A 144,179-nucleotide genomic window follows, 5' to 3' on the forward strand; every position below is an offset into this window, starting at 1 on the left:
CCTGCACTGAGACATCCCTGACTCTGCACTGGGACATCCCTGACACTGCACTGAGACATCCCTGACACTGCACTGAGAGATCCCTGACCCTGCACTGAGAGATCCCTGACTCTGCACTGAGAGATCCCTGACCCTGCACTGAGACATCCCTGACCCTGCACTGAGACATCCCTGACCCTGCACTGAGAGATCCCTGACTCTGCACTGAGAGATCCCTGACCCTGCACTGGGACATCCCTCACCCTGCACTGAGACATCCCTGACTCTGCACTGAGAGATCCCTGACCCTGCACTGAGAGATCCCTGACCCTGCACTGCGTCATTCCCGACACTGCACTGAGACATCCCTGACTCTGCACTGAGACATCCCTGACCCTGCACTGAGACATTCCTGACCCTGCACTGAGAGATCCCTGACCCTGCACTGAGAGATCCCTGACCCTGCACTGAGAGATCCCTGACCCTGCACTGGGACATCCCTGACCCTGCACTGAGAGATCCCTGACCCTGCACTGGGACATCCCTGACCCTGCACTGAGACATCCCTGACCCTGCACTGAGAGATCCCTGACCCTGCACTGAGAGATCCCTGACCCTGCACTGGGACATCCCTGACCCTGCACTGGGACATCCCTGACCCTGCACTGAGAGATCCCTGACCCTGCACTGGGACATCCCTGACCCTGCACTGAGAGATCCCTGACCCTGCACTGGGACATCCCTGACCCTGCACTGAGACATTCCTGACCCTGCACTGAGAGATCCCTGACCCTGCACTGCGTCATTCCTGACCCTGCACTGAGAGATCCCTGACCCTGCACTGCGAGATCCCTGACCCTGCACTGAGACATCCCTGACCCTGCACTGAGACATCCCTGACCCTGCACTGAGAGATCCCTGACACTGCACTGGGACATCCCTGACCCTGCACTGAGAGATCCCTGACCCTGCACTGCGTCATTCCTGACCCTGCACTGAGAGATCCCTGACCCTGCACTGAGAGATCCCTGACCCTGCACTGAGAAATCCCTGACCCTGCACTGAGACATCCCTGACCCTGCACTGGGACATCCCTGACCCTGGACTGAGACATCCCTGACCCTGCACTGAGACATCCCTGACCCTGCACTGAGACATCCCTGACCCTGCACTGCGTCATTCCCGACCCTGCACTGAGAGATCCCTGACCACGCACTGAGAAATCCCTGACACTGCACTGCATCATTCCTGACCCTGCACTGAGAGATCCCTGACCCTGCACTGAGAGATCCCTGACCCTGCACTGAGAGATCACTGACCCTGCACTGCGTCATTCCCGACCCTGCACTGAGACATCCCTGACCCTGCACTGGGACATCCCTGATCCTGCTCTGAGACAACCCTGACCCTAACTGAGAGATCCCTGACCCTGCACTGAGACATCCCTGACCCTGCACTGAGACATCCCTGACCCTGCACTGAGACATCCCTGACTCTGCATTGAGAGATCCCTGACCCTGCACTGGGACATCCCTGACTCTGCATTGAGACATCCCTGACCCTGCACTGAGAGATCCCTGACCCTGCACTGGGACATCCCTGACCCTGCACTGAGAGATCCCTGACTCTGCACTGAGACATCCCTGACTCTGCACTCAGAGAACCCTGACTCTGCACTGGGACATCCCTGACTCTGCACTGAGAGATCCCTGACTCTGCACTGAGAGATCCCTGACCCTGCACTGACAGATCCCTGACTCTGCACTGAGAGAACCCTGACCCTGCACTGAGAGATCCCTGACTCTGCACTGAGACATCCCTGACTCTGCACTGGGACATCCCTGACCCTGCACTGAGAGATCCCTGACGCTGCACTGGGACATCCCTGACCCTGCACTGAGAGATCCCTGACCCTGCACTGCGTCATTCCCGACCCAGCACTGAGACATCCCTGACCCTGCACTGAGAGATCCCTGACCCTGCACTGGGACATCGCTGACCCTGCTCAGAGAGATCCCTGACCCTGCACTGAGACATCCCTGACTCTGCACTGGGACATCCCTGACACTGCACTGAGACATCCCTGACACTGCACTGAGAGATCCCTGACCCTGCACTGAGAGATCCCTGACTCTGCACTGAGAGATCCCTGACCCTGCACTGAGACATCCCTGACCCTGCACTGAGACATCCCTGACCCTGCACTGAGAGATCCCTGACTCTGCACTGAGAGATCCCTGACCCTGCACTGGGACATCCCTCACCCTGCACTGAGACATCCCTGACTCTGCACTGAGAGATCACTGACCCTGCACTGAGAGATCCCTGACCCTGCACTGCGTCATTCCCGACACTGCACTGAGACATCCCTGACTCTGCACTGAGACATCCCTGACCCTGCACTGAGACATTCCTGACCCTGCACTGAGAGATCCCTGACACTGCACTGAGAGATCCCTGACCCTGCACTGAGAGATCCCTGACCCTGCACTGGGACATCCCTGACCCTGCACTGAGAGATCCCTGACCCTGCACTGGGACATCCCTGACCCTGCACTGAGACATCCCTGACCCTGCACTGAGAGATCCCTGACCCTGCACTGAGAGATCCCTGACCCTGCACTGGGACATCCCTGACCCTGCACTGAGACATCCCTGACCCTGCACTGAGACATCCCTGACCCTGCACTGAGAGATCCCTGACACTGCACTGGGACATCCCTGACCCTGCACTGAGAGATCCCTGACCCTGCACTGCGTCATTCCTGACCCTGCACTGAGAGATCCCTGACCCTGCACAGAGAGATCCCTGACCCTGCACTGAGAAATCCCTGACCCTGCACTGAGACATCCCTGACCCTGCACTGGGACATCCCTGACCCTGGACTGAGACATCCCTGACCCTGCACTGAGACATCCCTGACCCTGCACTGAGACATCCCTGACCCTGCACTGCGTCATTCCCGACCCTGCACTGAGAGATCCCTGACCACGCACTGAGAAATCCCTGACCCTGCACTGCATCATTCCTGACCCTGCACTGAGAGATCCCTGACCCTGCACTGAGAGATCCCTGACCCTGCACTGAGAGATCACTGACCCTGCACTGCGTCATTCCCGACCCTGCACTGAGACATCCCTGACCCTGCACTGGGACATCCCTGATCCTGCTCTGAGACAACCCTGACCCTAACTGAGATATCCCTGACCCTGCACTGAGACATCCCTGACTCTGCACTGAGACATCCCTGACTCTGCACTGAGAGATCCCTGACTCTGCACTGAGAGATCCCTGACCCTGCACTGGGACATCCCTGAACCTGCACTGGGACATCCCTGACCCTGCACTGAGAGATCCCTGACCCTGCACTGAGAGATCCCTGACCCTGCACTGTGAGATCCCTGACCCTGCACTGAGACATCCCTGACCCTGCACTGAAACATCCCTGACTCTGCATTGAGAGATCCCTGACCCTGCACTGGGACATCCCTGACCCTGCACTGAGACATCCCTGACCCTGCACTGAGAGATCCCTGACCCTGCACTGAGACATCCCTGACCCTGCACTGAGAGATCCCTGACCCTGCACTGAGAGATCCCTGACCCTGCATTGAGAGATCCCTGACCCTGCACTGGGACATCCCTGACTCTACATTGAGACATCCTTGACCCTGCACTGAGAGATCCCTGACCCTGCACTGGGACATCCCTGACCCTGCACTGAGAGATCCCTGACTCTGCACTGAGACATCCCTGACTCTGCACTCAGAGAACCCTGACTCTGCACTGGGACATCCCTGACTCTGCACTGAGAGATCCCTGACTCTGCACTGAGAGATCCCTGACCCTGCACTGACAGATCCCTGACTCTGCACTGAGAGAACCCTGACCCTGCACTGAGAGATCCCTGACTCTGCACTGAGACATCCCTGACTCTGCACTGGGACATCCCTGACCCTGCACTGGGACATCCCTGACCCTGCACTGGGACATCCCTGACCCTGCACTGAGAGATCCCTGACCCTGCACTGCGTCATTCCCGACCCAGCACTGAGACATCCCTGACCCTGCACTGAGAGATCCCTGACCCTGCACTGGGACATCCCTGACCCTGCTCAGAGAGATCCCTGACCCTGCACTGAGACATCCCTGACTCTGCACTGGGACATCCCTGACACTGCACTGAGACATCCCTGACACTGCACTGAGAGATCCCTGACCCTGCACTGAGAGATCCCTGACTCTGCACTGAGAGATCCCTGACCCTGCACTGAGACATCCCTGACCCTGCACTGAGACATCCCTGACCCTGCACTGAGAGATCCCTGACTCTGCACTGAGAGATCCCTGACCCTGCACTGGGACATCCCTCACCCTGCACTGAGACATCCCTGACTCTGCACTGAGAGATCCCTGACCCTGCACTGAGAGATCCCTGACCCTGCACTGCGTCATTCCCGACACTGCACTGAGACATCCCTGACTCTGCACTGAGACATCCCTGACCCTGCACTGAGACATTCCTGACCCTGCACTGAGAGATCCCTGACCCTGCACTGAGAGATCCCTGACCCTGCACTGAGAGATCCCTGACCCTGCACTGGGACATCCCTGACCCTGCACTGAGAGATCCCTGACCCTGCACTGGGACATCCCTGACCCTGCACTGAGACATCCCTGACCCTGCACTGAGAGATCCCTGACCCTGCACTGAGAGATCCCTGACCCTGCACTGGGACATCCCTGACCCTGCACTGAGAGATCCCTGACCCTGCACTGGGACATCCCTGACCCTGCACTGAGAGATCCCTGACCCTGCACTGGGACATCCCTGACCCTGCACTGAGACATTCCTGACCCTGCACTGAGAGATCCCTGACCCTGCACTGCGTCATTCCTGACCCTGCACTGAGAGATCCCTGACCCTGCACTGCGAGATCCCTGACCCTGCACTGAGACATCCCTGACCCTGCACTGAGACATCCCTGACCCTGCACTGAGAGATCCCTGACACTGCACTGGGACATCCCTGACCCTGCACTGAGAGATCCCTGACCCTGCACTGCGTCATTCCTGACCCTGCACTGAGAGATCCCTGACCCTGCACTGAGAGATCCCTGACCCTGCACTGAGAAATCCCTGACCCTGCACTGAGACATCCCTGACCCTGCACTGGGACATCCCTGACCCTGGACTGAGACATCCCTGACCCTGCACTGAGACATCCCTGACCCTGCACTGAGACATCCCTGACCCTGCACTGCGTCATTCCCGACCCTGCACTGAGAGATCCCTGACCACGCACTGAGAAATCCCTGACACTGCACTGCATCATTCCTGACCCTGCACTGAGAGATCCCTGACCCTGCACTGAGAGATCCCTGACCCTGCACTGAGAGATCACTGACCCTGCACTGCGTCATTCCCGACCCTGCACTGAGACATCCCTGACCCTGCACTGGGACATCCCTGATCCTGCTCTGAGACAACCCTGACCCTAACTGAGATATCCCTGACCCTGCACTGAGACATCCCTGACTCTGCACTGAGACATCCCTGACTCTGCACTGAGAGATCCCTGACTCTGCACTGAGAGATCCCTGACCCTGCACTGGGACATCCCTGAACCTGCACTGGGACATCCCTGACCCTGCACTGAGAGATCCCTGACCCTGCACTGAGAGATCCCTGACCCTGCACTGTGAGATCCCTGACCCTGCACTGAGACATCCCTGACACTGCACTGAAACATCCCTGACTCTGCATTGAGAGATCCCTGACCCTGCACTGGGACATCCCTGACCCTGCACTGAGACATCCCTGACCCTGCACTGAGAGATCCCTGACCCTGCACTGAGACATCCCTGACCCTGCACTGAGAGATCCCTGACCCTGCACTGAGAGATCCCTGACCCTGCACTGCGTCATTCCTGACCCTGCACTGAGAGATCCCTGACCTGCACTGAGAGATCCCTGACCCTGCACTGAGAGATCCCTGACCCTGCACTGCGTCATTCCCGACCCTGCACTGAGACATCCCTGACCCTGCACTGAGAGATCCCTGACCCTGCACTGGGACATCCCTGACCCTGCACTGAGAGATCCCTGACCCTGCACTGAGACATCCCTGACCCTGCACTGAGAGATCCCTGACCCTGCACTGGGACATCCCTGACCCTGCACTGAGACATCCCTGACCCTGCACTGAGAGATCCCTGACCCTGCACTGAGACATCCCTGACCCTGCACTGAGAGATCCCTGACCCTGCACTGAGAGATCCCTGACCCTGCACTGAGAGATCCCTGACCCTGCACTGCGTCATTCCTGACCCTGCACTGAGAGATCCCTGACCCTGCACTGCGTCATTCCTGACCCTGCACTGGGACATTCCTGACCCTGTACTGAGAGATCCCTGACCCTGCACTGGGACATCCCTGACCCTGCAATGAGACATCCCTGACCCTGCACTGAGAGATCCCTGACCCTGCACTGAGAGATCCCTGACCCTGCACTGAGACATCCCTGACCCTGCACTGAGAGATCCATGACCCTGCACTGGGACATCCCTGACCCTGCACTGAGACATCCCTGACCCTGCACTGAGAGATCCCTGACCCTGCACTGAGAGATCCCTGACCCTGCACTGGGACATCCCTGACCCTGCACTGAGACATCCCTGACCCTGCACTGAGAGATCCCTGACCCTGCACTGAGAGATCCCTGACCCTGCACTGGGACATCCCTGAACCTGCACTGAGACATCCCTGACCCTGCACTGAGAGATCCCTGACCCTGCACTGAGAGATCCCTGACCCTGCACTGAGACATCCCTGACCCTGCACTGAGAGATCCCTGACCCTGCACTGCGTCATTCCTGACCCTGCACTGAGAGATCCCTGACCCTGCACTGAGACATCCCTGACCCTGCACTGAGAGATCCCTGACCCTGCACTGCGTCATTCCTGACCCTGCACTGAGAGATCCCTGACCCCGCACTGAGAAATCCCTGACCCTGCACTGAGAGATCCCTGACCCTGCACTGCGTCATTCCTGACCCTGCACTGAGAGATCCCTGACCCTGCAGTGAGACATCCCTGACCCTGCACTGAGAGATCCCTGACCCTGCACTGCGTCATTCCTGACCCTGCACTGAGAGATCCCTGACCCCGCACTGAGAAATCCCTGACCCTGCACTGCGTCATTCCTGACCCTGCACTGAGAGATCCCTGACCCTGCACTGAGAGATCACTGACCCTGCACTGCGTCATTCCCGACCCTGCACTGAGACATCCCTGACCCTGCACTGAGAGATCCCTGACCCTGCACTGGGACATCCCTGATCCTGCTCTGAGACAACCCTGACCCTGCACTGAGAGATCCCTGACCCTGCACTGAGACATCCCTGACTCTGCACTGAGACATCCCTGACTCTGCACTGAGAGATCCCTGACCCTGCACTGAGAGATCCCTGATCCTGCACTGGGACATCCCTGACCCTGCACTGAGAGATCCCTGACCCTGCTCTGAGACATCCCTGACCGTGCACTGAGAGATCCCTGACCCTGCACTGAGACATCCCTGACTCTGCACTGAGAGATCCCTGACTCTGCACTGAGAGATCCCTGACCCTGCACTGGGACATCCCTGAACCTGCACTGGGACATCCCTGACCCTGCACTGAGAGATCCCTAACCCTGCACTGAGAGATCCCTGACCCTGCACTGAGACGTCCCTGACCCTGCACTGAGACATCCCTGAATCTGCATTGAGAGATCCCTGACCCTGCACTGGGACATCCCTGACTCTGCATTGAGACATCCCTGACCCTGCACTGAGAGATCCCTGACCCTGCACTGGGACATCCCTGACCCTGCACTGAGAGATCCCTGACTCTGCACTGAGACATCCCTGACTCTGCACTCAGAGAACCCTGACTCTGCATTGGGACATCCCTGACTCTGCACTGAGAGATCCCTGACTCTGCACTGACAGATCCCTGACTCTGCACTGAGAGAACCCTGACCCTGCACTGGGACATCCCTGATCCTGCTCTGAGACAACCCTGACCCTAACTGAGATATCCCTGACCCTGCACTGAGACATCCCTGACTCTGCACTGAGACATCCCTGACTCTGCACTGAGAGATCCCTGACTCTGCACTGAGAGATCCCTGACCCTGCACTGGGACATCCCTGAACCTGCACTGGGACATCCCTGACCCTGCACTGAGAGATCCCTGACCCTGCACTGAGAGATCCCTGACCCTGCACTGTGAGATCCCTGACCCTGCACTGAGACATCCCTGACACTGCACTGAAACATCCCTGACTCTGCATTGAGAGATCCCTGACCCTGCACTGGGACATCCCTGACCCTGCACTGAGACATCCCTGACCCTGCACTGAGAGATCCCTGACCCTGCACTGAGACATCCCTGACCCTGCACTGAGAGATCCCTGACCCTGCACTGAGAGATCCCTGACCCTGCACTGCGTCATTCCTGACCCTGCACTGAGAGATCCCTGACCTGCACTGAGAGATCCCTGACCCTGCACTGAGAGATCCCTGACCCTGCACTGCGTCATTCCCGACCCTGCACTGAGACATCCCTGACCCTGCACTGAGAGATCCCTGACCCTGCACTGGGACATCCCTGACCCTGCACTGAGAGATCCCTGACCCTGCACTGAGACATCCCTGACCCTGCACTGAGAGATCCCTGACCCTGCACTGGGACATCCCTGACCCTGCACTGAGACATCCCTGACCCTGCACTGAGAGATCCCTGACCCTGCACTGAGACATCCCTGACCCTGCACTGAGAGATCCCTGACCCTGCACTGAGAGATCCCTGACCCTGCACTGAGAGATCCCTGACCCTGCACTGCGTCATTCCTGACCCTGCACTGAGAGATCCCTGACCCTGCACTGCGTCATTCCTGACCCTGCACTGGGACATTCCTGACCCTGTACTGAGAGATCCCTGACCCTGCACTGGGACATCCCTGACCCTGCAATGAGACATCCCTGACCCTGCACTGAGAGATCCCTGACCCTGCACTGAGAGATCCCTGACCCTGCACTGAGACATCCCTGACCCTGCACTGAGAGATCCATGACCCTGCACTGGGACATCCCTGACCCTGCACTGAGACATCCCTGACCCTGCACTGAGAGATCGTTGACCCTGCACTGAGAGATCCCTGACCCTGCACTGGGACATCCCTGACCCTGCACTGAGACATCCCTGACCCTGCACTGAGAGATCCCTGACCCTGCACTGAGAGATCCCTGACCCTGCACTGGGACATCCCTGAACCTGCACTGAGACATCCCTGACCCTGCACTGAGAGATCCCTGACCCTGCACTGAGAGATCCCTGACCCTGCACTGAGACATCCCTGACCCTGCACTGAGAGATCCCTGACCCTGCACTGCGTCATTCCTGACCCTGCACTGAGAGATCCCTGACCCTGCACTGAGACATCCCTGACCCTGCACTGAGAGATCCCTGACCCTGCACTGCGTCATTCCTGACCCTGCACTGAGAGATCCCTGACCCCGCACTGAGAAATCCCTGACCCTGCACTGAGAGATCCCTGACCCTGCACTGCGTCATTCCTGACCCTGCACTGAGAGATCCCTGACCCTGCACTGAGACATCCCTGACCCTGCACTGAGAGATCCCTGACCCTGCACTGCGTCATTCCTGACCCTGCACTGAGAGATCCCTGACCCCGCACTGAGAAATCCCTGACCCTGCACTGCGTCATTCCTGACCCTGCACTGAGAGATCCCTGACCCTGCACTGAGAGATCACTGACCCTGCACTGCGTAATTCCCGACCCTGCACTGAGACATCCCTGACCCTGCACTGAGAGATCCCTGACCCTGCACTGGGACATCCCTGATCCTGCTCTGAGACAACCCTGACCCTGCACTGAGAGATCCCTGACCCTGCACTGAGACATCCCTGACTCTGCACTGAGACATCCCTGACTCTGCACTGAGAGATCCCTGACCCTGCACTGAGAGATCCCTGATCCTGCACTGGGACATCCCTGACCCTGCACTGAGAGATCCCTGACCCTGCTCTGAGACATCCCTGACCGTGCACTGAGAGATCCCTGACCCTGCACTGAGACATCCCTGACTCTGCACTGAGAGATCCCTGACTCTGCACTGAGAGATCCCTGACCCTGCACTGGGACATCCCTGAACCTGCACTGGGACATCCCTGACCCTGCACTGAGAGATCCCTAACCCTGCACTGAGAGATCCCTGACCCTGCACTGAGACGTCCCTGACCCTGCACTGAGACATCCCTGACCCTGCACTGAGACATCCCTGAATCTGCATTGAGAGATCCCTGACCCTGCACTGGGACATCCCTGACTCTGCATTGAGACATCCCTGACCCTGCACTGAGAGATCCCTGACCCTGCACTGGGACATCCCTGACCCTGCACTGAGAGATCCCTGTCTCTGCACTGAGACATCCCTGACTCTGCACTCAGAGAACCCTGACTCTGCATTGGGACATCCCTGACTCTGCACTGAGAGATCCCTGACTCTGCACTGACAGATCCCTGACTCTGCACTGAGAGAACCCTGACCCTGCACTGAGAGATCCCTGACTCTGCACTGAGATATCCCTGACTCTGCACTGGGACATCCCTGACTCTGCACTGGGACATCCCTGACCCTGCACTGAGAGATCCCTGACCCTGCACTGGGACATCCCTGACCCTGCACTGAGAGATCCCTGACCCTGCACTGCGTCATTCCCGACCCAGCACTGAGACATCCCTAACCCTGCACTGAGAGATCCCTGACCCTGCACTGGGACATCCCTGACCCTGCTCAGAGAGATCCCTGACCCTGCACTGAGACATCCCTGACTCTGCACTGGGACATCCCTGACCCTGCACTGAGACATCCCTGACACTGCACTGAGAGATCCCTGACCCTGCACTGAGAGATCCCTGACTCTGCACTGAGAGATCCCTGACCCTGCACTGAGACATCCCTGACCCTGCACTGAGAGATCCCTGACTCTGCACTGAGAGATCCCTGACCCTGCACTGGGACATCCCTCACCCTGCACTGAGAGATCACTGACCCTGCACTGAGCGATCCCTGACCCTGCACTGAGAGATCCCTGACCCTGCACTGCGTCATTCCCGACACTGCACTGAGACATCCCTGACTCTGCACTGAGACATCCCTGACCCTGCACTGAGAGATCCCTGACCCTGCACTGAGAGATCCCTGACCCTGCACTGAGAGATCCCTGACCCTGCACTGGGTCATTCCTGACCCTGCACTGAGAGATCCCTGACCCTGCACTGAGAGATCCCTGACCCTGCACTGAGAGATCCCTGACCCTGCACTGCGTCATTCCTGACCCTGCACTGAGAGATCCCTGACCCTGCACTGCGTCATTCCTGACCCTGCACTGGGACATTCCTGACCCTGTACTGAGAGATCCCTGACCCTGCACTGGGACATCCCTGACCCTGCACTGAGACATCCCTGACCCTGCACTGAGAGATCCCTGACCCTGCACTGAGAGATCCCTGACCCTGCACTGAGACATCCCTGACCCTGCACTGAGAGATCCCTGACCCTGCACTGGGACATCCCTGACCCTGCACTGAGACATCCCTGACCCTGCACTGAGAGTTCCCTGACCCTGCACTGAGAGATCCCTGACCCTGCACTGAGACATCCCTGACCCTGCACTGAGAGATCCCTGACCCTGCACTGCGTCATTCCTGACCCTGCACTGAGAGATCCCTGACCCCGCACTGAGAAATCCCTGACCCTGCACTGAGAGATCCCTGACCCTGCACTGCGTCATTCCTGACCCTGCACTGAGAGATCCCTGACCCTGCACTGAGACATCCCTGACCCTGCACTGAGAGATCCCTGACCCTGCACTGCGTCATTCCTGACCCTGCACTGAGAGATCCCTGACCCCGCACTGAGAAATCCCTGACCCTGCACTGCGTCATTCCTGACCCTGCACTGAGAGATCCCTGACCCTGCACTGAGAGATCACTGACCCTGCACTGCGTCATTCCCGACCCTGCACTGAGACATCCCTGACCCTGCACTGAGAGATCCCTGACCCTGCACTGGGACATCCCTGATCCTGCTCTGAGACAACCCTGACCCTGCACTGAGAGATCCCTGACCCTGCACTGAGACATCCCTGACTCTGCACTGAGACATCCCTGACTCTGCACTGAGAGATCCCTGACCCTGCACTGAGAGATCCCTGATCCTGCACTGGGACATCCCTGACCCTGCACTGAGAGATCCCTGACCCTGCTCTGAGACATCCCTGACCGTGCACTGAGAGATCCCTGACCCTGCACTGAGACATCCCTGACTCTGCACTGAGAGATCCCTGACTCTGCACTGAGAGATCCCTGACCCTGCACTGGGACATCCCTGAACCTGCACTGGGACATCCCTGACCCTGCACTGAGAGATCCCTAACCCTGCACTGAGAGATCCCTGACCCTGCACTGAGACGTCCCTGACCCTGCACTGAGACATCCCTGAATCTGCATTGAGAGATCCCTGACCCTGCACTGGGACATCCCTGACTCTGCATTGAGACATCCCTGACCCTGCACTGAGAGATCCCTGACCCTGCACTGGGACATCCCTGACCCTGCACTGAGAGATCCCTGACTCTGCACTGAGACATCCCTGACTCTGCACTCAGAGAACCCTGACTCTGCATTGGGACATCCCTGACTCTGCACTGAGAGATCCCTGACTCTGCACTGACAGATCCCTGACTCTGCACTGAGAGAACCCTGACCCTGCACTGGGACATCCCTGATCCTGCTCTGAGACAACCCTGACCCTAACTGAGATATCCCTGACCCTGCACTGAGACATCCCTGACTCTGCACTGAGACATCCCTGACTCTGCACTGAGAGATCCCTGACTCTGCACTGAGAGATCCCTGACCCTGCACTGGGACATCCCTGAACCTGCACTGGGACATCCCTGACCCTGCACTGAGAGATCCCTGACCCTGCACTGAGAGATCCCTGACCCTGCACTGTGAGATCCCTGACCCTGCACTGAGACATCCCTGACACTGCACTGAAACATCCCTGACTCTGCATTGAGAGATCCCTGACCCTGCACTGGGACATCCCTGACCCTGCACTGAGACATCCCTGACCCTGCACTGAGAGATCCCTGACCCTGCACTGAGACATCCCTGACCCTGCACTGAGAGATCCCTGACCCTGCACTGAGAGATCCCTGACCCTGCACTGCGTCATTCCTGACCCTGCACTGAGAGATCCCTGACCTGCACTGAGAGATCCCTGACCCTGCACTGAGAGATCCCTGACCCTGCACTGCGTCATTCCCGACCTTGCACTGAGACATCCCTGACCCTGCACTGAGAGATCCCTGACCCTGCACTGGGACATCCCTGACCCTGCACTGAGAGATCCCTGACCCTGCACTGAGACATCCCTGACCCTGCACTGAGAGATCCCTGACCCTGCACTGGGACATCCCTGACCCTGCACTGAGACATCCCTGACCCTGCACTGAGAGATCCCTGACCCTGCACTGAGACATCCCTGACCCTGCACTGAGAGATCCCTGACCCTGCACTGAGAGATCCCTGACCCTGCACTGAGAGATCCCTGACCCTGCACTGCGTCATTCCTGACCCTGCACTGAGAGATCCCTGACCCTGCACTGCGTCATTCCTGACCCTGCACTGGGACATTCCTGACCCTGTACTGAGAGATCCCTGACCCTGCACTGGGACATCCCTGACCCTGCAATGAGACATCCCTGACCCTGCACTGAGAGATCCCTGACCCTGCACTGAGAGATCCCTGACCCTGCACTGAGACATCCCTGACCCTGCACTGAGAGATCCATGACCCTGCACTGGGACATCCCTGACCCTGCACTGAGACATCCCTGACCCTGCACTGAGAGATCCCTGACCCTGCACTGAGAGATCCCTGACCCTGCACTGGGACATCCCTGACCCTGCACTGAGACATCCCTGACCCTGCACTGAGAGATCCCTGACCCTGCACTGAGAGATCCCTGACCCTGCACTGGGACATCCCTGAACCTGCACTGAGACATCCCTGACCCTGCACTGAGAGATCCCTGACCCTGCACTGAGAGATCCCTGACCCTGCACTGAGACATCCCTGACCCTGCACTGAGAGATCCCTGACCCTGCACTGAGACATCCCTGACCCTGCACTGAGAGATCCCTGACCCTGCACTGCGTCATTCCTGACCCTGCACTGAGAGATCCCTGACCCTGCACTGAGACATCCCTGACCCTGCACTGAGAGATCCCTGACCCTGCACTGCGTCATTCCTGACCCTGCACTGAGAGATCCCTGACCCCGCACTGAGAAATCCCTGACCCTGCACTGAGAGATCCCTGACCCTGCACTGCGTCATTCCTGACCCTGCACTGAGAGATCCCTGACCCTGCACTGAGACATCCCTGACCCTGCACTGAGAGATCCCTGACCCTGCACTGCGTCATTCCTGACCCTGCACTGAGAGATCCCTGACCCCGCACTGAGAAATCCCTGACCCTGCACTGCGTCATTCCTGACCCTGCACTGAGAGATCCCTGACCCTGCACTGAGAGATCACTGACCCTGCACTGCGTCATTCCCGACCCTGCACTGAGACATCCCTGACCCTGCACTGAGAGATCCCTGACCCTGCACTGGGACATCCCTGATCCTGCTCTGAGACAACCCTGACCCTGCACTGAGAGATCCCTGACCCTGCACTGAGACATCCCTGACTCTGCACTGAGACATCCCTGACTCTGCACTGAGAGATCCCTGACCCTGCACTGAGAGATCCCTGATCCTGCACTGGGACATCCCTGACCCTGCACTGAGAGATCCCTGACCCTGCTCTGAGACATCCCTGACCGTGCACTGAGAGATCCCTGACCCTGCACTGAGACATCCCTGACTCTGCACTGAGAGATCCCTGACTCTGCACTGAGAGATCCCTGACCCTGCACTGAGACGTCCCTGACCCTGCACTGAGACATCCCTGACCCTGCACTGAGACATCCCTGAATCTGCATTGAGAGATCCCTGACCCTGCACTGGGACATCCCTGACTCTGCATTGAGACATCCCTGACCCTGCACTGAGAGATCCCTGACCCTGCACTGGGACATCCCTGACCCTGCACTGAGAGATCCCTGTCTCTGCACTGAGACATCCCTGACTCTGCACTCAGAGAACCCTGACTCTGCATTGGGACATCCCTGACTCTGCACTGAGAGATCCCTGACTCTGCACTGACAGATCCCTGACTCTGCACTGAGAGAACCCTGACCCTGCACTGAGAGATCCCCGACTCTGCACTGAGATATCCCTGACTCTGCACTGGGACATCCCTGACTCTGCACTGGGACATCCCTGACCCTGCACTGAGAGATCCCTGACCCTGCACTGGGACATCCCTGACCCTGCACTGAGAGATCCCTGACCCTGCACTGCGTCATTCCCGACCCAGCACTGAGACATCCCTAACCCTGCACTGAGAGATCCCTGACCCTGCACTGGGACATCCCTGACCCTGCTCAGAGAGATCCCTGACCCTGCACTGAGACATCCCTGACTCTGCACTGGGACATCCCTGACCCTGCACTGAGACATCCCTGACACTGCACTGAGAGATCCCTGACCCTGCACTGAGAGATCCCTGACTCTGCACTGAGAGATCCCTGACCCTGCACTGAGACATCCCTGACCCTGCACTGAGAGATCCCTGACTCTGCACTGAGAGATCCCTGACCCTGCACTGGGACATCCCTCACCCTGCACTGAGAGATCACTGACCCTGCACTGAGCGATCCCTGACCCTGCACTGAGAGATCCCTGACCCTGCACTGCGTCATTCCCGACACTGCACTGAGACATCCCTGACTCTGCACTGAGACATCCCTGACCCTGCACTGAGAGATCCCTGACCCTGCACTGAGACATCCCTGACCCTGCACTGAGAGATCCCTGACCCTGCACTGAGAGATCCCTGACCCTGCACTGAGAGATCCCTGACCCTGCACTGGGTCATTCCTGACCCTGCACTGAGAGATCCCTGACCCTGCACTGAGAGATCCCTGACCCTGCACTGAGAGATCCCTGACCCTGCACTGCGTCATTCCTGACCCTGCACTGAGAGATCCCTGACCCTGCACTGCGTCATTCCTGACCCTGCACTGGGACATTCCTGACCCTGTACTGAGAGATCCCTGACCCTGCACTGGGACATCCCTGACCCTGCACTGAGACATCCCTGACCCTGCACTGAGAGATCCCTGACCCTGCACTGAGAGATCCCTGACCCTGCACTGAGACATCCCTGACCCTGCACTGAGAGATCCCTGACCCTGCACTGGGACATCCCTGACCCTGCACTGAGACATCCCTGACCCTGCACTGAGAGTTCCCTGACCCTGCACTGAGAGATCCCTGACCCTGCACTGAGACATCCCTGACCCTGCACTGAGAGATCCCTGACCCTGCACTGCGTCATTCCTGACCCTGCACTGAGAGATCCCTGACCCTGCACTGAGAGATCCCTGACCCTGCACTGAGAGATTCCTGACCCTGCACTGCGTCATTCCCGACCCTGCACTGAGACATCCCTGACCCTGCACTGAGACATCCCTGACCCTGCACTGAGAGATCCCTGACCCTGCACTGCGTCATTCCCGACCCTGCACTGAGAGATCCCTGACCCTGCACTGGGACATCCCTGACCCTGCACTGAGAGATCCCTGACCCTGCACTGGGACATCCCTGACCCTGCCCTGAGAGATCCCTGACCCTGCACTGCGTCATTCCTGACCCTGCACTGAGAGATCCCTGACCCTGCACTGAGAGATCCCTGACCCTGCACTGAGAGATCCCTGACCCTGCACTGCGTCATTCCTGACCCTGCACTGAGAGATCCCTGACCCTGCACTGCGTCATTCCTGACCCTGCACTGGGACATTCCTGACCCTGTACTGAGAGATCCCTGACCCTGCACTGGGACATCCCTGACCCTGCACTGAGACATCCCTGACCCTGCACTGAGAGATCCCTGACCCTGCACTGAGAGATCCCTGACCCTGCACTGAGACATCCCTGACCCTGCACTGAGAGATCCCTGACCCTGCACTGAGACATCCCTGACCCTGCACTGAGAGATCCCTGACCCTGCACTGAGAGATCCCTGACCCTGCACTGAGAGATTCCTGACCCTGCACTGCGTCATTCCCGACCCTGCACTGAGACATCCCTGACCCTGCACTGAGACATCCCTGACCCTGCACTGAGAGATCCCTGACCCTGCACTGCATCATTCCCGACCCTGCACTGAGAGATCCCTGACCCTGCACTGGGACATCCCTGACCCTGCACTGAGAGATCCCTGACCCTGCACTGGGACATCCCTGACCCTGCCCTGAGAGATCCCTGACCCTGCACTGCGTCATTCCTGACCCTGCACTGAGAGATCCCTGACCCTGCACTGAGAGATCCCTGACCCTGCACTGAGAAATCCCTGACCCTGCACTGAGACATCCCTGACCCTGCACTGGGACATCCCTGACCCTGGACTGAGACATCCCTGACCCTGCACTGAGACATCCCTGACCCTGCACTGAGACATCCCTGACCACGCACTGAGAAATCCCTGACCCTGCACTGCGTCATTCCTGACCCTGCACTGAGAGATCCCTGACCCTGCACTGAGAGATCCCTGACCCTGCACTGAGAGATCACTGACCCTGCACTGCGTCATTTCCGACCCTGCACTGAGACATCCCTGACCCTGCACTGAGAGATCCCTGACCCTGCACTGGGACATCCCTGATCCTGCTCTGAGACAACCCTGACCCTAACTGAGAGATCCCTGACCCTGCACTGAGACATCCCTGACTCTGCACTGAGACATCCCTGACTCTGCTCTCAGAGATCCCTGACTCTGCACTGAGAGATCCCTGACCCTGCACTGGGACTTCCCTGAACCTGCACTGGGACATCCCTGACCCTGCACTGAGAGATCCCTGACCCTGCACTGAGAGATCCCTGACCCTGCACTATGAGATCCCTGACCCTGCACTGAGACATCCCTGACCCTGCACTGAGACATCCCTGACTCTGCATTGAGAGATCCCTGACTCTGCACTGGGACATCCCTGACCCTGCACTGGGACATCCCTGACTCTGCACTGAGACATCCCTGACCCTGCACTGAGAGATCCCTGACCCTGCACTGAGAGATCCCTGACCCTGCACTGCGTCATTCCTGACCCTGCACTGAGAGATCCCTGACCCTGCACTGCGTCATTCCTGACCCTGCACTGAGAGATCCCTGACCCTGCACTGAGAGATCCCTGACCCTGCACTGAGAGATCCCTGACCCTGCACTGCGTCATATCCGACCCTGCACTGAGACATCCCTGACCCTGCACTGAGACATCCCTGACCCTGCACTGAGAGATCCCTGACCCTGCACTGCGTCATTCCTGACCCTGCACTGAGAGATCCCTGACCCTGCACTGCGTCATTCCCGACCCTGCACTGGGACATCCCTGACCCTGCTCTGGGACATCCCTGACCCTGCACTGAGAGATCCCTGACCCTGCACTGCGTCATTCCTGACCCTGCACTGAGAGATCCCTGACCCTGCACTGAGAGATCCCTGACCCTGCACTGAGAAATCCCTGACCCTGCACTGAGACATCCCTGACCCTGCACTGGGACATCCCTGACCCTGCAATGAGAAATCCCTGACCCTGCACTGCGTCATTCCCGACCCTGCACTGAGACATCCCTGACCCTGCACTGAGAGATCCCTGACCCTGCACTGAGAGATCACTGACCACGCACTGAGAAATCCCTGACCCTGCACTGTGTCATTCCTGACCCTGCACTGAGAGATCCCTGACCCTGCACTGAGAGATCCCTGACCCTGCACTGAGAGATCACTGACCCTGCACTGCGTCATTCCCGACCCTGCACTGAGACATCCCTGACCCTGCACTGAGAGATCCCTGACCCTGCACTGGGACATCCCTGATCCTGCTCTGAGACAACCCTGACCCTGCACTGAGAGATCCCTGACCCTGCACTGAGACATCCCTGACTCTGCACTGAGACATCCCTGACTGTGCACTGAGAGATCCCTGACTCTGCACTGAGAGATCCCTGACCCTGCACTGGGACATCACTGAACCTGCACTGCGTCATCCCTGACCCTGCACTGAGAGATCCCTGACCCTGCACTGAGAGATCCCTGACCCTGCACTGCGTCATTCCTGACCCTGCACTGAGAGATCCCTGACCCTGCACTGAGAGATCCCTGACCCTGCACTGAGAGATCCCTGACCCTGCACTGCGTCATTCCCGACCCTGCACTGAGACATCCCTGACCCTGCACTGAGACATCCCTGACCCTGCACTGAGAGATCCCTGACCCTGCACTGCGTCATTCCCGACCCTGCACTGGGACATCCCTGACCCTGCTCTGGGACATCCCTGACCCTGCACTGAGAGATCCCTGACCCTGCACTGCGTCATTCCTGACCCTGCACTGAGAGATCCCTGACCCTGCACTGAGAGATCCCTGACCCTGCACTGAGAAATCCCTGATCCTGCACTGAGACATCCCTGACCCTGCACTGGGACATCCCTGACCCTGCAATGAGAAATCCCTGACCCTGCACTGCGTCATTCCCGACCCTGCACTGAGACATCCCTGACCCTGCACTGAGAGATCCCTGACCCTGCACTGAGAGATCACTGACCACGCACTGAGAAATCCCTGACCCTGCACTGCGTCATTCCTGACCCTGCACTGAGAGATCCCTGACCCTGCACTGAGAGATCCCTGACCCTGCACTGAGAGATCACTGACCCTGCACTGCGTCATTCCCGACCCTGCACTGAGACATCCCTGACCCTGCACTGAGAGATCCCTGACCCTGCACTGGGACATCCCTGATCCTGCTCTGAGACAACCCTGACCCTGCACTGAGAGATCCCTGACCCTGCACTGAGACATCCCTGACTCTGCACTGAGACATCCCTGACTGTGCACTGAGAGATCCCTGACTCTGCACTGAGAGATCCCTGACCCTGCACTGGGACATCACTGAACCTGCACTGTGACATCCCTGACCCTGCACTGAGAGATGCCTGATCCTGCACTGAGAGATCCCTGACCCTGCACTGAGAGATCCCTGACCCTGCACTGGGACATCCCTGACCCTGCACTGAGACATCCCTGATCCTGCACTGAGACATGCCTGACCCTGGACTGAGAGATCCCTGACCCTGCACTGGGACATCCCTGACCCTGCACTGAGAAATCCCTGACCCTGCACTGAGAGATCCCTGACCCTGCACTGAGAAATCCCTGACCCTGCACTGAGACATCCCTGACCCTGCACTGGGACATCCCTGACCCTGCACTGAGACATCCCTGACCCTGCACTGAGAAATCCCTGACCCTGCACTGCGTCATTCCCGACCCTGCATTGAGACATCCCTGACCCTGCACTGAGACATCCCTGACCCTGCACTGCGTCATTCCCGACCCTGCACTGAGAGATCCCTGACCCCGCACTGAGAAATCCCTGACCCTGCACTGCGTCATTCCTGACCCTGCACTGAGAGATCCCTGACCCTGCACTGAGAGATCCCTGACCCTGCACTGAGAGATCACTGACCCTGCACTGCATCATTCCCGACCCTGCACTGAGACATCCCTGACCCTGCACTGAGAGATCCCTGACCCTGCACTGGGACATCCCTGATCCTGCTCTGAGACAACCCTGACCCTGCACTGAGAGATCCCTGACCCTGCACTGAGACATCCCTGACTCTGCACTGAGACATCCCTGACTCTGCACTGAGAGATCCCTGACCCTGCACTGAGAGATCCCTGATCCTGCACTGGGACATCACTGACCCTGCACTGAGCGATCCCTGACCCTGCTCTGAGACATCCCTGACCGTGCACTGAGAGATCCCTGACCCTGCACTGAGACATCCCTGACTCTGCACTGAGTGATCCCTGACTCTGCACTGAGAGATCCCTGACCCTGCATTGGGACATCCCTGAACCTGCACTGGGACATCCCTGACCCTGCACTGAGAGATCCCTGACCCTGCACTGGGAGATCCCTGACCCTGCACTGAGACATCCCTGACCCTGCACTGAGACATCCCTGACCCTGCACTGAGACATCCCTGACTCTGCATTGAGAGATCCCTGACCCTGCACTGGGACATCCCTGACTCTGCATTGAGACATCCCTGACTCTGCACTGAGAGATCCCTCACCCTGCACTGGGACATCCCTGACCCTGCACTGAGAGATCCCTGACTCTGCACTGAGACATCCCTGACTCTGCACTCAGAGAACCCTGACTCTGCACTGGGACATCCCTGACTCTGCACTGAGAGATCCCTGACTCTGCACTGACAGATCCCTGACTCTGCACTGAGAGAACCCTGACCCTGCACTGAGAGATCCCTGACTCTGCACTGGGACATCCCTGACTGTGCACTGAGAGATCCCTGACTCTGCACTGAGAGATCCCTGACCCTGCACTGGGACATCACTGAACCTGCACTGCGTCATCCCTGACCCTGCACTGAGAGATCCCTGACCCTGCACTGAGAGATCCCTGACCCTGCACTGCGTCATTCCTGACCCTGCACTGAGAGATCCCTGACCCTGCACTGAGAGATCCCTGACCCTGCACTGAGAGATCCCTGACCCTGCACTGCGTCATTCCCGACCCTGCACTGAGACATCCCTGACCCTGCACTGAGACATCCCTGACCCTGCACTGAGAGATCCCTGACCCTGCACTGCGTCATTCCTGACCCTGCACTGAGAGATCCCTGACCCTGCACTGCGTCATTCCCGACCCTGCACTGGGACATCCCTGACCCTGCTCTGGGACATCCCTGACCCTGCACTGAGAGATCCCTGACCCTGCACTGCGTCATTCCTGACCCTGCACTGAGAGATCCCTGACCCTGCACTGAGAGATCCCTGACCCTGCACTGAGAAATCCCTGATCCTGCACTGAGACATCCCTGACCCTGCACTGGGACATCCCTGACCCTGCAATGTGAAATCCCTGACCCTGCACTGCGTCATTCCCGACCCTGCACTGAGACATCCCTGACCCTGCACTGAGAGATCCCTGACCCTGCACTGAGAGATCACTGACCACGCACTGAGAAATCCCTGACCCTGCACTGCGTCATTCCTGACCCTGCACTGAGAGATCCCTGACCCTGCACTGAGAGATCCCTGACCCTGCACTGAGAGATCACTGACCCTGCACTGCGTCATTCCCGACCCTGCACTGAGACATCCCTGACCCTGCACTGAGAGATCCCTGACCCTGCACTGGGACATCCCTGATCCTGCTCTGAGACAACCCTGACCCTGCACTGAGAGATCCCTGACCCTGCACTGAGACATCCCTGACTCTGCACTGAGACATCCCTGACTGTGCACTGAGAGATCCCTGACTCTGCACTGAGAGATCCCTGACCCTGCACTGGGACATCACTGAACCTGCACTGTGACATCCCTGACCCTGCACTGAGAGATGCCTGATCCTGCACTGAGAGATCCCTGACCCTGCACTGAGAGATCCCTGACCCTGCACTGGGACATCCCTGACCCTGCACTGAGACATCCCTGACCCTGCACTGAGACATGCCTGACCCTGGACTGAGAGATCCCTGACCCTGCACTGGGACATCCCTGACCCTGCACTGAGAAATCCCTGACCCTGCACTGAGAGATCCCTGACCCTGCACTGAGAAATCCCTGACCCTGCACTGAGACATCCCTGACCCTGCACTGGGACATCCCTGACCCTGCACTGAGACATCCCTGACCCTGCACTGAGAAATCCCTGACCCTGCACTGCGTCATTCCCGACCCTGCATTGAGACATCCCTGACCCTGCACTGAGACATCCCTGACCCTGCACTGCGTCATTCCCGACCCTGCACTGAGAGATCCCTGACCCCGCACTGAGAAATCCCTGACCCTGCACTGCGTCATTCCTGACCCTGCACTGAGAGATCCCTGACCCTGCACTGAGAGATCCCTGACCCTGCACTGAGAGATCACTGACCCTGCACTGCATCATTCCCGACCCTGCACTGAGACATCCCTGACCCTGCACTGAGAGATCCCTGACCCTGCACTGGGACATCCCTGATCCTGCTCTGAGACAACCCTGACCCTGCACTGAGAGATCCCTGACCCTGCACTGAGACATCCCTGACTCTGCACTGAGACATCCCTGACTCTGCACTGAGAGATCCCTGACCCTGCACTGAGAGATCCCTGATCCTGCACTGGGACATCACTGACCCTGCACTGAGCGATCCCTGACCCTGCTCTGAGACATCCCTGACCGTGCACTGAGAGATCCCTGACCCTGCACTGCGTCATTCCCGACCCTGCACTGAGAGATCCCTGACCCCGCACTGAGAAATCCCTGACCCTGCACTGCGTCATTCCTGACCCTGCACTGAGAGATCCCTGACCCTGCACTGAGAGATCCCTGACCCTGCACTGAGAGATCACTGACCCTGCACTGCATCATTCCCGACCCTGCACTGAGACATCCCTGACCCTGCACTGAGAGATCCCTGACCCTGCACTGGGACATCCCTGATCCTGCTCTGAGACAACCCTGACCCTGCACTGAGAGATCCCTGACCCTGCACTGAGACATCCCTGACTCTGCACTGAGACATCCCTGACTCTGCACTGAGAGATCCCTGACCCTGCACTGAGAGATCCCTGATCCTGCACTGGGACATCACTGACCCTGCACTGAGCGATCCCTGACCCTGCTCTGAGACATCCCTGACCGTGCACTGAGAGATCCCTGACCCTGCACTGAGACATCCCTGACTCTGCACTGAGTGATCCCTGACTCTGCACTGAGAGATCCCTGACCCTGCATTGGGACATCCCTGAACCTGCACTGGGACATCCCTGACCCTGCACTGAGAGATCCCTGACCCTGCACTGGGAGATCCCTGACCCTGCACTGAGACATCCCTGACCCTGCACTGAGACATCCCTGACCCTGCACTGAGACATCCCTGACTCTGCATTGAGAGATCCCTGACCCTGCACTGGGACATCCCTGACTCTGCATTGAGACATCCCTGACTCTGCACTGAGAGATCCCTCACCCTGCACTGGGACATCCCTGACCCTGCACTGAGAGATCCCTGACTCTGCACTGAGACATCCCTGACTCTGCACTCAGAGAACCCTGACTCTGCACTGGGACATCCCTGACTCTGCACTGAGAGATCCCTGACTCTGCACTGACAGATCCCTGACTCTGCACTGAGAGAACCCTGACCCTGCACTGAGAGATCCCTGACTCTGCACTGGGACATCCCTGACTGTGCACTGAGAGATCCCTGACTCTGCACTGAGAGATCCCTGACCCTGCACTGGGACATCACTGAACCTGCACTGCGTCATCCCTGACCCTGCACTGAGAGATCCCTGACCCTGCACTGAGAGATCCCTGACCCTGCACTGCGTCATTCCTGACCCTGCACTGAGAGATCCCTGACCCTGCACTGAGAGATCCCTGACCCTGCACTGAGAGATCCCTGACCCTGCACTGCGTCATTCCCGACCCTGCACTGAGACATCCCTGACCCTGCACTGAGACATCCCTGACCCTGCACTGAGAGATCCCTGACCCTGCACTGCGTCATTCCTGACCCTGCACTGAGAGATCCCTGACCCTGCACTGCGTCATTCCCGACCCTGCACTGGGACATCCCTGACCCTGCTCTGGGACATCCCTGACCCTGCACTGAGAGATCCCTGACCCTGCACTGCGTCATTCCTGACCCTGCACTGAGAGATCCCTGACCCTGCACTGAGAGATCCCTGACCCTGCACTGAGAAATCCCTGATCCTGCACTGAGACATCCCTGACCCTGCACTGGGACATCCCTGACCCTGCAATGAGAAATCCCTGACCCTGCACTGCGTCATTCCCGACCCTGCACTGAGACATCCCTGACCCTGCACTGAGAGATCCCTGACCCTGCACTGAGAGATCACTGACCACGCACTGAGAAATCCCTGACCCTGCACTGCGTCATTCCTGACCCTGCACTGAGAGATCCCTGACCCTGCACTGAGAGATCCCTGACCCTGCACTGAGAGATCACTGACCCTGCACTGCGTCATTCCCGACCCTGCACTGAGACATCCCTGACCCTGCACTGAGAGATCCCTGACCCTGCACTGGGACATCCCTGATCCTGCTCTGAGACAACCCTGACCCTGCACTGAGAGATCCCTGACCCTGCACTGAGACATCCCTGACTCTGCACTGAGACATCCCTGACTGTGCACTGAGAGATCCCTGACTCTGCACTGAGAGATCCCTGACCCTGCACTGGGACATCACTGAACCTGCACTGTGACATCCCTGACCCTGCACTGAGAGATGCCTGATCCTGCACTGAGAGATCCCTGACCCTGCACTGAGAGATCCCTGACCCTGCACTGGGACATCCCTGACCCTGCACTGAGACATCCCTGACCCTGCACTGAGACATGCCTGACCCTGGACTGAGAGATCCCTGACCCTGCACTGGGACATCCCTGACCCTGCACTGAGAAATCCCTGACCCTGCACTGAGAGATCCCTGACCCTGCACTGAGAAATCCCTGACCCTGCACTGAGACATCCCTGACCCTGCACTGGGACATCCCTGACCCTGCACTGAGACATCCCTGACCCTGCACTGAGAAATCCCTGACCCTGCACTGCGTCATTCCCGACCCTGCATTGAGACATCCCTGACCCTGCACTGAGACATCCCTGACCCTGCACTGCGTCATTCCCGACCCTGCACTGAGAGATCCCTGACCCCGCACTGAGAAATCCCTGACCCTGCACTGCGTCATTCCTGACCCTGCACTGAGAGATCCCTGACCCTGCACTGAGAGATCCCTGACCCTGCACTGAGAGATCACTGACCCTGCACTGCATCATTCCCGACCCTGCACTGAGACATCCCTGACCCTGCACTGAGAGATCCCTGACCCTGCACTGGGACATCCCTGATCCTGCTCTGAGACAACCCTGACCCTGCACTGAGAGATCCCTGACCCTGCACTGAGACATCCCTGACTCTGCACTGAGACATCCCTGACTCTGCACTGAGAGATCCCTGACCCTGCACTGAGAGATCCCTGATCCTGCACTGGGACATCACTGACCCTGCACTGAGCGATCCCTGACCCTGCTCTGAGACATCCCTGACCGTGCACTGAGAGATCCCTGACCCTGCACTGAGACATCCCTGACTCTGCACTGAGTGATCCCTGACTCTGCACTGAGAGATCCCTGACCCTGCATTGGGACATCCGTGAACCTGCACTGGGACATCCCTGACCCTGCACTGAGAGATCCCTGACCCTGCACTGGGAGATCCCTGACCCTGCACTGAGACATCCCTGACCCTGCACTGAGACATCCCTGACCCTGCACTGAGACATCCCTGACTCTGCATTGAGAGATCCCTGACCCTGCACTGGGACATCCCTGACTCTGCATTGAGACATCCCTGACTCTGCACTGAGAGATCCCTCACCCTGCACTGGGACATCCCTGACCCTGCACTGAGAGATCCCTGACTCTGCACTGAGACATCCCTGACTCTGCACTCAGAGAACCCTGACTCTGCACTGGGACATCCCTGACTCTGCACTGAGAGATCCCTGACTCTGCACTGACAGATCCCTGACTCTGCACTGAGAGAACCCTGACCCTGCACTGAGAGATCCCTGACTCTGCACTGGGACATCCCTGAATCTGCACTGGGACATCCCTGACCCTGCACTGAGAGATCCCTGACCCTGCACTGAGAGATCCCTGACCCTGCACTGCGTCATCCCTGACCCTGCACTGAGAGATCCCTGACACTGCACTGCGTCATTCCTGACCCTGCACTGAGAGATCCCTGACCCTGCACTGAGAGATCCCTGACCCTGCACTGAGACATCCCTGACCCTGCACTGAGAGATCCCTGACCCTGCACTGAGACATCCCTGACCCTGCACTGGGACATCCCTGACCCTGCACTGAGAGATCCCTGACTCTGCACTGAGACATCCCTGACCCTGCACTGAGACATTCCTGACCCTGCACTGAGAGATCCCTGACCCTGCACTGAGACATCCCTGACCCTGCACTGGGACATCCCTGACCCTGCACTGAGAGATCCCTGACTCTGCACAGAGACATCCCTGACCCTGCACTGAGAGATCCCTGACCCTGCACTGAGACTTCCCTGACCCTGCACTGAGAGATCCCTGACCCTGCACTGAGAGATCCCTGACTCTGCACTGAGAGATCCCTGACCCTGCACTGAGACATCCCTGACCCTGCACTGAGAGATCCCTGACTCTGCACTGAGAGATCCCTGACCCTGCACTGAGAGATCCCTGACCATGCACTGAGAGATCCCTGACTCTGCACTGAGAGATCCCTGACCCTGCACTGAGAGATCCCTGACCCTGCACTGAGAGATCCCTGACTCTGCACTGAGACATCCCTGACCCTGCACTGAGAGATCCCTGACCCTGCACTGAGACTTCCCTGACCCTGCACTGAGAGATCCTTGACCCTGCACTGCGTCATTCCCGACCCTGCATTGAGACATCCCTGACTCTGCACTGAGACATCCCTGACCCTGCACTGAGAGATCCCTGACCCTGCACTGAGACATCCCTGACCCTGCACTGAGAGATCCCTGACCCTGCACTGAGAGATCCCTGACCCTGCACTGCGTCATTCCTGACCCTGCACTGAGAGATCCCTGACCCTGCACTGAGAGATCCCTGACCCTGCACTGAGAGATCCCTGACCCTGCACTGCGTCATCCCTGACCCTGCACTGAGACATCCCTGACCCTGCACTGAGAGATCCCTGACCCTGCACTGAGAGATCCCTGACCCTGCACTGCGTCATCCCTGACTCTGCACTGAGACATCCCTGACCCTGCACTGAGAGATCCCTGACACTGCACTGCGTCATTCCTGACCCTGCACTGAGAGATCCCTGACCCTGCACTGAGAGATCCCTGACCCTGCACTGAGACATCCCTGACCCTGCACTGAGAGATCCCTGACCCTGCACTGAGACATCCCTGACCCTGCACTGGGACATCCCTGACCCTGCACTGAGAGATCCCTGACTCTGCACTGAGACATCCCTGACCCTGCACTGAGACATTCCTGACCCTGCACTGAGAGATCCCTGACCCTGCACTGAGACATCCCTGACCCTGCACTTGGACATCCCTGACCCTGCACTGAGAGATCCCTGACTCTGCACTGAGACATCCCTGACCCTGCACTGAGAGATCCCTGACCCTGCACTGAGACTTCCCTGACGCTGCACTGAGAGATCCCTGACCCTGCACTGAGAGATCCCTGACTCTGCACTGAGAGATCCCTGACCCTGCACTGAGACATCCCTGACCCTGCACTGAGAGATCCCTGACTCTGCACTGAGAGATTCCTGACCCTGCACTGAGAGATCCCTGACCCTGCACTGAGAGATCCCTGACTCTGCACTGAGAGATCCCTGACCCTGCACTGAGAGATCCCTGACCCTGCACTGAGAGATCCCTGACTCTGCACTGAGACATCCCTGACCCTGCACTGAGAGATCCCTGACTCTGCACTGGGAGATCCCTGACTCTGCACTGTGACATCCCTGACCCTGCACTGGGACATCCCTGACTCTGCACTGGGACATCCCTGACCCTGCACTGAGACATCCCTGACACTGCTCTGAGAGATCCCTGACCCTGCACTGGGACATCCCTGACTCTGCACTGGGACATCCCTGACCCTGTACTGAGACATCCCTGACCCTGCACTGAGAGATCCCTGACTCTGCACTGAGACATCCCTGACCCTGCACTGAGAGATCCCTGACTCTGAACTGAGAGATCCCTGACCCTGCACTGGGACATCCCTAACCCTGCACTGAGACATCCCTGACCCTGCACTGAGAGATCCCTGACCCTGCACTGAGAGATCACTGACCCTGCACTGAGAGATCCCTGACCCTGCACTGAGAGATCCCTGACCCTGCACTGCGTCATTCCCGACCCTGCACTGAGACATCCCTGACTCTGCACTGAGACATCCCTGACCCTGCACTGAGAGATCCCTGACCATGCACTGAGACATCCCTGACCCTGCACTGAGAGATCCCTGATCCTGCACTGGGACATCCCTGACCCTGCTCTGAGAGATCCCTGACCCTGCACTGAGACATCCCTGACTCTGCACTGAGAGATCCCTGACCCTGCACTGAGAGATCCCTGACCCTGCACTGAGACTTCCCTGACGCTGCACTGAGAGATCCCTGACCCTGCACTGAGAGATCCCTGACTCTGCACTGAGAGATCCCTGACCCTGCACTGAGAAATCCCTGACCCTGCACTGAGAGATCCCTGACTCTGCACTGAGAGATTCCTGACCCTGCACTGAGAGATCCCTGACCCTGCACTGAGAGATCCCTGACGCTGCACTGAGAGATCCCTGACCCTGCACTGAGAGATCCCTGACCCTGCACTGAGAGATCCCTGACTCTGCACTGGGAGATCCCTGACTCTGCACTGTGACATCCCTGACCCTGCACTGGGACATCCCTGACTCTGCACTGGGACATCCCTGACCCTGCACTGAGACATCCCTGACTCTGCTCTGAGAGATCCCTGACAGTGCACTGAGACATCCCTAACCCTGCACTGAGAGATCCCTGACCCTGCACTGAGAGATCCCTGACCCTGCATTGCGTCATTCCTGAAACTGCACTGAGAGATCCCTGACCCTGTACTGGGACATCCCTGACCCTGCTCAGAGAGATCCCTGACCCTGCACTGAGAGATCCCTGACCCTGCACTGGGACATCCCTGACTCTGCACTGGGACATCCCTGACCCTGTACTGAGACATCCCTGACCCTGCACTGAGAGATCCCTGACCCTGCACTGCGTCATTCCCGACCCTGCACTGAGACATCCCTGACTCTGCACTGAGACATCCCTGACCCTGCACTGAGAGATCCCTGACCCTGCACTGAGACATCCCTGACCCTGCACTGAGAGATCCCTGATCCTGCACTGGGACATCCCTGACCCTGCTCTGAGAGATCCCTGACCCTGCACTGAGACATCCCTGACTCTGCACTGAGAGATCCCTGACCCTGCACTGAGAGATCCCTGACCCTGCACTGAGACTTCCCTGACGCTGCACTGAGAGATCCCTGACCCTGCACTGAGAGATCCCTGACTCTGCACTGAGAGATCCCTGACCCTGCACTGAGAAATCCCTGACCCTGCACTGAGAGATCCCTGACTCTGCACTGAGAGATTCCTGACCCTGCACTGAGAGATCCCTGACCCTGCACTGAGAGATCCCTGACTCTGCACTGAGAGATCCCTGACCCTGCACTGAGAGATCCCTGACCCTGCACTGAGAGATCCCTGACCCTGCAATGGGACATCCCTGACTCTGCACTGGGACATCCCTGACCCTGCACTGAGACATCCCTGACCCTGCACTGGGAGATCCCTGACTCTGCACTGTGACATCCCTGACCCTGCAATGGGACATCCCTGACTCTGCACTGGGACATCCCTGACCCTGCACTGAGACATCCCTGACTCTGCTCTGAGAGATCCCTGACAGTGCACTGAGACATCCCTGACCCTGCACTGAGAGATCCCTGACCCTGCACTGAGAGATCCCTGACCCTGCATTGCGTCATTCCTGACCCTGCACTGAGAGATCCCTGACCCTGCACTGGGACATCCCTGACCCTGCTCAGAGAGATCCCTGACCCTGCACTGAGAGATCCCTGACCCTGCACTGGGACATCCCTGACTCTGCACTGGGACATCCCTGACCCTGTACTGAGACATCCCTGACCCTGCACTGAGAGATCCCTGACTCTGCACTGAGACATCCCTGACCCTGCACTGAGAGATCCCTGACTCTGAACTGAGAGATCCCTGACCCTGCACTGGGACATCCCTGACCCTGCACTGAGAGATCCCTGACTCTGAACTGAGAGATCCCTGACCCTGCACTGGGACATCCCTGACCCTGCACTGAGACATCCCTGACCCTGCACTTAGAGATCCCTGACCCTGCACTGAGAGATCACTGACCCTGCACTGAGAGATCCCTGACCCTGCACTGAGAGATCCCTGACCCTGCACTGCGTCATTCCCGACCCTGCACTGAGACATCCCTGACTCTGCACTGAGACATCCCTGACCCTGCACTGAGAGATCCCTGACCCTGCACTGAGAGATCCCTGACCCTGCACTGAGAGATCCCTGACCCTGCAATGGGACATCCCTGACTCTGCACTGGGACATCCCTGACCCTGCACTGAGACATCCCTGACCCTGCACTGGGAGATCCCTGACTCTGCACTGTGACATCCCTGACCCTGCAATGGGACATCCCTGACTCTGCACTGGGACATCCCTGACCCTGCACTGAGACATCCCTGACTCTGCTCTGAGAGATCCCTGACAGTGCACTGAGACATCCCTGACCCTGCACTGAGAGATCCCTGACCCTGCACTGAGAGATCCCTGACCCTGCATTGCGTCATTCCTGACCCTGCACTGAGAGATCCCTGACCCTGCACTGGGACATCCCTGACCCTGCTCAGAGAGATCCCTGACCCTGCACTGAGAGATCCCTGACCCTGCACTGGGACATCCCTGACTCTGCACTGGGACATCCCTGACCCTGTACTGAGACATCCCTGACCCTGCACTGAGAGATCCCTGACTCTGCACTGAGACATCCCTGACCCTGCACTGAGAGATCCCTGACTCTGAACTGAGAGATCCCTGACCCTGCACTGGGACATCCCTGACCCTGCACTGAGAGATCCCTGACTCTGAACTGAGAGATCCCTGACCCTGCACTGGGACATCCCTGACCCTGCACTGAGACATCCCTGACCCTGCACTTAGAGATCCCTGACCCTGCACTGAGAGATCACTGACCCTGCACTGAGAGATCCCTGACCCTGCACTGAGAGATCCCTGACCCTGCACTGCGTCATTCCCGACCCTGCACTGAGACATCCCTGACTCTGCACTGAGACATCCCTGACCCTGCACTGAGACATCCCTGACCCTGCACTGAGAGATCCCTGACTCTGCACTGGGAGATCCCTGACTCTGCACTGTGACATCCCTGACCCTGCACTGGGACATCCCTGACTCTGCACTGGGACATCCCTGACCCTGCACTGAGACATCCCTGACACTGCTCTGAGAGATCCCTGACCCTGCACTGGGACATCCCTGACTCTGCACTGGGACATCCCTGACCCTGTACTGAGACATCCCTGACCCTGCACTGAGAGATCCCTGACTCTGCACTGAGACATCCCTGACCCTGCACTGAGAGATCCCTGACTCTGAACTGAGAGATCCCTGACCCTGCACTGGGACATCCCTAACCCTGCACTGAGACATCCCTGACCCTGCACTGAGAGATCCCTGACCCTGCACTGAGAGATCACTGACCCTGCACTGAGAGATCCCTGACCCTGCACTGAGAGATCCCTGACCCTGCACTGCGTCATTCCCGACCCTGCACTGAGACATCCCTGACTCTGCACTGAGACATCCCTGACCCTGCACTGAGAGATCCCTGACCATGCACTGAGACATCCCTGACCCTGCACTGAGAGATCCCTGATCCTGCACTGGGACATCCCTGACCCTGCTCTGAGAGATCCCTGACCCTGCACTGAGACATCCCTGACTCTGCACTGAGAGATCCCTGACCCTGCACTGAGAGATCCCTGACCCTGCACTGAGACTTCCCTGACGCTGCACTGAGAGATCCCTGACCCTGCACTGAGAGATCCCTGACTCTGCACTGAGAGATCCCTGACCCTGCACTGAGAAATCCCTGACCCTGCACTGAGAGATCCCTGACTCTGCACTGAGAGATTCCTGACCCTGCACTGAGAGATCCCTGACCCTGCACTGAGAGATCCCTGACGCTGCACTGAGAGATCCCTGACCCTGCACTGAGAGATCCCTGACCCTGCACTGAGAGATCCCTGACTCTGCACTGGGAGATCCCTGACTCTGCACTGTGACATCCCTGACCCTGCACTGGGACATCCCTGACTCTGCACTGGGACATCCCTGACCCTGCACTGAGACATCCCTGACTCTGCTCTGAGAGATCCCTGACAGTGCACTGAGACATCCCTAACCCTGCACTGAGAGATCCCTGACCCTGCACTGAGAGATCCCTGACCCTGCATTGCGTCATTCCTGAAACTGCACTGAGAGATCCCTGACCCTGTACTGGGACATCCCTGACCCTGCTCAGAGAGATCCCTGACCCTGCACTGAGAGATCCCTGACCCTGCACTGGGACATCCCTGACTCTGCACTGGGACATCCCTGACCCTGTACTGAGACATCCCTGACCCTGCACTGAGAGATCCCTGACCCTGCACTGCGTCATTCCCGACCCTGCACTGAGACATCCCTGACTCTGCACTGAGACATCCCTGACCCTGCACTGAGAGATCCCTGACCCTGCACTGAGACATCCCTGACCCTGCACTGAGAGATCCCTGATCCTGCACTGGGACATCCCTGACCCTGCTCTGAGAGATCCCTGACCCTGCACTGAGACATCCCTGACTCTGCACTGAGAGATCCCTGACCCTGCACTGAGAGATCCCTGACCCTGCACTGAGACTTCCCTGACGCTGCACTGAGAGATCCCTGACCCTGCACTGAGAGATCCCTGACTCTGCACTGAGAGATCCCTGACCCTGCACTGAGAAATCCCTGACCCTGCACTGAGAGATCCCTGACTCTGCACTGAGAGATTCCTGACCCTGCACTGAGAGATCCCTGACCCTGCACTGAGAGATCCCTGACTCTGCACTGAGAGATCCCTGACCCTGCACTGAGAGATCCCTGACCCTGCACTGAGAGATCCCTGACCCTGCAATGGGACATCCCTGACTCTGCACTGGGACATCCCTGACCCTGCACTGAGACATCCCTGACCCTGCACTGGGAGATCCCTGACTCTGCACTGTGACATCCCTGACCCTGCAATGGGACATCCCTGACTCTGCACTGGGACATCCCTGACCCTGCACTGAGACATCCCTGACTCTGCTCTGAGAGATCCCTGACAGTGCACTGAGACATCCCTGACCCTGCACTGAGAGATCCCTGACCCTGCACTGAGAGATCCCTGACCCTGCATTGCGTCATTCCTGACCCTGCACTGAGAGATCCCTGACCCTGCACTGGGACATCCCTGACCCTGCTCAGAGAGATCCCTGACCCTGCACTGAGAGATCCCTGACCCTGCACTGGGACATCCCTGACTCTGCACTGGGACATCCCTGACCCTGTACTGAGACATCCCTGACCCTGCACTGAGAGATCCCTGACTCTGCACTGAGACATCCCTGACCCTGCACTGAGAGATCCCTGACTCTGAACTGAGAGATCCCTGACCCTGCACTGGGACATCCCTGACCCTGCACTGAGAGATCCCTGACTCTGAACTGAGAGATCCCTGACCCTGCACTGGGACATCCCTGACCCTGCACTGAGACATCCCTGACCCTGCACTTAGAGATCCCTGACCCTGCACTGAGAGATCACTGACCCTGCACTGAGAGATCCCTGACCCTGCACTGAGAGATCCCTGACCCTGCACTGCGTCATTCCCGACCCTGCACTGAGACATCCCTGACTCTGCACTGAGACATCCCTGACCCTGCACTGAGAGATCCCTGACCCTGCACTGAGAGATCCCTGACCCTGCACTGAGAGATCCCTGACCCTGCAATGGGACATCCCTGACTCTGCACTGGGACATCCCTGACCCTGCACTGAGACATCCCTGACCCTGCACTGGGAGATCCCTGACTCTGCACTGTGACATCCCTGACCCTGCAATGGGACATCCCTGACTCTGCACTGGGACATCCCTGACCCTGCACTGAGACATCCCTGACTCTGCTCTGAGAGATCCCTGACAGTGCACTGAGACATCCCTGACCCTGCACTGAGAGATCCCTGACCCTGCACTGAGAGATCCCTGACCCTGCATTGCGTCATTCCTGACCCTGCACTGAGAGATCCCTGACCCTGCACTGGGACATCCCTGACCCTGCTCAGAGAGATCCCTGACCCTGCACTGAGAGATCCCTGACCCTGCACTGGGACATCCCTGACTCTGCACTGGGACATCCCTGACCCTGTACTGAGACATCCCTGACCCTGCACTGAGAGATCCCTGACTCTGCACTGAGACATCCCTGACCCTGCACTGAGAGATCCCTGACTCTGAACTGAGAGATCCCTGACCCTGCACTGGGACATCCCTGACCCTGCACTGAGAGATCCCTGACTCTGAACTGAGAGATCCCTGACCCTGCACTGGGACATCCCTGACCCTGCACTGAGACATCCCTGACCCTGCACTTAGAGATCCCTGACCCTGCACTGAGAGATCACTGACCCTGCACTGAGAGATCCCTGACCCTGCACTGAGAGATCCCTGACCCTGCACTGCGTCATTCCCGACCCTGCACTGAGACATCCCTGACTCTGCACTGAGACATCCCTGACCCTGCACTGAGAGATCCCTGACCCTGCACTGAGACATCCCTGACCCTGCACTGAGAGATCCCTGATCCTGCACTGGGACATCCCTGACCCTGCACTGAGAGATCCCTGACCCTGACCTGAGACATCCCTGACCGTGCATTGAGAGATCCCTGACCCTGCACTGAGACATCCCTGACTCTGCACTGAGAGATCCCTGACCCTGCATTGCGTCATTCCTGAAACTGCACTGAGAGATCCCTGACCCTGCACTGGGACATCCCTGACCCTGCTCAGAGAGATCCCTGACCCTGCACTGAGAGATCCCTGACCCTGCACTGGGACATCCCTGACTCTGCACTGGGACATCCCTGACCCTGTACTGAGACATCCCTGACCCTGCACTGAGAGATCCCTGACCCTGCACTGCGTCATTCCCGACCCTGCACTGAGACATCCCTGACTCTGCACTGAGACATCCCTGACCCTGCACTGAGAGATCCCTGACCCTGCACTGAGACATCCCTGACCCTGCACTGAGAGATCCCTGATCCTGCACTGGGACATCCCTGACCCTGCTCTGAGAGATCCCTGACCCTGCACTGAGACATCCCTGACTCTGCACTGAGAGATCCCTGACCCTGCACTGAGAGATCCCTGACCCTGCACTGAGACTTCCCTGACGCTGCACTGAGAGATCCCTGACCCTGCACTGAGAGATCCCTGACTCTGCACTGAGAGATCCCTGACCCTGCACTGAGAAATCCCTGACCCTGCACTGAGAGATCCCTGACTCTGCACTGAGAGATTCCTGACCCTGCACTGAGAGATCCCTGACCCTGCACTGAGAGATCCCTGACTCTGCACTGAGAGATCCCTGACACTGCACTGAGAGATCCCTGACCCTGCACTGAGAGATCCCTGACTCTGCACTGGGAGATCCCTGACTCTGCACTGTGACATCCCTGACCCTGCAATGGGACATCCCTGACTCTGCACTGGGACATCCCTGACCCTGCACTGAGACATCCCTGACTCTGCTCTGAGAGATCCCTGACAGTGCACTGAGACATCCCTGACCCTGCACTGAGAGATCCCTGACCCTGCACTGAGAGATCCCTGACCCTGCATTGCGTCATTCCTGACCCTGCACTGAGAGATCCCTGACCCTGCACTGGGACATCCCTGACCCTGCTCAGAGAGATCCCTGACCCTGCACTGAGAGATCCCTGACCCTGCACTGGGACATCCCTGACTCTGCACTGGGACATCCCTGACCCTGTACTGAGACATCCCTGACCCTGCACTGAGAGATCCCTGACTCTGCACTGAGACATCCCTGACCCTGCACTGAGAGATCCCTGACTCTGAACTGAGAGATCCCTGACCCTGCACTGGGACATCCCTGACCCTGCACTGAGAGATCCCTGACTCTGAACTGAGAGATCCCTGACCCTGCACTGGGACATCCCTGACCCTGCACTGAGACATCCCTGACCCTGCACTGAGAGATCCCTGACCCTGCACTGAGAGATCACTGACCCTGCACTGAGAGATCCCTGACCCTGCACTGAGAGATCCCTGACCCTGCACTGCGTCATTCCCGACCCTGCACTGAGACATCCCTGACTCTGCACTGAGACATCCCTGACCCTGCACTGAGAGATCCCTGATCCTGCACTGGGACATCCCTGACCCTGCACTGAGAGATCCCTGACCCTGACCTGAGACATCCCTGACCGTGCATTGAGAGATCCCTGACCCTGCACTGAGACATCCCTGACTCTGCACTGAGAGATCCCTGACTCTGCACTGAGAGATCCCTGACTCTGCACTGAGAGATCCCTGACCCTGCACTGGGACATCCCTGAACCTGCACTGGGACATCCCTGACCCTGCACTGAGAGATCCCTGACCCTGCACTGAGAGATCCCTGACCCTGCACTGAGACATCCCTGACCCTGCACTGAGACATCCCTGACTCTGCATTGAGAGATCCCTGACCCTGCACTGGGACATCCCTGACCCTGCACTGAGAGATCCCTGACCCTGCACTGGGACATCCCTGACCCTGCACTGAGAGATCCCTGACTCTGCACTGAGACATCCCTGACTCTGCACTGAGAGAACCCTGACTCTGCACTGGGACATCCCTGACTCTGCACTGAGAGATCCCTGACTCTGCACTGACAGATCCCTGACTCTGCACTGAGAGAACCCTGACCCTGCACTGAGAGATCCCTGACTCTGCACTGAGATATCCCTGACTCTGCACTGGGACATCCCTGACTCTGCACTGGGACATCCCTGACTCTGCACTGAGACATCCCTGACCGTGCACTGGGACATCCCTGACTCTGCACTGAGAGATACCTGACTCTGCACTGAGAGATCCCTGACTCTGCACTGAGATATCCCTGACTCTGCACTGGGACATCCCTGACTCTGCACTGGGACATCCCTGACCCTGCACAGAGACATCCCTGACTGTGCACTGGGACATCCCTGACTCTGCACTGAGACATCCCTGACTCTGCACTGGGACATCCCTGACTCTGCACTGGGACATCCGTGACCCTGCACTGAGACATCCCTGACTCTGCACTGAGTGATCCCTGACCCTGCACTGAGAGATCCCTGACCGTGCTCTGGGACATTCCTGACTCTGCACTGAGAGAACCCTGACTATGCACTGAGAGATCCCTGACCTGCAATGAGAGATCCCTGACTCTGCACTGAGAGATCCCTGACCCTGCACTGAGAGATCCCTGACCGTGCACTGGGACATCCCTGACTCTGCACTGAGAGATACCTGACCCTGCACTGAGACATCCCTGACCGTGCACTGGGACATCCCTGAATCTGCACTGAGACATCCCTAACTCTGCACTGGGACATCCCTGACCCTGCACTGAGACATCCCTGACTCTGCACTGAGAGATCCCTGACCCTGCACTGAGAGATCCCTGACCGTGCACTGGGACATCCCTGACTCTGCACTGAGAGAACCCTGACTATGCACTGAGAGATCCCTGACCTGCAATGAGAGATCCCTGACTCTGCACTGAGAGATCCCTGACCCTGCACTGAGAGATCCCTGACCATGCACTGAGAGAGCCCTGACCCTGCACTGAGAGATCCCTGACCCTGCATTGCGTCATTCCTGACCCTGCACTGAGAGATCCCTGATCCTGCACTGGGACATCCCTGACCCTGCTCAGAGAGATCCCTGACCCTGCACTGAGAGATCCCTGACCCTGCAATGGGACATCCCTGACTCTGCACTGGGACATCCCTGACCCTGTACTGAGACATCCCTGACCCTGCACTGAGAGATCCCTGACTCTGCACTGAGACATCCCTGACCCTGCACTGAGACATCCCTGACCCTGCACTGAGAGATCCCTGACTCTGCACTGAGAGATCCCTGACCCTGCACTGGGACATCCCTGACCCTGCACTGAGACATCCCTGACCCTGCACTGAGAGATCCCTGACCCTGCACTGAGACATCCCTGACCCTGCACTGAGAGATCCCTGACCCTGCACTGCGTCATTCCTGACCCTGCACTGAGAGATCCCTGACCCTGCACTGAGACATCCCTGACCCTGCACTGAGAGATCCCTGACCCTGCACTGAGAGATCCCTGACCCTGCACTGCGTCATTCCTGACCCTGCACTGAGAGATCCCTGACCCTGCACTGAGAGATCCCTGACCCTGCACTGCGTCATTCCCGACCCTGCACTGAGACATCCCTGACTCTGCACTGAGACATCCCTGACCCTGCACTGAGAGATCCCTGACCCTGCACTGAGACATCCCTGACACTGCACTGAGAGATCCCTGACCCTGCACTGAGAGATCCCTGACCCTGCACTGCGTCATTCCTGACCCTGCACTGAGAGATCCCTGACCCTGCGCTGAGAGATCCCTGACCCTGCACTGAGAGATCCCTGACCCTGCACTGCGTCATCCCTGACCCTGCACTGAGAGATCCCTGACCACGCACTGAGAGATCCCTGACCCTGCACTGCATCATTCCTGACCCTGCACTGGGACATCCCTGACCCTGCACTGGGACATCCCTGACCCTGCACTGAGAGATCCCTGACCCTGCACTGGGACATCCCTGACCCTGCACTGAGAGATCCCTGACTCTGCACTGAGACATCCCTGACTCTGCACTGAGAGAACCCTGACTCTGCACTGGGACATCCCTGACTCTGCACTGAGAGATCCCTGACTCTGCACTGACAGATCCCTGACTCTGCACTGAGAGAACCCTGACCCTGCACTGAGAGATCCCTGACTCTGCACTGAGATATCCCTGACTCTGCACTGGGACATCCCTGACTCTGCACTGGGACATCCCTGACTGTGCACTGAGACATCCCTGACCGTGCACTGGGACATCCCTGACTCTGCACTGAGAGATACCTGACTCTGCACTGAGAGATCCCTGACTCTGCACTGAGATATCCCTGACTCTGCACTGGGACATCCCTGACTCTGCACTGGGACATCCCTGACCCTGCACAGAGACATCCCTGACTGTGCACTGGGACATCCCTGACTCTGCACTGAGACATCCCTGACTCTGCACTGGGACATCCCTGACTCTGCACTGGGACATCCGTGACCCTGCACTGAGACATCCCTGACTCTGCACTGAGTGATCCCTGACCCTGCACTGAGAGATCCCTGACCGTGCTCTGGGACATTCCTGATTCTGCACTGAGAGAACCCTGACTATGCACTGAGAGATCCCTGACCTGCAATGAGAGATCCCTGACTCTGCACTGAGAGATCCCTGACCCTGCACTGAGAGATCCCTGACCGTGCACTGGGACATCCCTGACTCTGCACTGAGAGATACCTGACCCTGCACTGAGACATCCCTGACCGTGCACTGGGACATCCCTGACTCTGCACTGAGACATCCCTAACTCTGCACTGGGACATCCCTGACCCTGCACTGAGACATCCCTGACTCTGCACTGAGAGATCCCTGACCCTGCACTGAGAGATCCCTGACCGTGCACTGGGACATCCCTGACTCTGCACTGAGAGAACCCTGACTATGCACTGAGAGATCCCTGACCTGCAATGAGAGATCCCTGACTCTGCACTGAGAGATCCCTGACCCTGCACTGAGAGATCCCTGACCATGCACTGAGAGAGCCCTGACCCTGCACTGAGAGATCCCTGACCCTGCATTGCGTCATTCCTGACCCTGCACTGAGAGATCCCTGATCCTGCACTGGGACATCCCTGACCCTGCTCAGAGAGATCCCTGACCCTGCACTGAGAGATCCCTGACCCTGCAATGGGACATCCCTGACTCTGCACTGGGACATCCCTGACCCTGTATTGAGACATCCCTGACCCTGCACTGAGAGATCCCTGACTCTGCACTGAGACATCCCTGACCCTGCACTGAGACATCCCTGACCCTGCACTGAGAGATCCCTGACTCTGCACTGAGAGATCCCTGACCCTGCACTGGGACATCCCTGACCCTGCACTGAGACATCCCTGACCCTGCACTGAGAGATCCCTGACCCTGCACTGAGACATCCCTGACCCTGCACTGAGAGATCCCTGACCCTGCACTGAGAGATCCCTGACCCTGCACTGCGTCATTCCTGACCCTGCACTGAGAGATCCCTGACCCTGCACTGAGACATCCCTGACCCTGCACTGAGAGATCCCTGACCCTGCACTGAGAGATCCCTGACCCTGCACTGCGTCATTCCTGACCCTGCACTGAGAGATCCCTGACCCTGCACTGAGAGATCCCTGACCCTGCACTGCGTCATTCCCGACCCTGCACTGAGACATCCCTGACTCTGCACTGAGACATCCCTGACCCTGCACTGAGAGATCCCTGACCCTGCACTGAGACATCCCTGACCCTGCACTGAGAGATCCCTGACCCTGCACTGAGAGATCCCTGACCCTGCACTGCGTCATTCCTGACCCTGCACTGAGAGATCCCTGACCCTGCGCTGAGAGATCCCTGACCCTGCACTGAGAGATCCCTGACCCTGCACTGCGTCATCCCTGACCCTGCACTGAGAGATCCCTGACCACGCACTGAGAGATCCCTGACCCTGCACTGAGACATCCCTGACCCTGCACTGGGACATCCCTGACCCTGCACTGAGAGATCCCTGACTCTGCACTGAGAGATCCCTGACCCTGCACTGAGACATACCTGACCCTGCACTGAGAGATCCCTGACCCTGCACTGAGACATCCCTGACCCTGCACTGGGACATCCCTGACCCTGCACTGAGAGATCCCTGACTCTGCACTGAGACATCCCTGACTCTGCACTGAGAGATCCCTGACCCTGCACTGGGACATCCCTGACCCTGCACTGAGACATCCCTGACCCTGCACTGAGAGATCCCTGACCCTGCACTGAGACATCCCTGACCCTGCACTGAGAGATCCCTGACCCTGCACTGAGAGATCCCTGACCCTGCACTGCGTCATTCCTGACCCTGCACTGAGAGATCCCTGACCCTGCACTGAGACATCCCTGACCCTGCACTGAGAGATCCCTGACCCTGCACTGAGAGATCCCTGAACCTGCACTGCGTCATTCCTGACCCTGCACTGAGAGATCCCTGACCCTGCACTGAGAGATCCCTGACCCTGCACTGCGTCATTCCCGACCCTGCACTGAGACATCCCTGACTCTGCACTGAGACATCCCTGACCCTGCACTGAGAGATCCCTGACCCTGCACTGAGAGATCCCTGACCCTGCACTGCGTCATTCCCGACCCTGCACTGAGACATCCCTGACTCTGCACTGAGAGATCCCTGACCCTGCACTGAGACATCCCTGACCCTGCACTGAGAGATCCCTGACCCTGCACTGAGAGATCCCTGACCCTGCACTGCGTCATTCCTGACCCTGCACTGAGAGATCCCTGACCCTGCGCTGAGAGATCCCTGACCCTGCACTGAGAGATCCCTGACCCTGCACTGAGAGATCCCTGACCCTGCACTGCGTCATTCCTGACCCTGCACTGAGAGATCCCTGACCCTGCACTGAGACATCCCTGACCCTGCACTGAGAGATCCCTGACCCTGCACTGAGAGATCCCTGACCCTGCACTGCGTCATTCCTGACCCTGCACTGAGACATCCCTGACCCTGCACTGAGAGATCCCTGACCCTGCACTGAGAGATCCCTGACCCTGCACTGCGTCATTCCTGACCCTGCACTGAGAGATCCCTGACCCTGCACTGAGAGATCCCTGACCCTGCACTGCGTCATTCCCGACCCTGCACTGAGACATCCCTGACTCTGCACTGAGACATCCCTGACCCTGCACTGAGAGATCCCTGACCCTGCACTGAGACATCCCTGACCCTGCACTGAGAGATCCCTGACCCTGCACTGAGAGATCCCTGACCCTGCACTGCGTCATTCCTGACCCTGCACTGAGAGATCCCTGACCCTGCGCTGAGAGATCCCTGACCCTGCACTGAGAGATCCCTGACCCTGCACTGCGTCATCCCTGACCCTGCACTGAGAGATCCCTGACCACGCACTGAGAGATCCCTGACCCTGCACTGAGACATCCCTGACCCTGCACTGGGACATCCCTGACCCTGCACTGAGAGATCCCTGACTCTGCACTGAGAGATCCCTGACCCTGCACTGAGACATACCTGACCCTGCACTGAGAGATCCCTGACCCTGCACTGAGACATCCCTGACCCTGCACTGGGACATCCCTGACCCTGCACTGAGAGATCCCTGACTCTGCACTGAGACATCCCTGACCCTGCACTGAGAGATCCCTGACCCTGCACTGAGACTTCCCTGACCCTGCACTGAGAGATCCCTGACCCTGCACTGAGAGATCCCTGACTCTGCACTGAGAGATCCCTGACCCTGCACTGAGACATCCCTGACCCTGCACTTTGAGATCCCTGACTCTGCACTGAGAGATCCCTGACCCTGCACTGAGAGATCCCTGACCCTGCACTGAGAGATCCCTGACTCTGCACTGAGAGATCCCTGACCCTGCACTGAGAGATCCCTGACCCTGCACTGAGACATCCCTGACCCTGCACTGAGAGATCCCTGATCCTGCACTGGGACATCCCTGACCCTGCACTGAGAGATCCCTGACCCTGACCTGAGACATCCCTGACCGTGCACTGAGAGATCCCTGACCCTGCACTGAGACATCCCTGACTCTGCACTGAGAAATCCCTGACCCTGCACTGAGAGATCCCTGACCCTGCACTGAGAAATCCCTGACCCTGCACTGAGAGATCCCTGACTCTGCACTGAGAGATTCCTGACCCTGCACTGAGAGATCCCTGACCCTGCACTGAGAGATCCCTGACGCTGCACTGAGAGATCCCTGACCCTGCACTGAGAGATCCCTGACCCTGCACTGAGAGATCCCTGACTCTGCACTGGGAGATCCCTGACTCTGCACTGTGACATCCCTGACCCTGCACTGGGACATCCCTGACTCTGCACTGGGACATCCCTGACCCTGCACTGAGACATCCCTGACTCTGCTCTGAGAGATCCCTGACAGTGCACTGAGACATCCCTAACCCTGCACTGAGAGATCCCTGACCCTGCACTGAGAGATCCCTGACCCTGCATTGCGTCATTCCTGAAACTGCACTGAGAGATCCCTGACCCTGTACTGGGACATCCCTGACCCTGCTCAGAGAGATCCCTGACCCTGCACTGAGAGATCCCTGACCCTGCACTGGGACATCCCTGACTCTGCACTGGGACATCCCTGACCCTGTACTGAGACATCCCTGACCCTGCACTGAGAGATCCCTGACCCTGCACTGCGTCATTCCCGACCCTGCACTGAGACATCCCTGACTCTGCACTGAGACATCCCTGACCCTGCACTGAGAGATCCCTGACCCTGCACTGAGACATCCCTGACCCTGCACTGAGAGATCCCTGATCCTGCACTGGGACATCCCTGACCCTGCTCTGAGAGATCCCTGACCCTGCACTGAGACATCCCTGACTCTGCACTGAGAGATCCCTGACCCTGCACTGAGAGATCCCTGACCCTGCACTGAGACTTCCCTGACGCTGCACTGAGAGATCCCTGACCCTGCACTGAGAGATCCCTGACTCTGCACTGAGAGATCCCTGACCCTGCACTGAGAAATCCCTGACCCTGCACTGAGAGATCCCTGACTCTGCACTGAGAGATTCCTGACCCTGCACTGAGAGATCCCTGACCCTGCACTGAGAGATCCCTGACTCTGCACTGAGAGATCCCTGACCCTGCACTGAGAGATCCCTGACCCTGCACTGAGAGATCCCTGACTCTGCACTGGGAGATCCCTGACTCTGCACTGTGACATCCCTGACCCTGCAATGGGACATCCCTGACTCTGCACTGGGACATCCCTGACCCTGCACTGAGACATCCCTGACTCTGCTCTGAGAGATCCCTGACAGTGCACTGAGACATCCCTGACCCTGCACTGAGAGATCCCTGACCCTGCACTGAGAGATCCCTGACCCTGCATTGCGTCATTCCTGACCCTGCACTGAGAGATCCCTGACCCTGCACTGGGACATCCCTGACCCTGCTCAGAGAGATCCCTGACCCTGCACTGAGAGATCCCTGACCCTGCACTGGGACATCCCTGACTCTGCACTGGGACATCCCTGACCCTGTACTGAGACATCCCTGACCCTGCACTGAGAGATCCCTGACTCTGCACTGAGACATCCCTGACCCTGCACTGAGAGATCCCTGACTCTGAACTGAGAGATCCCTGACCCTGCACTGGGACATCCCTGACCCTGCACTGAGAGATCCCTGACTCTGAACTGAGAGATCCCTGACCCTGCACTGGGACATCCCTGACCCTGCACTGAGACATCCCTGACCCTGCACTTAGAGATCCCTGACCCTGCACTGAGAGATCACTGACCCTGCACTGAGAGATCCCTGACCCTGCACTGAGAGATCCCTGACCCTGCACTGCGTCATTCCCGACCCTGCACTGAGACATCCCTGACTCTGCACTGAGACATCCCTGACCCTGCACTGAGAGATCCCTGACCCTGCACTGAGACATCCCTGACCCTGCACTGAGAGATCCCTGATCCTGCACTGGGACATCCCTGACCCTGCACTGAGAGATCCCTGACCCTGACCTGAGACATCCCTGACCGTGCATTGAGAGATCCCTGACCCTGCACTGAGACATCCCTGACTCTGCACTGAGAGATCCCTGACCCTGCATTGCGTCATTCCTGAAACTGCACTGAGAGATCCCTGACCCTGCACTGGGACATCCCTGACCCTGCTCAGAGAGATCCCTGACCCTGCACTGAGAGATCCCTGACCCTGCACTGGGACATCCCTGACTCTGCACTGGGACATCCCTGACCCTGTACTGAGACATCCCTGACCCTGCACTGAGAGATCCCTGACCCTGCACTGCGTCATTCCCGACCCTGCACTGAGACATCCCTGACTCTGCACTGAGACATCCCTGACCCTGCACTGAGAGATCCCTGACCCTGCACTGAGACATCCCTGACCCTGCACTGAGAGATCCCTGATCCTGCACTGGGAGATCCCTGACCCTGCTCTGAGAGATCCCTGACCCTGCACTGAGACATCCCTGACTCTGCACTGAGAGATCCCTGACCCTGCACTGAGAGATCCCTGACCCTGCACTGAGACTTCCCTGACGCTGCACTGAGAGATCCCTGACCCTGCACTGAGAGATCCCTGACTCTGCACTGAGAGATCCCTGACCCTGCACTGAGAAATTCCTGACCCTGCACTGAGAGATCCCTGACTCTGCACTGAGAGATTCCTGACCCTGCACTGAGAGATCCCTGACCCTGCACTGAGAGATCCCTGACTCTGCACTGAGAGATCCCTGACACTGCACTAAGAGATCCCTGACCCTGCACTGAGAGATCCCTGACTCTGCACTGGGAGATCCCTGACTCTGCACTGTGACATCCCTGACCCTGCAATGGGACATCCCTGACTCTGCACTGGGACATCCCTGACCCTGCACTGAGACATCCCTGACTCTGCTCTGAGAGATCCCTGACAGTGCACTGAGACATCCCTGACCCTGCACTGAGAGATCCCTGACCCTGCACTGAGAGATCCCTGACCCTGCATTGCGTCATTCCTGACCCTGCACTGAGAGATCCCTGACCCTGCACTGGGACATCCCTGACCCTGCTCAGAGAGATCCCTGACCCTGCACTGAGAGATCCCTGACCCTGCACTGGGACATCCCTGACTCTGCACTGGGACATCCCTGACCCTGTACTGAGACATCCCTGACCCTGCACTGAGAGATCCCTGACTCTGCACTGAGACATCCCTGACCCTGCACTGAGAGATCCCTGACTCTGAACTGAGAGATCCCTGACCCTGCACTGGGACATCCCTGACCCTGCACTGAGAGATCCCTGACTCTGAACTGAGAGATCCCTGACCCTGCACTGGGACATCCCTGACCCTGCACTGAGACATCCCTGACCCTGCACTGAGAGATCCCTGACCCTGCACTGAGAGATCACTGACCCTGCACTGAGAGATCCCTGACCCTGCACTGAGAGATCCCTGACCCTGCACTGCGTCATTCCCGACCCTGCACTGAGACATCCCTGACTCTGCACTGAGACATCCCTGACCCTGCACTGAGAGATCCCTGATCCTGCACTGGGACATCCCTGACCCTGCACTGAGAGATCCCTGACCCTGACCTGAGACATCCCTGACCGTGCATTGAGAGATCCCTGACCCTGCACTGAGACATCCCTGACTCTGCACTGAGAGATCCCTGACTCTGCACTGAGAGATCCCTGACTCTGCACTGAGAGATCCCTGACCCTGCACTGGGACATCCCTGAACCTGCACTGGGACATCCCTGACCCTGCACTGAGAGATCCCTGACCCTGCACTGAGAGATCCCTGACCCTGCACTGAGACATCCCTGACCCTGCACTGAGACATCCCTGACTCTGCATTGAGAGATCCCTGACCCTGCACTGGGACATCCCTGACCCTGCACTGAGAGATCCCTGACCCTGCACTGGGACATCCCTGACCCTGCACTGAGAGATCCCTGACTCTGCACTGAGACATCCCTGACTCTGCACTGAGAGAACCCTGACTCTGCACTGGGACATCCCTGACTCTGCACTGAGAGATCCCTGACTCTGCACTGACAGATCCCTGACTCTGCACTGAGAGAACCCTGACCCTGCACTGAGAGATCCCTGACTCTGCACTGAGATATCCCTGACTCTGCACTGGGACATCCCTGACTCTGCACTGGGACATCCCTGACTCTGCACTGAGACATCCCTGACCGTGCACTGGGACATCCCTGACTCTGCACTGAGAGATACCTGACTCTGCACTGAGAGATCACTGACTCTGCACTGAGATATCCCTGACTCTGCACTGGGACATCCCTGACTCTGCACTGGGACATCCCTGACCCTGCACAGAGACATCCCTGACTGTGCACTGGGACATCCCTGACTCTGCACTGAGACATCCCTGACTCTGCACTGGGACATCCCTGACTCTGCACTGGGACATCCGTGACCCTGCACTGAGACATCCCTGACTCTGCACTGAGTGATCCCTGACCCTGCACTGAGAGATCCCTGACCGTGCTCTGGGACATTCCTGACTCTGCACTGAGAGAACCCTGACTATGCACTGAGAGATCCCTGACCTGCAATGAGAGATCCCTGACTCTGCACTGAGAGATCCCTGACCCTGCACTGAGAGATCCCTGACCGTGCACTGGGACATCCCTGACTCTGCACTGAGAGATACCTGACCCTGCACTGAGACATCCCTGACCGTGCACTGGGACATCCCTGAATCTGCACTGAGACATCCCTAACTCTGCACTGGGACATCCCTGACCCTGCACTGAGACATCCCTGACTCTGCACTGAGAGATCCCTGACCCTGCACTGAGAGATCCCTGACCGTGCACTGGGACATCCCTGACTCTGCACTGAGAGAACCCTGACTATGCACTGAGAGATCCCTGACCTGCAATGAGAGATCCCTGACTCTGCACTGAGAGATCCCTGACCCTGCACTGAGAGATCCCTGACCATGCACTGAGAGAGCCCTGACCCTGCACTGAGAGATCCCTGACCCTGCATTGCGTCATTCCTGACCCTGCACTGAGAGATCCCTGATCCTGCACTGGGACATCCCTGACCCTGCTCAGAGAGATCCCTGACCCTGCACTGAGAGATCCCTGACCCTGCAATGGGACATCCCTGACTCTGCACTGGGACATCCCTGACCCTGTACTGAGACATCCCTGACCCTGCACTGAGAGATCCCTGACTCTGCACTGAGACATCCCTGACCCTGCACTGAGACATCCCTGACCCTGCACTGAGAGATCCCTGACTCTGCACTGAGAGATCCCTGACCCTGCACTGGGACATCCCTGACCCTGCACTGAGACATCCCTGACCCTGCACTGAGAGATCCCTGACCCTGCACTGAGACATCCCTGACCCTGCACTGAGAGATCCCTGACCCTGCACTGAGAGATCCCTGACCCTGCACTGCGTCATTCCTGACCCTGCACTGAGAGATCCCTGACCCTGCACTGAGACATCCCTGACCCTGCACTGAGAGATCCCTGACCCTGCACTGAGAGATCCCTGACCCTGCACTGCGTCATTCCTGACCCTGCACTGAGAGATCCCTGACCCTGCACTGAGAGATCCCTGACCCTGCACTGCGTCATTCCCGACCCTGCACTGAGACATCCCTGACTCTGCACTGAGACATCCCTGACCCTGCACTGAGAGATCCCTGACCCTGCACTGAGACATCCCTGACACTGCACTGAGAGATCCCTGACCCTGCACTGAGAGATCCCTGACCCTGCACTGCGTCATTCCTGACCCTGCACTGAGAGATCCCTGACCCTGCGCTGAGAGATCCCTGACCCTGCACTGAGAGATCCCTGACCCTGCACTGCGTCATCCCTGACCCTGCACTGAGAGATCCCTGACCACGCACTGAGAGATCCCTGACCCTGCACTGCATCATTCCTGACCCTGCACTGGGACATCCCTGACCCTGCACTGGGACATCCCTGACCCTGCACTGAGAGATCCCTGACCCTGCACTGGGACATCCCTGACCCTGCACTGAGAGATCCCTGACTCTGCACTGAGACATCCCTGACTCTGCACTGAGAGAACCCTGACTCTGCACTGGGACATCCCTGACTCTGCACTGAGAGATCCCTGACTCTGCACTGACAGATCCCTGACTCTGCACTGAGAGAACCCTGACCCTGCACTGAGAGATCCCTGACCCTGCACTGCGTCATTCCCGACCCTGCACTGAGACATCCCTGACTCTGCACTGAGACATCCCTGACCCTGCACTGAGAGATCCCTGACCCTGCACTGAGACATCCCTGACCCTGCACTGAGAGATCCCTGACCCTGCACTGAGAGATCCCTGACCCTGCACTGCGTCATTCCTGACCCTGCACTGAGAGATCCCTGACCCTGCGCTGAGAGATCCCTGACCCTGCACTGAGAGATCCCTGACCCTGCACTGCGTCATCCCTGACCCTGCACTGAGAGATCCCTGACCACGCACTGAGAGATCCCTGACCCTGCACTGAGACATCCCTGACCCTGCACTGGGACATCCCTGACCCTGCACTGAGAGATCCCTGACTCTGCACTGAGAGATCCCTGACCCTGCACTGAGACATACCTGACCCTGCACTGAGAGATCCCTGACCCTGCACTGAGACATCCCTGACCCTGCACTGGGACATCCCTGACCCTGCACTGAGAGATCCCTGACTCTGCACTGAGACATCCCTGACTCTGCACTGAGAGATCCCTGACCCTGCACTGGGACATCCCTGACCCTGCACTGAGACATCCCTGACCCTGCACTGAGAGATCCCTGACCCTGCACTGAGACATCCCTGACCCTGCACTGAGAGATCCCTGACCCTGCACTGAGAGATCCCTGACCCTGCACTGCGTCATTCCTGACCCTGCACTGAGAGATCCCTGACCCTGCACTGAGACATCCCTGACCCTGCACTGAGAGATCCCTGACCCTGCACTGAGAGATCCCTGACCCTGCACTGCGTCATTCCTGACCCTGCACTGAGAGATCCCTGACCCTGCACTGAGAGATCCCTGACCCTGCACTGCGTCATTCCCGACCCTGCACTGAGACATCCCTGACTCTGCACTGAGACATCCCTGACCCTGCACTGAGAGATCCCTGACCCTGCACTGAGAGATCCCTGACCCTGCACTGCGTCATTCCCGACCCTGCACTGAGACATCCCTGACTCTGCACTGAGAGATCCCTGACCCTGCACTGAGACATCCCTGACCCTGCACTGAGAGATCCCTGACCCTGCACTGAGAGATCCCTGACCCTGCACTGCGTCATTCCTGACCCTGCACTGAGAGATCCCTGACCCTGCGCTGAGAGATCCCTGACCCTGCACTGAGAGATCCCTGACCCTGCACTGAGAGATCCCTGACCCTGCACTGCGTCATTCCTGACCCTGCACTGAGAGATCCCTGACCCTGCACTGAGACATCCCTGACCCTGCACTGAGATCCCTGACCCTGCACTGAGAGATCCCTGACCCTGCACTGCGTCATTCCTGACCCTGCACTGAGACATCCCTGACCCTGCACTGAGAGATCCCTGACCCTGCACTGAGAGATCCCTGACCCTGCACTGCGTCATTCCTGACCCTGCACTGAGAGATCCCTGACCCTGCACTGAGAGATCCCTGACCCTGCACTGCGTCATTCCCGACCCTGCACTGAGACATCCCTGACTCTGCACTGAGACATCCCTGACCCTGCACTGAGAGATCCCTGACCCTGCACTGAGACATCCCTGACCCTGCACTGAGAGATCCCTGACCCTGCACTGAGAGATTCCTGACCCTGCACTGCGTCATTCCTGACCCTGCACTGAGAGATCCCTGACCCTGCGCTGAGAGATCCCTGACCCTGCACTGAGAGATCCCTGACCCTGCACTGCGTCATCCCTGACCCTGCACTGAGAGATCCCTGACCACGCACTGAGAGATCCCTGACCCTGCACTGAGACATCCCTGACCCTGCACTGGGACATCCCTGACCCTGCACTGAGAGATCCCTGACTCTGCACTGAGAGATCCCTGACCCTGCACTGAGACATACCTGACCCTGCACTGAGAGATCCCTGACCCTGCACTGAGACATCCCTGACCCTGCACTGGGACATCCCTGACCCTGCACTGAGAGATCCCTGACTCTGCACTGAGACATCCCTGACCCTGCACTGAGAGATCCCTGACCCTGCACTGAGACTTCCCTGACCCTGCACTGAGAGATCCCTGACCCTGCACTGAGAGATCCCTGACTCTGCACTGAGAGATCCCTGACCCTGCACTGAGACATCCCTGACCCTGCACTTTGAGATCCCTGACTCTGCACTGAGAGATCCCTGACCCTGCACTGAGAGATCCCTGACCCTGCACTGAGAGATCCCTGACTCTGCACTGAGAGATCCCTGACCCTGCACTGAGAGATCCCTGACCCTGCACTGAGACATCCCTGACCCTGCACTGAGAGATCCCTGATCCTGCACTGGGACATCCCTGACCCTGCACTGAGAGATCCCTGACCCTGACCTGAGACATCCCTGACCGTGCACTGAGAGATCCCTGACCCTGCACTGAGACATCCCTGACTCTGCACTGAGAGATCCCTGACTCTGCACTGAGAGATCCCTGACCCTGCACTGGGACATCCCTGAACCTGCACTGGGACATCCCTGACCCTGCACTGAGAGATCCCTGACCCTGCACTGAGAGATCCCTGACCCTGCACTGAGACATCCCTGACCCTGCACTGAGACATCCCTGACTCTGCATTGAGAGATCCCTGACCCTGCACTGGGACATCCCTGACTCTGCATTGAGACATCCCTGACCCTGCACTGAGAGATCCCTGATCCTGCATTGCGTCATTCCTGACCCTGCACTGAGAGATCCCTGATCCTGCACTGGGACATCCCTGACCCTGCACTGGGACATCCCTGACTCTGCACTGGGACATCCCTGTCCCTGTACTGAGACATCCCTGACCCTGCACTGAGAGATCCCTGACTCTGCACTGAGACATCCCTGACCCTGCACTGAGAGATCCCTGACTCTGCACTGAGAGATCCCTGACCCTGCACTGAGACATCCCTGACCCTGCACTGAGAGATCCCTGACTCTGCACTGAGAGATCCCTGACCCTGCACTGAGACATCCCTGAACCTGCACTGCGTCATTCCCGACCCTGCACTGAGACATCCCTGACCCTGCACTGATACATCCCTGACCCTGCACTGAGAGATCCCTGACCCTGCACTGAGAGATCCCTGACCCTGCACTGCGTCATTCCTGACCCTGCACTGAGAGATCCCTGACCCTGCACTGAGAGATCCCTGACCCTGCACTGAGAGATCCCTGACCCTGCACTGCGTCATTCCTGACCCTGCACTGAGACATCCCTGACCCTGCACTGAGACATCCCTGACCCTGCACTGAGAGATCCCTGACCCTGCACTGTGAGATCCCTGACCCTGCACTGCGTCATTCCTGACCCTGCATTGAGAGATCCCTGACCCTGCACTGAGAGATCCCTGACCCTGCACTGAGAGATCCCTGACCCTGCACTGCGTCATCCATGACCCTGCACTGAGAGATCCCTGACACTGCACTGCGTCATTCCTGACCCTGCACTGAGAGATCCCTGACCCTGCACTGAGAGATCCCTGACCCTGCACTGAGACATCCCTGACCCTGCACTGAGAGATCCCTGACCCTGCACTGAGACATCCCTGACCCTGCATGGGACATCCCTGACCCTGCACTGAGAGATCCTTGACTCTGCACTGAGACATCCCTGACCCTGCACTGAGACATTCCTGACCCTGCACTGAGAGATCCCTGACCCTGCACTGAGACATCCCTGACCCTGCACTGGGACATCCCTGACCCTGCACTGAGAGGTCCCTGACTCTGCACTGAGACATCCCTGACCCTGCACTGAGAGAACCCTGACCCTGCACTGAGAGATCCCTGACTCTGCACTGAGATATCCCTGACTCTGCACTGGGACATCCCTGACTCTGCACTGGGACATCCCTGACTCTGCACTGAGACATCCCTGACCGTGCACTGGGACATCCCTGACTCTGCACTGAGAGATACCTGACTCTGCACTGAGAGATCCCTGACTCTGCACTGGGACATCCCTGACTCTGCACTGGGACATCCCTGACCCTGCACAGAGACATCCCTGACCGTGCACTGGGACATCCCTGACTCTGCACTGAGACATCCCTGACTCTGCACTGGGACATCCCTGACTCTGCACTGGGACATCCGTGACCCTGCACTGAGACATCCCTGACTCTGCACTGAGTGATCCCTGACCCTGCACTGAGAGATCCCTGACCGTGCTCTGGGACATCCCTGACTATGCACTGAGAGAACCCTGACTATGCACTGAGAGATCCCTGACCTGCAATGAGAGATCCCTGACTCTGCACTGAGAGATCCCTGACCCTGCACTGAGAGATCCCTGACCGTGCACTGGGACATCCCTGACTCTGCACTGAGAGATAGCTGACCCTGCACTGAGACATCCCTGACCGTGCACTGGGACATCCCTGACTCTGCACTGAGACATCCCTAACTCTGCACTGGGACATCCCTGACCCTGCACTGAGACATCCCTGACTCTGCACTGAGAGATCCCTGACCCTGCACTGAGAGATCCCTGACCGTGCACTGGGACATCCCTGACTCTGCACTGAGAGAACCCTGACTATGCACTGAGAGATCCCTGACCTGCAATGAGAGATCCCTGACTCTGCACTGAGAGATCCCTGACCCTGCACTGAGAGATCCCTGACCATGCACTGAGAGAGCCCTGACCCTGCACTGAGAGATCCCTGACCCTGCATTGCGTCATTCCTGACCCTGCACTGAGAGATCCCTGATCCTGCACTGGGACATCCCTGACCCTGCTCAGAGAGATCCCTGACCCTGCACTGAGAGATCCCTGACCCTGCAATGGGACATCCCTGACTCTGCACTGGGACATCCCTGACCCTGTACTGAGACATCCCTGACCCTGCACTGAGAGATCCCTGACTCTGCACTGAGACATCCCTGACCCTGCACTGAGACATCCCTGACCCTGCACTGAGAGATCCCTGACTCTGCACTGAGAGATCCCTGACCCTGCACTGGGACATCCCTGACCCTGCACTGAGACATCCCTGACCCTGCACTGAGAGATCCCTGACCCTGCACTGAGACATCCCTGACCCTGCACTGAGAGATCCCTGACCCTGCACTGAGAGATCCCTGACCCTGCACTGCGTCATTCCTGACCCTGCACTGAGAGATCCCTGACCCTGCACTGAGACATCCCTGACCCTGCACTGAGAGATCCCTGACCCTGCACTGAGAGATCCCTGACCCTGCACTGCGTCATTCCTGACCCTGCACTGAGAGATCCCTGACCCTGCACTGAGAGATCCCTGACCCTGCACTGCGTCATTCCCGACCCTGCACTGAGACATCCCTGACTCTGCACTGAGACATCCCTGACCCTGCACTGAGAGATCCCTGACCCTGCACTGAGAGATCCCTGACCCTGCACTGCGTCATTCCCGACCCTGCACTGAGACATCCCTGACTCTGCACTGAGAGATCCCTGACCCTGCACTGAGACATCCCTGACCCTGCACTGAGAGATCCCTGACCCTGCACTGAGAGATCCCTGACCCTGCACTGCGTCATTCCTGACCCTGCACTGAGAGATCCCTGACCCTGCGCTGAGAGATCCCTGACCCTGCACTGAGAGATCCCTGACCCTGCACTGCGTCATCCCTGACCCTGCACTGAGAGATCCCTGACCACGCACTGAGAGATCCCTGACACTGCACTGCATCATTCCTGACCCTGCACTGAGAGATCCCTGACCCTGCACTGAGACATCCCTGACCCTGCACTGGGACATCCCTGACCCTGCACAGAGAGATCCCTGACTCTGCACTGAGAGATCCCTGACCCTGCACTGAGACATTCCTGACCCTGCACTGAGAGATCCCTGACCCTGCACTGAGACATCCCTGACCCTGCACTGGGACATCCCTGACCCTGCACTGAGAGATCCCTGACTCTGCACTGAGACATCCCTGACCCTGCACTGAGAGATCCCTGACCCTGCACTGAGACTTCCCTGACCCTGCACTGAGAGATCCCTGACCCTGCACTGAGAGATCCCTGACTCTGCACTGAGAGATCCCTGACCCTGCACTGAGACATCCCTGACCCTGCACTTTGAGATCCCTGACTCTGCACTGAGAGATCCCTGACCCTGCACTGAGAGATCCCTGACCCTGCACTGAGCGATCCCTGACTCTGCACTGAGAGATCCCTGACCCTGCACTGAGAGATCCCTGACCCTGCACTGAGACATCCCTGACCCTGCACTGAGAGATCCCTGATCCTGCACTGGGACATCCCTGACCCTGCACTGAGAGATCCCTGACCCTGACCTGAGACATCCCTGACCGTGCACTGAGAGATCCCTGACCCTGCACTGAGACATCCCTGACTCTGCACTGAGAGATCCCTGACTCTGCACTGAGAGATCCCTGACCCTGCACTGGGACATCCCTGAACCTGCACTGGGACATCCCTGACCCTGCACTGAGAGATCCCTGACCCTGCACTGAGAGATCCCTGACCCTGCACTGAGACATCCCTGACCCTGCACTGAGACATCCCTGACTCTGCATTGAGAGATCCCTGACCCTGCACTGGGACATCCCTGACTCTGCATTGAGACATCCCTGACCCTGCACTGAGAGATCCCTGATCCTGCATTGCGTCATTCCTGACCCTGCACTGAGAGATCCCTGATCCTGCACTGGGACATCCCTGACCCTGCACTGGGACATCCCTGACTCTGCACTGGGACATCCCTGTCCCTGTACTGAGACATCCCTGACCCTGCACTGAGAGATCCCCAACTCTGCACTGAGACATCCCTGACCCTGCACTGAGAGATCCCTGACTCTGCACTGAGAGATCCCTGACCCTGCACTGAGACATCCCTGACCCTGCACTGAGAGATCCCTGACTCTGCACTGAGAGATCCCTGACCCTGCACTGAGACATCCCTGAACCTGCACTGCGTCATTCCCGACCCTGCACTGAGACATCCCTGACCCTGCACTGATACATCCCTGACCCTGCACTGAGAGATGCCTGACCCTGCACTGAGAGATCCCTGACCCTGCACTGCGTCATTCCTGACCCTGCACTGAGAGATCCCTGACCCTGCACTGAGAGATCCCTGACCCTGCACTGAGAGATCCCTGACCCTGCACTGCGTCATTCCTGACCCTGCACTGAGACATCCCTGACCCTGCACTGAGACATCCCTGACCCTGCACTGAGAGATCCCTGACCCTGCACTGCGTCATTCCTGACCCTGCACTGAGAGATCCCTGACCCTGCACTGAGAGATCCCTGACCCTGCACTGAGAGATCCCTGACCCTGCACTGCGTCATCCATGACCCTGCACTGAGAGATCCCTGACACTGCACTGCGTCATTCCTGACCCTGCACTGAGAGATCCCTGACCCTGCACTGAGAGATCCCTGACCCTGCACTGAGACATCCCTGACCCTGCACTGAGAGATCCCTGACCCTGCACTGAGACATCCCTGACCCTGCACTGGGACATCCCTGACCCTGCACTGAGAGATCCTTGACTCTGCACTGAGACATCCCTGACCCTGCACTGAGACATTCCTGACCCTGCACTGAGAGATCCCTGACCCTGCACTGAGACATCCCTGACCCTGCACTGGGACATCCCTGACCCTGCACTGAGAGATCCCTGACTCTGCACTGAGACATCCCTGACCCTGCACTGAGAGATCCCTGACCCTGCACTGAGAGATCCCTGACCCTGCACTGAGAGATCCCTGACCCTGCACTGAGAGATCCCTGACTCTGCACTGCGTCATTCCCGACCCTGCACTGAGACATCCCTGACTCTGCACTGAGACATCCCTGACCCTGCACTGAGAGATCCCTGACCCTGCACTGAGACATCCCTGACCCTGCACTGAGAGATCCCTGACCCTGCACTGAGAGATCCCTGACCCTGCACTGCGTCATTCCTGACCCTGCACTGAGAGATCCCTGACCCTGCACTGAGAGATCCCTGACCCTGCACTGAGAGATCCCTGACCCTGCACTGCGTCATCCCTGACCCTGCACTGAGAGATCCCTGACACTGCACTGCGTCATTCCTGACCCTGCACTGAGAGATCCCTGACCCTGCACTGAGAGATCCCTGACCCTGAACTGAGACATCCCTGACCCTGCACTGGGACATCCCTGACCCTGCACTGAGAGATCCCTGACTCTGCACTGAAACATCCCTGACCCTGCACTGAGACATTCCTGACCCTGCACTGAGAGATCCCTGACCCTGCACTGAGACATCCCTGACCCTGCACTGGGACATCCCTGACCCTGCACTGAGAGATCCCTGACCCTGCACTGAGACATCCCTGACCCTGCACTGGGACATCCCTGACCCTGCACTGAGAGATCCCTGACTCTGCACTGTGACATCCCTGACCCTGCACTGAGAGATCCCTGACCCTGCACTGAGAGATCCCTGACCCTGCACTGAGAGATCCCTGACTCTGCACTGAGAGATCCCTGACCCTGCACTGAGAGATCCCTGACTCTGCACTGAGAGATCCCTGACCCTGCACTGAGAGATCCCTGACCCTGCACTGAGAGATCCCTGACTCTGCACTGAGAGATCCCTGACCCTGCACTGAGAGATCCCTGACCCTGCACTGAGAGATCCCTGACTCTGCACTGAGACATCCCTGACCCTGCACTGAGAGATCCCTGACCCTGCACTTAGACTTCCCTGACCCTGCACTGAGAGATCCCTGACCCTGCACTGCGTCATTCCCGACCCTGCACTGAGACATCCCTGACTCTGCACTGAGACATCCCTGACCCTGCACTGAGAGATCCCTGACCCTGCACTGAGACATCCCTGACCCTGCACTGAGAGATCCCTGACCCTGCACTGAGAGATCCCTGACCCTGCACTGCGTCATTCCTGACCCTGCACTGAGAGATCCCTGACCCTGCACTGAGAGATCCCTGACCCTGCACTGAGAGATCCCTGACCCTGCACTGCGTCATCCCTGACCCTGCACTGAGAGATCCCTGACACTGCACTGCGTCATTCCTGACCCTGCACTGAGAGATCCCTGACCCTGCACTGAGAGATCCCTGACCCTGCACTGAGACATCCCTGACCCTGCACTGAGAGATCCCTGACCCTGCACTGAGACATCCCTGACCCTGCACTGGGACATCCCTGACCCTGCACTGAGAGATCCCTGACTCTGCACTGAGACATCCCTGACCCTGCACTGGGACATCCCTGAACCTGCACTGGGACATCCCTGACCCTGCACTGAGAGATCCCTGACCCTGCACTGAGAGATCCCTGACCCTGCACTGAGACATCCCTGACCCTGCACTGAGACATCCCTGACTCTGCATTGAGAGATCCCTGACTCTGCACTGAGAGATCCCTGACCCTGCACTGAGAGATCCCTGACTCTGCACTGAGAGATCCCTGACCCTGCACTGAGAGATCCCTGACCCTGCACTGAGAGATCCCTGACTCTGCACTGCGTCATTCCCGACCCTGCACTGAGACATCCCTGACTCTGCACTGAGACATCCCTGACCCTGCACTGAGAGATCCCTGACCCTGCACTGAGACATCCCTGACCCTGCACTGAGAGATCCCTGACCCTGCACTGAGAGATCCCTGACCCTGCACTGCGTCATTCCTGACCCTGCACTGAGACATCCCTGACCCTGCACTGGGAGATCCCTGACCCTGCACTGAGAGATCCCTGACCCTGCACTGCGTCATCCCTGACCCTGCACTGAGAGATCCCTGACCCTGCACTGAGACATCCCTGACCCAGCACTGAGAGATCCTTGACTCTGCACTGAGACATCCCTGACCCTGCACTGAGACATTCCTGACCCTGCACTGAGAGATCCCTGACCCTGCACTGAGACATCCCTGACCCTGCACTGGGACATCCCTGACCCTGCACTGAGAGATCCCTGACCCTGCACTGAGAGATCCCTGACTCTGCACTGCGTCATTCCCGACCCTGCACTGAGACATCCCTGACTCTGCACTGAGACATCCCTGACCCTGCACTGAGAGATCCCTGACCCTGCACTGAGACATCCCTGACCCTGCACTGAGAGATCCCTGACCCTGCACTGAGAGATCCCTGACCCTGCACTGCGTCATTCCTGACCCTGCACTGAGAGATCCCTGACCCTGCACTGAGAGATCCCTGACCCTGCACTGAGAGATCCCTGACTCTGCACTGAGAGATCCCTGACCCTGCACTGAGAGATCCCTGACCCTGCACTGAGAGATCCCTGACTCTGCACTGAGACATCCCTGACCCTGCACTGAGAGATCCCTGACCCTGCACTGAGACATCCCTGACCCTGCACTGAGAGATCCCTGACCCTGCACTGAGAGATCCCTGACCCTGCACTGCGTCATTCCTGACCCTGCACTGAGAGATCCCTGACCCTGCACTGAGAGATCCCTGACCCTGCACTGAGAGATCCCTGACTCTGCACTGAGAGATCCCTGACCCTGCACTGAGAGATCCCTGACCCTGCACTGAGAGATCCCTGACTCTGCACTGAGACATCCCTGACCCTGCACTGAGAGATCCCTGACCCTGCACTGAGACTTCCCTGACCCTGCACTGAGAGATCCCTGACCCTGCACTGCGTCATTCCCGACCCTGCACTGAGACATCCCTGACTCTGCACTGAGACATCCCTGACCCTGCACTGAGAGATCCCTGACCCTGCACTGAGAAATCCCTGACCCTGCACTGAGAGATCCCTGACCCTGCACTGAGAGATCCCTGACCCTGCACTGCGTCATTCCTGACCCTGCACTGAGAGATCCCTGACCCTGCACTGAGAGATCCCTGACCCTGCACTGAGAGATCCCTGACCCTGCACTGCGTCATCCCTGACCCTGCACTGAGAGATCCCTGACACTGCACTGCGTCATTCCTGACCCTGCACTGAGAGATCCCTGACCCTGCACTGAGAGATCCCTGACCCTGCACTGAGACATCCCTGACCCTGCACTGAGAGATCCCTGACCCTGCACTGAGACATCCCTGACCCTGCACTGGGACATCCCTGACCCTGCACTGAGAGATCCCTGACTCTGCACTGAGACATCCCTGACCCTGCACTGAGACATTCCTGACCCTGCACTGAGAGATCCCTGACCCTGCACTGAGACATCCCTGACCCTGCACTGGGACATCCCTGACCCTGCACTGAGAGATCCCTGACCCTGCACTGAGAGATCCCTGACCCTGCACTGAGACTTCCCTGACGCTGCACTGAGAGATCCCTGACCCTGCACTGAGAGATCCCTGACTCTGCACTGAGAGATCCCTGACACTGCACTGAGACATCCCTGACCCTGCACTGAGAGATCCCGGACTCTGCACTGAGAGATTCCTGACCCTGCACTGAGAGATCCCTGACCCTGCACTGAGAGATCCCTGACTCTGCACTGAGACATCCCTGACCCTGCACTGGGACATCCCTGAACCTGCACTGGGACATCCCTGACCCTGCACTGAGAGATCCCTGACCCTGCACTGAGAGATCCCTGACCCTGCACTGAGACATCCCTGACCCTGCACTGAGACATCCCTGACTCTGCATTGAGAGATCCCTGACCCTGCACTGGGACATCCCTGACTCTGCATTGAGACATCCCTGACCCTGCACTGAGAGATCCCTGATCCTGCATTGCGTCATTCCTGACCCTGCACTGAGAGATCCCTGATCCTGCACTGGGACATCCCTGACCCTGCACTGGGACATCCCTGACTCTGCACTGGGACATCCCTGTCCCTGTACTGAGACATCCCTGACCCTGCACTGAGAGATCCCCGACTCTGCACTGAGACATCCCTGACCCTGCACTGAGAGATCCCTGACTCTGCACTGAGAGATCCCTGACCCTGCACTGAGACATCCCTGACCCTGCACTGAGAGATCCCTGACTCTGCACTGAGAGATCCCTGACCCTGCACTGAGACATCCCTGAACCTGCACTGCGTCATTCCCGACCCTGCACTGAGACATCCCTGACCCTGCACTGATACATCCCTGACCCTGCACTGAGAGATCCCTGACCCTGCACTGAGAGACCCCTGACCCTGCACTGCGTCATTCCTGACCCTGCACTGAGAGATCCCTGACCCTGCACTGAGAGATCCCTGACCCTGCACTGAGAGATCCCTGACCCTGCACTGCGTCATTCCTGACCCTGCACTGAGACATCCCTGACCCTGCACTGAGACATCCCTGACCCTGCACTGAGAGATCCCTGACCCTGCACTGTGAGATCCCTGACCCTGCACTGCGTCATTCCTGACCCTGCACTGAGAGATCCCTGATCCTGCACTGAGAGATCCCTGACCCTGCACTGAGAGATCCCTGACCCTGCACTGCGTCATCCATGACCCTGCACTGAGAGATCCCTGACACTGCACTGCGTCATTCCTGACCCTGCACTGAGAGATCCCTGACCCTGCACTGAGAGATCCCTGACCCTGCACTGAGACATCCCTGACCCTGCACTGAGAGATCCCTGACCCTGCACTGAGACATCCCTGACCCTGCACTGGGACATCCCTGACCCTGCACTGAGAGATCCTTGACTCTGCACTGAGACATCCCTGACCCTGCACTGAGACATTCCTGACCCTGCACTGAGAGATCCCTGACCCTGCACTGAGACATCCCTGACCCTGCACTGGGACATCCCTGACCCTGCACTGAGAGATCCCTGACTCTGCACTGAGACATCCCTGACCCTGCACTGAGAGATCCCTGACCCTGCACTGAGAGATCCCTGACCCTGCACTGAGAGATCCCTGACTCTGCACTGAGAGATCCCTGACCCAGCACTGAGACATCCCTGACCCTGCACTGAGAGATCCCTGACTCTGCACTGAGAGATCCCTGACCCAGCACTGAGAGATCCCTGACTCTGCACTGAGAGATCCCTGACCCTGCACTGAGAGATCCCTGACCCTGCACTGAGAGATCCCTGACTCTGCACTGCGTCATTCCCGACCCTGCACTGAGACATCCCTGACTCTGCACTGAGACATCCCTGACCCTGCACTGAGAGATCCCTGACCCTGCACTGAGACATCCCTGACCCTGCACTGAGAGATCCCTGACCCTGCACTGAGAGATCCCTGACCCTGCACTGCGTCATTCCTGACCCTGCACTGAGAGATCCCTGACCCTGCACTGAGAGATCCCTGACCCTGCACTGAGAGATCCCTGACCCTGCACTGCGTCATCCCTGACCCTGCACTGAGAGATCCCTGACACTGCACTGCGTCATTCCTGACCCTGCACTGAGAGATCCCTGACCCTGCACTGAGAGATCCCTGACCCTGAACTGAGACATCCCTGACCCTGCACTGAGAGATCCCTGACCCTGCACTGAGACATCCCTGACCCTGCACTGGGACATCCCTGACCCTGCACTGAGAGATCCCTGACTCTGCACTGAAACATCCCTGACCCTGCACTGAGACATTCCTGACCCTGCACTGAGAGATCCCTGACCCTGCACTGAGACATCCCTGACCCTGCACTGGGACATCCCTGACCCTGCACTGAGAGATCCCTGACCCTGCACTGAGAGATCCCTGACACTGCACTGAGACATCCCTGACCCTGCACTGGGACATCCCTGACCCTGCACTGAGAGATCCCTGACCCTGCACTGAGAGATCCCTGACCCTGCACTGAGAGATCCCTGACTCTGCACTGAGAGATCCCTGACCCTGCACTGAGACATCCCTGACCCTGCACTGAGAGATCCCTGACTCTGCACTGAGAGATCCCTGACCCTGCACTGAGAGATCCCTGACTCTGCACTGAGAGATCCCTGACCCTGCACTGAGAGATCCCTGACCCTGCACTGAGAGATCCCTGACTCTGCACTGAGACATCCCTGACCCTGCACTGAGAGATCCCTGACCCTGCACTGAGACTTCCCTGACCCTGCACTGAGAGATCCCTGACCCTGCACTGCGTCATTCCCGACCCTGCACTGAGACATCCCTGACTCTGCACTGAGACATCCCTGACCCTGCACTGAGAGATCCCTGACCCTGCACTGAGAAATCCCTGACCCTGCACTGAGAGATCCCTGACCCTGCACTGAGAGATCCCTGACCCTGCACTGCGTCATTCCTGACCCTGCACTGAGAGATCCCTGACCCTGCACTGAGAGATCCCTGACCCTGCACTGAGAGATCCCTGACCCTGCACTGCGTCATCCCTGACCCTGCACTGAGAGATCCCTGACACTGCACTGCGTCATTCCTGACCCTGCACTGAGAGATCCCTGACCCTGCACTGAGAGATCCCTGACCCTGCACTGAGACATCCCTGACCCTGCACTGAGAGATCCCTGACCCTGCACTGAGACATCCCTGACCCTGCACTGGGACATCCCTGACCCTGCACTGAGAGATCCCTGACTCTGCACTGAGACATCCCTGACCCTGCACTGAGACATTCCTGACCCTGCACTGAGAGATCCCTGACCCTGCACTGAGACATCCCTGACCCTGCACTGGGACATCCCTGACCCTGCACTGAGAGATCCCTGACCCTGCACTGAGAGATCCCTGACCCTGCACTGAGACTTCCCTGACGCTGCACTGAGAGATCCCTGACCCTGCACTGAGAGATCCCTGACTCTGCACTGAGAGATCCCTGACCCTGCACTGAGACATCCCTGACCCTGCACTGAGAGATCCCGGACTCTGCACTGAGAGATTCCTGACCCTGCACTGAGAGATCCCTGACCCTGCACTGAGAGATCCCTGACTCTGCACTCAGAGATCCCTGACCCTGCACTGAGAGATCCCTGACCCTGCACTGAGAGATCCCTGACTCTGCACTGAGACATCCCTGACCCTGCACTGAGAGATCCCTGACTCTGCACTGGGAGATCCCTGACTCTGCACTGTGACATCCCTGACCCTGCACTGGGACATCCCTGACTCTGCACTGGGACATCCCTGACCCTGCACTGAGACATCCCTGATCTGCTCTGAGAGATCCCTGACCCTGCACTGAGACATCCCTGACCCTGCACTGAGAGATCCCTGACCCTGCACTGAGAGATCCCTGACCCTGCATTGCGTCATTCCTGACCCTGCACTGAGAGATCCCTGACCCTGCACTGGGACATCCCTGACTCTGCACTGGGACATCCCTGACCCTGTACTGAGACATCCCTGACCCTGCACTGAGAGGTCCCTGACTCTGCACTGAGACATCCCTGACCCTGCACTGAGAGATCCCTGACTCTGAACTGAGAGATCCCTGACCCTGCACTGGGACATCCCTGACCCTGCACTGAGAGATCCCTGACTCTGAACTGAGAGATCCCTGACCCTGCACTGGGACATCCCTGACCCTGCACTGAGAGATTCCTGACCCTGCACTGAGAGATCCCTGACCCTGCACTGCGTCATTCCTGACCCTGCACTGAGAGATCCCTGACCCTGCACTGGGACATCCCTGACCCTGCTCAGAGAGATCCCTGACCCTGCACTGAGAGATCCCTGACCCTGCACTGGGACATCCCTGACTCTGCACTGGGACATCCCTGACCCTGTACTGAGACATCCCTGACCCTGCACTGAGAGATCCCTGACTCTGCACTGAGACATCCCTGACCCTGCACTGAGAGATCCCTGACTCTGAACTGAGAGATCCCTGACCCTGCACTGGGACATCCCAGACCCTGCACTGAAAGATCCCTGACTCTGAACTGAGAGATCCCTGACCCTGCACTGGGACATCCCTGACCCTGCACTGAGACATCCCTGACCCTGCACTGAGAGATCCCTGACCCTGCACTGAGAGATTACTGACCCTGCACTGAGAGATCCCTGACCCTGCACTGAGAGATCCCTGACCCTGCACTGCGTCATTCCCGACCCTGCACTGAGACATCCCTGACTCTGCACTGAGACATCCCTGAACCTGCACTGAGAGATCCCTGACCCTGCACTGAGACATCCCTGACCCTGCACTGAGAGATCCCTGATCCTGCACTGGGTCATCCCTGACCCTGCACTGAGAGATCCCTGACCCTGCACTGAGACATCCCTGACTCTGCACTGAGAGATCCCTGACCCTGCTCTGAGAGATCCCTGACCCTGCACTGAGACTTCCCTGACGCTGCACTGAGAGATCCCTGACCCTGCACTGAGAGATCCCTGACTCTGCACTGAGAGATCCCTGACCCTGCACTGAGACATCCCTGACCCTGCACTGAGAGATCCCTGACTCTGCACTGAGAGATTCCTGACCCTGCACTGAGAGATCCCTGACCCTGCACTGAGAGATCCCTGACTCTGCACTGAGAGATCCCTGACCCTGCACTGAGAGATCCCTAACCCTGCACTGAGAGATCCCTGACTCTGCACTGAGACATCCCTGACCCTCAACTGAGAGATCCCTGACTCTGCACTGGGAGATCCCTGACTCTGCACTGTGACATCCCTGACCCTGCACTGGGACATCCCTGACTCTGCACTGGGACATCCCTGACCCTGCACTGAGACATCCCTGACTCTGCTCTGAGAGATCCCTGACCCTGCACTGAGACATCCCTGACCCTGCACTGAGAGATCCCTGACCCTGCACTGAGAGATCCCTGACCCTGCATTGCGTCATTCCTGACCCTGCACTGAGAGATCCCTGACCCTGCACTGGGACATCCCTGACCCTGCTCAGAGAGATCCCTGACCCTGCACTGAGAGATCCCTGACCCTGCACTGGGACATCCCTGACTCTGCACTGGGACATCCGTGACGCTGTACTGAGAGATCCCTGACCCTGCACTGGGACATCCCTGACTCTGCACTGGGACATCCCTGACTCTGCACTGAGACATCCCTGACCGTGCACTGGGACATCCCTGACTCTGCACTGAGAGATACCTGACCCTGCACTGAGACATCCCTGACCGTGCACTGGGACATCCCTGACTCTGCACTGAGACATCCCTGACTCTGCACTGGGACATCCCTGACTCTGCACTGGGACATCCCTGACCCTGCACTGAGACATCCCTGACTCTGCACTGAGAGATCCCTGACCCTGCACTGAGAGATCCCTGACCGTGCACTGGGACATCCCTGACTCTGCACTGAGAGAACCCTGACTATGCACTGAGAGATCCCTGACCTGCAATGAGAGATCCCTGACCCTGCATTGCGTCATTCCTGACCCTGCACTGAGAGATCCCTGATCCTGCACTGGGACATCCCTGACCCTGCTCAGAGAGATCCCTGACCCTGCACTGACAGATCCCTGACCCTGCACTGGGACATCCCTGACTCTGCACTGGGACATCCCTGACCCTGTACTGAGACATCCCTGACCCTGCACTGAGAGATCCCTGACTCTGCACTTAGACATCCCTGACCCTGCACTGAGACATCCCTGACCCTGCACTGAGAGATCCCTGACTCTGCACTGAGAGATCCCTGACCCTGTACTGGGACATCCCTGACCCTGCACTGAGACATCCCTGACCCTGCACTGAGAGATCCCTGACCCTGCACTGAGAGATCACTGACCCTGCACTGAGAGATCCCTGACCCTGCACTGAAAGATCCCTGACCCTGCACTGCGTCATTCCCGACCCTGCACTGAGACATCCCTGACTCTGCACTGAGACATCCCTGACCCTGCACTGAGAGATCCCTGACCCTGCACTGAGACATCCCTGACCCTGCACTGAGAGATCCCTGACCCTGCACTGAGAGATCCCTGACCCTGCACTGCGTCATTCCTGACCCTGCACTGAGAGATCCCTGACCCTGCACTGAGAGATCCCTGACCCTGCACTGAGAGATCCCTGACCCTGCACTGCGTCATCCCTGACCCTGCACTGAGAGATCCCTGACACTGCACTGCGTCATCCCTGACCCTGCACTGAGAGATCCCTGACCCTGCACTGAGAGATCCCTGAACCTGCACTGGGACATCCCTGACCCTGCACTGAGAGATCCCTGACCCTGCACTGAGAGATCCCTGACCCTGCACTGAGAGATCCCTGATCCTGCACTGGGACATCCCTGACCCTGCACTGAGAGATCCCTGACCCTGCTCTGAGATATCCCTGACCGTGCACTGAGTGATCCCTGACCCTGCACTGAGACATCCCTGACTCTGCACTGAGAGATCCCTGACCCTGCACTGGGACATCCCTGAACCTGCACTGGGACATCCCTGACCCTGCACTGAGAGATCCCTGACCCTGCACTGAGAGATCCCTGACCCTGCACTGAGAGATCCCTGACCCTGCACTGAGACATCCCTGACCCTGCACTGAGACATCCCTGACTCTGCATTGAGAGATCCCTGACCCTGCACTGGGACATCCCTGACTCTGCATTGAGACATCCCTGACCCTGCACTGGGACATCCCTGACTCTGCACTGAGAGATACCTGACCCTGCACTGGGACATCCCTGACCGTGCACTGGGACATCCCTGACTCTGCACTGAGACATCCCTGACTCTGCACTGGGACATCCCTGACTCTGCACTGGGACATCCCTGACCCTGCACTGAGACATCCCTGACTCTGCACTGAGAGATCCCTGACCCTGCACTGAGAGATCCCTGACCGTGTACTGGGACATCCCTGACTCTGCACTGAGAGAACCCTGACTATGCACTGAGAGATCCCTGACCTGCAATGAGAGATCCCTGACTCTGCACTGAGAGATCCCTGACCCTGCACTGAGAGATCCCTGACCCTGCACTGAGAGAGCCCTGACCCTGCACTGAGAGATCCCTGACCCTGCATTGCGTCATTCCTGACCCTGCACTGAGAGATCCCTGATCCTGCACTGGGACATCCCTGACCCTGCTCAGAGAGATCCCTGACCCTGCACTGACAGATCCCTGACCCTGCACTGGGACATCCCTGACTCTGCACTGGGACATCCCTGACCCTGTACTGAGACATCCCTGACCCTGCACTGAGAGATCCCTGACTCTGCACTGAGACATCCCTGACCCTGCACTGAGAGATCCCTGACTCTGCACTGAGAGATCCCTGACCCTGTACTGGGACATCCCTGACCCTGCACTGAGACATCCCTGACCCTGCACTGAGAGATCCCTGACCCTGCACTGAGAGATCACTGACCCTGCACTGAGAGATCCCTGACCCTGCACTGAGAGATCCCTGACCCTGCACTGCGTCATTCCCGACCCTGCACTGAGACATCCCTGACTCTGCACTGAGACATCCCTGACCCTGCACTGAGAGATCCCTGACCCTGCACTGAGACATCCCTGACCCTGCACTGAGAGATCCCTGACCCTGCACTGAGAGATCACTGACCCTGCACTGCGTCATTCCTGACCCTGCACTGAGAGATCCCTGACCCTGCACTGAGAGATCCCTGACCCTGCACTGAGAGATCCCTGACCCTGCACTGTGTCATCCCTGACCCTGCACTGAGAGATCCCTGACACTGCACTGCGTCATCCCTGACCCTGCACTGAGAGATCCCTGACCCTGCACTGAGAGATCCCTGACCCTGCACTGAGACATCCCTGACCCTGCACTGAGAGATCCCTGACCCTGTACTGAGACATCCCTGACCCTGCACTGAGACATCCCTGACCGTGCACTGAGAGATCCCTGACTCTGCACTGAGACATCCCTGACCCTGCACTGAGACATTCCTGACCCTGCACTGAGAGATCCCTGACCCTGCACTGAGACATCCCTGACCCTGCACTGGGACATCCCTGACCCTGCACTGAGAGATCCCTGACTCTGCACTGAGACATCCCTGACCCTGCACTGTGAGATCCCTGACCCTGCACTGAGACTTCCCTGACCCTGCACTGAGAGATCCCTGACCCTGCACTGAGAGATCCCTGACTCTGCACTGAGAGATCCCTGACCCTGCACTGAGACATCCCTGACCCTGCACTGAGAGATCCCTGACTCTGCACTGAGAGATCCCTGACCCTGCACTGAGAGATCCCTGACCCTGCACTGAGAGATCCCTGACTCTGCACTGAGAGATCCCTGACCCTGCACTGAGAGATCCCTGACCCTGCACTGAGAGATCCCTGACTCTGCACTGAGACATCCCTGACCCTGCACTGAGAGATCCCTGACTCTGCACTGGGAGATCCCTGACTCTGCACTGGGACATCCCTGACCCTGCACTGGGACATCCCTGACCCTGCACTGAGACATCCCTGACTCTGCACTGGGAGATCCCTGACCCTGCACTGAGAGATCCCTGACTCTGCACTGGGAGATCCCTGACTCTGCACTGGGACATCCCTGACCCTGCACTGGGACATCCCTGACTCTGCACTGGGACATCCCTGACCCTGCACTGAGACATCCCTGACTCTGCACTGAGAGATCCCTGACTCTGCACTGGGACATCCCTGACCCTGCACTGGGACATCCCTGACTCTGCACTGGGACATCCCTGACTCTGCACTGGGAGATCCCTGACCCTGCACTGGGACATCCCTGACCCTGCACTGAGACATCCCTGATCCTGCACTGAGAGATCCCCGACCCTGCACTGGGACATCCCTGACCCTGCACTGGGACATCCCAAGCCTGCACTGAGAGATCCCTGACTCTGCACTGAGAGATCCCTGACCCTGCACTGAGAGATCCCTGACCCTGCACTGAGAGATCCCTGACTCTGCACTGAGACATCCCTGACCCTGCACTGAGAGATCCCTGACTCTGCACTGGGAGATCCCTGACCCTGCACTGGGACATCCCTGACTCTGCACTGGGACATCCCTGACCCTGCACTGAGACATCCCTGACTCTGCACTGAGAGATCCCTGACTCTGCACTGGGACATCCCTGACCCTGCACTGGGACATCCCTGACTCTGCACTGGGACATCCCTGACTCTGCACTGGGAGATCCCTGACCCTGCACTGGGACATCCCTGACCCTGCACTGAGACATCCCTGATCCTGCACTGAGAGATCCCCGACCCTGCACTGGGACATCCCTGACCCTGCACTGGGACATCCCAAGCCTGCACTGAGAGATCCCTGACCCTGCACTGGGGTGCCCCTGACCGTGAACTTGGGACACATCCCAGCAACTGGGAGTTATGTTGCGGCCACAGTATATTCCCCTTTACCATGGAACCCTCTACCACGGTGGCTCTGTCACTCTTTCCTGCCATCCTGTGCTACCACCTGCCTGGCTACTGCTGCCTTCTGCTGAGCATCTCCCCCCTCCCCAACAGTATCCACTGGTGTATCTGCTTTAGAGGGGATGTCCGCAGGAGTCTCCTGCACCCCCTTCTAGCTACTACTCTGCCTGTTAGCCACCCATTCCCCATTCCCTGTCTTTCCCTCAGCCCTTAAACTGCAGAGCGACCAATCCACTGAATGTTTCATCCACATTGACAGTAGATGATCAGCCATGATCTCAAAATGGCGGTGCAGGCTCGAAGGGCCGAATGGTCTACCTCTGCACCTATTGTCTATTGTCTATTGCGGGAGCTCCTAAGTGAATCCAGTAGGGCAATGAGTAATTGAAAGGTGATTGGAAGAAAGGTAGGGGTGGGCAATGTCAGGGGTGGGTTTTTTAACACAGAGATGGGTGAGTGTGTGGAGCACACTGCGACATTCGGGTTTATTTTATTTAGCGGCACATTGCGTAGGAGGAGCACAGCACACGGCTGAGTCCAAAGAGCTTTAAAAGAAAAAAATGAGCCTACCCTCATCTTCCTCCCCCTCCTAGCCAAAGCCCAGCTTCACCAATACCCACACCCCACACTTGGGCAGCCAGATACACCTTAACATGACAACAGCCTCTCTCTCAGTGGGCTCTCCACTTGACCCCAACTCCTTTGTACTCAGTGCTGTTAATTAGCTTGTTAGCCAATCAACTTTTAACTGACTAATATTCAACCCTCCTGCTATAAATAATTTATTTGAAACCACACAAAATGCTGGAGGTGCTCAGCAGGTCAAGCAGCACCTATGGAAATGAATAAACAGTTAATGGTTTTGGCTTACACTCTTCATTAGTTCCCACAGCATTGTGAGTGTGTGTGAGTGTGTGAGAGAGAGAGTGAGTGAGAGTGTCTGTGTGTGAGAGAGAGAGTGCATGTATGTGTGTGTGAGTGTGTGTGAGAGTGTGAGTGTGAGTGTGTGTGTGAGAGTGCGAGAGTGTGTGTGAGAGAGAGTGTGTGAGTGTGTGTGTGAGAGAGAGACAATTTGTGTGTGTGAGTGTGAGAGTGTCTGTGTGTGAGTGTGAGAGAGTGTGTGTGAGAGAGAGTGTGTGAGTGTGTGTGTGAGAGAGAGACAATTTGTGTGTGTGAGTGTGAGAGTGTCTGTGTGTGAGTGTGAGAGAGTGTGTGTGTGTGTGTGTGTGTGTGTGTGTGTGTGTGTGAGAGTGTGTGAGTGTGTATGTGAGAGAGAGACAATGTGTGTGTGTGAGAGAGAGAGTGTGTGTGTGAGAGAGAGAAAGTGTGAGTGTGTGTGTGTGAGAGAGAGTGTGAGAGAGAGAGTGTGTGTGTGTTGCTCTGGATTTCCAGCATCTGCAGAATCTCTGTTTTTGGTGCATATTTCTGTCCATCACTGCTAGAGTCTTTTTGCATAATAGACATTTGGCAGCAGTTCACAACACTCTCTCACTGGGACAGCTGCGTTCAGAATTACTGCACATAATCTCGGCCAATATCCAAAAACAGATTAAATGGCCATTTGTTTAATAAAGGCACCATGGTTGCCATATGCAGCCAACAATCATTGCATTTCAGAACAATTCATTGTATGTGAGGTTCTTAACATAATGAACCTATAACATTTTCCTCCGATCTACTGATTCAGATTTATTTATCACATGTACAGTATGTACTAGTAACCAACACGCCAGAGGATCTGCTGGGGGCAGTCTGCAAATGTCACCATATACACTAGAGTCAAAAAAGCACTGCAAATATCTGGGCCTCCAGCCTCCAGCAGACCCATGGATTCACAGATATTCCCCGAGCAGTGAGGCTGATCAATGCCCCCACCCCTCCACAACCCCCACCACCACTACTTTGTTATTTCCTGTCAGAGTCACCTTGTGTACAGACACTCCCGTGCCCAGCGTCACTTTATGGACACACAATCAAACTATGCAACACACACAAAATGCTGGAGGAACTCAGTAGGGCAGGCAGCGTCTATGGAAAAAGTAAGCAGTTGATGTAAACAGTCTCCCTATAGATGCTGCCTGGCCTGCTGCGTTCCACCAGCATTTTGTGTGTGTTGCAAGCAGTTGATGTTTCAGGCTGCAGATTTTCTGGAGTTTGTGAATCAAATTGAAGTTCTCTTATGCATTTATATTCATTGAATGGTTCCATTATTCGCTGCAGTTTTTCACAGTTCGACTGCACCCAACCGGTGAGCGGCTGCACAACAGCAAGTTACATTTTCACTTAAATTCGCAGCTGAAGACCATGTTTCACAGCAGTTTCTCAGAGTTGGACTGCACCCAGTCAATGAACGGGATTCATTAGAAAGGGTGAATAAAAATGAGGCAGGGGCAAGTGGAGTGGCTTTGGCTCATCAGGCTTGGGCGACTAAGCATCCAGCAAGTTTCTTCTTCTTCTTCTTCTTTATTCCTCGTTCCTCATTTCCTAGGGCAGTGAGAATGGATCCCTGGATAGTGTTTAGTTCTGTGTGTGAGACGTGGGAATTCAGGCAGAGCTCTAGCCTTGCGGATAACCACATCGGCACCGAGCTGCAGCTTCTCAGAGACCATCTAAGGAATTAGGGCTACAGCTCGGTGAGCTTTCGCTGGTACGAAAGTGACAGACAGGAGCTACAGGGAGGTAGTCACCCCTAGATTGCAGGAGACAGGTAATTAGGTGACAGTCAGAAGAAGGAAGGGGAATTGGCAGCCAGCGCAGAGTAATAAATATACCACGATGGATACTGTTGAGGGGTTGACCAACCGGGAGGAGCACCGTGGTTCAAAAGAACATAGAACATAGACCAGACATAGGTTGGGAGACCTCTTCACCGAGCATCTACACTCCGTTCGCCAGAAGTGGGATCTCCCTGTGGCCACCCATTTTAATTCCACTTCCCATTTCCATTCCATGACCTCCTCCACAGTCGTGATGAGGTCACAGTCAGGTTGGAGGAACAGCACCTTATATTCTGTCTGGGTAGCCTCCGAACCGATGGCATGGACATCCAGTAATGGCACAGCCCCCCCTCACCATTCCCCATCCTCTTTTCCCCCTCTCACCCTATCTCCTTGCCTGCCCATCACCTCCCTCTGATGCTCCTCCCCCCTTTCCTTTCTTCCAAGGTCTTCTATCCTCTTCTATTAGATTTTCCCTTCTCCAGCCCTGTATCTTTTATATCAATCAACTTCCCAACTCTTTACTTCACCCTCCCATCGGTTTCACCTATCCCCCTTGTTTTTCTCCCTCCCCTCCCCCATCTTTTAAATCTCCTTCTTAACTTTTCTTTCGTCCGGTCCTGCTGAAGGGTCTCAGCCTAAAATGTCAACTGTACTCTATTCCATAAATGCTGCCTGGCCTGCTGAGTTCCTCCAGCATTTTGAGTATGTGTTTCTCAGAGCATACAACAGTACATCACAGGAACAGGCCATTCAGCATACAATGTTGTCCCAAACCAGCTATAAAGTGAATCATTAACATCTAAGTACGAACCCTTTCTACCCACACAATGCCCAAATGCCTCCATCTTCCTTACATCCATGTATCTATTCAAACATCTTTTAAAAGCCTCTAATGTATTTACCTCCACCACCATACCAGACAGAGCATTCCAGGCATCCACCACTCTCAAAGTTAAACACTTACCCCTCACATCCCCCTGAACCTACCCCTCACCTTCAATGCATGCCCTCTGGCCTTTAGGTATTTTAACCCTGGGTACAGATACTCCCTGTCCACTCTATCTATGCCTCTCATAATCTTATGAACCTTCGTCAGATGTCCCCACAGCCTCCATCACTGCAGAGAAAGCAACCCAAGTTTGTCGAGCCTCTCATGATAGCACGTGCCCTCCAAACCAGGCAAGCCTCCTCTACTCCCTCTCCAAAGCCTCAACATCCTTCCTACAGTGGGGTGACCAGAACTGTGTGCAATACTCCCGATGTGACCGAACCAGAGCTTGATAAATTTGCAACAGAACACCTTGATTTTTGAACTCAGTGCTTCGACTAATAAAACCAAGCATTCCATAAGCCTGATTGACCACCTGATTGACCTGTGTAGCCACTTTCAAAGAGCTATGACCCCAAAATCTCTCTGCTCAGCAACACTGTTCGGGGTCTTGCCCTTAACAAAGTACTGTTTCCTTGCCTTTGTCCTGTTGAGGTGCAACACCTCATTTATCTGGGTTAAACTCCATCTGCCATTTCTCAGTCCACATCTGATCTATATCGTGCTGTATTCTTTGCCAGTCTTCTACACTATCCACAACTCCATCAAGCTTGGTATCATCCACAAACTTACTAACCCACCCATCTAATTTTCATCCAGGTCATTTATAAACATCAGAATTAGAAGAGGTGCCAGCACAAATCCTGAGGAACTCCACTAAATACAGACTTCCAGCTTGAAGAAGTCCTTTCAACCACCACCCCTCTCTTCACTGTGCAAGCCAGTTCCAAATCCAAACAGCCAAATTGTCACAGACCAAATGCATATTAATCTTCAAGATTAGTCTCCTATGAGGAATTTTGTCAAACACCTTAGCAAAATCTATGTAAACAACATCCTACCCTCATCAACCTCTCTCAACACCTTGTCAAAAAACTCAGTTGAGTTGGTAAGGCACGACCTGCCATGCACAAAGCCATGCTGACCCTCCCTAATTAGGCCATGGGTTTCCAAATGCTCACGTATCCTATCCCTAAGAATTTTCTCCAACAACTTCCCTACAACTGACCAGACACTCTCTGGTCTATGGGTCCCAGAATTTTCCCTTGTTCTCTTCTAATACAGAGGTGCAACATTAGCCACTTGTCAGTCCTCTAGGACCGTGCCTGTGCATAAACAGGAATGAAGAGGTTGCTCCAAAGCCCCAGCATTCCCATTTCTTGCCTCCTTCAATAACCTGGGGTAAATCTCATCAGGCCCTGGGGACCTATCCACCTTAATATTCATTAGGAGCCCCATTACTTCCTCCTCCCTGACCTCTAAACGTCCTAACGTATTTATACATTCAGCACTGATCTCCTGGTCCTCCATGTCCTTTTCCTTGGTACACACCGAAGCAAGGTGCTCGTTAAGTACTTCGCTCACATTCGCCACATTATCCTTGAGTGGTCCACCCTCTCCCTACCTATCCTTTTGATGTATGTATAGAATGCCTTGAGATTCACCTTAATCCTATTTGCCAAGGACTTTTCGTGGCCCCTCCTGGCTTTCCTCATTCTCTTCTTTAGTTCTTTTCCGGCTTCTTTATACTCCTCATGTCTTTCGTTTGATCCCAACTTCCAAACCTTTACATACTTCTTTTCCTTCTTAACTCAGTCCATCACCTCTCTGGACATCCAAGGTTCTCTTATCTTTCCATCCCCGTCCTTCCTTCTAACAGGAACATAACTTTCCTGTGCTCTGTGCAATTGATCTTTAAACACCCTCCACATGTCTGATGTGGACTTGCCAGAGAAAAGGTTCCCAATTAACTCTCCTGAGTTCCTGTCTAGAACCCTCGTAATTTGCCCTCCTCCAATTTAAAGCTCCCCCACAACGACCATACCTATCTGAAAGTTAGCTCACCACAGAAAGGTCAGTCATCTGGCCAGTCTCATTACTCAACACTAGGTTTAGTACGGCCCCTCCTCTCATTGGACCGTCCACATACATTTAAGAAACCTTTCTGAGTACACAAAAAAAATTCTGTCCTATTTAAAGTACTAATACTAAGAAGATTCCAGTTTCTATTTGGGAAGTTGAAATCGTACAGGCAAAAACCCTATTATTTTTACACATTTCCTTAATCTGATTACATATCTGTTCCTCAAAGTCTCGGTGGCTACTGGGGGGGTCTGAAGTACAACTCCCTCAGTGTGATTGCACCCCTCCTATTCCTGACGTCGCCCAATTGAACTTGCTGTCTGACCCTTCCAGCATGTTTCTCCTGAGTACAGCCATGATTAGTAGTGCAACTCTCCCCTAGAACATAGAACATAGAAAACTACAGCACATTACAGGCCCTTCGGCCCACAATGCTGTGCCAACCATGTAACCTACTCTAGAAACTGCCTAGAATTTCCCTAGTGTATAGCCCTCTATTTTTCTAAGCTCCATGTACCTATCTAAGATGAGAAGCCCAAAACTGTTCACAATACTCAAGGCGAGGCCTCACCTGTGCCTTATAAAGCCTCAGCAATACCTCTTCACTCTTATATTCTAGCCCTCTTGAAATGAATGCTAACATGGCATTTGCCTTCCTTACCACCAACTCAACCTGCAAGTTAACCTTCAGGGTGTTCTGCACAAGGACTCCCAAGTCCCTCTGCATCTCAGATTCCTGGATCTTCTCCCCATTTAGAAAATAGTCTGAACATTTATTTCTACTACCAAAGTGCATGACCATGCATTTTCCAACAATGTATTTCATTTGCTACTTCCTTGCCCATTCTCCTAATCTGTCTAAGTCTTTCTGCATCCTACCTGTTTCCTCAACACTACTTGTCCCTCCACCAATCTTCATATCATCTACACACTCGGGAACACCATCTATTCCATCATCTAAATCATTGATATGCAGCATAAAAAGAAGTGGTCCCAACACCGACCCCTGCGGAACACCACTAGTCACTGGCAGCCAATCAGAAAAGTATCCTTTAATTCCCACTTGCTGCCTCCTACCAATCAACCAATGCTCTAACCATGTTAGTAATCTTCTGTAATACTTGATAGGCAGCCTCATGTGTGGCACCTTGTCAAAGGCTTTCTGAAAGTGCAAATATACAACATCCACTGCATCCCCTTTATCTATCCTACTTGTAATCTCCTCAAAGAATTCCAACAGGTTCGTCAGGCAGGATTTTCCCTGAAGGAAACCATGCTGACTTTGTACTATCTTGTCCTGTGTCGTCAAGTACTCCATCACCTCATTTTTAACAATTGACTCCAACTTCTTCCCAACCACTGAGGTCAGGCTAACTGGTCTATAATTTCCTTTCTGCTGCCTTCCTCCTTTCTTAAAGAGTGGAGTGACAATTGCAATTTTCCTGTCCTCTGGCACCATGCCACAGTCCAATGATTTTTGAAAGATGACTAGTGCCACCACAATCTCTAACGCTGCCTGTTTCAGAACCCCAGGGTGCAGTTCATCTGGTCCGGATGACTTATGTACCTTTAGGTCTTTCAGCTTTTTGAGCACCTTCTCCCTTGTAATCATCATGTCGGGAGTCGGTGACTAATCATTGTACTGTGTCCTGTGTCAGGGTGCCCCTGGCCACACTGTAATCTGTGGGAGTTTGTTTTGCACAAATAGTTTTCTCTTATTCCTTGAGAGCTTGCTTCAAAAAGCAGTTCATTTCCTCTAATCCACTTGGGACATCCTGAGATTGTGAAAAAATGCTGAAAATACAAGTTCTATTCTTTGCAACAAGTGAAACATTTTTATTTTCCATAACCAAGCGGCCTCTTTTGAATGCAATCCACAGGACCCTTGTCTGACGTTGGAATAAAATTTCCTGTTGTTTTTGTAGCCTCTTTATTAGGTATACCTTCAAACCTGCCTGTCATTAATGCAAATATCTAATCAGTCAATCATGTGGCAGCACCTCACTGTATAAAAGCACGCAGAACCCCAGGGTCACGAGTTCAGACCAAACATCAGAATGGGGAAGAAATGTGATCTCAGTGACTTTGATGGAGGAATGGTTACACTGGACAGCAAATTCTTTCAAAAGCGTTGTGATCTCAGATAGTTTACATGTTTATGATTGACCGTTTGAAGCTGAACACAAATATAATTTCAGACTACTTGTATCACATAGGAACTTGCAGAAACAAGAAATTAACTTTCAATATGTTTAATTGCATAACAGTGTTGACACTTTGCCATAATTCAACTAAGCTAAAATGTTTTGGTGGTTTTCATTTGTACTCAGTGTCCATCAGCTAGCATTGACGGATTCCAGTTGCACCGATCCTGATTCTCCATGACCTTTCACCATGCTCGGCATTGCTGTCGTCTCACCAAGTCTTGCAGTGAAGAAGACGAAATGGGATTTCAGAAAATGAATCTTTAGTGACATTTCGCACCTGCGTGCTTGAAGCATGTTGTCAACACCATCGTTGAGGATTGGAGGTTGGTGATAATGTCACAAAATCATTTGCAGAGCTTAGAAACAAGTGCAGAATGGCCAGGTTTTGAAGGGTTAAGCCCTTGATGGCATTGGGTACCATGGTAGCAGAGTGGTTAATGTGATGTCATTACAGCTTGGGATGTCAGAATCCAGAGTTCATTGCTGTAAGGAGATTCTACGTCCCCCCGGTGAATGCATGGGCTTCCTCCGGCTGTTCCAGTTTCCTCCCGCAGTCCAGAGATGTACCGGCTCAGAGTTAATGGGTCAATTGTAAATTGTCCTGTATTAGGTTCGGGATAAACTGGGGGTGCAGCTCAAAGGGCCGAAGGGCCTGTTCTCTGCTGTATCTGTAAATAAATAAAATCGATTCAATTAGATTAGATAAAATGGGATTAAATTAGATAAGATTAGTCACATGTTCACATACAGTGATATGTGTCATTTGCATTAACAACCAACACGGTCTAAGAATTTGCTAAGGACAGCCAGCAAGCGTTGCCACATTTTTGGTGCCAACATGGTGTGCAAACAAGTAGACTGCAAATATATTTCTGCTGCTTTATATGATTGCACAAAGGGTGAAGAGTGAATTGTAACTCATGCACATGAAAATAGGAGTGTGACCCCCATCCCATTTCTTTCAAAAGTGTGTTATCTTCCAGCTCACTGACCCCCACTCTCTCTGAAGATGAGCTTAACTAAGCGGATTCAGGATGTAGTGCTTTCCCCGTGTAGATGACAAGTAAAATCCTCTCGTGCTACAGCTGAGAACAGGTATTGATTTAACTGATGTTTCAATGAGAAACTCTGCCATCTTCATCCGGGATGATGCCTAGGCATGTCTAGTCCATTGGTGTTTATAATCCCCGTCGTCCATCCCTCCTGATTGGTTAGTCCTCATCCAATCAGGTTTCCACTGTCCCACCTTGTTTACGATTCAATTCCAATTCTTACTTAGAGCAAGACCTTCATCATTGTTAAAATTTCCCCTCTAGTTTTATTTCAGTGGCTTCCTTCACCGGACGGTCCCAAAAGCCATTGGTACGACACAGTAGTTTTGTGCTGTTGAAGCCAATCCTATGGCCATAGTGAATGTGATGGCCTGCTAGCACTGATTTCTCCAGCTAACCAAAACGGGTACGTCTCCTGTGCTCCTTGATGCAGGTTTCCTCCGTGGTCCGACATACGCTGCTCCGGGATTCCTGTAAACCTCAGCCGTACAGAGTTCCTTAAGGTTTGTGGATGAAATTAATCTGGTATTTCTTCAGTGTTTTGTATCCTGGGCTATTTATCCGATCTTTCTCTTCTTTTTGCGTGCGGGAGGGGGATTTGGGGGTCGATGTTCCTGTTCTGTTTTTGTTCGTTGTTTTGCGTGCGGGGGGGGGGGATTTGGGGGTCGATGTTCCTGTTCTGATTTTGTTCGTTGTTTTGCGTGCGGGGGGGGGGGATTTGGGGGTCGATGTTCCTGTTCTGTTTTTGTTCGTTGTTTTGCGTGCGGGGGGAGGGGGATTTGGGGGTCGATGTTCCTGTTCTGTTTTTGTTCGTTGCTTTGCGTCCGGGAGGGGGAATTTGGGGGTCGATGTTCCTGTTCTGTTTTTGTTCGTTGTTTTGCGTGTGGGGGGGGGGAATTTGGGGGTCGATGTTCCTGTTCTGTTTTTGTTCGTTGTTTTGCGTGCGGGGGGGGGGAATTTGGGGGTCGATGTTCCTGTTCTGTTTTTGTTCGTTGTTTTGCGTGCGGGGGGGGGATTTGGGGGGTCGATGTTCCTGTTCTGTTTTTGTTCGTTGCTTTGCGTGCAGGGGGGGGATTTGGGGGTCGATGTTCCTGTTCTGTTTTTGTTTGTTGTTTTGCGTGCGGTGGGGGTGTGGATTTGGTGATTGACGATCGTGCTGCTGTTCTTTTCATTCCTGGTTTCATGGCCATCTGGAGAGGTAGAATTTCCGAGCTCTATAATTTGATAATTAATTTGAACCTTTGAACCTTGCAGTCAATATGTGTAATCATCTGCTTTCCTCTTGGAGACTCTCCTGGTCTAAAATAGTTTCACTTAGTTAATGCAGGCAGTAAGAACCATCTCCACAATTTTTCCCACAGTTTCTGGAAGGATCGCCAGGATCCTGAAAAAATTACCAGATTAATACCATCCACAAATCCATTAAGGAAGCTCAAATCACAGCTTATGTGGGTTAAAGATGACCCGGGACTCAGGACTCCCCGTGATTGTTGAATAGGAGGGATGGATTTTAGCGTATATATACCACTGGACTCAACATGCCCGGGCATCATTCCTGAATGACCACGACTGCTCTGTGATAGGAGGGATGGATTTTAGCATATATATACCACCGGACTCAACATGCCCGGGCATCATTCCTGAATGACCATGACTGCCCTGTGCCTCGGAGTGCCTTACGTCTCCACGGAGTGTTGCAGTTCCATCGTCCTGGCTGTTGGATCTCACTGTCAATCTCATCTGCTCAGTTTGCCAGAGCTGACTCCGCGTGCTAGGATAGGTATGTCCCTATCTCACCGGGGCTTCAAGCCAGCAACCCCCAGCTGGTTTAGCCCGCTTGTCGAAGCAGTGTACTGGGTGTGGCCCCCTTTCATCCAATGCTTGCTTGTCATCAGGTTACATTCCACACAGCTTTCAAGCCTCCCTCTTGGCTTAACTGGAGCTCCCAGTGAATAAATACCTGCTGCATTTGCTAATATTCCAGTGGCTTGTGCAGAATGCGCATTCAGTGACCCCATTCCAGCTCTGCGCACTGATCAGTTGGATGCTGAGAAATTGCAGCTGCATGCTCACGACCTCCGAATTGTGAATTCTGCAAACTCAGTTAGTAAGCATCTGTTGAAGGAAAACTCCCCCTCTGCCTGTGTGTGATTGGCCTGGGGCAGTCTCAGCTCCATTTCCAGCAGGTATTGTCCCATAGAACTAAACTGACAGAAGATCAGTCCTAACCTTCTGTTCCACTGGTCCACAAGTCAAAGAAAGGCTGAGAGAAAACTTTACATTTCTCAAGCAAACACGAGGAAATCTGCAGATGCTGGAAATTCAAGCAACAACACACAAAATGCTGGTGGAACACAGCAGGCCAGACAGCACCTATAAGGAGAAGCACTGTCGACGTTTCAGGTCCTGACGAAGGGTCTCGGCCCGAAACGTCGACAGCGTTTCTCCCTATAGATGCTGCCTGGCCTGCTGTGTTCCACCAGCATTTTGTGTGTGTTGTTTGAATTTCTCTATTATGTCTCCACTCTCAACCCTTCTCTTCTCCTCGCCCATCACCTCCCTCTAGTTCCCCTCCTCCTCCCCTTTTCCCATGATTTATTTTCCTCTCCTATCAAATTCCTTCTTGTTCAGCTCTTATCCATTTCCAACTATCACCTCCCAGCTTCTTACTTCACCCCCCCCCCCTTTCCTTCACTCACCTACCTGTCCCCTCACCTGGTCTCACCTTAACTTCCCCTCCCCCCACTTTCCGATTCTGGCTTCTTCCCCCTTCCTTTCAAGTTCAGATGAAACGACGATTACTTTTAACTCTCCACAGATGCTGACCGACCTGCTGAGTTCTGTCCTGCTGAAGGAAGGTACTGAGTGTGTTACATATGGAATGAGGAGCAGTGCTGATTTACTCTCAACATAAAACACGACAGCCTCGGTCAGAGTGATGCTGTCACAGCTCAGGATGTTGGAGTTCGACTCAATTCTAACATCATCTGTAAGGATCACAAACCAGAGGAAATCCACAGATGCTGGAAATATGCAGCAACACTCACAATCTGCTGGAGGAGCTCAGCAGGCCAGGCAACATCTATGGAAAAGAGATGTTTTGGGCTGAAACTCTTCTCCATAGATGTTGTCTACTAAGTCATCGATAAGGATTCTGTACGTTCTTCCCCCCCCCACCCCCCCCCGACCACATGGGTTTTCTCCAATCCTCCAGTTTCCTCCCACAGTCCAAAGACGTACCGGTTGGTAGGTTAGTTGGTCATTGTAAATTGTCCTGTGATTGGTCTAGTGTTAAATGGGTGAGTTGCCGGATGTCGCAGCCCGACGAGCCAGAAGGTCGGGTTCCAGACTGTATCTCTAAATAAATGGAATATCACAGTCCAGGCCCTTCGGCCCATTGTGTTGTGCCGACCTTTGACACTATCAATCTAACCCTTCTCTTATACGTTGCCTGTCACATTTCGTTCCGCCACCTGCCGGTCTCGTTGATTATTAAACTTGCCTCTATCACAGCCCGAAATTAGCTTAATTTGCCACATGTACAGTGAACTGTGCCGTTTGGACGAATGACCAGCACAGTGTGACTATGTGCTGGGGGAGACCCACGACCATCGCTATGCTTCCAGCACCAACGTATTCGCTAATGTTAACACGACTGCGTGGGCTCCGGGTTCGCCCACATGAACGGTTAGTGCTTGTAGATTGCGGGCGTGCTACGTTGGCACTGGCAACACTTGCGTGTGCCCCCAACACATCCTCAGTGTGTTGCTGCAAACGACACATTTCACTGTGTGTTTCCTTGTACACGTGACAAATAAAGCTCATCTTTCTAATCTAATCTTAAATGGGACTTGATTTATTGGAGACTTCTGAGCGTTCAGAGCTCCTGCTGGTTTTCTCCCCCTTGAAACTGACTCAGCGAGCTAAAATATAGTAATCTGTCAGCAACGAAAGCTGGTGATACCTGTGGACAGCTTGCTGCTGTCTCTTGTCATTTGGTTTTACTTGATATGCCTTGAACTCTCCAAGCCTCCAGTAACGTGCCAGCAAAGCTCAAGCAACAAAACTTTTTTATTATCTTCCCACTCAGAAGCCATCGGTAGTGATGCACCATCAATAACTCACTCTGAGACGTAAAAACGAGGTATCGGCTTTTATTGACTGGAAGAAAGAACAAGCAGTGAGTGACCACCATACTACATCCTGGAGACTGAGAGGCCGGGCTCAGACCTCCAACACCTTTATACAGGGGTCTGTGGGAGGAGCCACAGGAGCCGTCATCAGGGGGCGTGTCCAGACAGGTATATGTAGTTCACCACAGGTAGCACGGCAGAAGTTTAATGTTCCCTTACATCTGTCTCGCCAGGTGCTCTGCTCTTGTGCTGTGTCGCAAGCAATGAGGAACAAATTCAAACATTGTCCAGGGACGGACAGGGCTCAGGCCCACTAAAGATCAATCCAGAGAGACGACTCTGTTTGTGAGTAACATTGCCTCGTCTCCTTCATCTCTTCCCAGAAAATCTCAAGGAGATTGCCTGAGTTGATCCCACATCAGCCGTCATGAGGGATCGTTGGCACCCAGGACAAGCCTTCTTCTTCTTGCTGTCACCAAGGAGGACGTACACACTCAACACTCTGCCATCAGAGTTCAGAACACTACCTCCTTATTCCTCTTTGCAGTATTTATTTATTTATTCATCTATTTCATTGTTTACATTTATTATCCGCCCAGTTATTTATTTATGCATGGGACTGGCAGTAATTGTACGCATTGCATTGTACTGCTGCTGCACAAAACAATCAAATTTCATGATGTATGTGAGTGATGATAAACCTGATTCTGACATCGGCTTCTGTTGTGGACTGAGAGTGGAAGGGGCTGGGAGAGGGGAATCGTGATTTTGGGAAGGGGGAGGGAGAGCAGACAGATCAAGAAACACTAGAGAGACAATCTGTAATGATCAATAATCGTTTGGGATTAAATTACCTTGCCTGGTGTCTCAGGGCTGGGTGTGTCTGCACCCATGCCACCCGCACCCAAAAACAGTGCAGACACTGTCCAGGTCATAAAGTCAGCTTCTCTCTGCACAGATGCTGCCTGACTAGCTGAATATTTCCTATCTCAGCTCTGTGGTTCTGAGGCACTGAGACTGCCCCGGCTGCTGTGCTTCATGTCTGTGAACATGGTGGCAGTTTGCCCTGCCTAATGATGAACTGAAACCGAGGCTTCGGGCCTACTCTGGCTGCTCAGGGATCTAAGGACACAGTTTGATTCAGAATGCTGTTGCTGGCTTCTACTGTTTGCATGATTTGTGTTTTTTCCTATTTCTCTGCACATTGGGGGTTGCTGTCTATTTTTTTTTAATTGGGTCCTTCCAGGTTTCTTGCTTTGTGACTGCCTGTAAGCAGACAAATCTCAAGGTTGTGTAATTTGTACATTCTTTGACAGTAAATGTACTTTGAATCTTTGTGTTGAACTTCCAGTGGTAGGAGTGTTTTGTGTAATGACTGTGATCACTTCTACAAGCGGAGACTCCGGCTCCAAGTAAAAGAGAATGCTGGAATCTGACATTTTGAACCAAGCTTCTTTCAAAAGTCAAGAAAGATGCATAAATTTTGTTGCTTCACCGTCATTTTATTTAAGTGCAAATAGAACAAAGAGAATTGGTAATGGGGAGGAACAGTGGTCTACTAGGGAAGAGAAAGGAGAAGCAAAGATGGGGGGTTTCTTATAGCCCAGATAAAAAGACAGTCCATTCAAATATGTAGATAAGATTTAACCAATCGGATACCCACTATTCAAATAATGTGATACCAAGAGAAGCTTCCAGAATCATGCAAATAACTGTAACCATTAGGAGATACACGGACAATTGCACGTATGTACCGTGAGTCCCTCCGTTCATCAGTGTTGATCAAAGATATTGAGTCCTAACTGTCTACATTTCAATACGCAAGCTGGGGCAGTGTGATACGGACAGAAAGCTGGTCCCCAGCAGCAAGCTCCCCCTCTCCACGCAGCTGATGAATGCAAAGGAACGGCAGAGACCGATACGGTTTGGCACCAGCAGCATCGCAGCCGTAGGATTGACTGACAGACTCCAGCTCCAATCTTTCTTCAGGGTTTACTCCTGACGCTTTCTCCTTGAGGGCTTTTAGCTGCAAGGCAATGGAGGTACGGCATCAGAGTTTCCACTTCCTAGGTGAGCTGCCAACCACGGCTGATGAGCCCCCTCTACCCAAGGCCCAAGTAACCCGCTTTTGCCTCTTCTCCTGTCTGTAGAAACAGGTCTGCAGGGCTTAGTAGCTAAGCCACATGTGAAGGCCAGGACCTGGACTCGGTTATCGGAGGCTATTTCAGGCCCATGCCATTAGTCTGTGAGCCAGTAAGGTTGGTTGGTACCATCTAAGGGGAATAATGCTCATAGTGATTTTTAGCAAGGTATACATCCCTAGAGTTAGAAAATATGTGATAGCATTGCACCAGTGGTAGCTTTATTACTTCAAATAAGTAATCACTTTTTGTATGTAATTCCATATTAACATCAGTGCATCAGAAAATGTTAACCCACCCCCCCCCCCCCCAAAAGATAAAAAACCTCATTTGGAGAGATTTCTGGAGTTTTACCAATGTCATAATATTTTTCATATTGTTGTATCAAATCAAAACAATCTTAAGCTTTTGTCATAGTATATAGAATTATAGTACAATAATTCAAATGTGGGGTTCCACACGGCCGTAACCTAGGCCCCATTTGGTTGTAAAATAAATATATTTAACCAAAGACTGCTTTCCATACTTTGTTTTCCATACTTTCATAACCTATTAATAATCATAATAATTTTCCAAGTCTTCCACATCTTCATCTGAACTTTCCACACCTCTGAGGTGGATGCCTGGTTCTCACAGTCTGCACATGTCGGTACACCTGAGGCCATTTGCAACACACATACATCTTGGGAGTGAACATTTTTTGAACAGTTACAGGCCAGTAGATCCAGGACGGCATCGGGTGCTGGCTGGCCTTCCATCCAGTGCACCACCAACTGTTCAGCTTCCTCTTCTGTCTCCATCTTCCATCCTCTGCCAACAGGGCTTGGCACTTGCGGGTCCTTCTCCATATACCAGCCTGGTAGTTGGCTCGTCGTGCAGTCCTTGCATGGTGGGAGTTGATGACCTTTGATTTCACCTTTTTTGGCACAGAAAGGTGATACCTGAGCTCATTGACCTTGGCGGTCGATGCTTTGGGGCATACAGGAGACATGTAAATGCCTCCAGTTTACCCATCAGTTCTGGGGAGAGGTCCCATTCCTGACCCAACTCTAAGAATGTGTCCTGAGTTTCCCTGTTGCTGGTCAGATGTTTTAGGGCACTTGTCTTCCCTTTGCCTGCAAAAGCCCTTACGGTGTCACATCCTGTATATGCGTGCAACCGGATGAGAGCACTACAACCCTCTATGCCAACAGTGGCAGCAACCTTCCTGATGTCTACAAGCCTTGTATGGGTTCCAGTGCCACACTTCTGGAACAATGGGGCCTCAATCTTGTCTCAAAATGATAAAGACATGATGAAGTCATCTGTGTCTTCTGAGCAGATCGCTACAGATTGGTATCCCTCTCTTGTGGCATGGGCAGTATGGAGAAGTAGGTGACCATCTGCTTCTTCTCATTGACACTGAAGAGCTGACACCTCCTCACTGTCTTGAGATGTGATTCTGTAACATTTGTCATTCACAGTTGCATACAGAATCTTCTCCTGTAGCTTTGCTCTGTACTCCACCTTCCTCCATTCATGGACTATGAAGCTAATGAGACTATTTTTGTTATTGACTTTGGTCAGGAAGCTCCTCCACTGCCTCACCATCTGTGTGCCTATGATACTTTGCAACTCATGACCAGTCTCTTCACCCTGTAGAGATCTTTCACTATTCTTGATAGAGTTCTCCTTGTATGTGTCGAACACAACATCGATTCTGCTACTCTGACTGCCTTCCCTCAAAGCCATGCCCAGAATTGTTGTGGCAACATCTCTGAAAGTAACTTGATCACCTGTCACTCTTTGGACCAAGTTCATTCCATCAACCACTGTAGAAGAGTTTTCTGGGAGCTGCTCTTCCACTGCTACATTTTTCTGCAAGGTTGTGGCTAAAGTAGCTTTCTCAGCAATCCTTCTGGTGTGGACAGGACCCAGGGCAATGGTCCAGGGGGATGAGAAAGGATATCCTCCATACGTAGACTGCGCCCTTGTGCCATCACTATGTTGCGTCCGAACAAAGACCTGTCTGCTTTCAAGATGATCACCTTCCCATTTGATTTCGCTTCTCTCTTCTTACACGTATCACTGAATGTTTGCAGCTTGTTGGTTTTCATTGGGTCATGGAATTTCTTTGCTGGTGGGTCTTCCTCCAGTCTCTCATTCTTAAAGGTTGCATAGCATTGCTCACCAATCTCATATGCCTTCATCAGGTCAGAAACAATGTCCTTGGCCTTTGCCGTAGAGCTGCTAATGAGGTCCCGCTTCTCTGCAAATGGGTTGACCCATTCATGTACGAGGCTAGCCACTGCTAAACTGCTTCCTCATCCTTCTGGATCCTTGGCCGCTGCAGCTCCGCATGACAAAGCTCTGATTTATTGCCTTGGACCATCTCCCTTAACTGTCCCAGGAATGCACTGCGGTGCTCAGCTGTTATATAGTAACGCTTGATAGCTCCAGCATTCAGGCTGAACCGTGATGTTCCTCCAGGAGTCTGTGGTTTGTTCACTGTGGCTTCAATAGCCTGGTCCACCGGGATCTGCCCAAAGGGGTTGTTACTTGACAACTGCACTGAGAATTGGCCTGTCTTGAAGGCCTCATACACAGAATGATTCTTCTCTGGGAGGTTCATCATCTGAGCAAAGTAAGGGGACAGGTACCCGGCATAATTCATCTTATCATAGGCAAAGCACCATGGGATCATGGTCCTTATAGCATGGAGGTGCAACTCCCAGTCCGCCTCACGAGAGGCACGCAGAAGCCCAAGTATTACGTTCTCTATCATGTCAATGCGGATAGCTCTCCATTGTTGTGACGGAGGTGTTCCAGAAAGTCTGTCCACAGGGTCATCGGCTCAGCTAAGAGTGGACTTTGCAGCACAATGTTCAACTTCTGTTGGTTCAAGTCACTGGCCATGTCGTTCACATGGCCTAAGAATGATTTAATCATCCCACCCCTCTCTGGAACATTGTCCTCAATCCACGGTGTGAACTCTGCCCATGCGAGTCTCATCAGTGCTTCATAGATGTACTTGTGGACCCTGACAGCACGATTGTAGTGTTTACCATCAAGGACTCCATTGATGGACCCCTCTGCGACAATTCCAGCCTCTATGCATAGGTCCTTTAGACCAGCATCCCAAAATTGCTTTCCTAGGATGGCTAAGGCATTACATATGGTATGGAATGTTCCCATCCCGAGAAGAATGTTGGAGATGCGCTCTTTGTGCTTCTAGGCAATTTCAGTGGCTTTGGCATAGAGTGCTTGATCCATGACTACCACAATTGTTTCTAGATGAAGTTCCTTCCTGATTAGCGCAGATTGGTTCAGGATTTCAAATACTGTGATCAACTCTGTGGCTGGTGAATTGATGGTTGGCAGATACCCAACAATATCTTGTGAGATTGGTTCTTGATCCCTGGTGCTGATATTAAACCCAGTCCAGCTTGGGATTGTCTGATTCTCTGGATCTGTTTGCCTTGCAAGTGTCCACACCAGGTTCTTCTTGCAGGCAAGAAGAGCAGCTTCCTTGGTTTCCTGGACACAGTGTTCCCTGGTGGGGAGAGGCTGTGGGCCCACATGTGCACCTGCTACATATACTTCCAGTTCTTGGCCCTCAATGGTGACTGATCTCTGTTTCAGTTTCTCAATGTGTGGAAGCTCAGCTCTTGGCAGATGTGGTCATTAGGCATTGGCCATTGTCATTGTCTCTATGTGAGAGTTTCCTCAAGTCTGTCGATATTGTCCCATGCCAGATTAGTGAAGCCATGAGGTTTGATGGAGGCCACCCCTGGCTACGACAAGCCACTGGGAAACCTACTAAACAGTTGTATGCATATTGGTAGCAAACAATTAATTGTTAAGCTGCAAAGACAATAGCAATGTTATTGTCTAAACCAACAAAAGACTGGAACATGTATTGGAAACCAAGGCATAAGGGACTGCTGAGGCTGGAATCTGCAGCAACATATAGAACACTGGAGAAACTCAGCAGGTCAGGCAGCGTCTGTAGAGGGAAATGAGCAGTCAATATTTCAGGACGAGACCTTTCATCTGAAGATCCTGATTCTAGAAATGATCAGCCAACATCTCAACTCAGTATATTAATTGTCCATTTCTTCCCTAGATGCTGCCTGATCCCTTGAGTTCCTCCAGCATTTTGTATCTACTGGTGAAACACACACAAAATGCTGGGAGAGCTCAGCTGGTTAGGCAGCATCGACAGTCAACAGTTTGGGACAAGAATCTTCATCTGGACTGGAAAGGAAGGTCAAAGACCCCAGGATAGGAAGATGGGAGAAGGTGGTAAATGAAGTCAGATTGGAAGAGGAGGGATGAAGTAAGATGCTGGGAGATGATAGGTGGAAATAGCAAAAGGCTGGAGAAGAAGGAATCTGATAAGACACGAGAGTGGACCATTGGAGAAAGGGAAGGAGGAAGGGGACCGTGGGGAGGTGATAGACAGATGAGAAGAGGCAAGTGGCAAGAGTTAGGAAGAGAGAAGGGGGAGAGGAAAAGCTGGCAAAAGCTCTGATTCTATTTGATTGAATATTTGATTTGATATTCTACTTTTATATATATATATATATACACACGGCGTAAACAGTGTGCATATTTATTCTCTGTCTCCAGGACATGTCATGATCTGTAGAAGTTCTGCTGGCAGTGTTTACTAAATCCAGAGTAAATTCGTACCAAATTACTCATTTCGGGCATTATAACTGTGTGTGAGATTTTTTTGCCTCAGTCCCTCAATGAATGGATTTTTTCTCTTGATTCCCTCCGTTGGATTGCAACAGTGCCACTTCCACCGAGAAAACAGGTTTCAGAGACTTCAGGTGTCCTCTTCTTTTCACTTGGGGTTTGAGTAACTGACTCCATCTGTGCCAAGCAAGATCAGGAGCCTGGCATCTCATGGGATTTCACTCCTATCAGATCCTAGCATGTTACATTCAGGAGCCTGGCATCTGGTGGGATTTCACTCCTATCAGATCCTGGCAAGTTACATTCAGGAGCCTGGCATCTGGTGGGATTTCACTCATATCAGATCCTGGCAAGTTACATTCAGGAGCCTGGCATCTCATGGGATTTCACTCCTATCAGATCCTGGCATGTTACATTCAGGAGCCTGGCATCTGGTGGGATTTCACTCATATCAGATCCTGGCATGTTACAAGACCTTGTTGAGATGAGACCCTGTCGAGCCACATGTTCAAAACGGATGCTGACATGTTCTATTCCCTGCAGTGTTGGAAGCAGCAGGGTGACTTTGTGGAGTGCACAGAACAATGACGGACGTGGATGATGTTCAGTAGGTTCAAAGGTGCACTTAATGTCAGAGAAACGTATACAATGTACATCCTGAAATTCTTTTTCTTTGCAAACATCCATGAAAACAGAGGAGTGCCCCAAAGAATGAATGACCGTTAAATGTTAGAACCCCTAAGCCTCCCGCCCCAATGTGGATGGTCGTGTTCTGTTCTCCATAATCTAAAACTAGAGGGTGGAAAGGACCAAGTAGGGGAGCTTGGAGGACACCAGCAGTTACAGTACAAAGTGGGAGGGGAAGCACCTCCGTTGGCTGTCCGATAAGGAGTGAAGGAGAAGCTCCGGGCGTTCCCGAGTTTGGAGTTTAATTCCAACGCCATCTGTAAGGAGGTTGTGTCTCTTCTCCATAACTGTGTCAGTTTCCTCCGGGTACTCTGGTTTCCTCCCACAGTCCAAAGACATCCCCATTAACTGGTCATTGTAAAACTGCCCCGTGATTAGGCCAGGGTTAAATGGGTGGTTTGCTGGGCAGAGAGGCTCGTTGGGTCTGTGCTGTCTCTCTAAATACATCAATAGTTAGATAGGACCAAGTGAGTGGAAGTTCACCCAGCTGGGATCATAACTGAGAGATTTACCCCTTCTGATCAAAATCGGAGGTATTTGTGAGAATAGTCCTGATCAGCTACTAAAGCAATGGAAATACCCATTGAGTCTGTTGTTATTTTTTGCTCCTGTTTATTACTATTATAAAAGCTTTCCTTCAGTTTACTGGAAACCTTTTTTATTACATTAGGATGCTGTTTGCTTTTGGGCCCTTTAGGATCTGTTATTTCATTTACACTTGAGTAAAACTGTAATCGTAAAAAAGAAATAATTGAGAGAGGGTTTGAATGTGATCCAATATGATTCCTGCTATGAATTCTCGATGAAATGAGAGCAAAATATTTACCGCCTATTCCCCATTTTTCATTTCTTTTCATGCATGTTTTCACAGAAACTAATTGCTTCTGTGCCTTCCTGTAGGATAACTCCATAAACACAGGAGATTCTGCAGATGCAGACACAAAATACTGGAGGAACTCAGTAGGCCAGACAGCACCTACGGAAATGAATAAAGAATTGACATTTTTGGCCGAGACTCTTCATCGAGGCTGGAAAAGTAGGGGGTAGAATCCAGAATAAAGACTCTGATAGGAGGGCAGAGCTGGCAGGTGTTAGGCAAGTCCAGGGGAGGTGGGTGAGGAAGTTAGAAGCTGGGAGGTGAGAGGAAGAACGGTAAAGGGCCAAAGAAGGAGTCTGATAGGAGGGGAGAGAAGACGATGGGAGGAAGAGAGGAGGAGGGGTACCAGAGGGAGGTGGTGGGCTGGTGAAGAAAAGCGAGGGTATTAGGGGAATTGAAAAAGAGAGAAGGGGTAGAAATTACCAGAAGTTAGAGAGATCAGTGGTCATGCATCACATTTGAGGCTACCCTGACAGAGTATGAGGTAGTTCTCCTCCAACCTGAGGTGACGTCTTCGTGGCTATGGAGGAGGGCATTGGCAGAGTGGGAATGGGGAGTGGAATCACTGGCAGACAGAGCCAAAGTGCTCAGCAAGGCTCTTGACTCTTTGTGTTACCCCTCTGCCCTGCCTGACACAACAAACCGCTGTGTTTGCAAACTTAAGACAGATATTCAAATTTTTTTGTCTTAAGTTGACAAGTCTGCTAGGTCCCAAAATGTTTAAGTGAATAAATTTATTTTAAAATGCTGCATGGCAAGTGAAAATGAAAATTGTATACAGCAAGTTCACCGAAATAATCTAATCACAATTGTTTGGTTAGTGTGAGGGAGAGAATAAAACTGATCATGGGTTCTCGTCCTTGTAAACAGACAATGGCTATATTCATTGTTGAGAGGCCTAGAGTTTAACCCATTTCTTTCACTTATTTATTTTGAGATACAGCACAGTAAAAAGCCTTTCTGACCCAACGAGACCACACCACCCAGTTACACCCCATGTGACCAATTAACCTACTAATCCCTGCATCTTTGGACTGTGGATGGGAACTCACGTGGTCCCGGAGAGAACGTACACACGCTACTTCCAGGCGGCGATGGGAATTGAGCCTGGGTCGCTGGTGATATAATACCGTTACGCTAACCACTATGCTACCGTGCTGCCTCTTGCCCAGGATACACGTGTCCCACGATTGAAGTCAGTATCCTGCAACAGGGTATGAGCCCACAGCCGACCAGCAGGATTAATGGTTTACCTCTTGGGTTGTTGGTCCAGATTCATAGAAACGCAGTCGTGGTGTTCTTGCAGACCCCACCTGACACACTGCTACCCAGAATCATGCTGGCTTCCAGTCAGGTAGTGGCCAGTTCTGTACACACACACACATCTGTAAAGATCTCCCTTCCTCCTCCCCCATGTCTCCATCTCTCATTCCGTCTCTCTCCTCTCTCTCTGTCCATCTCTCCCCATTCCTCTCTCTCTGTCCCCCTCCTCCCCATTCCCCCCTCTCTCTTCTCTCTCTGTCCCCCTCCTCCCCATTCCCCCCTCTCTCCTCTCTCTCTGTCCCTCTCTCCCCATTCCTCTCTCTCTGTCCCCCCTCCTCCCCCTCCCCCCTTTCTCTCTCTCCCTGTCTTTCTCTGAGTGAGAGAGTAAGAAAGAGAGTGAGTGAGTGAGTGAGAGAGAGGTGAGAGAGGTGCCTACTTAAAAGTCTCTTTAACATATTAGTCTCAGCCACCACTCTGACAGAGTGCCGCAGTCACTTAGAGTGAGAAACCTACCTCTGACATCTCTCAATGATCCCAGGCAAATCAAAATGTTCCACCAACAATAAACCAATTTACAATGGAAAAGTCATGTCTGTTGGTGCATTTGTCTAAAATTTAACACAATATTCAAAGGCCTCTTACCTCTTGATGCACCATCAATAACTCACGCCGAGACTTAGGAAGTGAGATATCGGCTTTTATTGACTGAAGAACAACACTACATCCTGGGGAAAATGAGGGAGAGCAGCAGGCCACAGTCGCCTTTATACAGGGGTCTGTGGGAGGAGCCACAGGGGTAGTCAGCAGGGTCTTGGGAGGAGCCACAGGAGCAGTCAGACAGGTATATCTAGTTCACCACATTCACCCCCCCTTTGTTTAAAAAAATTCCCAAGCATATTTACAGGTTAAGTCGATCAGGTGGTCGAATCGTTCGCTGCGATCTACGTAGCTCCGGCTGCAATTGCACAGGAGCCGGAGGTGATGACGGCACAGGTGCCGGAGGTGGTGTGTGCTCCGAAGGCGGAGAGTGGGTTAATTCTGTCCCAACAGGAGGTGTCAGGGACCCCTCGCGTGTGAGCGAGGGCCCTGGAACAGACGCATACGGAGTCTGTGTGGGGCACGGTGCGTGCGGAGCCACCTCGGGTACAGGGTGCATAGTTACCGGGGACTGCTCGGGGTAGTGGTCTGCTGCCCCCAGGTCTCAGACGCGGCGCTGCTCGACCCCGGGCGCGGTTTAGATTTACAGACCTTGGCGAAATGGCCCTTCTTCCCGCAGCTGGAACAAGTCGCTTCGCGCGCCGGACAGAGTTCCCGGGCATGTTTCCGAAGCCCACAAAAGTAACAGAGTTTCATACCTGGCGAATTCGTGGGGTTTGAGATACCGCGACTGGCTGCGGCGTTGGCGAATTCGCTCGGAACCGGGGAATGGCTCGGTTGGACTTCTTCAGCGTACAGTTGCGCAGCCTCTATCGAATCAGCCGACTCTATCGCGGAGCGTAAGGTAAGATCAGCTTTTTCCAGCAGCCGCTGGCGGATACACACTGACCGAACCCCAGTCACAAAAGCGTCTCGGACCAAGAGTTCCTTATGCTGTTCCGCTGTGAGCGCTTTGCAGTCACAGTCCCGCGCGAGTATCAGTAACTCGCGAAGAAATTCAGCAGTCGACTCCGTAGGCCGCTGTTTTCGCGTGGCCAAGCGGTGCCGTGCATAAACTGGATTTACTGGCCGCAGGTACTGTCTTCGGAGGGCGGCAAGCGCCTCCTCGTAGGTGGATATGTCCCTGATGAACGAATAAACTTTTGGGGCGACCCTCGAGAAGAGAAGTTTGAGCCGAACAGCCGAGTCGGTGGCACGAACCTCCTCTAAGTACGATTGGAAGCACACCAGCCAGTGGTCAAAGGCAAGAGCTGCTCCAGGGTCTCGGGGGTCCAAGTCTAGGCGTTCTGGGCGTAAAGCGGTTTCCATGTTGTAACTTTCAGTCAATAAAATTGATGCACCATCAATAACTCACGCCGAGACTTAGGAAGTGAGATATCGGCTTTTATTGACTGAAGAACAACACTACATCCTGGGGAAAATGAGGGAGAGCAGCAGGCCACAGTCGCCTTTATACAGGGGTCTGTGGGAGGAGCCACAGGGGTAGTCAGCAGGGTCTTGGGAGGAGCCACAGGAGCAGTCAGACAGGTATATCTAGTTCACCACACCTCTTTTCTTCAACTGCCTATCATCTCTCCCTGAGACTCCTTGCCCTTCCCTTTTCCTCATGATCCACTCTCCTCTCCGGTCAGATTCCTTCTTCAGTCCTTCGCTTTTATCACCTCTCACCTCCCAGCTTCTTCCTTCACCCATCTGGCTTCCGCTCTCACTTTCCTCTCCACCCACCTTTTCACCCCGGCTTCTCCCCCCGTCCTTTCCGGTCCTGATGAAGGGTCTCAGCCTGAAACTTTGACCGCTTATTCATCTCCAAAGAGGCTCCAGCATTTTGTGTGTGTTAACCTGTCCGTACATACAGGTAGTTTCCCTGCGGAACTCGTGGAGTATCATGAGTTTTTACTTCACTCTTCTCCCCATCTCATCTTCACTGGACCTCTCAAATGGTGGAACAGAGGCTTCTGGTCTTTTTGCTCGATGTGGTAACCTCCATTGGTGTAGATTGAAAGAGAGAATGGAGCAAGTTTTAGGAGATTTAGAAGGCAAGTTTGTTTTACATAGACAGTAAAATGCTGGAGGAACTCAACAGGTCAGGCAGTATCAATGAAAAGGAATAAAATATTGACATTTAGTCCAAGAAGCTTCATCAAGTCCTAGGGAGGGGTCTCGGCCTGGAACGTCAGCTGTTCATCCCCCTCCATAGATGCTGCCTGACCTGCTGAGCTCCTCCAGCACTGTGTGTGTGTGTTTTGCTCTGGATTTCCAGCATCTGTACAACTGCTTGTGTTTGCGTATACATAGGTAGGTGTCTGGCATCTGGTGCAAGGAAGGCGATGAAAACAGGTACGCTTGGCATTTAGACAGGCAAATTAGCAGAGGGGGAATGGAGGGATGTGGACCTTGTGCAGGCAAATTGGATTATTTAAGTTGGCATGGTCTTTGGTAGAAGGAATGAAAGCATGAACTATGTTCTAAACAGGGAGAAAATTTAGAAGTTGGAGGAGCAAAGGGACTTGAGAGTCCAAGTGAACTTGCAGAATAAGTCAGTAGCAAGGGAGGCAAATACAACGTTGGCATTCATTTGAAGAGGGGGGGCATAGTGGGACAGTAGGTTGGGTAAAGTGACAGGTTTAATTCCCGTCACTGTCCGTAAGGAGGTTGTATGTCCTCCCCGTTACATGTAGTTTTCCTCTGGGTGCTCCAGCTTCCACCCAGTTCCTGAGGCTTACGGTTGGTAGGTTAATTAACCACATGGGTGTCACTGGGTGGCGAGGGCTCGTGGGCCTGTAGCTCTAAAAAAATAAAAGCAAGAATGTGATGCTGAGACTTTAAGGTCTTGGTCAGATCACATTTGGAGTTTTGTGGACAGTTTTAAGCCCTATACTTCAAGGCCCTGTACTTCAAGCCCTATATTTCAAGGGATATGGGGACAAGGCAGGAACCGGGTATTGATAGTAGATGATCAGCCATGATCTCAAAATGGCGGTGCAGGCTCGAAGGGCCGAATGGTCTACTTCTGCACCTATTGTCTATTGTCTATTGTCTACTTCAGAGAGAATGTAATGGTTTTGGAGATGCACAAGAGAACGTTTAACAGAATGATCCTGGGAATGAAAGGGTTAGTGTACAGGCAGCAATTGATGGCTCTGGGCCTGTACTTGCTGGAGGTTAGAAGACTGAAGGAGCGATCTCATTGAAACCTATCAGATATCAAAAGGCCTCAACACAGTGAACTTGGAAAGGGTGTTTCCTATTGTGCCAGAGTGCACCGCCTCACAACAGGGATGAGCAGGAATTTCTTTAGCCAGAGGGCATTGAATCTGTGGAATCCATTGCCTCAGACAGCCATGGAAGTCATGTCATTGGGTGTATTTAAAGTGGAGGTTGATTCGTCAGGGTGTCAAAGGTTACTGGGAGAAGGTTCAGACCAAAAATATATCAGCCATGATGGAATGGAGGAGCAGGTCAAAGGGCCTAATTCTCCTCCTATGTCTATGGTCTTATGGTCAGTACAAACATTGTTGACTGAAAAGGAAGTACACAAGATAGAGCTTCAAACGAGGCAGCCATTTTAACGCATTCCATTTTGAAGCATCAACTCTTCACCATCCATTGGTGAACTTTGAACTTCTAAATGGCCCATCGGATCCCAGTGCTGTCCTGTTCTATGTTCCAAACATGACAGCACTTGTCAACAGCAAGCCCTCAGAAAGAAACAGTTAAAGACCTGGCTAAACCACCTGGAGGACAGAGACAAAACTACTATAACTGTCTGCCAGATCTTTGCTCACTCACTTTGAGATCAGGTTTGACCTGTTGAAGGTAGTTAGACATCATCCATGCCAGGTGAGAGAACTGCTCTGTCACTATTGTGCAGGGAAAGGCGAGGTGATGAAGTTCCCCTAATACTGTGCAATGTCTCTGTGCTGTGCGGTGCCAATACCAGGCTGCAGCAGGGATTGGAGAGTGACTGGGCCTGGATCTCTGAGGCTGAAGTCAGGCACTGGGCCAAGCAAGCCTATCGCAGCTGTGATATCCAGCACAGATGACCTTCCTTCAACCTCATTTCCTTTGCTGAATAATAGATAGAGAGAACTTTTGGTTTGGTTTATAGCTCTAGGGAGAGTCTTGGTGCAATCTTCCAGGGGATGCCTTGTAATGAGATCCCCCAACCTCACAGATAGTAAACGTCAGCACATTATGCATCTCAATTCAAAGTGGAAACAAGAGATTTAATCTAATTGAAATGGAATGTACAACACAGGAACAGGCCATCCAGCCCACAGTATCTGTGCTGAGCAATGCGGTGGTTGTCTGACGATGACAGGAAATCTGCGTGGGCGAGTTTTTAAAATAGAAAAGCCATTGAACTGGGGCATTTCCACTCTTGCAACCTCAGAAGTCCAGGTCACAAGCGTCACCTGTGGGTGGCCGTCTCGTCTTCTGTGCCTTGTCATGTCCTTTGCTCTCTGGGAGGGTTGCAAAGCTGTCTTCCTGGCCATTGGATCTCCCTCTTCCTCTCATCTGCTCAGTCCGCCAGAGCTGACTTTGGACGCTAGAACAGACATCTCCCTACCTTACTCGGGTATGAGGCCTACCAGCTGCTTTCAACTGCCTCAGCCTGCCCGTCGAAGTGGTGTACCGGGGTGCCCCATGCAAACAGCCACTTGGAGTGACCAAAGGTGAGTGAGCTGCCCCAGAATGGACATGATAAGCCCTTTCACCAGGGTGCTACCCCTCCCTGGGCACCCAAATACCCTGCTGATCAATGATGCTGATTTAAGACCATTCAGCCCACCATTCCATTGTTACTCCTCAAACCCATTCCCCTGCCTTCTCCCCATAACCTTTGACCACCTGACTAATCAAGAACCTATCAACCTCCGCTTTAAATAAACCCAATGACTTGGCCTCCACAGCTGTCTGTGGCAATGAATTCCACAGATTCACCACCCTCGGGCTAAAGAAATTCCTTTTCATCTCTGTTCTAAATGGATGTCCCCCTATTTTGAGGCTGTGCCCTTTGGTCCTAGACTCACCCAATATCAGAAACATCCTCTCCACAATCACTCTGTCTAGGCCTTTCAACATTGGATAGGTTTCACTGAGATTCCCCCCCATTCCTCTAAACTCCAGTGAGTACAGGCACAGAGCCATCAAACGGTCCTCATACATTAACCCTTTCACTCCTGGAATCATTCTAGTTAATCTCCTCTGGACCCTCTCCAATGTCGGCACATCTTTTCACAGATAAGGGGCCCAGAACAGCTCACAATACTCCAAGTGCAGACCCCTCAATGCCTATAAAGCCTTAGCATTACATCTCCAACTGAATGCAAACATTGCATTTAGCATTGTCATTGCCCATTTGCTGAGGGAGGTTCCAGCCAAGGACTATAACCACACTAGTATTCTTCAACTGCTCTACAAGCTTCCTGGATGTTTACTACCCACTCTTGACTGTTAGTGGTGGAGATCCTCACACTGTTCTGCCTAGTCCATATATTCAGGGATATCTGTCTGTTTAAGCCCCTCGACTCTCGCCTCCACCTCTACCAGGCCCAGGGAATCTGTAAGGATTAGCGTTATCAAAGAGATAAGGTAAAAATTAAAGATAAAGAGAAGTGAGCTTTATTTGTCACATATGCATCAAAATATCAAGCCATGTGGTGAAAAGCGTCGTTTGCATCGAATGCCAGCGCGGTCAGCAAGTGCCGCCATGCTTCTGGCACTAACACGGCTCGCCCATAACTTACTAACTCTAACTCGTACATCTTTAGAATGTGGGAATCAACAAGAGTGTCCAGGGGAATGGACAACCTCCTCACGGTCAGCAATGGGTTAAACCAGAGTGTCCAGGGGAATGGACAACTTCCTCATGGTCAGCAATGGGTTAAACCAGAGTGTCCGGGGGAATGGACAATCTCCTCACGGTCAGCAATGGGTTAAACCAGAGTGTCCAGGGGAATGGACAACCTCCTCACGGTCAGCAATGGGTTAAACCAGAGTGTCCAGGGGAATGGACAACCTCCTCACGGTCAGCAATGGGTTAAACCAGAGTGTCCAGGGGAATGGACAACCTCCTCACGTCAGCAATGGGTTAAACCAGAGTGTCCGGGGGAATGGGCAAACTCCTCACGGTCAGCAATGGGTTAAACCAGAGTGTTCGGGGAGAATGGACAATCTCCTCACGGTCAGCAATGGGTTAAACCAGAGTGTTCGGGGAGAATGGACAATCTCCTCACGGTCAGCAATGGGTTAAACCAGAGTGTTCGGGGGAATGGACAATCTCCTCACGGTCAGCAGTGGGTTAAAACAGAGTGTCCGGGGGAATGGACAATCTCCTCACGGTCAGCAGTGGGTTAAACCAGAGTGTCCGGGGGAATGGACAATCTCCTCACAGTCAGCAATGGGTTAAACCAAAGTGTCCGGGGAGAAAGGACAATCTCCTCGCGGTCAGCAATGGGTTGAACCAGAGTGTCCGGGGAGAATGGACAATCTCCTCACGGTCAGCAATGGGTTAAACCGGAGTGTCCGGGGGAATGGACAATCTCCTCACGGTCAGCAATGGGTTCAACCAGAGTGTTCGGGGAGAAAGGACAATCACCTCACGGTCAGCAATGGGTTAAACCAGAGTGTCCGGGGAATGAACAATCTTCTCACGGTCAGCAATGGGTTAAACCAGAGTGTCCGGGGGAATGGACAATCTCCTCACGGTCAGCAGTGGGAATAAACCAGAGTGTCCGGGGAGATTGGACAATCTCTTCACAGTCAGCAATGGGTTAAAACAGAGTGTCTGGGGGAATGGACAATCTCCTCACAGTCAGCAATGGGTTAAACCAGAGTGTTTGGGGAGAATGGACAATCTCCTCATGGTCAGCAATGGGTTAAACCAGAGTGTCCGGGGAAAATGGACAATCTCCTCACGGTCAGCAGTGGGTTAAACCAGAGTGTCCGGGGAAAATGGACAATCTCCTCACGGTCGGCAGTGGGTTAAACCAGAGTGTCCGGGGAGAATGGACAATCTCCTCACGGTCAACAATGGGTTAAACCAGAGGGTTCGGGGAGAGAGGACAGACTCCTCATGGTCAGCAGATGGAACTGAACTCGGGTTGCTGGCACTGTAAAGCATTCTGTTAACTGCTACAGTCACATGCTTGCCTCTGCTGGGACTTGAGATGCTCCACCATGTTTCTGTAAAGGTAATAATATCCCAGTACTGTGTAGTGATCCTTGCCCCGTGTTCCTCTGCTTTACCTGTCAGCCTCCTTGCATTAAAGTGAATACAGTTTAGTCTCCCAGTTCGAGCTCACTCCCTGTCCGGCTCCTACCCTTCCCTCCAGTCCTCATCAAGTTACTCCATGGCAATGTCTCTGAAGATTTATCCCGGGCCCAACACATTGATGGAAAGGCAAAGAAGACACATGACAGTGGTTTTCTTTCATTAGGAGTCTGAGGAGATTTGGTATGTCACTGAAGACTCTCAGAAATTTCTACAGATGTATGATGGAGAGCATTCTAACTGTTGGCATCACTGTCTGGCACAAAGGGCACTGCACAGGATTGGAAAAAGTTGCAGAAAGTTGTAAACTCAGCCAGCTCCATCATGGACACCGGACTCCCCAGCATCCAGGACACCTTCAAAAGGCGATGCCTCAGAAAGGTGTCAGCCATCATTCAGGACATTTTCCTTTCTCATTGCTGCCATCAGGGAGGAGGTACGGGAGCCCAAAGACCCACTCTCAACGTTTGGAAAACAACTTCTTCCCCTTTGCCATCTGATTTCGGAATGGACGTTGAAACATGAACACCACCTCAGTGCATTTTCTCTCTCTTTTTGAACTACTTACTTAATTTAATTTTTTATAAACAAGAGAAAATCTGCAGATGCTGGAAATCGAGCAACACACACAAAATGCTGGAGGAACTCAACAGGCCTGTGGAGCATTTTGTGTTAATTTTTTATATATACTTATTGTAAGTTATAGTTTTTTTTAAAAAAATTTAAATTAGGAGGGATGGAGGAGAAGATGGCGGCGTGACGCAGCGCGCGCGGCCTCTCTGGAGAATGGATATCCGTTCCGTGTTAAGTAGGGATCCGTGCACAATCCTGATTTGATGGAGGCAGACGTGAGAGCGTGGAGGAACATCTGGAGAAACTTCTGAAATGCCCGCTTCGCTGCCGCTGCTACTGTGCGGTCCGGAATCTCCGGAGGAGAAGGCCTCCGAGACCTCGGCTTTGCTTGTTTCGGCGGCCGGGACGAGGTCGAAGGCGCTCGGCAGAGGATGGTGTTCGGGAGGCTGTATCGGAGGCTCGAAGTTTTCAGATGGACTCGAGAGTCTGCTGTCATCGGGTGCTTCCGAGGCATTAAATTGTCAGTGCCTGGAAGTTTATGGCAGGGAGAGTTCTCCCGTTTGCTGCCTGAGATCGGGACGATTGGAGTCGATCGCGACTTGAGGTTTTTTTTTAACGGTGCCCATGGTCTGCTTTCATCAAATTACGGTATTGCTTTGCACTGCTGTAACTATATGCTATAATTATGTGGTTTTGTCAGTGTGAGTCTTTGGTTTGTCGTGTTTTTTTGTGATATCACTCTGGAGGAATATTGTATCATTTCTTAATGCATGTATGCATTTCTAAATGACAATAAACGAGGACTGAGTGTCCTCATAATCTAAAAAAAATTATGCACAGCAATGTACAGCTGCCTCAAAAAAAGCATATGCCAGTGATATTAAATCTGATCCTGAGTCTGATTGGTCTTGCTTGCTTCAACTTCTATATTTACCTCAACTTTCTCATTTGCCACCGAAGGTCCAAACCTCACGCCAAACTAGTTTGCTAGCGCCTGAGCAGCTCCCAGGATATTGGTTCCCCTCCATTTTAGTTACAAACTGTACAGGCCACCTCTACCCCAGAGAAATATCCCAGTAATCCAAGAGCCAGAGTCCCTCCCTCCTGTCACACATCCTCAGCCACGCTTTCATCTGCCCTCTTATCCCACTCACAGGCGCAACTGACAGTAATCTTCGTATTACAACCCTTGAGGTCCAGCTTTTTTAAACTTCTGTCTGTCTTCCTATATTAGATCTTAGGGCCATAAAACATAGGAACATAGTAGGCTATTCGGCCCACTAAGTCTACGCCACCGTTCACCAATAATGGCTGACTTATAATCCCTCTCCCCGTCTTCTCTCCGTAATCTTTGACATCCTGACTAATCGTACACAATGAGCAGGCCTGCACAACTGTCTGTGGCGATGAATTCCACAGATACAGCTCCCTCCTCTCTATTCCAAAGGGGCATCCTTCTCTTCTGAGGTTGTACCCTCCGGTCCTGGTCTCTTTCTTAGCTACGTTGTTGATACCAACGTGTGCCATGCACTCTGGCACTTGATAAGGACCTGTAGCTAGGGCACTGCGGTAGGGTAGCGGTTAGTGCCACACTATTACAGCTCGAGGCGTCGAAGTTCAGAGTTCAATTCCGTTGTTGTCTGTAAGGGGTCTGTACGTTCTCCCCGTGGAATGCGTGGGTTTTCTCCGGGTCCTCAACTCCCTTTCCATATTCCAAAGATGTACCAGTTAGTAGGTTAACTCATCATTGTAAATTGCCCTGTGATTAGGCTGGGGTTAAATCGGGGATTTCTAGGTGGTGCGACTCAAAGGGCCAGAAGGGTCTGTTCCACACTGTAACTCTAATGAAATAAAAAATAAGTGATTAACCTGCTCGGAGACCATCCCAATTAGTCCATCTACAACGCTCCTTACCCCTGGAGCCTCAATAATACGCCTATTTTCCTTTGCAGTTGAATCTGCCATTTCAGCCTTGTCAAACAGCTTTTATTTGTGAAAACATAGTCATAGACCTTTCAACATTACATTTACAAAAAAAAATCCAGGGTCTCCGAGAAATAGATGAAAGAAAATGAAACCTCTGCTATGCCACGTGGCTAGACATTATACAATATCGCCTGCAGGCTAAACCTTTCTCTCCAGTGTGTAGAATGGGTAAGGTGCTTCAAATTTTAAAATGCTCAATACAAGTTTAACATGCTGAGGAGCGATGAAGGTTAAACATTTACTTCAGGTCAAAACATCAGACGCATCGGACTTCCCCCAAGGCAACTGAAATTACTACAATATTCATCTCAAACTGCGACAAATGGAAAGCACAGTCAGGAACATGTCTAGCCTGAATGGGGACAGGATATTAAGAAGCTGAAAAGGTAATTGCTGAATTTAGAGATGAACGAAAGTGGGCTGTGATCCATGGCAAATGTGCGCACAGTGTCCACTTTATTAGGTATGCCTGTACACCTGCTCATTAATGTAACTATCTATCAGCCAATCATATGGCAGCAACTCAATCATAAAAGCATGCGGGCGTGGTCAGAAGGTTCTGTGGCTGTTCAGACCAAACATCAGAATGGGGAAGAAATGTGATCTAAATGACTTAAAAGTTCAAAGTAAACTTATTATCAAACTGCGTATATGCCACCATATAGAGTACAACCCTAAGATTAATTTTCTTGTGGGCATACTCAAAGGATCTGCAGAAAATTAACTATAACAGAATCAATGAAAGAGGTATTCAGGCCAAGGACTTTGGCCATGGAATAGTTACTGGTGCCAGACGGGGTGGTTTGAGTATCTCAGAAACTGCTGATCTCCTGGGATTCTCATGCACAACTGTCTCTAGAGTTTACAGGAAGTGGTGTGAAAAATTAAAAAAAACATCGAGTGAGTGTCAGTTCTGTGGGTGAAAACACCTTGTTAATGAGAGAGGTCAGAGGACAACAGTCAGACTGGTTCAAGCTAACAGGAAGGAGACAGTAACTCAAATAACCATACAACAGTGGTGTGCAGAGAGCATCTCTGAATGCACAACACATCGAACCTTGAAGTGGAGTGGCCACAGCCACAGAAGACCACAAACATACTTCTTGTACCTAATGAGGTGGCCAAATATCCTTATTTTCTGGATATCAGCTTATTCTGAGAGAAAATGGCTATAAATGTGGTATGTGAGTGTGTACGCGAGTGTGAGTGTGTTTGTGTGTGTGTATGTGTGTGTGTGAGTTCTGCTTCCCATTCCCATCCTGACAAGTCTTCCTGTACTTCCTCTACATAGTTCACTGTACTGCCACAATGAGGCCAATCTTATGCTGGAGGAGCAATACCTCATATTACATCTGAGTAGTCTCTATCTTGACAGCAAGAACATTTGTTTCTCTAACTAATTTCTCCCCTCCCGCCCTTCCCTCTCTTCACCTTCCATATTCTGTCTCCCCTCTTATCCCTTCTCTTCTCCTCATCTGCCAATCACCTCTCCTCTGGTGCCCCTCCTCCTTCCATTTCTTCAATGGTGCACTCTCCTCTCCTATCAGATTCCTCCTTCTACTGTCCTTTATGTCTCCCACCTATCACGTCCCAGCTTCCCACTCTGTCCCTCTCACCTAGTCTCACCTATCACCTGTCAGCTAGTACTCCTTCCCCGCCCCTACTCTCTTATTCCAGGGTCTTCCCCCCTTCCTTTCCAGTCCTGAAGAAGGGTCTCAGCCCGAAATATCAACTCTTCATTCATTTCCATAGATGCTGCCTGGCCTGCTGAGTTCCTCCAGCATTGTGCGTGTGTTACTCTGGATTTCCCACATCTGCAGAATCTCTTGTGTGTAAGTGCTTGTTTGTGAGTGTGCATATGCATGTGTGTATCTATTGGTAATGTGTGTTTATCTTTGAGTGTGTGTTTGTAAGAGATGATACAAGTCACCTATTGATTACTTCTTTAAATAATCTGCAGATGCAATGTGAAATGACAAAACCTTCCTCCATCTATCAAGAATTAAAGAATGATTTAGATGAAGTCTAGGTGCAATTTTATGTGCCAAAAAAGTAATGAACAGATAGGGTTTTCTGCTGTTCTCCCGGGCACACTGCCAGACGTTCATTTGAATAGGAAGGTCACTGGAGACGCTGGTGTAGGCACAGGATTTGAAACACACCTACAAATCTAGAGTGATAGAAACAATCTAAATATAGGGTAGCTTATGCAAAATGCACAATCATTACAATTGTCTATATGTAAGACAAAGCCTGGGGTTCCACACACACTCTGGCTGAGAATGGAAGGAGAGTTAAAACCCATCTGTAATGCAAAAGTGCATCACAAATACTCCCCTGCAGGAGGCTTGAACTGGGATGCTGGCACTGTGTATAAATTAACAATTAAATATTCATCTAGTGGAGCTGTATCCTGGAATCTACTGCTAAGTAAGCATTTAACCGTTTTTTAGGATGCAGACTTCACTGCAAGACTAGCATTTGTTGTCAATCAGCACGTCCATGAGGAGACGATGGCCACTCACCTTGCTGAATTGCTGCAGGCCCTGGGATGAAGGTGCCGTGCACAGTGTGATGAGGAAGTGGGTTCCACAAACCAGCTGAGAGACAATGAGGGAAAGACAATTTATTTTCTGCAAGTTGGAATACAATGGCTCCACCACGGACACTAGCCACCCCACCACAGAGGACATCTACAATAGGCAAGGCCTCAAACAGAGAGCATCCCCACCACCCAGGACATGCCAGGGAGGAGATACAGGAGCCTGAAGAGACACATTCAACACTTCAGGAACAGTTTCGTCCCCTCTGCTGTCAGATTTCCGAATGGACACTGAAACCATGAACACACCTCACTATTCCTGCTTTGTTTTTGAGCGCGGAACAAGCTGCCAATGGAAGGGGTGGATGTGGATTCAATTTAAGAGAAGTTTGAACAAGTCAATACATGACAGGGGTACGGAGCACTATAGTCCAGATGTACGTCAATGGGAATGGCAGAATAACAGTCTGGCATGGACTAGATGGGCCTAATGGCCTGTTTCAGTGCTGTACTGTTCTATGACTGTACGTTGTGTTGAACTATTAAGCTAACAATTCCTTCTGTCTGCACAGGCTCCATACGTACACAATGCTGGAAGAACTCAGCAGTTCAGGCAGCATCCGTGAGAAAAGAGTAGCCAACGTTTCAGGCCGAGACCCTTCATCAGGAATGGGGTAGAAGAGAGGGCCAAAGCCCAGTAATAGAGATAGGGGAGGGGGTAGGGCTTAGAGGCGCCAGGTGGAAAACCAATCAGAGGAAAGATAAAGGGAGAGGGGGAGGGGATAAGCGTGAAAGAACTGTAGAGATAAAGAAGCAGAAAGGGGAGAGAGGCAGAGAGGGACCTGGGATAGGGGAAGGGGGAGGGGGAGGGAATTACTGGAAATTGGAGAATTCAATGTTCATACCACCAAGCTGGAGGCTACCCAGACGATAGATGAGGTGTTTGATGCACCATCAATAACTCTCGGAGACAGGAAGTGAACGATAGGCTTTTATTAACAACAAAAAGGGAGCACGACATCTCGGAGACTGAGGGAGGAGCAGTGCCCCAATCGCCTTTATACAGGGGTCTGTGGAAGGAGCCACAGGAGCAGTCAGTAGAGGGGCTTGTCCAGACAGGTATACATAGTTTACCACAGGGTTGCTCCTCCAGCCTGAGTTTGACCTCATCATGGCAGTAGAGGAGGCTATGTATGGACACATCCGAATGGGAATGAGAGGCAGAGTTGAAGTGGGTGGCAACCGGGAGATTGGTTTTCCACCTGGCACCTCTAGGCCCTACCCCCTCCCCTATCTCTATTATAGGGCTTCGGCTCTCTCCCCCCCACCCCATTCCTAATGAAGGGTCTCGGCCCGAAATGTTGGCTACTCTTCTCTCACAGATGCTGCCTGACCTGCCGAGTTCTTACAGCGTTGTGTACGTATTCTTTGATCCACAGCGTCTGAAGTTGTATTTTTGTGTTTTGATTCCTTACTCCGCTGCAAAATCTCTTCAAGGTATGCCTACCCTGAAGAAGTTCAAATCTTCTCTTCAACGGGAGTTCAGTGAGACCCTCGCACACTGCCCACCCTCCATTATCTCCGCCTCTCTCCGTCTCTTCGACCGCATCCTGACCCAGACACGGTACCATAGCCATGACTCGTTTTTGGGAACGTGTCTCCGCCGCCATTTCATACTGAAGGGATTCCAGCTTCCGTTCCAGGCTTCCCAGTTCGGGCCCAGCGAGGATCCCAGGTACCGCCATTTTGTTAACCGATGCTCCCTCTGCTTCTCCCGTCAGATTCTCCGAGCCATGCTTACCGCCATGCGGAGATACCTGCGGTTCTTATCACTGTCTCTGCCCCACTCCGAGCCACGTTTACCGCCGTGCGGAGATACCTGCGGTTCCTATCACTGTCTCTGCCCCACTCCGAGCCACGCTTACTGCCATGCGGAGATACCTGCGGTTCCTATCACTGTCTCTGCCCCACTCCGAGCCACGCTTACTGCCATGCGGAGATACCTGCGGTTCCTATCACTGTCTCTGCCCCACTCCGAGCCACGTTTACCGCCATGCGGAGATACCTGCGGTTCCTATCACTGTCTCTGCCCCACTCCGAGCCACGCTTACTGCCATGCGGAGATACCTGCGGTTCCTATCACTGTCTCTGCCCCACTCCGAGCCACGCTTACTGCCATGCGGAGATACCTGCGGTTCCTATCACTGTCTCTGCCCCACTCCGAGCCACGTTTACCGCCGTGAGGAGATACCTGCGGTTCCTATCACTGTCTCTGCCCCACTCCGAGCCACGTTTACCGCCGTGAGGAGATACCTGCGGTTCCTATCACTGTCTCTGCCCCACTCCGAGCCACGTTTACCGCCATGCGGAGATACCTGCGGTTCCTATCACTGTCTCTGCCCCACTCCGAGCCACGTTTACCGCCGTGCGGAGATACCTGCGGTTCCTATCACTGTCTCTGCCCCACTCCGAGCCACGTTTACCGCCATGCGGAGATACCTGCGGTTCCTATCACTGTCTCTGCCCCACTCCGAGCCACGTTTACCGCCATGCGGAGATACCTGCGGTTCCTATCACTGTCTCTGCCCCACTCCGAGCCACGTTTACCGCCATGCGGAGATACCTGCGGTTCCTATCACTGTCTCTGCCCCACTCCGAGCCACGTTTACCGCCATGCGGAGATACCTGCGGTTCCTATCACTGTCTCTGCCCCACTCCGAGCTACGTTTACCTCCGTGAGGAGATACCTGCAGTTCCTATCACTGTCTCTGCCCCACTCCGAGCCACGTTTACCGCCGTGAGGAGATACCTGCAGTTCCTATCACTGTCTCTGCCCCACTCCGAGCCACGTTTACCGCCATGCGGAGATACCTGCGGTTCCATATCACTGTCTCTGCCCCACTCCGAGCCACGTTTACCGCCATGCGGAGATACCTACGGTTCCTATCACTGTCTCTGCCCCACTCCGAGCCACGTTTACCGCCATGCGGAGATACCTGCGGTTCCTATCACTGTCTCTGCCCCACTCCGAGCCACGTTTACCGCCGTGCGGAGATACCTGCGGTTCCTATCACTGTCTCTGCCCCACTCCGAGCCACGTTTACCGCCGTGCAGAGATACCTGCGGTTCCTATCACTGTCTCTGCCACCACTCCAAGCTACGTTTACCGCCGTGCGGAGATACCTGCGGTTCCTATCACTGTCTCTGCCCCACTCCGAGCCACGTTTACCGCCATGCGGAGATACCTGCGGTTCCTATCACTGTCTCTGCCCCACTCCGAGCCACGTTTACCGCCATGCAGAGATACCTGCGGTTCCTATCACTGTCTCTGCCCCACTCCGAGCCACGGTTACCGCCGTGCGGAGATACCTGCGGTTCCTATCACTGTCTCTGCCCCACTCCGAGCCACGTTTACCTCCGTGAGGAGATACCTGCGGTTCCTATCACTGTCTCTGCCCCACTCCGAGCCACGTTTACCGCCATGCCGAGATACCTGCGGTTCCTATCACTGTCTCTGCCCCACTCCGAGCCACGTTTACCGCCGTGCGGAGATACCTGCGGTTCCTATCACTGTCTCTGCCCCACTCCGAGCCACGTTTACCGCCGTGCGGAGATACCTGCGGTTCCTATCACTGTCTCTGCCCCACTCCGAGCCACGTTTACCGCCGTGCGGAGATACCTGCGGTTCCTATCACTGTCTCTGCCCCACTCCGAGCCACGTTTACCGCCATGCCGAGATACCTGCGGTTCCTATCACTGTCTCTGCCCCACTCCGAGCCACGTTTACCGCCATGCCGAGATACCTGCGGTTCCTATCACTGTCTCTGCCCCACTCCGAGCTACGTTTACCGCCATGAGGAGATACCTGCGGTTCCTATCACTGTCTCTGCCACCACTCCGAGCTAAGCTTTCCACCATCTACCATGGTCCACTACTCCACTTCATTCTCTGCCGGATTCACACCTCCAGCTGCCGTTTCTTCTCCTTCCTCACATCCAAGAAGGATTACAAGCTTGCTCGTTTACAGCATCCCACGAGGACGGCTGCCTCCAGCCCGGACTCCTACTTCTCAGACCTTCAGCACGTCGAGGAATCATCCGCCTGGGACTCTGACCCCAACTGGCACCACGACCCCCTGGACATGGGCTCCAGCCCCCGACAGGCCATGAACTCTCTCCCACTCCGGACCCGGACCACAGATATGGTCTCCAGCCCCCGGCGGGCCATGAACTCTCTCCCACTCCGGACTCGGACCACAGATATGGGCTCCAGCCCCCGGTGGGCCATGAACTCTCTCTCTCTCCGGACTCTGACCACAGATATGGTCTCCAGCCCCTGGCGGGCCATGAATCTCTCTCTCTCCGGACTTGGACCACAGGTATGGGCTCCAGCCCCCGGCAGGCCATGAACTCTCTCTCTCCGGACTTGGACCACAGGTATGGGCTCCAGCCCCCGGCAGGCCATGAACTCTCTCTCTCCGGACTCAGATCACAGATATGGGCTCCAGCCCCCGACGGGCCATGAACTCTCTCCCACTCCGGATTCGGACCACAGATATGGGCTCCAGCCCCCGGCGGGCCATGAACTCTCTCTCTCTCTGGACTCGGACCACAGGTATGGGCTCCAGCCCCCGGCGGGCCATGAACTCACTCTCTCCGGACTCGGACCACAGATATGGGCTCCAGCCCCCGGCGGGCCATGAACTCACTCTCTCCGGACTCGGACCACAGATATGGGCTCCAGCCCCCGGTGGGCCATGAACTCTCTCTCTCCGGACTCGGACCACAGATATGGGCTCCAGCCCCTGGCCGGCCATGAACTCTCTCTCTCTCCGGACTCGGATCACAGGTATGGGCTCCAGCCCCCGACAGGCCATGAACTCTCTCTCTCCGGATTCGGACCACAGATATAGGCTCCAGCCCCCGACGGGCCATGAACTCTCTCTCTCCGGTCTCTGACCACAGATATGGGCTCCAGCCCCTGGCGGGCCATGAACTCTCTCTCTCCGGACTCTGACCACAGATTTGATGCCCTGCGGGCTATAAGCTCCGGAGGCCCCAGCTCCGGGTCTGGCTCAGACCGGGATCCTATGTCCGGGACCGTCGGTGCTGCCGCCCGTCCTGTCCCCTGCTACCTCCTATTCTCGTTGTGACTCCCAGCCTTCCCTTCATCCCTCATCCCCTCTCCATCCCTCCAATCCCTCATCCTCCCCTCTGCCCGCTCACCCTGAACATCCCAACACCCCTCCTCCTCCTGAGACTTCCCACTCCTCACCCTCCCTTAACCCCAGTCCCAACCCTTGCCATGTCTTCACCATCCCCCCTGACCTTCCCCTATCTGAGGCAGAACGCTCTGTCCTCAGTAAGGGCCTCACGTTTGTCCCCCTCTTCTCCCACCTCAGCGAGTTCCGTGCCCACCATGACGCTGAACTCTTCTTCCGCCGCCTACATCTCCGAGCCTACTACTTCAACAAGGATGCCCCCCTGGACCGCTTCATTTTTACCATGGATGTTCAATCCTTATACACCTCCATCCTCCATCAAGAAGGCCTCAAAGCCCTCCGTTACTTTTTGGAAACAGACCCCACCAGTTCCCCAGCACCACCACACTCCTCCGGTTGGCAGAGCTTGTTCTAACTCTCAATAACTTCTCCTTTGGTTCTTCCCACTTTCTCCAGATCAAGGGCGTAGCCATGGGCACTCGCATGGGCCCCAGCTATGCCTGCCTCTATACTGGCACCTCTCCCCAACTTTTCCTCCGCTACATTGACGACTACATTGGTGCTGCTTCCTGCACCCATGCTGAGCTCGTCAATTTCATCAACTTTGCTTCTAACTTTCACCCAGCCCTTAAATTCACTTGGTCCATCTCGGATACTTCTCTCCCCTTTCTTGATCTCTCAGTCTCCATCTCCGGAGACAGACTGCCCACTGACATCTTCTATAAACCCACTGACTCCCATAACTATTTTGACTATACCTCTTCCCACCCTGCCCAATGCAAAAATGTCATTCCCTATTCCCAGTTCCTCCGTCTCCGCCGCATCTGCTCCCAGGATGAGGCTTTCCATTCCAGGATTTCTCAAATGTCCTCTTTCTTTCAGGATCGTGGTTTCCCTTCTGGTGTCATCAAAGATGCCCTCACCTGCATCTCCTCCACTTCTCGCACTTCAGCCCTTAACCCATCCTCCCGTCACCACAACAGGGACAGGGTTCCCCTTGTCCTCACCTACCACCCCACCAGCCTCCGGATCCAGCACATTATCCTCCGCAACTTCCACCACCTTCAACAGGACCCCACCACCCAGCACATCTTTCCCTCCCTACCCCTCTCAGCTTTTCGCAGGGATCGTTCCCTCCACGACTACCTGGCCCACACGTCCCTCCCCACCGAACTCCCACCCGGCACTTATCCCTGCAAGCACAAATGCTACACCTGTCCCCACACCTCCCCCCTTACCACCATTCCGGGCCCCAGACAGTCCTTCCAGGTGAGGCAACACTTCACCTGCAAGTCTGCTGGAGTCGTCTATTGCATCCGGTGCTCCCGGTGTGGCCTCCTCTACATCGGCGAGACCCGACGCAGATTGGGGGACTGCTTCGTCGAGCACCTACACTCCGTCCGTCACAATAGACAGGACCTCCCGGTTGCCACCCACTTCAACTCTGCCTCTCGTTCCCATCTAGATATGTCCATACATGGCCTCCTCTACTGCCATGATGAGGCCAAACTCAGGTTGGAGGAGCAACACCTCATCTACCGTCTGGGTAGCCTCCAGCCTGGTGGTATGAACATTGAATTCTCCAATTTCCGGTAATTCCCTCCCCCTCCCCCTCCTCCTATCCCAGGTCCCTCTCTGCCTCTCTCCCCTTTCAACTTTCTGCTTCTTTATCTCTACAGTTCTTTCATGCTTATCCCCTCCCCCTCCCCCCTTTATCTTTCCTCTGATTGGTTTTCCACCTGGCACCTCTAGGCCCTACCCCCTCCCCTATCTCTATTACTGGGCTTTGGCCCTCTCTTCCCCCCCATTCCTGATGAAGGGTCTCGGCCCGAAACGTTGGCTACTCTTTTCTCACGGATGCTACCTGACCTGCTGAGTTCTTCCAGCGTTGTGTACGTATTCTTTGATCCACAGCATCTGCAATTGTATTTTTGTGTTTCCATATCACTCCATTCTCTGCATACTCACATGTCTATGTAGAAGCCTCTGAAATACTTCTATTGTACCTGTGTCCACCAGCAGTCCTGGCTCCTGTGCCCAGCAGCCACAACTCTCCGTTTCTAAACATACCCCTCACATCTCCTTTGAACTTCTCCTCTCTGGTATTAGACATTTCAACCTTGGGTATGTCAGAGTTATGTGTATGAGCAGGTAGAGCAAAAACAGAGGGAAAAGGTAGTGAGGCAGTAGTCATGAGTTGATTGTTCATTCAGATCTCTGATGGCAGAGGGGAAGAAGCTGTTCCTGAATCACTGAGTGTGTGTCTTCAGGCTCCTGTACCTCCTTCCTGATGATAGCAATGAAAAGATGCCATGTTCTGGGTGATGGGGGTCCTTAATGACGGATGCCACCTTTTTGAGGCATTGCCTTTTGAAAGTGTCTTCGATGCTGGGGAGGCTAGTACCCATGATGAAGCTGGCTGAGTTTACAACTTTCTGCAGCTTTTTCCGATCCTGTGCCGTAGCCCCTCCGTACCATACCAGTGAGTGAGGATGATCTCCACAGTACAACAGCAAAAACTGGTGAGTGTCTTCGGTGACATATCGGATCTCCTCATACTCCAAGTGAAATATAGCCACTGCCGTGCTTTCTTTGTAATTGCATCAATATGCTGGGCCCAAGGTAGATCTTCAGAGATGTTGACAACCATGCTTCAGGTCTTTCTGTATCCAGGCACGGGTTTCCTCATTTGGTGAGAGGCTGCAAATGAAATTGAACATTTGTGACCATCAGCGAACATCTCAGCTTCTGGCCCTGAAATGGAGAGAAGATTGCTGATGAAGAAGCTGGAGGAGGTTAGGTTGAGAACCTTGCCCTGGGGAATTGTTGCCATGCTGACTTTGGACTGGGATAATTGTCCTCCAACAGCAACAACCGTCATCCTTTGTGTGAGCTGTAACTCCAAGCGATAGAGCGCTTTCCGATGAATGTCCTTTGTACCAGGGTTCCTGGGTCACACACTGCCACGGTCTCAGGAACCACTGCTCTCAACTCCCCCTCCCATTCTGCCCTTTGATCCGAGCTTGGGCCAACGTTGCCATGAGGTCTCGAGCCACATTGAGCACTCATCACTCCTGATTCAGAGTCAGATTTATTTATCATATGTACATTGAAACATACAGTGTTAACAGCCAACACACACAAAAATGTGCTGGGGGCAGCCCACAAGTGTCACCAGACATTCCAGTGCCAACGTTGCACGCCCACGGTGCTTGGTAGAACCATACGGAACAAAAACAGAAAATAGCAAGAGAGAAAGCAACAGCAGTGAATCAATGTTTCTGCCTCCCATCCACCACCCACACACATACCCAGCACTCTAACCCAAGGACAGGACAACCTCTTTGGCCTCCAGCTTCAAGCAGACTCATGGAATCACAGACATTGGGCCTTTGTCTACCATGATGAACACGCAGGGATACATGACTTGGGCTCCAGCAATCAGGCTGTGATTTCTGGGCTGCCCATCCATGTGTGTGCTTCGATCTCGACTTCCAATCCATCTGTGTGCTTCGATCTCGACTTCCAATCCATCTGTGTGCTTCGATTTCAATTTCCAATCAACCTTTGGGCTTCGATCTCGATTTCCAATCAACCTTTGGGCTTCGATCTTCAGTATCCATCTAGGACTCACAATGATGATGAATGAGGTCTCTGAATAAGAACCCGAACTCCAGGACTCGATCTCCAGACTCTGGATGAGAACCGGAACTCCAGGACTTGATCTCCAGACTCTGGATGAGAACCCGAACTCCAGGACTCGATCTCCAGACTCTGGTTGAGAACTGTAACTCCAGGACTTGATCTCCAGACTCTGGTTGAGAACTGTAACTCCAGGACTCGATCTCCAGACTCTGGATGAGAACCCGAACTCCAGGACTCGATCTCCAGACTCTGGATGAGAACCGAAACTCCAGGACTCGATCTCCAGACTCTGGATGAGAACCCGAACTCCAGGACTCGATCTCCAGACTCTAAATGAGAACCCGAACTCCAGGACTCGATCTCCAGACTCTGGATGAGAACCCGAACTCCAGGACTCGATCTCCAGACTCTGGATGAGAACCCGAACTCCAGGACTCGATCTCCAGACTCTGGTTGAGAACTGTAACTCCAGGACTTGATCTCCAGACTCTGGTTGAGAACTGTAACTCCAGGACTTGATCTCCAGACTCTGGATGAGAACCCGAACTCCAGGACTCGATCTCCAGACTCTGGATGAGAACCGAAACTCCAGGACTCGATCTCCAGACTCTGGATGAGAACCCGAACTCCAGGACTCGATCTCCAGACTCTAAATGAGAACCCGAACTCCAGGACTCGATCTCCAGACTCTGGATGAGAACCCGAACTCCAGGACTCGATCTCCAGACTCTGGATGAGAACCTGAACTCCAGGATTCGATCTCCAGACTCTGGATGAGAACCGGAACTCCAGGATTCGATCTCCAGACTCTGGATGAGAACCGGAACTCCAGGACTCGATCTCCAGACTCTGGATGAGAACCCGAACTCCAGGACTTGATCTCCGGACTCTTTGATGATGAATGAACCCCAAACACTAGTCCTTGAACTCGAATCTCGTGATTCGCATACCTGAAGGGTAATTGTTCATCTTTCCTCTCTGGTCTGCAGACAACGACCATGTTCCTGTCACTGACCTTCAAATGCAGAGCGGAGGCTCAGACTCCAGCTGTCATCTAACTACCAGATCCCTCACTCCCTTCTTCATCCCCAAAACCATCCCTTATCATCAACATTATGTGCCATGTTGTATGACATGGGGGATCATGGTCTTTGCATGACCATGATTGTTCTTGGCAAAGTTTTCTATCGAAGTGGTTTGCCATTGCCTTCGTCTGGGCAGTATCTTTACAAGATGGGTGATCCCAGTCATTACCAATACTCTTCAGAGATTGTCTGCCTGGCATCAGTGGTCACATAACCAGGACTTGTGATCTGCACCGGCTGCTCATGCGACCATCCATCCCTATGAACCTAAAAAAAAGAATAAGCAACGTTTGAGAGCACTGGTGAAGCCACTTTCTATCACTTTGCTGGTGCTTGAAAGTACATGGATGTGTTAGTAATTCACTGGGTTTGATTTGCTCTGCCTTTTGTGGACAGGTCGTACCTGGACAGTTTTCCACATGATCAGACAGATTTAGTGAAGCAGTACCTCCAATCTGATGAGCTGCACTCGAGGTTCATCATTGACTCGGTCTCCTACACAGATGACCTGACCGTTTCGCAGCACAGCTACGTTCGGTCCACATCAGTGTCCCCGAGCTTCCTGCTACCCATTCCTCTAATTCTCCTTCAGTGGCTTTGTCCACTGCTACAATGAGATGCGGTGGAAGCCGGGCAAATTCATTGCTGCCTTCCAAGCTCAATATCAAATTCTCAGGTCATTCCCTTTCTCTGTCTGGTTCAGAACATGTGATGGATGTGACTTTGACTCCACTTTCATCTACCCATTAACAATCATACCAACCATCAGACATAGGAGCAGAATTAGGCCATTCAGCCCATCGCGACTGCTCTACCGTTCCATCATGACTGGTTTATTATCCCTTTCAAACCCATTTTCCAGCCTCCTTCATGAAACATTTCACAGCCCGACTAATTAAGAACCTATCAACCTCTGTTTTTAATACACGCGATGACTTGGCCTCCACAGCCATCCATGGCAATGAATTCCATAGATTCACCACCCTCTGACTGAAGAAATTCTTCCTCATCTCTGTTCTCAATGGATGTCCCTCTAGTCTGAGTTTGTGCCCTTCTGATCCAAGGCATACCCGCTACAGGAAACATCCTCTTCACATCCACTCTATCTCGACCTTTCAACAAGTACAGCCTGTCTTATCGCACATGTCCCACTCCCTGCTGGTCATGTGTATAACACCGACACAAAGCAAAGATTTCACCCCCAGCCCTGGACCCAGCACACTGATGCAGTTGTGAAGAAGGCACACCAGTGGGTCTACCTCATTAGGAGTTTGAGGAGGCTTGGTTTGTTACCAAAGACAATTGCAAATTTCTGCAGATGCACCCTGGCGCATCACATCCAATGCCAGAGGCTGCAAAGGTTTGAAAGCTCAATGAGTTCCATCATGGGCAAAACCCTAACCCTCACCATTAAGATCATCTTCAAGAGCCAATGGCTCAAGAAAGTGTCATCCAATTTGAAAATCCGGGACAGGCTTTCATCTCAGTACTACCACTGGGGAGGAAGTTCAGAATCCTGAAAACACACTCTCATTGTTTAAGAATAACTCTTCCCTCCAGCATCAGATTCAATGGGTTGAATGGTCTCCTTTCTCATGCAATCTATAATTGCTTCAGACCCTCCATCGACCTGGTTCAGTTTTTGTCCTAGCTGTCTACGTATGGCAGTACGGCATGGAGAGCAGGCTGCGGCTCTGTCAGCAGGCTCTCCCTTTGTTTATCCCCATTACTCCCCCCAGCTATGACTACCCTAAGGAAGCCGAACAGGAGAAATGAAAACAAAATAGGTTTTGTTTCACTTCAAAGCTCAGATGACTTGCACTGAAGCTAGGTTTGAGTTTAATGGCAGCATGAGCAGTTCAGGTCAGACTGGCCTGACCAGCAGACTAATTGCACATTTTGTTTCTCTGTCTTTTCCTTTTTCCGTGTTCAGCTGGTTCCACCACCAAACCAGATTGCTAAGCACAGAGTGTGGCAAACTACAGATAAATTGTTTAGGGTTGGAATTTAGTAGGATTGATGAGGCAACGTTCAATAAAGTGTAGTCTAGAAAACCTGCTGAGTGCTTGCACAATCAAACGTACAATTTGTTGGAAACAAATAATGTAAGATGACCTTACTTTCACTGACTTTGAAGTTACCTCCCCTTGCAAATAATTTCTTCTCTGATCTATATTAAGGATCAAACAAAAATCCCAGTACTTGTAAAAGAAAGGGCATGGTGCCAGTCCTGGTACTTTGGAGAGACAAGGTGCCAAGCCTGGTACGTGGGAGAGACAACATGGTGCCAAGCCTGGTACTTGGGATAGACAACAGGGTGCCAAGCCTCATAATTGGGAGAGACAAGGTGCCAAGCCCTGGTACGTGGGAGAGACAACAGGGTGCCAAGCCTGGTACTTGGGAGAGACAAGGTGCCAAGCCTAGTACTTGGGATAGACAACAGGGTGCCATGCCTAGTACTTGGGAGAGACAAGGTGCCAAGCCTGGTACTTGGGATAGACAACAGGGTGCCAAGCCTCATGATTGGGAGAGACAAGGTGCCAAGCCCTGGTACGTGGGAGAGACAACAGGGTGCCAAGCCTGGTACTTGGGAAAGACAACAGGGTGCCAAGCTTTCTACCTGTGCTGGGAAGCTGGAATAGAATTCAGTCTCGACAGTCTCTACCTTTCCAGTGCTCTATCCACCTTTAAGATCTTTCTTTAAATCTCAAAGTCACATCACCAAATGCTGACAGGCATCTTGTGAGTCATCCGGGGGGGGGGGGGGGGGAGGGTTATTTATGTATTTATTTAGAGGTACAGCACAGTAACAGGCCTTGATGGCCCAACAAGCTCATACCACACAATTGCAACTGGGTGACTAATGAACCTACGGACCCGTACATCGCTTAGGAAACTGGAGCAGCCATGGGAAACCCAAGTGGTCATGGGGAGAACGTAAAACTTCTTACAGGCAGCAGCGGGAATTCAACCTGCGTCGGTGGCACTGTAATAGAGTTGCATTAACCATTACGCAACTGGACCACGCCTAATTGTGGTCAGAATGTTGACATCACTGCCACATCAATTGGTTGACGTAGACAGCACAAAGGTACGGGGGTATTTAAGGGAAAGTTCCTGGGGAAACATGAAGGAAGTGTGAAGGAAAACGTGAGGCTAAAGTGCTCGTTTCTGTTCTGTAAGTATTGTACCATCCAACATGGGGCCAAAGAGCTCGTTTCTGTTCTGTAAGTACTGTACCATCCAACATGGGGCCAAAGAGCTCATTTCTGTTCTGTCAGTACTGTACAAACCAACTGGGGCCAAAGAGCTCGTTTCTGTACTGTACCATCCAACATGGGGCCAAAGAACTCGTTTCTGTTCTGTAAGTACTGTACCATTCAAAATGGGGCCAAAGAGCTCATTTCTGTTCTGTAAGTACTGTACCATCCAACATGGGGCCAAAGAGCTCATTTCTGTTCTGTAAGTACTGTACCAACCAACATGGGGCCAAAGAGCTCGTTTCTGTTCTGTAAGTACTGTACCATCCAACATGGGACCAAAGAGCTCGTTTCTGTTCTGTAAGTACTGTACCATCCAACATGGGGCCAAAGAGCTCGTTTCTGTTCTGTAAGTACTGTACCATCCAACATGGGGCCAAAGAGCTCATTTCTGTTATGTAAGTACTGTACCATCCAACATGGGGCCAAAGAGCTCATTTCTGTTCTGTAAGTACTGTACCATCCAACATGGGGCCAAAGAGCTCGTTTCTGTTCTGTAAGTACTGTACCATCCAACATGGGGCCAAAGAGCTCGTTTCTCTCCTGTAAGTTCAGTACCATCCAACATGGGGCCTAAGAGCTCGTTTCTGTTCTGTAAGTACTATACCATCCAACATGGGGCCAAAGAGCTCGTTTCTCTCCTGTAAGTACTGTACCATCCAACATGGGGCCAAAGAGCTCGTTTCTGTTCTGTAAGTACTGTACCATCCAACATGGGGCCAAAGAGCTCGTTTCTGTTCTGTAAGTACTGTACCATCCAACATGGGGCCAAAGAGCTCGTTTCTCTCCTGTAAGTACTGTACCATCCAACAGGGGGCCAAAGAGCTTGTTTCTGTTCTGTAAGTACTGTACCATCCAACATGGGGCCAAAGAGCTCGTTTCTGTTCTGTAAGTACTGTACCATCCAACATGGGGCCAAAGAGCTCGTTTCTCTCCTGTAAGTACTGTACCATCCAACATGGGGCCAAAGAGCTCGTTTCTGTTCTGTAAGTACTGTACCATCCAACATGGGGCCAAAGAGCTCGTTTCTGTTCTGTAAGAACTGTACCATCCAACATGGGGCCAAAGAGATCGTTTCTGTTCTGTAAGTACTGTACCATCCAACATGGGGCCAAAGAGCTCGTTTCTGTTCTGTAAGTACTGTACCATCCAACATGGGGCCAAAGAGCTCGTTTCTGTTCTGTAAGTACTGTACCATCCAACATGGGGCCAAAGAGCTCATTTCTGTTCTGTAAGTACTGTACCATCCAACATGGGGCCAAAGAGCTCGTTTCTGTTCTGTGAGTACTGTACCATCCAACATGGGGCCAAAGAGCTCGTTTCTGTTCTGTAAGTACTGTACCATCCAACATGGGGCCAAAGAGCTCGTTTCTGTTCTGTAAGTACTGTACCATCCAACATGGGGCCAAAGACCTCGTTTCTGTTCTGTAAGTACTGTACAAACCAACTGGGGCCAAAGAGCTCGTTTCTGTTCTGGAAGTACTGTACAAACCAACTGGGGCCAAAGAGCTCATTTCTGTTCTGTGAGTACTGTACCATCCAACATGGGGCCAAAGAGCTCGTTTCTGTTCTGTAAGTACTGTACAAACCAACTGGGGCCAAAGAGCTCATTTCTGTTCTGTAAGTACTGTACCATCCAACATGGGGCCGAAGAGCTCGTTTCTGTTCTGTAAGTACTGTACCATCCAACATGGAGCCAAAGAGCTCGTTTCTGTTCTGTAAGTACTGTACCATCCAACATGGGGCTAAAGAGCTCGTTTCTGTTCTGTGAGTACTGTACAAACCAACTGGGGCCAAAGAGCTTGTTTCTGTTCTGTAAGTACTGTACAAACCAACTGGGGCCAAAGAGCTCGTTTCTGTTCTGTAAGTACTGTACAAACCAACTGGGTCCAAAGAGCTCGTTTCTGTTCTGTAAGTACTGTACCATCCAACATGGGGCCAAAGAGCTCGTTTCTCTCCTGTAAGTACTGTACCATCCAACACGGGGCGAAAGAGCTCGTTTCTCTCCTGTAAGTGCTGTACCATCCAACATGGGGCCAAAGAGCTTGTTTCTGTTCTGTAAGTACTGTACCATCCAACATGGGGCCAAAGAGCTCGTTTCTGTTCTGTAAGTACTGTACCATCCAACATGGGGCCAAAGAGCTCGTTTCTGTTCTGTAAGTACTGTACCATCCAACATGGGGCCAAAGACCTCGTTTCTGTTCTGTAAGTACTGTACCATCCAACATGGGGCCAAAGAGCTCGTTTCTGTTCTGTAAGTACTGTACCATCCAACATGGGGCCAAAGAGCTCATTTCTGTTCTGTAAGTACTGTACCATCCAACATGGGGCCAAAGAGCTCGTTTCTCTCCTGTAAGTACTGTACCATCCAACATGGGGCCAAAGAGCTCGTTTCTGTTCTGTAAGTACTGTACCATCCAACATGGGGCGAAAGAACTCGTTGCTGTTCTGTAAGTACTGTGCCATTCAACATGGGGCCAAAGAGCTCGTTTCTGTTCTGTGAGTACTGTACCATCCAACATGGGGCCAAAGAGCTCGTTTCTGTTCTGTAAGTACTGTACCATCCAACATGGGGCCAAAGAGCTCGTTTCTGTTCTGTAAGTACTGTGCCATTCAACATGGGGCCAAAGAGGTCGTTTCTGTTCTGTGAGTACTGTACCATACAACATGGGGCCAAAGAGCTCGTTTCTGTTCTGTAAGTACTGTACCATCCAACATGGGGCCAAAGAGCTCGTTTCTGTTCTGTAAGTACTGTACAAACCAAAATGGGGCCAAAGAGCTCATTTCTCTTCTGTAAGTACTGTACCATCCAACATGGGGCTAAAGAGCTCGTTTCTGTTCTGTGAGTACTGTACAAACCAACTGGGGCCAAAGAGCTTGTTTCTGTTCTGTAAGTACTGTACAAACCAACTGGGGCCAAAGAGCTCGTTTCTGTTCTGTAAGTACTGTACCATCCAACATAGGGCTAAAGAGCTCGTTTCTGTTCTGTAAGTACTGTACCATCCAACATGGGGCTAAAGAGCTCGTTTCTGTTCTGTAAGTACTGTACCATCCAACATGGGGCCAAAGAGCTCGTTTCTGTTCTGTAAGTACTGTACCATCCAACATGGGGCTAAAGAGCTCGTTTCTGTTCTGTGAGTACTGTACCATCCAACATGGGGCCAAAGAACTCGTTTCTGTTCTGTTAGTACTTTACCATCCAACATGGGGCCAAAGAGCTCGTTTCTCTCCTGTAAGTACTGTACCATCCAACATGGGGCCAAAGAACTCGTTTCTGTTCTGTAAGTACTTTACCATCCAACATGGGGCCAAAGAGCTCGTTTCTCTCCTGTAAGTACTGTACCATCCAACATGGGGCCAAAGAGCTCGTTTCTGTTCTGTAAGTACTGTACCATCCAACATGGGGCCAAAGAGCTCGTTTCTCTCCTGTAAGTACTGTACCATCCAACATGGGGCCAAAGAGCTCGTTTCTGTTCTGTAAGTACTTTACCATCCAACATGGGGCCAAAGAGCTCGTTTCTCTCCTATAAGTTCAGTACCATCCAACATGGGGCCAAAGAGATCGTTGCTGTTCTGTAAGTACTGTACCATCCAACATGGGGCCAAAGAGCCCGTTTCTCTCCTGTAAGTACTGTACCATCCAACATGGGGCCAAAGAGCTCGTTTCTGTTCTGTAAGTACTGTACCATCCAACATGGGGCCAAAGACCTCGTTTCTGTTCTGTAAGTACTGTACCATCCAACATGGTGCCAAAGACATCGTTTCTGTTCTGTAAGTACTTTACCATCCAACATGGGGCCAAAGAGCTCGTTTCTCTCCTGTAAGTACTGTACCATCCAACATGGAGCCAAAGAGCTCATTTCTGTTCTGTAAGTACTGTGCCATCCAACATGGGGCCAAAGAGCTCGTTTCTGTTCTGTAAGTACTGTACCATCCAACATGGGGCCAAAGAGCTCGTTTCTGTTCTGTAAGTACTGTACCAACCAACATGGGGCCAAAGAGCTCATTTCTGTTCTGTAAGTACTGTGCCATTCAACATGGGGCCAAAGAGGTCGTTTCTGTTCTGTGAGTACTGAACCATCCAACATGGGGCCAAAGAGCTCGTTTCTGTTCTGTAAGTGCTGTACCATCCAACATGGGGCCAAAGAGCTCATTTCTGTTCTGTAAGTACTGTACCATCCAACATGGGGCCAAAGAGCTCATTTCTGTTCTGTAAGTACTGTACCATCCAACATGGGGCCAAAGAGCTCGTTTCTCTCCTGAAGTACTGTACCATCCAACATGGGGCCAAAGAGCTCATTTCTGTTTTGTAAGTACTGTACCATCCAACATGGGGCCAAAGAGCTCGTTTCTGTTCTGTAAGTACTGTACCATCCAACATGGGGCCAAAGAACTCGTTTCTGTTCTGTAAGTACTGTACCGTCCAACATGGGGCCAAAGAGCTCGTTTCTCTCCTGTAAGTACTGTACCATCCAACATGGGGCCAAAGAGCTCATTTCTGTTCTGTAAGTACTGTACCATCCAACATGGGGCCAAAGAGCTCGTTTCTCTCCTGTAAGTACTGTACCATCCAACATGGGGCCAAAGAGCTCGTTTCTGTTCTGTAAGTACTGTACCATCCAACATGCGGCCAAAGAGCTCGTTTCTCTCCTGTAAGTACTGTACCATCCAACATGGGGCCAAAGAGCTCGTTTCTCTCCTGTAAGTACTGTACCATCCAACATGGGGCCAAAGAGCTCGTTTCTCTCCTGTAAGTACTGTACCATCCAACATGGGGCCAAAGAGCTCGTTTCTGTTCTGTAAGTACTGTACCATCCAACATGGGGCCAAAGAACTCGTTTCTGTTCTGTAAGTACTGTACCATCCAACATGGGGCCAAAGAGCTCGTTTCTCTCCTGTAAGTACTGTACCATCCAACATGGGGCCAAAGAGCTCGTTTCTGTTCTGTAAGTACTGTACCATCCAACATGGGGCCAAAGAGCTCGTTTCTGTTCAGTAAGTACTGTACCATCCAACATGGGGCCAAAGAGCTCGTTTCTGTTCTGTAAGTACTGTGCCATTCAACATGCGGTCAAAGAGGTCGTTTCTGTTCTGTGAGTACTGTACCATCCAACATGGGGCCAAAGAGCTCGTTTCTGTTCTGTAAGTACTGTACCATCCAACATGGGGACAAAGAGCTCATTTCTGTTCTGTAAGTACTGTACCATCCAACATGGGGCCAAAGAGCTCGTTTCTGTTCTGTAAGTACTGTACCATCCAACATGGGGCCAAAGAGCTCGTTTCTGTTCTGTAAGTACTGCACCATCCAACATGGGGCCAAAGAGCTCGTTTCTGTTCTGTAAGTACTGTACCATCCAACATGGGGCCAAAGAGCTCCTTTCTGTTCTGTAAGTACTGTACCATCCAACATGGGGCCAAAGAGCTCGTTTCTGTTCTGTGAGTACTGTACCATCCAACATGGGGCCAAAGAGCTCGTTTCTGTTCTGTAAGTACTCTACCATCCAACATGGGGCCAAAGAGCTCGTTTCTGTTCTGTAAGTACTGTACCATCCAACATGGGGCCAAAGACCTCGTTTCTGTTCTGTAAGTACGGTACAAACCAACTGGGGCCAAAGAGCTCGTTTCTGTTCTGTAAGTACTGTACAAACCAACTGGGGCCAAAGAGCTCATTTCTGTTCTGTGAGTACTGTACCATCCAACATGGGGCCAAAGAGCTCGTTTCTGTTCTGTAAGTACTGTACCATCCAACATGGGGCTAAAGAGCTCGTTTCTGTTCTGTGAGTACTGTACAAACCAACTGAGGCCAAAGAGCTTGTTTCTGTTCTGTAAGTACTGTACAAACCAACTGGGGCCAAAGAGCTCGTTTCTGTTCTGTAAGTACTGTACAAACCAACTGGGTCCAAAGAGCTCGTTTCTGTTCTGTAAGTACTGTACCATCCAACATGGGGCCGTAGAGCTCGTTTCTGTTCTGTAAGTACTGTACCATCCAACACGGGGCCAAAGAGCTCGTTTCTCTCCTGTAAGTGCTGTACCATCCAACATGGGGCCAAAGAGCTTGTTTCTGTTCTGTAAGTACTGTACCATCCAACATGGGGCCAAAGAGCTCGTTTCTGTTCTGTAAGTACTGTACCATCCAACATGGGGCCAAAGAGCTCGTTTCTGTTCTGTAAGTACTGTACCATCCAACATGGGGCCAAAGACCTCGTTTCTGTTCTGTAAGTACTGTACCATCCAACATGGGGCCAAAGAGATCGTTTCTGTTCTGTAAGTACTGTACCATCCAACACGGGGCCAAAGAGCTCGTTTCTCTCCTGTAAGTGCTGTACCATCCAACATGGGGCCAAAGAGCTTGTTTCTGTTCTGTAAGTACTGTACCATCCAACATGGGGCCAAAGAGCTCGTTTCTGTTCTGTAAGTACTGTACCATCCAACATGGGGCCAAAGAGCTCGTTTCTGTTCTGTAAGTACTGTACCATCCAACATGGGGCCAAAGACCTCGTTTCTGTTCTGTAAGTACTGTACCATCCAACATGGGGCCAAAGAGCTCGTTTCTGTTCTGTAAGTACTGTACCATCCAACAGGGGGCCAAAGAGCTCGTTTCTGTTCTGTAAGTACTGTACCATCCAACATGGGGCCAAAGAGCTCATTTCTGTTCTGTAAGTACTGTACCATCCAACATGGGGCCAAAGAGCTCGTTTCTCTCCTGTAAGTACTGTACCATCCAACATGGGGCCAAAGAGCTCGTTTCTGTTCTGTAAGTACTGTACCATCCAACATGGGGCGAAAGAACTCGTTGCTGTTCTGTAAGTACTGTGCCATTCAACATGGGGCCAAAGAGCTCGTTTCTGTTCTCTGAGTACTGTAACATCCAACATGGGGCCAAAGAGCTTGTTTCTGTTCTGTAAGTACTGTACCATCCAACATGGGGCCAAAGAGCTCGTTTCTGTTCTGTAAGTACTGTACCATCCAACATGGGGCCAAAGAGCTCGTTCCTGTTCTGTAAGTACTGTACAAACCAACACGGGGCCAAAGAGCTCGTTTCTCTCCTGTAAGTGCTGTACCATCCAACATGGGGCCAAAGAGCTTGTTTCTGTTCTGTAAGTACTGTACCATCCAACATGGGGCCAAAGAGCTCGTTTCTGTTCTGTAAGTACTGTACCATCCAACATGGGGCCAAAGAGCTCGTTTCTGTTCTGTAAGTACTGTACCATCCAACATGGGGCCAAAGACCTCGTTTCTGTTCTGTAAGTACTGTACCATCCAACATGGGGCCAAAGAGATCGTTTCTGTTCTGTAAGTACTGTACCATCCAACACGGGGCCAAAGAGCTCGTTTCTCTCCTGTAAGTGCTGTACCATCCAACATGGGGCCAAAGAGCTTGTTTCTGTTCTGTAAGTACTGTACCATCCAACATGGGGCCAAAGAGCTCGTTTCTGTTCTGTAAGTACTGTACCATCCAACATGGGGCCAAAGAGCTCGTTTCTGTTCTGTAAGTACTGTACCATCCAACATGGGGCCAAAGACCTCGTTTCTGTTCTGTAAGTACTGTACCATCCAACATGGGGCCAAAGAGCTCGTTTCTGTTCTGTAAGTACTGTACCATCCAACAGGGGGCCAAAGAGCTCGTTTCTGTTCTGTAAGTACTGTACCATCCAACATGGGGCCAAAGAGCTCATTTCTGTTCTGTAAGTACTGTACCATCCAACATGGGGCCAAAGAGCTCGTTTCTCTCCTGTAAGTACTGTACCATCCAACATGGGGCCAAAGAGCTCGTTTCTGTTCTGTAAGTACTGTACCATCCAACATGGGGCGAAAGAACTCGTTGCTGTTCTGTAAGTACTGTGCCATTCAACATGGGGCCAAAGAGCTCGTTTCTGTTCTCTGAGTACTGTAACATCCAACATGGGGCCAAAGAGCTTGTTTCTGTTCTGTAAGTACTGTACCATCCAACATGGGGCCAAAGAGCTCGTTTCTGTTCTGTAAGTACTGTACCATCCAACATGGGGCCAAAGAGCTCGTTCCTGTTCTGTAAGTACTGTACAAACCAACATGGGGCCAAAGAGCTCGTTTCTGTTCTGTAAGTACTGTACCATCCAACATGGGGCTAAAGAGCTCGTTTCTGTTCTGTGAGTACTGTACAAACCAACTGGGGCCAAAGAGCTTGTTTCTGTTCTGTAAGTACTGTACAAACCAACTGGGGCCAAAGAGCTCGTTTCTGTTCTGTAAGTACTGTACCATCCAACATAGGGCCAAAGAGCTCGTTTCTGTTCTGTAAGTACTGTACCATCCAACATGGGGCTAAAGAGCTCGTTTCTGTTCTGTAAGTACTGTACCATCCAACATGGGGCCAAAGAGCTCGTTTCTGTTCTGTAAGTACTGTACCATCCAACATGGGGCTAAAGAGCTCGTTTCTGTTCTGTGAGTACTGTACCATCCAACATGGGGCCAAAGAACTCGTTTCTGTTCTGTAAGTACTTTACCATCCAACATGGGGCCAAAGAGCTCGTTTCTCTCCTGTAAGTACTGTACCATCCAACATGGGGCCAAAGAACTCGTTTCTGATCTGTAAGTACTTTACCATCCAACATGGGGCCAAAGAGCTCGTTTCTCTCCTGTAAGTACTGTACCATCCAACATGGGGCCAAAGAGCTCGTTTCTGTTCTGTAAGTACTGTACCATCCAACATGGGGCCAAAGAGCTCGTTTCTCTCCTGTAAGTACTGTACCATCCAACATGGGGCCAAAGAGCTCGTTTCTGTTCTGTAAGTACTTTACCATCCAACATGGGGCCAAAGAGCTCGTTTCTCTCCTGTAAGTTCAGTACCATCCAACATGGGGCCAAAGAGATCGTTTCTGTTCTGTAAGTACTGTACCATCCAACATGGGGCCAAAGAGCTCGTTTCTGTTCTGTAAGTACTGTACCATCCAACATGGGGCCAAAGAGCTCGTTTCTGTTCTGTAAGTACTGTACCATCCAACATGGTGCCAAAGACCTCGTTTCTGTTCTGTAAGTACTTTACCATCCAACATGGGGCCAAAGAGCTCGTTTCTCTCCTGTAAGTACTGTACCATCCAACATATGGCCAAAGAGCTCGTTTCTGTTCTGTAAGTACTGTACCATCCAACATGGGGCCAAAGAGCTCGTTTCTCTCCTGTAAGTACTGTACCATCCAACATGGGGCCAAAGAGCTCGTTTCTGTTCTGTAAGTACTGTACCATCCAACATGGGGCCAAGGAGCTCATTTCTGTTCTGTAAGTACTGTGCCATCCAACATGGGGCCAAAGAGCTCATTTCTGTTCTGTAAGTACTGTACCATCCAACATGGGGCCAAAGAGCTCGTTTCTGTTCTGTAAGTACTGTACCATCCAACATGGGGCCAAAGAGCTCATTTCTGTTCTGTAAGTACTGTACCATCCAACATGGGGCCAAAGAGCTCGTTTCTCTCCTGTAAGTACTGTGCCATTCAACATGGGGCCAAAGAGCTCGTTTCTGTTCTGTAAGTACTGTACCATCCAACATGGGGCCAAGGAGCTCGTTTCTGTTCTGTAAGTACTGTACCATCCAACATGGGGCCAAAGAGCTCATTTCTGTTCTGTAAGTACTGTGCCATTCAACATGGGGCCAAAGAGGTCGTTTCTGTTCTGTGAGTACTGTACCATCCAACATGGGGCCAAAGAGCTCGTTTCTGTTCTGTAAGTGCTGTACCATCCAACATGGGGCCAAAGAGCTCATTTCTGTTCTGTAAGTACTGTACCATCGAACATGGGGCCAAAGAACTCGTTTCTGTTCTGTAAGTACTTTACCATCCAACATGGGGCCAAAGAGCTCGTTTCTCTCCTGTAAGTACTGTACCATCCAACATGGGGCCAAAGAACTCGTTTCTGTTCTGTAAGTACTTTACCATCCAACATGGGGCCAAAGAGCTCGTTTCTCTCCTGTAAGTACTGTACCATCCAACATGGGGCCAAAGAGCTCGTTTCTGTTCTGTAAGTACTGTACCATCCAACATGGGGCCAAAGAGCTCGTTTCTCTCCTGTAAGTACTATACCATCCAACATGGGGCCAAAGAGCTCGTTTCTGTTGTGTAAGTACTTTACCATCCAACATGGGGCCAAAGAGCTCGTTTCTCTCCTGTAAGTTCAGTACCATCCAACATGGGGCCAAAGAGATCATTTCTGTTCTGTAAGTACTGTACCATCCAACATGGGGCCAAAGAGCTCGTTTCTCTCCTGTAAGTACTGTACCATCCAACATGGGGCCAACGAGCTCGTTTCTGTTCTGTAAGTACTGTACCATCCAACATGGGGCCAAAGAGCTCGTTTCTGTTCTGTAAGTACTGTACCATCCAACATGGTGCCAAAGACCTCGTTTCTGTTCTGTAAGTACTTTACCATCCAACATGGGGCCAAAGAGCTCGTTTCTCTCCTGTAAGTACTGTACCATCCAACATGGGGCCAAAGAGCTCATTTCTGTTCTGTAAGTACTGTACCATCCAACATGGGGCCAAAGAGCTCGTTTCTCTCCTGTAAGTACTGTACCATCCAACATGGGGCCAAAGAGCTCGTTTCTCTCCTGTAAGTACTGTACCATCCAACATGGGGCCAAAGAGCTCATTTCTGTTCTGTAAGTACTGTGCCATCCAACATGGGGCCAAAGAGCTCGTTTCTGTTCTGTAAGTACTGTACCATCCAACATGGGGCCAAGGAGCTCGTTTCTGTTCTGTAAGTACTGTACCATCCAACATGGGGCCAAAGAGCTCATTTCTGTTCTGTAAGTACTGTGCCATTCAACATGGGGCCAAAGAGGTCGTTTCTGTTCTGTGAGTACTGTACCATCCAACATGGGGCCAAAGAGCTCGTTTCTGTTCTGTAAGTGCTGTACCATCCAACATGGGGCCAAAGAGCTCATTTCTGTTCTGTAAGTACTGTACCATCCAACATGGGGCCAAAGAGCTCATTTCTGTTCTGTAAGTACTGTACCATCCAACATGGGGCCAAAGAGCTCGTTTCTCTCCTGAAGTACTGTACCATCCAACATGGGGCCAAAGAGCTCATTTCTGTTCTGTAAGTACTGTACCATCCAACATGGGGCCAAAGAGCTCGTTTCTGTTCTGTAAGTACTGTACCATCCAACATGGGGCCAAAGAACTCGTTTCTGTTCTGTAAGTACTGTACCGTCCAACATGGGGCCAAAGAGCTCGTTTCTCTCCTGTAAGTACTGTACCATCCAACATGGGGCCAAAGAGCTCATTTCTGTTCTGTAAGTACCTTACCATCCAACATGGGGCCAAAGAGCTCGTTTCTCTCCTGTAAGTACTGTACCATCCAACATGGGGCCAAGGAGCTCATTTCTGTTCTGTAAGTACTGTGCCATTCAACATGGGGCCAAAGAGGTCGTTTCTGTTCTGTGAGTACTGTACCATCCAACATGGGGCCAAAGAGCTCGTTTCTGTTCTGTAAGTGCTGTACCATCCAACATGGGGCCAAAGAGCTCATTTCTGTTCTGTAAGTACTGTACCATCCAACATGGGGCCAAAGAGCTCATTTCTGTTCTGTAAGTACTGTACCATCCAACATGGGGCCAAAGAGCTCGTTTCTCTCCTGAAGTACTGTACCATCCAACATGGGGCCAAAGAGCTCATTTCTGTTCTGTAAGTACTGTACCATCCAACATGGGGCCAAAGAGCTCGTTTCTGTTCTGTAAGTACTGTACCATCCAACATGGGGCCAAAGAGCTCGTTTCTGTTCTGTAAGTACTGTACCATCGAACATGGGGCCAAAGAGCTCGTTTCTCTCCTGTAAGTACTGTACCATCGAACATGGGGCCAAAGAGCTCATTTCTGTTCTGTAAGTACCTTACCATCCAACATGGGGCCAAAGAGCTCGTTTCTCTCCTGTAAGTACTGTACCATCCAACATGGGGCCAAAGAGCTCGTTTCTGTTCTGTAAGTACTGTACCATCCAACATGGGGCCAAAGAGCTCGTTTCTCTCCTGTAAGTACTGTACCATCCAACATGGGGCCAAAGAGCTCATTTCTCTCCTGTAAGTACTGTACCATCCAACATGGGGCCAAAGAGCTCGTTTCTCTCCTGTAAGTACTGTACCATCCAACATGGGGCCAAAGAGCTCGTTTCTGTTCTGTAAGTACTGTACCATCCAACATGGGGCCAAAGAGCTCGTTTCTCTCCTGTAAGTACTGTACCATCCAACATGGGGCCAAAGAGCTCGTTTCTGTTCTGTAAGTACTGTACCATCCAACATGGGGCCAAAGAGCTCGTTTCTGTTCTGTAAGTACTGTACCATCCAACATGGGGCCAAAGAGCTCGTTTCTGTTCTGTAAGTACTGTGCCATTCAACATGCGGTCAAAGAGGTCGTTTCTGTTCTGTGAGTACTGTACCATCCAACATGGGGCCAAAGAGCACGTTTCTGTTCTGTAAGTACTGTACCATCCAACATGGGGCCAAAGAGCTCGTTTCTGTTCTGTAAGTACTGTACCATCCAACATGGGGCCAAAGAGCTCGTTTCTGTTCTGTAAGTACTGTACCATCCAACATGGGACCAAAGAGCTCGTTTCTGTTCTGTGAGTACTGTACCATCCAACATGGGGCCAAAGAGCTCGTTTCTGTTCTGTAAGTACTGTACCATCCAACATGGGGCCAAAGAGCTCGTTTCTGTTCTGTAAGTACTGTACCATCCAACATGGGGCCAAAGAGCTCGTTTCTGTTCGGTAAGTACTGTACCATCCAACATGGGGCCAAAGAGCTCGTTTCTGTTCTGTGAGTACTGTACCATCCAACATGGGGCCAAAGAGCTCGTTTCTCTCCTGTAAGTACTGTACCATCCAACATGGGGCCAAAGAGCTCGTTTCTGTTCTGTAAGTACTGTACCATCCAACATGGGGCCAAAGACCTCGTTTCTGTTCTGTAAGTACTGTACAAACCAACTGGGGCCAAAGAGCTCGTTTCTGTTCTGTAAGTACTGTACAAACCAACTGGGGCCAAAGAGCTCATTTCTGTTCTGTGAGTACTGTACCGTCCAACATGGGGCCAAAGAGCTCGTTTCTGTTCTGTAAGTACTGTACAAACCAACTGGGGCCAAAGAGCTCATTTCTGTTCTGTAAGTACTGTACCATCCAACATGGGGCCGAAGAGCTCGTTTCTGTTCTGTAAGTACTGTACCATCCAACATGGAGCCAAAGAGCTCGTTTCTGTTCTGTAAGTACTGTACCATCCAACATGGGGCTAAAGAGCTCGTTTCTGTTCTGTGAGTACTGTACAAACCAACTGAGGCCAAAGAGCTTGTTTCTGTTCTGTAAGTACTGTACAAACCAACTGGGGCCAAAGAGCTCGTTTCTGTTCTGTAAGTACTGTACAAACCAACTGGGTCCAAAGAGCTCGTTTCTGTTCTGTAAGTACTGTACCATCCAACATGGGGCCGTAGAGCTCGTTTCTGTTCTGTAAGTACTGTACCATCCAACACGGGGCCAAAGAGCTCGTTTCTCTCCTGTAAGTGCTGTACCATCCAACATGGGGCCAAAGAGTTTGTTTCTGTTCTGTAAGTACTGTACCATCCAACATGGGGCCAAAGAGCTCGTTTCTGTTCTGTAAGTACTGTACCATCCAACATGGGGCCAAAGAGCTCGTTTCTGTTCTGTAAGTACTGTACCATCCAACATGGGGCCAAAGACCTCGTTTCTGTTCTGTAAGTACTGTACCATCCAACATGGGGCCAAAGAGCTCGTTTCTGTTCTGTAAGTACTGTACCATCCAACAGGGGGCCAAAGAGCTCGTTTCTGTTCTGTAAGTACTGTACCATCCAACATGGGGCCAAAGAGCTCATTTCTGTTCTGTAAGTACTGTACCATCCAACATGGGGCCAAAGAGCTCGTTTCTCTCCTGTAAGTACTGTACCATCCAACATGGGGCCAAAGAGCTCGTTTCTGTTCTGTAAGTACTGTACCATCCAACATGGGGCGAAAGAACTCGTTGCTGTTCTGTAAGTACTGTGCCATTCAACATGGGGCCAAAGAGCTCGTTTCTGTTCTGTAAGTACTGTACCATCCAACATGGGGCTAAAGAGCTCGTTTCTGTTCTGTGAGTACTGTACAAACCAACTGAGGCCAAAGAGCTTGTTTCTGTTCTGTAAGTACTGTACAAACCAACTGGGGCCAAAGAGCTCGTTTCTGTTCTGTAAGTACTGTACAAACCAACTGGGTCCAAAGAGCTCGTTTCTGTTCTGTAAGTACTGTACCATCCAACATGGGGCCGTAGAGCTCGTTTCTGTTCTGTAAGTACTGTACCATCCAACACGGGGCCAAAGAGCTCGTTTCTCTCCTGTAAGTGCTGTACCATCCAACATGGTGCCAAAGAGTTTGTTTCTGTTCTGTAAGTACTGTACCATCCAACATGGGGCCAAAGAGCTCGTTTCTGTTCTGTAAGTACTGTACCATCCAACATGGGGCCAAAGAGCTCGTTTCTGTTCTGTAAGTACTGTACCATCCAACATGGGGCCAAAGACCTCGTTTCTGTTCTGTAAGTACTGTACCATCCAACATGGGGCCAAAGAGCTCGTTTCTGTTCTGTAAGTACTGTACCATCCAACAGGGGGCCAAAGAGCTCGTTTCTGTTCTGTAAGTACTGTACCATCCAACATGGGGCCAAAGAGCTCATTTCTGTTCTGTAAGTACTGTACCATCCAACATGGGGCCAAAGAGCTCGTTTCTCTCCTGTAAGTACTGTACCATCCAACATGGGGCCAAAGAGCTCGTTTCTGTTCTGTAAGTACTGTACCATCCAACATGGGGCGAAAGAACTCGTTGCTGTTCTGTAAGTACTGTGCCATTCAACATGGGGCCAAAGAGCTCGTTTCTGTTCTGTGAGTACTGTACCATCCAACATGGGGCCAAAGAGCTCGTTTCTGTTCTGTAAGTACTGTACCATCCAACATGGGGCCAAAGAGCTCGTTTCTGTTCTGTAAGTACTGTGCCATTCAACATGGGGCCAAAGAGGTCGTTTCTGTTCTGTGAGTACTGTACCATACAACATGGGGCCAAAGAGCTCGTTTCTGTTCTGTAAGTACTGTACCATCCAACATGGGGCCAAAGAGCTTGTTTCTGTTCTGTAAGTACTGTACAAACCAACATGGGGCCAAAGAGCTCGTTTCTGTTCTGTGAGTACTGTACCATCCAACATGGAGCCAAAGAGCTCGTTTCTGTTCTGTAAGTACTGTACCATCCAACATGGGGCCAAAGAGCTCGTTTCTGTTCTGTAAGTACTGTACCATCCAACATGGGGCCAAAGAGCTCGTTTCTGTTCTGTGAGTACTGTACCATCCAACATGGGGCCAAAGAGCTCGTTTCTCTCCTGTAAGTACTGTACCATCCAACATGGGGCCAAAGAGCTCGTTTCTGTTCTGTAAGTACTGTACCATCCAACATGGGGCCAAAGACCTCGTTTCTGTTCTGTAAGTACTGTACAAACCAACTGGGGCCAAAGAGCTCGTTTCTGTTCTGTAAGTACTGTACAAACCAACTGGGGCCAAAGAGCTCATTTCTGTTCTGTGAGTACTGTACCATCCAACATGGGGCCAAAGAGCTCGTTTCTGTTCTGTAAGTACTGTACAAACCAACTGGGGCCAAAGAGCTCATTTCTGTTCTGTAAGTACTGTACCATCCAACATGGGGCCGAAGAGCTCGTTTCTGTTCTGTAAGTACTGTACCATCCAACATGGAGCCAAAGAGCTTGTTTCTGTTCTGTAAGTACTGTACCATCCAACATGGGGCTAAAGAGCTCGTTTCTGTTCTGTGAGTACTGTACAAACCAACTGAGGCCAAAGAGCTTGTTTCTGTTCTGTAAGTACTGTACAAACCAACTGGGGCCAAAGAGCTCGTTTCTCTCCTGTAAGTACTGTACCATCCAACATGGGGCCAAAGAGCTCGTTTCTGTTCTGTAAGTACTGTACCATCCAACATGGGGCGAAAGAACTCGTTGCTGTTCTGTAAGTACTGTGCCATTCAACATGGGGCCAAAGAGCTCGTTTCTGTTCTGTGAGTACTGTACAAACCAACTGAGGCCAAAGAGCTTGTTTCTGTTCTGTAAGTACTGTACAAACCAACTGGGGCCAAAGAGCTCGTTTCTGTTCTGTAAGTACTGTACAAACCAACTGGGGCCAAAGAGCTCGTTTCTGTTCTGTAAGTACTGTACAAACCAACTGGGGCCAAAGAGCTCATTTCTGTTCTGTGAGTACTGTACCGTCCAACATGGGGCCAAAGAGCTCGTTTCTGTTCTGTAAGTACTGTACAAACCAACTGGGGCCAAAGAGCTCATTTCTGTTCTGTAAGTACTGTACCATCCAACATGGGGCCGAAGAGCTCGTTTCTGTTCTGTAAGTACTGTACCATCCAACATGGAGCCAAAGAGCTCGTTTCTGTTCTGTAAGTACTGTACCATCCAACATGGGGCTAAAGAGCTCGTTTCTGTTCTGTGAGTACTGTACAAACCAACTGAGGCCAAAGAGCTTGTTTCTGTTCTGTAAGTACTGTACAAACCAACTGGGGCCAAAGAGCTCGTTTCTGTTCTGTAAGTACTGTACAAACCAACTGGGTCCAAAGAGCTCGTTTCTGTTCTGTAAGTACTGTACCATCCAACATGGGGCCGTAGAGCTCGTTTCTGTTCTGTAAGTACTGTACCATCCAACACGGGGCCAAAGAGCTCGTTTCTCTCCTGTAAGTGCTGTACCATCCAACATGGGGCCAAAGAGTTTGTTTCTGTTCTGTAAGTACTGTACCATCCAACATGGGGCCAAAGAGCTCGTTTCTGTTCTGTAAGTACTGTACCATCCAACATGGGGCCAAAGAGCTCGTTTCTGTTCTGTAAGTACTGTACCATCCAACATGGGGCCAAAGACCTCGTTTCTGTTCTGTAAGTACTGTACCATCCAACATGGGGCCAAAGAGCTCGTTTCTGTTCTGTAAGTACTGTACCATCCAACAGGGGGCCAAAGAGCTCGTTTCTGTTCTGTAAGTACTGTACCATCCAACATGGGGCCAAAGAGCTCATTTCTGTTCTGTAAGTACTGTACCATCCAACATGGGGCCAAAGAGCTCGTTTCTCTCCTGTAAGTACTGTACCATCCAACATGGGGCCAAAGAGCTCGTTTCTGTTCTGTAAGTACTGTACCATCCAACATGGGGCGAAAGAACTCGTTGCTGTTCTGTAAGTACTGTGCCATTCAACATGGGGCCAAAGAGCTCGTTTCTGTTCTGTAAGTACTGTACCATCCAACATGGGGCTAAAGAGCTCGTTTCTGTTCTGTGAGTACTGTACAAACCAACTGAGGCCAAAGAGCTTGTTTCTGTTCTGTAAGTACTGTACAAACCAACTGGGGCCAAAGAGCTCGTTTCTGTTCTGTAAGTACTGTACAAACCAACTGGGTCCAAAGAGCTCGTTTCTGTTCTGTAAGTACTGTACCATCCAACATGGGGCCGTAGAGCTCGTTTCTGTTCTGTAAGTACTGTACCATCCAACACGGGGCCAAAGAGCTCGTTTCTCTCCTGTAAGTGCTGTACCATCCAACATGGTGCCAAAGAGTTTGTTTCTGTTCTGTAAGTACTGTACCATCCAACATGGGGCCAAAGAGCTCGTTTCTGTTCTGTAAGTACTGTACCATCCAACATGGGGCCAAAGAGCTCGTTTCTGTTCTGTAAGTACTGTACCATCCAACATGGGGCCAAAGACCTCGTTTCTGTTCTGTAAGTACTGTACCATCCAACATGGGGCCAAAGAGCTCGTTTCTGTTCTGTAAGTACTGTACCATCCAACAGGGGGCCAAAGAGCTCGTTTCTGTTCTGTAAGTACTGTACCATCCAACATGGGGCCAAAGAGCTCATTTCTGTTCTGTAAGTACTGTACCATCCAACATGGGGCCAAAGAGCTCGTTTCTCTCCTGTAAGTACTGTACCATCCAACATGGGGCCAAAGAGCTCGTTTCTGTTCTGTAAGTACTGTACCATCCAACATGGGGCGAAAGAACTCGTTGCTGTTCTGTAAGTACTGTGCCATTCAACATGGGGCCAAAGAGCTCGTTTCTGTTCTGTGAGTACTGTACCATCCAACATGGGGCCAAAGAGCTCGTTTCTGTTCTGTAAGTACTGTACCATCCAACATGGGGCCAAAGAGCTCGTTTCTGTTCTGTAAGTACTGTGCCATTCAACATGGGGCCAAAGAGGTCGTTTCTGTTCTGTGAGTACTGTACCATACAACATGGGGCCAAAGAGCTCGTTTCTGTTCTGTAAGTACTGTACCATCCAACATGGGGCCAAAGAGCTTGTTTCTGTTCTGTAAGTACTGTACAAACCAACATGGGGCCAAAGAGCTCGTTTCTGTTCTGTGAGTACTGTACCATCCAACATGGAGCCAAAGAGCTCGTTTCTGTTCTGTAAGTACTGTACCATCCAACATGGGGCCAAAGAGCTCGTTTCTGTTCTGTAAGTACTGTACCATCCAACATGGGGCCAAAGAGCTCGTTTCTGTTCTGTGAGTACTGTACCATCCAACATGGGGCCAAAGAGCTCGTTTCTCTCCTGTAAGTACTGTACCATCCAACATGGGGCCAAAGAGCTCGTTTCTGTTCTGTAAGTACTGTACCATCCAACATGGGGCCAAAGACCTCGTTTCTGTTCTGTAAGTACTGTACAAACCAACTGGGGCCAAAGAGCTCGTTTCTGTTCTGTAAGTACTGTACAAACCAACTGGGGCCAAAGAGCTCATTTCTGTTCTGTGAGTACTGTACCATCCAACATGGGGCCAAAGAGCTCGTTTCTGTTCTGTAAGTACTGTACAAACCAACTGGGGCCAAAGAGCTCATTTCTGTTCTGTAAGTACTGTACCATCCAACATGGGGCCGAAGAGCTCGTTTCTGTTCTGTAAGTACTGTACCATCCAACATGGAGCCAAAGAGCTTGTTTCTGTTCTGTAAGTACTGTACCATCCAACATGGGGCTAAAGAGCTCGTTTCTGTTCTGTGAGTACTGTACAAACCAACTGAGGCCAAAGAGCTTGTTTCTGTTCTGTAAGTACTGTACAAACCAACTGGGGCCAAAGAGCTCGTTTCTGTTCTGTAAGTACTGTACAAACCAACTGGGTCCAAAGAGCTCGTTTCTGTTCTGTAAGTACTGTACCATCCAACATGGGGCCGTAGAGCTCGTTTCTGTTCTGTAAGTACTGTACCATCCAACACGGGGCCAAAGAGCTCGTTTCTCTCCTGTTAGTGCTGTACCATCCAACATGGGGCCAAAGAGCTTGTTTCTGTTCTGTAAGTACTGTACCATCCAACATGGGGCCAAAGAGCTCGTTTCTGTTCTGTAAGTACTGTACCATCCAACATGGGGCCAAAGAGCTCGTTTCTGTTCTGTAAGTACTGTACCATCCAACATGGGGCCAAAGACCTCGTTTCTGTTCTGTAAGTACTGTACCATCCAACATGGGGCCAAAGAGCTCGTTTCTGTTCTGTAAGTACTGTACCATCCAACAGGGGGCCAAAGAGCTCGTTTCTGTTCTGTAAGTACTGTACCATCCAACATGGGGCCAAAGAGCTCATTTCTGTTCTGTAAGTACTGTACCATCCAACATGGGGCCAAAGAGCTCGTTTCTCTCCTGTAAGTACTGTACCATCCAACATGGGGCCAAAGAGCTCGTTTCTGTTCTGTAAGTACTGTACCATCCAACATGGGGTGAAAGAACTCGTTGCTGTTCTGTAAGTACTGTGCCATTCAACATGGGGCCAAAGAGCTCGTTTCTGTTCTGTGAGTACTGTACCATCCAACATGGGGCCAAAGAGCTCGTTTCTGTTCTGTAAGTACTGTACCATCCAACATGGGGCCAAAGAGCTCGTTTCTGTTCTGTAAGTACTGTGCCATTCAACATGGGGCCAAAGAGGTCGTTTCTGTTCTGTGAGTACTGTACCATACAACATGGGGCCAAAGAGCTCGTTTCTGTTCTGTAAGTACTGTACCATCCAACATGGGGCCAAAGAGCTTGTTTCTGTTCTGTAAGTACTGTACAAACCAACATGGGGCGAAAGAGCTCGTTTCTGTTCTGTGAGTACTGTACCATCCAACATGGAGCCAAAGAGCTCGTTTCTGTTCTGTAAGTACTGTACCATCCAACATGGGGCTAAAGAGCTCGTTTCTGTTCTGTGAGTACTGTACAAACCAACTGGGGCCAAAGAGCTTGTTTCTGTTCTGTAAGTACTGTACAAACCAACTGGGGCCAAAGAGCTCGTTTCTGTTCTGTAAGTACTGTACCATCCAACATAGGGCTAAAGAGCTCGTTTCTGTTCTGTAAGTACTGTACCATCCAACATGGGGCTAAAGAGCTCGTTTCTGTTCTGTAAGTACTGTACCATCCAACATGGGGCCAAAGAGCTCGTTTCTGTTCTGTAAGTACTGTACCATCCAACATGGGGCTAAAGAGCTCGTTTCTGTTCTGTGAGTACTGTACCATCCAACATGGGGCCAAAGAACTCGTTTCTGTTCTGTAAGTACTTTACCATCCAACATGGGGCCAAAGAGCTCGTTTCTCTCCTGTAAGTACTGTACCATCCAACATGGGGCCAAAGAACTCGTTTCTGTTCTGTAAGTACTTTACCATCCAACATGGGGCCAAAGAGCTCGTTTCTCTCCTGTAAGTTCAGTACCATCCAACATGGGGCCAAAGAGATCGTTTCTGTTCTGTAAGTACTGTACCATCCAACATGGGGCCAAAAAGCTCGTTTCTCTCCTGTAAGTACTGTACCATCCAACATGGGGCCAAAGAGCTCATTTCTGTTCTGTAAGTACTGTACCATCCAACATGGGGCCAAAGAGCTCGTTTCTCTCCTGTAAGTACTGTACCATCCAACATGGGGCCAAAGAGCTCATTTCTGTTCTGTAAGTACTGTACCATCCAACATGGGGCCAAAGAGCTCGTTTCTGTTCTGTAAGTACTGTACCATCCAACATGGGGCCAAAGAGCTCGTTTCTGTTCTGTAAGTACTGTACCATCCAACATGGGGCCAAAGAGCTCATTTCTGTTCTGTAAGTACTGTGCCATTCAACATGGGGCCAAAGAGGTCGTTTCTGTTCTGTAAGTACTGTACCATCCAACATGGGGCCAAAGAGCTCATTTCTGTTCTGTAAGTACTGTACCATCCAACATGGGGCCAAAGAGCTCATTTCTGTTCTGTAAGTACTGTACCATCCAACATGGGGCCAAAGAGCTCGTTTCTCTCCTGTAAGTACTGTACCATCCAACATGGGGCCAAAGAGCTCATTTCTGTTCTGTAAGTACTGTACCATCCAACATGGGGCAAAGAGCTCGTTTCTCTCCTGCAAGTACTGTACCATCCAACATGGGGCCAAAGAGCTCGTTTCTGTTCTGTAAGTACTGTACCATCCAACATGGGGCCAAAGAACTCGTTTCTGTTCTGTGAGTACTGTACAAACCAACTGGGGCCAAAGAGCTCGTTTCTGTTCTGTAAGTACTGTACCATCCAACATGGGGCCAAAGAACTCGTTTCTGTTCTGTAAGTACTGTACCGTCCAACATGGGGCCAAAGAGCTCGTTTCTCTCCTGTAAGTACTGTACCATCCAACATGGGGCCAAAGAGCTCATTTCTGTTCTGCAAGTACTGTACCATCCAACATGGGGCCAAAGAGTTCGTTTCTCTCCTGTAAGTACTGTACCATCCAACATGGGGCCAAAGAGCTCGTTTCTGTTCTGTAAGTACTGTACCATCCAACATGGGGCCAAAGAGCTCGTTTCTCTCCTGTAAGTACTGTACCATCCAACATGGGGCCAAAGAGCTCGTTTCTCTCCTGTAAGTACTGTACCATCCAACATGGGGCCAAAGAGCTCGTTTCTCTCCTGTAAGTACTGTACCATCCAACATGGGGCCAAAGAGCTCGTTTCTGTTCTGTAAGTACTGTACCATCCAACATGGGGCCAAAGAACTCGTTTCTGTTCTGTAAGTACTGTACCATCCAACATGGGGTCAAATAGCTCGTTTCTGTTCTGTAAGTACTGTACCATCCAACATGGGGCCAAAGAGCTCGTTTCTGTTCTGCAAGTACTGTACCATCCAACATGAGGCTAAAGAGCTCGTTTCTGTTCTGTAAGTTCTGTACCATCCAACATGGGGCCAAAGAGCTCGTTTCTGTTCTGTAAGTACTGTACCATCCAACATGGGGCCAAAGAACTCGTTTCTGTTCTGTAAGTACTGTACCATCCAACATGGGGCCAAAGAGCTCGTTTCTCTCCTGTAAGTACTGTACCATCCAACATGGGGCCAAAGAGCTCATTTCTGTTCTGTAAGTACTGTACCATCCAACATGGGGCCAAAGAGCTCGTTTCTCTCCTGTAAGTACTGTACCATCCAACATGGGGCCAAAGAGCTCGTTTCTGTTCTGTAAGTACTGTACCATCCAACATGGGGCCAAAGAGCTCGTTTCTCTCCTGTAAGTACTGTACCATCCAACATGGGGCCAAAGAGCTCGTTTCTGTTCTGTAAGTACTGTACCATCCAACATGGGGCCAAAGAGCTCGTTTCTGTTCTGTAAGTACTGTACCATCCAACATGGGGCCAAAGAACTCATTTCTGTTCTGTAAGTACTGTACCATCCAACATGGGGCCAAATAGCTCGTTTCTGTTCTGTAAGTACTGTACCATCCAACATGGGGCCAAAGAGCTCGTTTCTGTTCTGTAAGTACTGTACCATCCAACATGGGGCCAAAGAGCTGGTTTCTGTTCTGTAAGTACTGTACCATCCAACATGGGGCCAAAGAGCTCGTTTCTGTTCTGTAAGTACTGTACCATCCAACATGGGGCCAAAGAGCTCGTTTCTGTTCTGTGAGTACAGTACTCTGCAAACCAACTGCTATACTTTGTAAGTGAGATGTCATTGAATGGCTGATGGGGAAGAGAAATTGAGTCTAACAGAATATAATCTTCGTACCCAGAGACCCAGATACTTATTACATCTATTTTTATTTAGCGATATGGTAACAGGCCCTTCTAGCCCAAACAACAATCCAATGATTTATTCCTACCCTAATCTTGGGACAATTTACAATGACCAATTAAATTACTAACTGGCATGTCTTTGGACTGTGGGAAGAATCTGGAGCATCTGAAGGAAGCTCACACATTCCCCAACGTGGACGTACGGAGTATGCTGGAATTGTATTCCAAACTCTGACCACCGGGGCTGTAATGGCATCACATTAACAGCTACCCTACCATAGTGCCCCTGTTCTTTTACAAGAGATTTACAGTGTACTTGCCATTCAACTGATTTTTTCACCATTGAAGGTGGCCACTTGGCCCATCATATCCATACTAACAGCTTGAGTAAACTCTATGTCTTTTTCTTTCTCCAGATCTCTTTAACTTTTAGTGAAAGAGAATCCCATAAGCTTTAGTTTTGAGACATCACACTGCACTCTCTCTGTAACTGTAACACTGTTCTGTGTTCTGTTATTGTTTCCCTTGCACTACCGGGATGTGCAGAGCTGATGAGATGATCTGTATGAGCTGAATACAAAACAAAGTTCTTCAGTGTTCATTACTACACGGGACTGTAACAAACTAAGTCAAGATCAGAATCAGGTTTAATATCACTGGCTTATACAATAAAATGTGCTAACATAGCAGCAGCAGTACGTCAAAATACATGATAATATAGAAAGAAAAAGTATGTAAATCTATTACAGTAAGTATATGTTAGATAGTTAAATTAAGAATAGTTCAAAAACGGAAATAATAAAAATGTGAGGTAGTGTTCACAGGTTCAATGTCCATTTAGGAATTGGATGGCAGAGGGGAAGAAACTGTTCCTGAATCGCTGAGTGTGTGTCTTCAGGCTTCTATACCTCCTCCCTGATGGTAAC

The sequence above is a fragment of the Hemitrygon akajei genome, chromosome 21 (assembly GCF_048418815.1).
Source record: "Hemitrygon akajei chromosome 21, sHemAka1.3, whole genome shotgun sequence".
NCBI lineage: Eukaryota > Metazoa > Chordata > Chondrichthyes > Myliobatiformes > Dasyatidae > Hemitrygon > Hemitrygon akajei.